This window comes from Heptranchias perlo, unplaced genomic scaffold (assembly GCF_035084215.1).
Source record: "Heptranchias perlo isolate sHepPer1 unplaced genomic scaffold, sHepPer1.hap1 HAP1_SCAFFOLD_148, whole genome shotgun sequence".
Classification (NCBI taxonomy): domain Eukaryota; kingdom Metazoa; phylum Chordata; class Chondrichthyes; order Hexanchiformes; family Hexanchidae; genus Heptranchias; species Heptranchias perlo.
Genome location: NW_027138733.1, coordinates 465,602 through 599,063, shown reverse-complemented (window position 1 = coordinate 599,063; position 133,462 = coordinate 465,602). Strand labels below are relative to the sequence as shown.

The window sequence follows — 133,462 nt, the reverse complement described above, 5'->3', positions numbered from 1 at the left end:
GGGGACAGAGTCCGTGTGGGAATGGGGGGGGGGGACAGAGTCCGTGTGGGAATGGGGGGGGACAGAGTCCGTGTGGGAATGGGGGGGGGGGGACAGAGTCCGTGTGGGAATGGGGGGGGGGGACAGAGTCCGTGTGGGAATGGGGGGGGGACAGAGTCCGTGTGGGAATGGGGGGGGACAGAGTCCGTGTGGGAATGGGGGGGGGGACAGAGTCCGTGTGGGAATGGGGGGGGGGACAGAGTCCGTGTGGGAATGGGGGGGGGGACAGAGTCCGTGTGGGAATGGGGGGGGGGACAGAGTCCGTGTGGGAATGGGGGGGGGGGACAGAGTCCGTGTGGGAATGGGGGGGGGGACAGAGTCCGTGTGGGAATGGGGGGGGGGACAGAGTCCGTGTGGGAATGGGGGGGGGGACAGAGTCCGTGTGGGAATGGGGGGGGGACAGAGTCCGTGTGGGAATGGGGGGGGGACAGAGTCCGTGTGGGAATGGGGGGGGGGACAGAGTCCGTGTGGGAATGGGGGGGGGACAGAGTCCGTGTGGGAATGGGGGGGGGGACAGAGTCCGTGTGGGAATGGGGGGGGGGGGGGGACAGTGTCCGTGTGGGAATGGGGGGGGGACAGAGTCCGTGTGGGAATGTGGGGGGGGGGGACAGAGTCCGTGTGGGAATGGGGGGGGGGACAGAGTCCGTGTGGGAATGGGGGGGGGACAGAGTCCGTGTGGGAATGGGGGGGGGGGGGGACAGAGTCCGTGTGGGAATGGGGGGGGGGGACAGAGTCCGTGTGGGAATGGGGGGGGGGGACAGAGTCCGTGTGGGAATGGGGGGGGGGACAGAGTCCGTGTGGGAATGGGGGGGGACAGAGTCCGTGTGGGAATGGGGGGGGACAGAGTCCGTGTGGGAATGGGGGGGGGGGACAGAGTCCGTGTGGGAATGGGGGGGGACAGAGTCCGTGTGGGAATGGGGGGGGGGACAGAGTCCGTGTGGGAATGGGGGGGGACAGAGTCCGTGTGGGAATGGGGGGGGACAGAGTCCGTGTGGGAATGGGGGGGGGACAGAGTCCGTGTGGGAATGGGGGGGGGGGGACAGAGTCCGTGTGGGAATGGGGGGGGACAGAGTCCGTGTGGGAATGGGGGGGGGGGACAGAGTCCGTGTGGGAATGGGGGGGGACAGAGTCCGTGTGGGAATGGGGGGGGACAGAGTCCGTGTGGGAATGGGGGGGGGGGGACAGAGTCCGTGTGGGAATGGGGGGGGGGGGGACAGAGTCCGTGTGGGAATGGGGGGGGGGGGACAGAGTCCGTGTGGGAATGGGGGGGGGGGGGACAGAGTCCGTGTGGGAATGGGGGGGGGGGGGACAGAGTCCGTGTGGGAATGGGGGGGGGGGGACAGAGTCCGTGTGGGAATGGGTGGGGGGGGTGGGACAGAGTCCGTGTGGGAATGGGGGGGGGGGACAGAGTCCGTGTGGGAATGGGGGGGGGGGACAGAGTCCGTGTGGGAATGGGGGGGGGGGACAGAGTCCGTGTGGGAATGGGGGGGGGGGACAGAGTCCGTGTGGGGGGGGGACAGAGTCCGTGTGGGAATGGGGGGGGGACAGAGTCCGTGTGGGAATGGGGGGGGGGACAGAGTCCGTGTGGGAATGGGGGGGGGGGACAGAGTCCGTGTGGGAATGGGGGGGGGGACAGAGTCCGTGTGGGAATAGGGGGGGGGGGGACAGAGTCCGTGTGGGAATGGGGGTGGGACAGAGTCCGTGTGGGAATGGGGGGGGGGGGACAGAGTCCGTGTGGGAATGGGGGGGGACAGAGTCCGTGTGGGAATGGGGGGGGGGGACAGAGTCCGTGTGGGAATGGGGGGGGGGGACAGAGTCCGTGTGGGAATGGGGGGGGGGACAGAGTCCGTGTGGGAATGGGGGGGGGGGACAGAGTCCGTGTGGGAATGGGGGGGGCGGATGGAGTCCGTGTGGGAATGGGGGGGGGGGGGAACAGAGTCCGTGTGGGAATGGGGGGGGGGGACAGAGTACGTGTGGGAATGGGGGGGGGGGGGGACAGAGTCCGTGTGGGAATGGGGGGGGGGGCAGAGTCCGTGTGGGAATGGGGGGGGGGGGGACAGAGTCCGTGTGGGAATGGGGGGGGGGACAGAGTCCGTGTGGGAGTGGGGGGGAGACAGAGTCCGTGTGGGAATGGGGGGGGGGACAGAGTCCGTGTGGGAATGGGGGGGGACACAGTCCGTGTGGGAATGGGGGGGGCGGATGGAGTCCGTGTGGGAATGGGGGGGGGGGGGAACAGAGTCCGTGTGGGAATGGGGGGGGGGAACAGAGTACGTGTGGGAATGGGGGGGGGGGGGACAGAGTCCGTGTGGGAATGGGGGGGGGGGGCAGAGTCCGTGTGGGAATGGGGGGGGGGGGGGCAGAGTCCGTGTGGGAATGGGGGGGGGGACAGAGTCCGTGTGGGAGTGGGGGGGGACAGAGTCCGTGTGTGAATGGGGGGGGGGACAGAGTCCGTGTGGGAATGGGGGGGGACACAGTCCGTGTGGGAATGTGGGAGGGGGGACAGAGTCCGTGTGGGAATGGGGGGGGACAGAGTCCGTGTAGGAATGGGGGGGGGGGACAGAGTCCGTGTGGGAATGGGGGGGGGGACAGAGTCCGTGTGGGAATGGGGGGGGGGACAGAGTCCGTGTGGGAATGGGGGGGGGGGGGGACAGAGTCCGTGTGGGAATGGGGGGGGGGGGGGGGACAGAGTCCGTGTGGGAATGGGGGGGGGGGGGACAGAGTCCGTGTGGGAATGGGGGGGGGACAGAGTCCGTGTGGGAATGGGGGGGGGGGGCAGATTCCGTGTGGGAATGGGGGGGGGGACAGAGTCCGTGTGGGAATGGGGGGGGGGGGGACAGAGTCCGTGTGGGAATGGGGGGGGGACAGAGTCCGTGTGGGAATGGGGGGGGGGACAGAGTCCGTGTGGGAATGGGGGGTGGGGACAGAGTCCGTGTGGGGGGGGGGACAGAGTCCGTGTGGGAATGGGAGGGGGGGGACAGAGTCCGTGTGGGAATGGGGGGGGGACAGAGTCCGTGTGGGAATGGGGGGGGGGGGGACAGAGTCCGTGTGGGAATGGGGGGGGGACAGAGTCCGTGTGGGAATGGGGGGGGGGACAGAGTCTGTGTGGGAATGGGGGGGGGGGACAGAGTCCGTGTGGGAATGGGGGGGGGGGACAGAGTCCGTGTGGGAATGGGGGGGGGGGGACAGAGTCCGTGTGGGAATGGGGGGGGGGACAGAGTCCGTGTGGGAATGGGGGGGGGGGGACAGAGTCTGTGTGGGAATTGGGGGGGGGGACAGAGTCCGTGTGGGAATGCGGTGGGGGGGAAACAGAGTCCGTGTGGGAATGGGGGGGGGGACAGAGTCCGTGTGGGAATGGGGGGGGGGACAGAGTCCGTGTGGGAATGCGGTGGGGGGGAAACAGAGTCCGTGTGGGAATGGGGGGGGGGACAGAGTCTGTGTGGGAATTGGGGGGGGGGGGACAGAGTCCGTGTGGGAATGGGGGGCGGACAGAGTCCGTGTGGGAATGGGGGGGGGGGACAGAGTCCGTGTGGGAATGGGGGGGGGGACAGAGTCCGTGTGGGAATGGGGGGGGGGACAGAGTCCGTGTGGGAATGGGGGGGGGGACAGAGTCCGTTTGGGAATGGGGGGGGGGACAGAGTCCGTGTGGGAATGGGGGGGGGACAGAGTCTGTGTGGGAATGGGGGGGGGGGGACAGAGTCTGTGTGGGAATGGGGGGGGGGACAGAGTCCGTGGGGGCCTGAACTCAGTGGTGAAATGTGGGCCTGGAGTTTCAGAAGACATTCGACAAGGTTCCACATGAGAGACTGTTCACAAACATGAGAGCTCCTGGAATTGGAGGCAACCTCTTGACATGGGAGGGAATTGGTTCGGAGGCAGGAGACAGAGGGCGCTGAACATCCAAGATGGTGTCATGGATGCGCACGCACGTTTCCTGCGTGACGTGTGCCAGACGCCATCTTGGTATCGGAGTTTGTGCAGGCGCAGATAACGAACGCTGGAATCATGTAAAGTGGGGAGAAAATGGCTTCAATCAGTGTGAAACGCTGATTTAAAGAGATCGACACCATTTTGGGACCTAACGCTGAACTCAACGCACAGTCTTCACCCTGACCATCTGAACGTGTCTTCGGTGCCTGGCGGACCTCCCACCACCGCTATTTAAAGGGACCATGCAGGATTTACAGGTTAGTGGCTGGATTATTGCCTCTGGCTGCCGAGACATTTGTAACTGTTTTTGGAGGTCTCCTCAACTTCAATACTCGGACGCGGGGACATAGCCTAAGATTTAGAGCCAGGACGTGCAGGAGTGAAGTTAGGAAATGCTTCTACACGCAAAGGGTGGGAGACGTTTGGAACACTCTTCTGCAGACAGCAGTTGATGCTCGCTCAATTCTAAAAGTTAAATCTGAGATTGATAGATTTCTGTGAACCAAGGGCATTAAGGGATATGGGGCACTCCCTCAGTACTGACCCTCCGACAGTGCGGCACTCCCTCAGTACTGCCCCTCTGATAGTGCGGCACTCCCTCAGTACTGCCCCTCCGACAGTGCAGCACTCCCTCAGTACTGACCCTCCGACAGTGCTGCACTCCCTCAGTACTGACCCTCCGACAGTGCAGCACTCCCTCAGTACTGACCCTCCGACAGTGCAGCGCTCCCTCAGTACTGACCCTCCGACAGTGCAGCACTCCCTCAGTACTGACCCTCCGACAGTGCAGCACTCCCTCAGTACTGACCCTCCGACAGTGCAGCACTCCCTCAGTACTGACCCTCCGACAGTGCAGCACTCCCTCAGTACTGACCCTCGGACAGTGCAGCACTCCCTCAGTACTGACCCTCGGACAGTGCAGCACTCCCTCAGTACTGACCCTCGGACAGTGCAGCACTCCCTCAGTACTGACCCTCCGACAGTGCAGCACTCCCTCAGTACTGACCCTCCAACAGTGCAGCATTCCCTCAGTACGGTACTGTGTGTGTCTGCCTGGATTATGAGCTCATTAATGTCAATGCAGAGTCACCGATTCCATCCCTCTCCCTGACCACTGTCTGAGGCTGAACCAGATCGTTCGCAATCCTGGAGTTCTATTTGACCCTGAGATGATCTTCCGACACCATATCCACTCCATCACCAAGACCACCTACTTCCACCTCTGTAACATCGCCCGTCTCTGCCCCTGCTTCAGCTCATCTGCTGCTGAAACCCTCATCCATGCATTTGTTATCTCCAGACTTGACTATTCCAATGCTCTCCTGGCCGGCCTCCCATTTCCACCCTCCGTAAACTTCAGCTCCTCCAAAACTCTGCTGCCCGTATCCTAACTCGCACCAAGTCCCGTTCACCCATCACCCCTGTGCTCACTGACCGACATTGGCTCCCAGGCAAGCAACACCTGAAATTTAAAATTCTCATCCTTGTGTTCAAATCCCTCCCTGGCCTCGCCCCTGCCTATCTCTGTCACCTCCTCCAGCCCTACAACCCTCCGAGATCTCTGCACTCCTCCAATTCTGGCCTCTTGCGCATCCCCGATTTTAATCGCTCCACCATTGGCGGCCGTGCCTTCAGCTGCCTTGGCCCTAAGCTCTGGAATTCCCTCCCGAAACCTCTCCCCCTCTCCCCCTCTCTCCTCCTTTAAGACCCTCCTTAAAACCCACCTCTTTGACCAGGCTTTTGATCACCTGTCCTAATATCTCCTTATGTGACTCTGTGTCAATTTCTTTTTGATAATCACTCCTGTGAATCTCCTTGGTCGTTTTACGATGTTAACGGTGTGATATAAATGGAGGATGTTGTTTTTGGACTGCGGTGAGTTATTGCAGGAGGCCATTAATGCTCATCCTGTTCTGATCGATTTACGGGCACATCACATCTTTACTGGATCTGTGTTGTTACCAGGGCAATCGTCCAGATTGAGATAAAGCAATAAACAGCACGATAAGACATTTATTCCTCTGGCCCCAGACATCACAACACTTCAATATTAAATTAAATCACCAGATTTCTGTAGCCGGCTGCTCTCTGTGTAGGTCGAGGGCATCAGATCGTAACAGATAAACTGTTGGAATGGAGAGAACGGCTTTAGTGAAGTGTGATTGAAGGTTTCCCCATCTCTGTAACCCCCTCCAGCCCTACACCCCTCCCCATCTCTGTAACCCCCTCCAGCCCTACACCCCTCCCCATCTCTGTAACCCCCTCCAGCCCAACACCCCTCCCCATCTCTGTAACCCCCTCCAGCCCTACACCCCTCGCTATCTCTGTAACCCCCTCCAGCCCTACACCCCTCCGTATCTCTGTAACCCCCTCCAGCCCTACACCCCTCCCTATCTCTGTAACCTCCTCCAGCCCTACACCCCTCCGTATCTCTGTAACCCCCTCCAGCCCTACACCCCTCCCCATCTCTGTAACCCCCTCCAGCCCTCCACCCCTCCCTATCTCTGTAACCTCCTCCAGCCCTACACCCCTCCCTATCTCTGTAACCCCCTCCAGCCCTACACCCCTCCCCATCTCTGTAACCCCCTCCAGCCCTCCACCCCTCCCTATCTCTGTATCCTCCTCCAGCCCTACACCCCTCCCTATCTCTGTAACCTCCCCCAGCCCTACACCCCTCCCCATGTCTGTAACCCCCTCCAGCCCGACACCCCTCCCTATCTCTGCAACCTCCTCCAGCCCTACACCCCTCTGAGATCTCTGCGCTCCTCCAATTCTGGCCTCTTGTGCATCCCCAGTTTTCATCACCCCACCATTGGCGGCCGTGCCTTCAGCTGCCTGGGCCCTAATCTCCGGAAATCCCTCCCTGAACCTTTCTGCCTCTCCACCTCTCTCTCCTCCCTTAAGATGCTTCTTAAAAACCACCTCTTTGTCCAAGCTTTTGGTCACCTGTCCTAATGTCTCCATCTTTGTTTCAGTGTTAAATGTTCTGTCTGATTTACACTCCTGTGAATTTCCTTGGGACGTTTTACTCCGTTAAAGGCGCTATATAAATGCAGTTTGTTGTGTGTGGAATTACAGGGCCCAGCATGAATCCTGAGATCCCTGGGCCCTACATTGTCCCCTCAGTGTGTTGTATCTCTACACGGCCCGAGCTGGGACTGTTTCCTTGTTCTGGGGGCTCTGTCCCGCAGGGCTCTCAACGGCAGAGTAACTGAGAGGGACGGAGTGATCGCAGCGGGGGAAGGGACTTCTCAATCACACAACACAGGGGAATGACCTTCCTTTTAACACCGTCAGACCTCTTTAAAATGGACCCGTGCTGGAGGGAGTCTCAGGGAATTGGTCTGATTCTTCCTTTAAGTGGAAGGAGTTTTAATTTGTGTCACTGGTTGACTTGATGCAGGACTGGAATGAGCTGCCTGGATATTCACAGAGTGAGCAACGTTATATTGGGAACTCGCTGGGCAAGGCAGCGATTGGAGCAATAACTCTGTGTTGTGGGACATTCAGATCATTATCAGCTGTGAATAGAAGAGTGAGGAGCCCCCGAGGGAGGGTAAAACCTGCCCCCAGGAGAGTGGGACCATCAATCGGGGGCTGTGTGTAATTCAGGGCACTGGCTCGGTCTCACTTTCTAATCTCACTCACAGGGAAACACCTGGGTTTCCTCCGTCCTCTGATTAATGCTTTGGGCCTGAGACACTCTCCTGTTTATTGGACTATCGATATCAGTGGAATTGTGTTTGCCTTTTAATGAGGGTCTAATCTCGCTGCTCCCTCTTGGTTCCAGAAAGTCCTCTGCGTGTTGGGAGCGATGCGATTCCTCCCTCTTCTGCTCCAAACAGGAGAGAAATAACAATCCCATTAAACGCTGATATTCCCATCTCTCAGGGACAGAAACACCGGCAGAGATGTCGGTCCCGATGGGCTCAGTTTCTGCTCCAGGTTCTGTTCCGTTTGTCAGTCGGTGAGAACTCGTTCACCAACAGTGAGCCGCTTGATATCAATTAGCGCGACTGATTGACCGGTTATTGGTCCCAATTGTGTCATTAGTATCCCGGCCGGCCCTGGGTTTAATCACATTGATTGATCACCAGAAATATCAGGCAGAAGGAGAGTGCCAGAAGGAGGCAGTAATAAGGGGTTAAATGTGTGTGGAGTTTCCTGTTGTCTCAGATGTTCCTGTTCACACACTGAGCTGTGTTTGAGGATCTGAGATATCAGCGGGGGTTGCACTAAATCCCATGGTTTGTGGGACCCGGGTTCACACAATTAGAAATTAATTACTCCGATCAACAGATCGCAATTAGACAAATGTGGCCGAGAGACAGAACTGAGCATCAAAGGGAGAGAGTGGAGCCCTCGGATTATGGGATGTCCGGGAGTTCAGGTTTTAATTCGCTGCCAGAGGGAGAAATCTTTTTGAATGAACAAACTTACAGAAAATGTGAACATGTTCCCTGTTGTTGAGTTTAACCAGAAACTTTAAACAGATTATTGAGGGTCAGCGGGGCCCAGATTAAAACAATCTCAGAATATTTAAATGTCTCGGAGCTGTGATATTTCAGCTGGTGAACACGGGACGGTTTAATTTAAATGGAAGGACGGAGACAACGGGAGCAACAGATCGGTTCGTGGCCAGAAACGGGAGGGAACGGATTTATCGCCCGATCTCTCTGCAGCCGGATCCACACAGCTGCTGCTCTGGGCGTTAGTTCCACTGCAGCAACTGGCCCAGGATCCTTCACCAGGACCCCCCAAACCCGCTCCCCCTCCTTAAACACCCCCCCTCACCTTAAACACCCCCTCCCTCCCCCCACCTTAAACACTCCCCCCTCCCCTCACCTTAAACACCCCCTCCCTCCCCCCACCTTAAACACCAGTGGATGTAGTATATTTGAATTTTCAGGTTGGCAGGCTGTAACTAGTGGGGTACCGGAAGGATCAGTGCTTGGGCCTCAGCTACTTACAATCTATATTAATCACTTAGATGAAGGGATCGAGTGTAATGTATCCAAGTTTGCTGATGATTCAAAGCTGGGTGGGAAAGTAAGCTGTGAGGAGGACACGAAGAGTCTTTTTTTTATTCGTTCATGGGATGTGGGCGTCGCTGGCGAGGCCGGCATTTATTGCCCATCCCTAATTGCCCGCGAGAAGGTGGTGGTGAGCCGCCTTCTTGAACCACTGCAGTCCGTGTGGTGACGGTTCTCCCACAGTGCTGTTAGGAAGGGAGTTCCAGGATTTTGACCCAGCGACAATGAAGGAACAGCGATATATTTCCAAGTCGGGATGGTGTGTGACTTGGAGGGGAACGTGCAGGTGGTGTTGTTCCCATGCGCCTGCTGCTCTTGTCCTTCCAGATGGTAGAGGTCGCGGGTTTGGGAGGTGCTGTCGAAGAAGCCTTGTTGAATTGCTGCAGTGCATCCTGCAGCCACAGTGCGCCGGTGGTGAAGGGAGTGAATGTTTAGGGTGGTGGATGGGGTGCCAATCAAGCGGGCTGCTTTATCTTGGATGGTGTCGAGCTTCTTGAGTGTTGTTGGAGCTGCACTCATCCAAGCAAGTGGAAAGTATTCCATCACACTCCTGACTTGTGCCTTGTCGATGGTGGAAAGGCTTTGGGGAGTCAGGAGGTGAGTCACTCGCTGCAGAATACCCAGCCTCTGACCTGCTCTCGTAGCCACAGTATTTATATGGCTGGTCCAGTTAAGTTTCTGGTCAATGGTGACCTCCAGGATGTTGATGGTGGGGGGTTCGGCGATGGTAATGCCGTTGAATGTCAAGGGGAGGTGGTTAGACTCTCTCTTGTTGGAGATGGTCATTGCCTGGCACTTATCTGGCACGAATGTCACTTGCCACTTATCAGCCCAAGCCTGGATGTTGTCCAGGTCTTGCTGCATGCGGGCTCGGACTGCTTCATTATTTGAGGGGTTGCGAATGGAACTGAACACTGTGCAGTCATCAGCGAACATCCCCATTTCTGACCTTATGGTGGAGGGAAGGTCATTGATGAAGCAGCTGAAGATGGTTGGGCCTGGGACACTGCCCTGAGGAACTCCTGCAGCAATGTCCTGGGGCTGAGATGATTGGCCTCCAACAACCACTACCATCTTCCTTTGTGCTAGGTATGACTCCAGCCACTGGAGAGTTTTCCCCCTGATTCCCATTGACTTCAATTTTACTAGGGCTCCTTGGTGCCACACTCGGTCAAATGCTGCTTTGATGTCAAGGGCAGTCACTCTCACCTCACCTCTGGAATTCAGCTCTTTTGTCCATGTTTGGACCAAGGCTGTAATGAGGTCTGGAGCCGTGTGGTCCTGGCGGAACCCAAACTGAGCATCGCTGAGCAGGTTATTGGTGAATAAGTGCCACTTGATAGCACTGTTGACGACACCTTCCATCACTTTGCTGATGATTGAGAATAGACTGATGGGGCGGTAATTGGCCGGATTGGATTTGTCCTGCTTTTTGTAGACAGGACATACCTGGGCAATTTTCCACATTGTCGGGTAGATGCCAGTGTTGTAGCTGTACTGGAACAGCTTGGCTGGAGGCGCAGCTAGTTCTGGAGCACAAGACTTCAGCACTACAGCTGGGATGTTGTCGGTCTGCAAAGGGATATAGACAATTTAAGTGAGTGGGCAAGAAGGTGGCAGATGGAGTATAATGTGGGGAAATGTGAGGTTATTCACTTTTTGGTACGAAGAATTGAAAAACAGAATATTTTTTTAAATGGTGAGAAACTATTAAATGTTGGTGTTCAGAGAGACTTAGGTGTCCTCGTACAAGAAACACAAAAAGTTAGCGTGCAGGTACAGCAAGCAATTAGGAAAGCAAATGGCATGTTGGCCTTTATTGCAAGGGGGTTGGAGTATAAGAGTAAGGAAGTCTTACTACAGTTGTGTAGGGATTTAGTGAGACCTCACCTGGAATACTGCGCACAGTTTTGGTCTCTTTATCTAAGGAAGGATATACTTGCCTTAGAGGCGGTGCAACGAAGATTCACAAGATTGATTCCTGGGATGAGAGGATTGTCCTATGAGGAGAGGTTGAGTAGAATGGCCTATTCTCTCTGGAGTTTAGAAGAATGAGAGATGATCTCATTGAAATATATAAGATTATGAGGGGGCTTGTCAGGGTAGAAGCTGAGGGATTGTTTCCCCTGGCTGGAGAGTCTAGAACGAGGGAGCATAGTCTCAGGATAAGGGGTCGGCCATTTAAGATTGAGATGAGGAGGAATTTCTTCACACAGAGGGTTGTGAATCTTTGGAATTCTCTACCCCAGAGGGCTGTGGATGCTCAGTCATTGAACATATTCAAGGATGAGATGGATCGAGTTTTGGACTCTCGGGGAATCAAGGGTTATGGGGATCGGGCGGGAAAGTGGAGTTGAGGTCGAAGATCAGCCTTGATCTGATTGAATGGTGGAGCAGGCTCGAGGGGCTGTCTGGCCTACTCCTGTTCCTATTTCTTATGTCCTTATGTTCTTACAGACTGTCACACTACAGTCCTTCACACTACAGACATTAAGTACAAACATCACCCGACAGACTGTCACAGTGCAGACTGTTAAAGTGCAGACTGTCACACCATATACCGTTGCATTATAGACTGTCACATAATAAAATGTCACATTACAGACTGTCACATTACAGACTGTCACACTGTAGATTGTGAAACTATGGATTGTCACACTACAGACTGTCACCCTACAGACAAACAGCAGTGAGTCTGCAGATATTTCCCTTTATGGTCTTTAGGATCGTGGGGCAAAATTCAGTGGAATACAGTTAAACTTTAATATCACATCGGATTCCCTAACCATCTTTGTTCTCGGTGTCCTCTCCCTGTCTGTCCCCACCCCCTCCCCTGAACACTCCCACCCCTCTGTCCAGACTCGGCTGTAATCACCTCCGCTCCCCCTGAACCCCTCCCCCTCTTTCCAGACTCCACTGTAATCCCCACCCCCTCCCCTGAACTCACCCACCCCCTCTGTCCAGACTCGGCTGTAATCATCTCCCCTCCCCCGAACCGCTCCCCCTGAACCCCTCACCCTCTGTCCAGCCTCGACTGTAATCCCCTCCCCCTGAACCCCTCCCCCACCCCTCCCCTGATCCCCTCCCCCCTGTGTCTACATTTGACTGCAATCGTTTTCTCATTTTCTAAATAAGATAATCTGTGTATTTATAATAATCCACAGATACATTGGGAGAGAGAATTGAGGCAAACTTCCATCTTCTTACAAACACAAATAATCTCATCGAAACATTTGCTCCATTATTGCCCCTTATTATCCTGGACCATTATATTAATGTGTGTATTATATTAATATTGGGGGTATTGCCCCTTATTATCCTGGACCAGCCTTGTCCTGTATTATATTAATATTGGGGGTGAGATTGGGGTTGGGGGTATTGCCCCTTATTATCCTGGACCAGCCTTGTCCTGTATTATATTAATATTGGGGGTGAGATTGGGGTTGGGGGTATTGCCCCTTATTATCCTGGACCAGCCTTGTCCTGTATTATATTAATATTGGGGGTGAGATTGGGGTTGGGGTTATTGCCCCTTATTATCCTGGACCAGCCTTGTCCTGTATTATATTAATATTGGGGGTGAGATTGGGGTTGGGGTTATTGCCCCTTATTATCCTGGACCAGCCTTGTCCTGTATTATATTAATATTGGGGGTGAGATTGGGGTTGGGGTTATTGCCCCTTATTATCCTGGACCAGCCTTGTCCTGTATTATATTAATATTGGGGTTGGGGTTATTGCCCCTTATTATCCTGGACCAGCCTTGTCCTGTATTATATTAATATTGGGGGTGAGATTGGGGTTGGGGTTATTGCCCCTTATTATCCTGGACCAGCCTTGTCCTGTATTATAACTTTACTCGCAGTGACCCTGGATACTGAACCCACGATTAGAATCTGATTTCTTTCCACATTTAACGAGAGGTGGAATCCTGAACTCTGCTCCCTGCAGTTCCACAAATCAATGTGGCCATTTTCCAATGACGGGGAGATTGGTCGGAAGGAGTTCCCGAGCTGTAAAACCCAAGGAGTAAAGTGAGAAAGTGTGGGAGCCGCTTTGATCTGAGGTTTCTATCGGGGAAAGGGGGCTGGTTTGGAATGCTGGAGCTCTCTGATCTCAGGCCCATCATTAGATTAGTGAGGGGGAGAAATCTTTCATTCAAAAATACCAGGAGAAATTAAACAGAAAACACATTCCGGCCTCTGAGACCAAACAGGGGACAGAAGGAGCAAAGATTGGGGCCATCGAGACCCAACTTATTACTGAGATTTAATATTTGGGGAAAGAGGATCAGGTTTTTATAATCCTGTGATATCGGAAAGGATTAGATATTGGAGGGGGATTAGATCAGTAATTTTGATAAGGAATAAAATTAATTGTGAAGAAGTGATGGATATTTATTGGGGGTGAAGAGGATTTAATTATTTTTGGAGGATTAATTTTCTGGGCCTATGTCCCTTGTGTTGATGATCCACAGACAGTTTTAGATATCGTTTCCTGCCCAGCTCATTGCCCTTTTACACTGCAGTTATGCTGTGATGCTGATTAAATTTACCTTCTGTCGATGTAATGTAAAACTAGTGTGATTCTAATATTACAATCGAGCTGTACGATGTCTTTAACAGACAGGGGACGTTTGGAAACAATCTTTCACAGAATTTTCCCAAAACATTCAGTGATTTTAAATCCAATCTTCTGACGTCACGAAGAAATATCAGATGAGAGATTAATATTTTGGAAAGCTTGTTTCTAAACATTGCCCGAGGATTAAACATATATCTGTGTAAAAGGGAAGGGCTTTTGATCGAGGTAACCTTGCCTCTTCACAAAGTGGAGTCAGTGCTGATTGTAAATCTTCCAAAACTCTCCTCTGATTTTGTGCTCAAGTCTCTGGAGTGGGACTTGAACCCATGACCTTCTGACCCAGAGGTGAGAGAACGACCCACTGAACCACACTGACACCTCAGGGGATTTCCCCTCTGAATTGTCCTCTAATGTTGAGTGTGAATCTGTCACTGGCCATTCTCAGAGGGGTCAGGACCTTCACTGGTCAAAGGTTTCCCGTCCTCTTCTCTGAGCCTCTGACAGTGAGACTCCAGGATAAAAAGGTACTTTGTCTCTCAGGCCCCAAGTCCTGGGTTCATCGAATCATAGAGCGGGTCCAGGACTGGTGTGTGTAGTCTGAGCTCCCCCTTCATTAAACCTCCCCCAGTGTGTCCCCCGGGACAGAGATACTGAATCATAGAGTGGGTCCAGGACTGGTGTGTGTAGTCTGAGCTCCCTCTTCATTAAACCTCCCCCAGTGTGTCCCCGGGGACAGAGATACTGAATCATAGAGTGGGTCCAGGACTGGTGTGTGTAGTCTGAGCTCCCTCTTCATTAAACCTCCCCCAGTGTGTCCCCAGGGACAGAGATACTGAATCATAGAGTGGGTCCAGGACTGGGGCTGAGGACACAGAGTGAGGGACCCAGGACCCTGGCCTTTTATAACACTCGACATGGAACGATATAATGGCTGAATTTAAAGTAAGGAGATGGTCCACATTCGATACAAACAGTTCCCAAAGCTGGGCTGTGTCTCCCGAGAGTGACTGTGAGATTCCCACTCATCATCTCCTCGATTAAAAGGCACATTGTTTTCATTAAATGGATAGTTTCCAGAAAATGGATTTTGATCCTCGAGGGATTCTTGGATTTTAATTTGTTTTTGTCACTTGCCAGAGATCGAGAGAACAGGGAGTGACCCTGTTAGTGTCGGGGAGGGCAGATTCTGGTCTGACAGTGTGAGTGTGAACAGGGAGTGACCCTGTTAGTGTCGGGGAGGGCAGATTCTGGTCTGACAGTGTGAGTGTGAACAGGGAGTGACCCTGTTAGTGTCGGGGAGGGCAGATTCTGGTCTGACAGTGTGAGTGTGAACAGGGAGTGACCCTGTTAGTGTCGGGGAGGGCAGATTCTGGTCTGACAGTGTGAGTGTGAACAGGGAGTGACCCTGTTAGTGTCGGGGAGGGCAGATTCTGGTCTGACAGTGTGAGTGTGAACAGGGAGTGACCCTGTTAGTGTCGGGGAGGGCAGATTCTGGTCTGACAGTGTGAGTGTGAACAGGGAGTGACCCTGTTAGTGTCGGGGAGGGCAGATTCTGGTCTGACAGTGTGAGTGTGAACAGGGAGTGACCCTGTTCGTGTCGGGGAGGGCAGATTCTGGTCTGACAGTGTCAGTGGGAACAGGAACACCGGGAATAACTATTCTGAAATACACTTTCCTCATTGCTGCAACCTTTGAATCCCATCGTTACAGAAACCATTCTCCCCTCGACACACCAACCTCCCGACAGTTACTGTAATTCCTGGCCCAGAATTAGTGTCAATTCATTAATAAAGAATATTCGAGCTGGGTTTGTTCACATTACAGTTATTGGATTAAAAGAAGGCAGGAATTCACAGAGTGACACTGGGAGGGGCAGTAGTTAGGGGAGGAGTGACAGTAGTTAGGGGAGGAGTGACAGTAGTTAGGGGAGGAGTGACAGTAGTTAGGGGAGGAGTGACAGTAGTTAGGGGAGGAGTGACAGTAGTTAGGAGAGGAGTGTCAGTAGTTAGGGGACTAGTAACAATGGTAAAGGTAGTTCTGGCAGTTCTCATATCCCGAGTACACCTCAACTCAACTAATAAGGACAGGTTTTAATTGTGAATGAAGAGCTGTGAATATAATTCCCTCCATTAATAATTCACCAGCTGGATACGATCGATGCCAATCACTCGCGCTCATTACTGGAGATTATTTGACGAGATGTTAATTGATTGGAATTGAAGTCCTAATTCTTTCCTCTCCTGTAAATTATGGGCTGGGTCAGTTCTCAAACACCCGGATTCGTGCAAAGTAAAACTTCCCTGGGATTGGGGTCGTAACAAAGAATCTCTTAATGTCCCAACATTAAAAAGGGAGTGGGTGTTTGAGACAATCCCGGGGCTCCAGATCCCGGCCACACTTTACAGACTGAGGCCTTTCAGGCTGATCGCCTGTGATGGGCATCACACTGATGGTGGACCCGGGGCCAGAATCACAGTCAGAGCCGGGAAATTATGGGATGCCATTAAAATGTACTTAAGAGGCTCGTGTCGTGTTTAATTGGAAGTTGGTTCCGATCAACGTGCACCCAGTGTACATTGAGGTGATTTGTATCAGCACAAAACAACTTGACTGAAGCTGTTTTTAATGTGTCGGCACTGAGACAATTATTGAAGATAATTAAATTCATTTCTGCTTAACCATAGAGTGCAGAAGGAGGCCATTTGGCCCATCGTGCCTGTGCTGGTTCTTTGAAAGAGCTATCCAGTTAGTCCCACACACCTGCTCTTTCCCCATAGACCTGCAAATTTTTTCTTTCCAAGTATTTTTCCACCTGAGAGAGCAGTCGGAGCCTTGGCTAACGTCTCATTCAAAGGGCGGCACCTCCAACAGGGCAGCACTCCCTCAGTCCTGACCCTCCAACAGGGCAGCACTCCCTCAGTACTGACCCTCCGATAGTGCTGCACTCCCTCAGTACTGACCCTCCGACAGTGCAGCGCTCCCTCAGTACTGACCCTCCGACAGTGCAGCGCTCCCTCAGTACTGCCCGTCCGACAGTGCAGCGCTCCCTCAGTATTGAGCCTCCGACAGTACAGCCCTCCCTCAGTACTGACCCTCCGACAGTACAGCACTCCCTCAGTACTGCCCGTCCGACAGTGCAGCGCTCCCTCAGTACTGCCCGTCCGACAGTGCAGCGCTCCCTCAGTACTGCCCGTCCGACAGTGCAGCACTCCCTCAGTACTGCCCGTCCGACAGTGCAGCGCTCCCTCAGTACTGAGCCTCCGACAGTACAGCCCTCCCTCAGTACTGACCCTCCGACAGTGCTGCACTCCCTCAGTACTGACCCTCCGACAGTGCAGCACTCCCTCAGTACTGCACTGGGAGTGTCAGCCTGGATTTTGTGCTCAAGTCTCTGGAGTGGGACTTGAACCCATGACCTTCTGGCCCAGAGGCGAGAGTGCTGCCCACTGAGCCACACTGACACTGATGTATGGAATCTTTCCCTTATGAAACATTATTATTTCTAACTCCGTGTGTCGGTAGGAACCAGCTGGAATTAATCTAATCGTGTGGATCATGGACAGAAACATCTCCGTTTATCTGTAATTGGGAATGAATTTAATCGCAGCAACTTCCTCCCCTTCAACTCCCAAAGCTCGTTATATTTGCAGAATATAATACTCCGATTAATCAGATTATTTTATCCTGACTCCACCAGACAACTGATCCAATGAATCTCCCCTCTGCTCACTGCAAAAAGAGCTATTAACATTTGTACATTATTCTAACTTTTACAGAGGACATGGTTTCAGATTTCTAGCAGATCTCCCGTGGCATCACTCGTAGCGAGTCACTCAATCTGTTTCCTTGTAAACTCAGGAGTGTTGTACCAAGTGTTACAAGTTTCATACCAGCCTTTGACATTTTGCACGCTTCAGGGTTCAGGGTTCAGGGTTCATGGCTTCACCAGTTCTGGCCATTCCCATAAGTGGTCCATATTTCTTATGTTCAGGAGTGTGCCCACAGTATTCTTTGAAATACAAAAAATAAGGACAGAATCATCGAATCATACAGCACAGAAGGAGGCCATTCAGCCCATCATGCCTATGCCAGCTCTTTGAAAGAGCTATCCAATTAGTCAAAGTCCCCCACTCTTTGCCCTCGGCCTGCAAACTTCTCCTTTTCACGTATTTATCCAATTCCCTTTTGAAAGTTACTATTGAATCTGCTTCCTCCACCCTGTCAGGCAGCGCATTCCAGATCAGAACAACTCGCTGCATCAAAAAAAATCTCCTCATCTCCTCCCTGGACTTTTTGCCAATTATCTTAAATCTGTGTCCTCTGGTTACCGACCCTCCTGCCACTGGAAACAGTTTCTCCCTCTCTACTCTATCAAAACCCTTCATGATTTTGAACACCTCTATCAAATCTCCCCTTAACCTTCTCTGCTCTAAGGAGAACAATCCCAGCTTCTCCCGTCTCTCCACATAACTGAAGTCCCTCATCCCTGGTCCCATTCTGGTAAATCTCCTCTGCATTGTGTTTGAATCACATTCTCCCCTCACCCTCAGTGAGAAGCGTAATAATCAGCCCGGGTTTAACATTGGTGGTTGTGGTCAGTGAGTCTGGAGATCTGGAACTGGTTCCTGGACTTTGACTGATTTTACCCCACAAGATTCTACTGGAATATGAGGAATAATGTTGGGAACAGGAGAAATTACAAAGTGATGAACCTGCGGCCGGTATTAACTCGAGTGTGTGATTTATATTCACATATTTCAGCAGGAAATCTGAAACTCCCTCAGATCGGAGTTGATTCTCTTGGGCTTTGCCTCCTCCGCAGTTTTAACCCTTCGATCACAGCGGAATTTCCAGAAAATTCCAGAGATAAATCCAAGCTGCTGTCGGTGCCTGATTTTATTCTGAAGATTTCCTGAACATAGAAATATTACAAAACGGACGGACAGGAAAAGACCCTCTGGTCCATCCAGCCTGTCCCATATAGTCACGGTGCCCAATGCTTCACAATACAGACACTCCCCACCCACCCGGAATCCATGGGATCTCCTGGGAGAGGCAAGAAAACAGATAAAAACCCAGGACAATTAGGGGAAAAATCTGGGAAATTCCTCTCCGACCCCCCCTAGGTGATTGAAACTAATCCAGGAGGTCACTTTGACCCTGATTAATGTCACCAGGTACCGACCTTTTGTACCAGGAGATCTCCGCCCCAGACAGAAACAGGTCCAGCTCTCGCTCGAAGGAATTCAGTGAATCGGCGTCCACCGCACGAGCCGGCAGCCTGTTCCAGAGGCCCACGATTCCCTGGGGAAAGAACCACCTCCTGACATCTAACCTCCACCTGGCCTCACATAACCTGTAGGCCTGACCCCTGGTCACCCCTGACCCATCACACTCAGCTAGAACCACAGTACGGGCAGCACATTTGGCCTCAGTGCCCTTGGGGAGGGGGAGGGACAGTGGTTGTTTTATAGAAAGTGTTTTTCACGGTGCAGAGGATTTGATCCACAAATTAACTCCCAACCGTGACCTTATTGGACCCTGAACACGAGGCAGCTCCTGGGCTCATTGGGTCTTCCAGCACCGCCCTGAATCTATAACTGAAGCGTCTGTTTATTCACAAACTCATCGCCTCCCCTCATTTCTCACTGATTGCTCCATTTTATTTGGAGCTGATTGATGTCAATAATAAAACCAATCAGGGAATGAGCTTGTGGTGAGAGGGCAAATCTCATCAGTTGTACTTTGAAGATCAGGAGATAAGAACATAAGAAATAGGAGCAGGAGTCGGCCATTCGGCCCCTCGAGCCTGCTCCGCCATTCAATCAGATCATGGCTGATCTTCCACCTCAACTCCGCTTTCCCGCCCAATCCCCATATCTCTTGATTCCAAATATCCATCGATCTCAGCCTTGAATATACTCAACGACTCAGCATCCACAGCCCTCTGGGTGAGAGAATTCCAAAGATTCACAACCCTCTGAGTGAAGAAATTCCTCCTCATCTCAGTCTTAAATGGCTGACCCCTCTATCCTGAGGCTGTGCCCCCTAGTTCGAGACTCTCCAGCCAGGGGAAACAGCCTCTGAGCATCTACCCTGTCAAGCCCCCTCAGAATCTTATATGTTTCAATGAGATCACCTCTCGTTCTCCGAAACCCAGAGAGTTTAGGCCCATTCTACCCAATGGTGACAATTAGTGAAGTGGAGGCTGAGAACAGAGTCTGGTCTCAATGGACTGGTGTCTGAATGATGCTCGATAACAAGCTCAGTCTCCAATCAATGAATCCCCACTTCAAACCAACAAAGAGAGAAAAGAAACACTTTGGGACATCCTGAGGTTGTGAAAAGAGCAATAAAAATGCAAGTTGTTCCTTTGTTGAAAGGGATGTCCTTGTTTGAGTCGAAGGCCCTTCCCCTGTCCCTGTCTCCTGATGTTCCAGCAGCTGTGACAGAGGTCTGGGAGTGAGTTACATGCCCACCCTCCCATCCAGTGAATGGTGGGCAGTGAGAGGGAGTGAAAGGGAAGATGAAATGGATGTAACAATGAAGGAGGAAGAAGGGAGAAGTTTACAAAGAAACATCGACAATGATAAACAGGTGACTGGAAACTTAACACACAGAAACACAAATACTTTCCCACAGACCCTCCCTGACCCATGGGCTCAGGGATAAGATTTATATTTTAACTGACTGCAGTCAGAATAAAGAAACACATCTTTGAATTATTGATCTTTACGACCTATTTATTTCAATATGATTTAACCCTCACTGGACATCTTGTCACCAGAGGCAGTAAATATTTCACTTGTGACGTCTGTTGATGTGATTGTTTACGCACAGCAAGATCCCACAATAGCAATGAGATAATGATCAGAAAATCTGTTTTATTGACGTTGGTTGTGGGATAAATATTGGCGAGGACACCGGGGAGAACTCTCCTGCTCTTCTTTGAATAGTTTACATCCACCTGAGAGGACAGACAGGGTTTCAGTTTAACATCTCTTCCTGAAGGCAGCACCTCCGACAGTGCAGCGCTCCCTCAGTACTGACCCTCCGACAGTGCAGCGCTCCCTCAGTACTGACCCTCCGACAGTGCAGCGCTCCCTCAGTACTGACCCTCCGACAGTGCAGCGCTCCCTCAGTACTGACCCTCCGACAGTGCAGCGCTCCCTCAGTACTGACCCTCCGACAGTGCAGCGCTCCCTCAGTACTGACCCTCCGACAGTGCAGCGCTCCCTCAGTACTGACCCTCCGACAGTGCAGCGCTCCCTCAGTACTGACCCTCCGACAGTGCAGCGCTCCCTCAGTACTGCCCCTCCGACAGTGCAGCGCTCCCTCAGTACTGACCCTCCGACAGTGCAGCGCGCCCTCAGTACTGACCCTCCGACAGTGTCAACGCTCCCTCAGTACTGACCCTCCGACAGTGCAGCACTCCCTCAGTACTGACCCTCCGACAGTGCAGCGCGCCCTCAGTACTGACCCTCCGACAGTGTCAACGCTCCCTCAGTACTGACCCTCCGACAGTGCAGCACTCCCTCAGTACTGACCCTCCGACAGTGCAGCACTCCCTCAGTACTGACCCTCCGACAGTGCCGCACTCCCTCAGTACTGACCCTCCGACAGTGCAGCACTCCCTCAGTACTGACCCTCCGACAGTGCAGCACTCCCTCAGTGCTGACCCTCTGACAGTGCAGCACTCCCTCTACTGACCCTCCGACAGTGCAGCACTCCCTCAGTGCTGACCCTCTGACAGTGCAGCACTCCCTCAGTACTGACCCTCCGACAGTGCAGCACTCCCTCAGTACTGACCCTCTGACAGTGTAGCATAGAGTCATAGAGTCATAGAGTTATACAGCACGGATAGAGGCCCTTCGGCCCATCGTGTCCGCGCCGGCCATCAGCCCTGTCTACTCTAATCCCATATTCCAGCATTTGGTCCGTAGCCTTGTATGCTATGGCATTTCAAGTGCTCATCCAAATGCTTCTTGAATGTTGTGAGGGTTCCTGCCTCCACAACCCTTTCAGGCAGTGAGTTCCAGACTCCAACCACCCTCTGGGTGAAAAAGTTCTTTCTCAAATCCCCTCTAAACCTCCCGCCTTTTACCTTGAATCTATGTCCCCTTGTTATAGTACCCTCAACGAAGGGAAAAAGCTCCTTAGTATCCATCCTATCTGTGCCCCTCATAATTTTGTACACCTCAATCATGTCCCCCCTCAGCCTCCTCTGCTCCAAGGAAAACAAACCCAATCTTCCCAGTCTCTCTTCATAGCTGAAGCGCTCCAGCCCTGGTAACATCCTGGTGAATCTCCTCTGCACCCTCTCCAAAGCGATCACATCCTTCCTGTAGTGTGGCGACCAGAACTGCACACAGTACTCCAGCTGTGGCCTAACCAGTGTTTTATACAGCTCCATCATAACCTCCTTGCTCTTATATTCTATGCCTCGGCTAATAAAGGCAAGTATCCCATATGCCTTCTTTACCACCTTATCTACCTGTTCCGCCGCCTTCAGGGATCTGTGAACTTGCACACCAAGATCCCTCTGACCCTCTGTCTTGCCGAGGGTCCTCCCATTCATTGTGTATTCCCTTGCCTTGTTAGTCCCTCCAAAGTGCATCACCTCGCACTTTTCCGGGTTAAATTCCATTTGCCACTGTTCCGCCCATCTGACCAACCCATCTATATCGTCCTGCAGACTGAGGCTATCCTCCTCGCTATTTACCACCCTACCAATTTTTGTATCATCAGCGAACTTACTGATCATACCTTTTACATTCATATCCAAGTCATTAATGTAGACCACAAACAGCAAGGGACCCAGCACCGATCCCTGTGGTACCCCACTGGCCACAGGCTTCCAGTCACAAAAACAACCTTCGACCATCACCCTCTGCCTTCTGCCACTAAGCCAGTTTTGTATCCAAAGTGCCAAGGCACCCTGGATTCCATGGGCTCGTACCTTCTTGACCAGTCTCCTGTGCGGGACTTTATCGAAGGCCTTACTGAAATCCATGTATACCACATCCACTGCGTTACCCTCATCCACACGCCTAGTCACCCCCTCAAAAAATTCAATCAAATTCGTCAGACATGATCTTCCCTTGACAAAGCCTTGTTGACTATCCCTGATTAATCCTTGCTTCTCCAAGTGGAGACTAATTTTGTCCTTCAGAATTTTTTCCAATAATTTTCCTACCACTGATGTTAGGCTCACTGGCCTGTAGTTCCCCGGTTTTTCCCTACTCCCCTTCTTGAATAATGGTATTACATTAGCGGTTCTCCAGTCCTCTGGCACATCCCCTGTGGCCAGAGAGGTTCTGAATATATGTGTCAGAGCCCCCGCAATCTCCTCCTTTGCCTCACACAGTAGCCTGGGATACATTTCGTCCGGGCCTGGGGATTTATCCATTTTTAGGCCTGCTAAAACCGCCAATACCTCCTCCCGCTCGATGTTAATATGTTCGAGTATATCACAGTCCCCCTGCCGTATTTCTATGTCGACATCGTCCTTCTCCATAGTGAAAACAGATGCAAAAAATTCATTTAGAACCCCTCCTACATCTGCCGGCTCCACACACAGATTGCCATTTTTGTCCCTAATGGGCTCTATTTTTTCCCTAGTCATCCTCTTACCCTTAATATACTTATAAAACATCTTAGGATTTTCCTTTATTTTGCTCGCCAGTGTTATTTCATGGCCCCTCCTTGATCTCCTAATTTCTTTTTTAAGTATCCCCCTGCACTTTTTGTACTCCTCTAGGGCTTCCTCCGTCTTTAGCCTTTTGTATCTGCCAAAAGCCCTCCTTTTTTTCCTAATCCATTCTCGTATATCCCCTGACATCCAAGGTTCCCTGGAGTTCTTGGAACCACCCTTGACCTTTACGGGAACATGTTGTCATTGTATGGTCTCAATCTCCCTTCTGAAAGACTCCCATTGCTCCGATGCGGATTTTCCTAAAAGCAGCTGATCCCAGTCCATTTTGGCCAGATCCTGCCTTATCCTATTAAAATCGGCCTTCCCCCAATTTAGAACCTTTATTTCCGGCCCCTCCCTGTCCTTTTCCATGACCACCTTAAATCTCACCAAATTATGGTCACTGTCACCAAAGTGCTCACCTACGAGCACTTCTTCCACTTGGCCGGCCACATTCCCTAGAATTAGGTCCAGTACCGCCCCCTCTCTTGTAGGACTTTCTACATGCTGGCTCAAAAAGCTCTCCTGGATGCACGTTAAGAATTTTGTACCCTCTAAGCCTTTTACACTCTGAGTATCCCAGTTAATATTGGGGAAGTTGAAATCCCCCACTATTATTACCCTATTATTTGCACAATTTTCTGAGATTTGCCTACATATCTGTTCCTCTATCTCCCCCTGACTGTTTGGGGGCCTATAGTACACTCCCATCAAAGTGCTTGCCCCCTTTTTGTTTTTAAGCTCCACTCATATGGCCTCATTTGAGGAACCTGCTAATATATCATCCCTCCTTATGGCAGTAATTGATTCTTTAATTAATATTGCGACCCCCCCCTCCTCTTATACCTCCCCCTCTGTCTCGCCTGAAGATTCTGTACCCCGGAATATTGAGCTGCCAGTCTTGCCCCTCCCTCAACCATGTCTCTGTGACAGCAACAATATCATACTCCCATGTGTTTATCAACACCTTCAGTTCATCCACCTTATTTGCAAGACTCCTTGCATTAAAATAGATGCCATCCAGCCTTGCCCTCACATATTTGCCCTGTCTTCCAAGCTGACTTGTTTATTTCTCTATATTTGGCTGCACATCACCACTGGGAGTGTCAGCCTGGATTTTGTGCTAAAGTCTCTGGAGTGGGACTTGAACCCATGACCTTCTGACTCAGGGGCGAGAGAGCCACCCACTGAGACACGACTGACTCCTGAATTCTCGAACTGTTGGAAATCGCACCGAGTGAGATCTCCAATTGTGAAATGATGAGTGAGGAAAGGCCAGAGAGACAGGCGGGAGATTTCAAATCTGATCATGAAATGAGTGGAGACACTGAAACACTGGGGGCAGTTCCACAACTCGGCACCATTGATGTGAGAGATTGATCCTGAGATGGATTCCCATTCCCTCCGTGCCCAGGGCTGAGATGTGATCACATCACTCGGCACCTTCCCATTGATTTCTCCGGCCTGATTTGATATTCCGACTCTGCCATTCGGTGAATCCATTTCCCATTTCGTGCAGTGACATCCTGGCAAAACAACACAAACCTCCGTCCTTTCCACAGCTTTTAGTTTTATCATCTTTCCTTTTAAAGTTACGCTGAATTTTTAGGGGTTTTTTTTTACACAAAAGGGCAGATTGTTCACAATCAGCCGAGAAAATTCTCTTTTTTTTGCAGATTTTTCCCTCATTTCATGAAACTCCTGAGTTTAATCTGATGATTCAGTCTGTAACTCAACGCTGGTTAATTCTGTCACCACTTCCATCAGAATTCCCCAAGGGATTTGCCCCAAACACAAAGTGGAGGAGGAGGAGGGGACAGAAGGAGTGTGATACAGAAGGAGTGTGACACAGGAGTGTGAGATCGAGTAACTGCACATTTACTCCCCGATGTCGGGATCTCTCGGGGAGACTCTCTGATCCGGGAGATTCCCTTTAGGGAGCGACGCTCACTGGGAAACGGATCCCAGGATGTCACAGGGGCTTTTTGATCCCAGAATCACCCCTGGTCCTGACCAAGGGACGTGTAAAATTACTGAACATACAACGGCCGCCAGTCAATAAACTCCCGCAGCCCCTCAGAGTGAAGAGAAAGAAATCAAAGCCGAGAATACTGGAAACTCTCAGCAGGTCAGGCAGCGTCTGTGGGGAGAGAAACAGATTGTTCTGATGAAAGGTCATCGACCTGAAACATTCACTCTGTTTCTCTCCCCACAGATGCTGCCTGACCTGCTGAGTGTTTCCAGCATTCTCGGGTTTGAGTTCTGATTTGCAGCGTCCGCAGTATTTTGCTTTAGTTTGAGTGAAGAGAAGGGTGGTGTCATCTTTTCCCTGATTGGAGATCTGTCCCCAGTGAGCTGCCATTTAAGGAGAAAGTGCTCAGTGAGTGAAATGACAGGAAGATATTGCCAACGGGCTCTGACCTCAGTGATAGGGAAAGGCTTCAGTTTGAAATATGAAAAGCTCACTTCACGAGAGGCCTTTAAACCAGTGAATGGAGATCGAGCTTTGAGTCCAAGTCGTCAACATCGAAACTGTTAAAGATCAACGGAGAAAGTTGGTGTTTGATGTCATGACGAGGGATTAATACCAAAAACAAGCTCTTAATTCTGTAGTTAATCTCCATAATATTCACTCCATCCTTCCCTTGTACAAAGGGTCCAGGTTATTAATTGTTATTGGCCCTAATATCACCGCCATCAATCAGCTGGGGTCAAAGTGTAAAGTTGTGTGAAGTGTTTCTGAATAATGTGAGCTGTGATGGGGAGATGGATTCCTCTCACATTCAGCACCAACACAATAATCACACCAAGTAACTCGCCAAGGCTTCTTCAACAACACCTCCCAAACCCACCACCTCCACCACCTGGAAGGACAAGGGCAGCAGGTGCATGGGAACACCGTCACCTCCAAGTTCCCCTCCGAGTCACACACCATCCCGACTTGGACATGTATCGGCCGTTCCTTCATCGTCACTGGGTCCAAATCCTGGAACTCCCGACCAAACAGCACTGTGGGAGAACCTTCACCACACGGACTGCAGCGGTTCAAGAAGAAGGCCCATCACCACCTTCTCAAGGGGCAACTAGGGATGGGCAATAAATGCCGGCCTTTCCAGCAATGACCACATCCCAAAGAATTGATAATAAAAGTATTTTGTAAGAGTTTCCCCCGGTCACAGGAGAGACGAGCGATGGGTTTCTTGTGAAAGAAGGAAATAGTGGGAGTGAGATTCCTCTGTGTGTTGTAGGATCCTGAAGCAATGTCCAGATTCCAATGGGCCCCGGGGTTACTGGACGGAGAGAGGCTGAACCCTGATCCTCAGAGGGAGCAGTGGGGGGAGACCCCAAACCTCCAATGGACGACCAGTCCCACTCCTCTCTGTGGGGCCCACAGAAACCTCCCCCCTCCCCCGCTCACTCAGTGCCTTAAATATTCAACCAGCCCAAGTTCAGGCAAAGGACATCACAAAACCTGCAGGGTCACCCTGGGGTCAGACTGTAACTCACCCCAGCTTTTATTAATATCACGTGTCAGAGGAATCCAATAATACAGAAATCATAAGAGAAACTTTACTGTTTGAATCACTTTCCAGCTGAAATATAATGTGCAGTAAAAATATATTTGATGAAAGTTCTGAGAGAGAAGGAAAGGCAACTCCCAGTGTAAGGCCAGTGATTCTCTCCCCGTATTACACACCTTGTAACCCTGTCTGCAGATCGAGCACTTTCCCAGTAACAGGACTCACAGTTCAATGGCTCCATTAACCAGGGAAGGTTCCACATCCAGAAACAATCAGTAGAGTTCAGGTACCCGATGATATGAAGCTTATAGAGCAGAGTGGGAGAGAAGGGAGACAGCAGACACACTGTCCACCTCAGCCCCTTCACATCAACTCATTCCCGCAGGTTCCTCACTCAGGCCCAGAGCTCAGCTCCATCCGAGGGGACAGAAATATTCAGAGTGACAAAACTTTCACCCAAACCGTGTCTGACTGACAGTTTCTGTCCCTGAGGGAGGAAATATTCCTCTGCCCACAGAACCTAACAGACAGTTGATCTTCACATGGCCTCGCCCCTCCCTATCTCTGTAATCTCCTAAATGTCTCTCAGACGCCCTGACTGACTGTTCAGGGAGCTGGTGAGAAGGTCCTTGTGAGGGTTTGATGGAAACACAAAGTGCTGTGAAAGAGCTGGACTGGAAATGACATTTCGACACTTCCTCACTCACAGCCAGAGCCTTGTTTACAAACTGCACTCGATGGCACATCAGTTCAGGCAAATCAGCTCCCCGCAGACTCCCATTCTGGTTTAACACACAAGGTACAGAGATTACCTGCCCAGGGTCTGAGGCTAAACACCATCTCCAAAGGTCACCCATTCTCTGACCTTCCGAAGGTCACTCTCTGGGACTTATCTCTAATGTTCCTGAGCTCACTCTCACAGCCGAGCTCTGACTCCCCCTTTGTGAATTCCATCAGCCCATTGAGAGAAACATTGATTCCCAAACTCGTCTGTGACCATCTTTGAGCCGCAGAGATTACAGGAAGAAACCTTTGATCTTCCCGGGAACGCTGGAGAATGGTGGAGAGGTTTGGGCCCTTCGTGTGATATGGAGTGTCGGCCTGGATTATGGGCTCGAGTCTCTGGAGTGGGACTTGAACCCACGACCTTCTGACTCCGAGGCGAGTCACGATTCTGGCCGTGACAGAGCACTGACCTGAGGTTTGGAAATGTCTGTATGGGGAGTTTTCTGACTGTTCTCCATCAGTCACTGGTCCAGGGACCCTTTACAATTCGACCAATCCCCAGCAGGACTCGGTGAATGTGATGGAGTTTGTTGCAGGTGCCAACCATGACAAGCCTCTCATCTCCATTCAGATAAAGCCCAACAGGAGATTATTTGTACAGCATGATTCGGTTGAATTACAATGAAATCGAAGATGGAATTAAATCAGCCCTCGTCAGTTCCCCCGAGCTCAGGGGACGGGCTGTTGAATCTGTCTCAGGGAGAATTTGTGCTGGGAAATCCTGATTTAACTTTCAATCACTAGTGGACCTCCTGTGAGGGGTTTAATGGTCAGTTGGTTGAACCTTGGCTTTATAAACAGAGGCAGAGAGTACAAGAGCAAGGAAGTTATGCTAAACCTTTATAAATCACTGGTTAGGCCTCAGCTGGAGGATTGTGTCCAATTCTGGGCACCGCACTTTAGGAATGATCTCAAGGCCTTGGAGAGGGTGCAGAGGAGATTTACTAGAATGGGACCAGGGATGAGGGACTTCAGTTATGGGGAGAGACTGGAGAAGCTGGGGTTGTTCTCCTCAGAGCAGAGAAGGTTAAGGGGAGATTTAACAGAGGTGTTCAAATCATGAAGTGTTTTGATAGAGTAAATAAGGAGAAACTGTTTCCAGTGGCAGGAGGGTCGATAACAAGAGGACACAGATTTAAGGTAATTGGCAAAAGAACCAGAGGGGAGATGAGGAGAATGTTTTTACGCAGTGAGTTGTTCTGATCTGGAATGTGCTGCCTGAAAGGGCGGGGGAAGCAGATTCAATAGAAAATCTCAAAAGGGAATTGAATAAATACTTGAAGGGGAAAAATTTACAGAGTTATGGGAAAGAGCAGGGGAGTGGGACTAATTGGATAGCTCTTTCAAAGAGCCGGCACAGGCACGATGGACCGAATGGCCTCTGAATCAGAAGGTCGTGGGATCAATCTCCACTCGAGAGACGTGAGCTCATAATCCAGACTGAAACTTCAATGCAGTACTGAGGGAGTGCGGCACTGTCGGAGGGTCAGTACTGAGGGAGTGCGGCACTGTCGGAGGGTCAGTACTGAGGGAGTGCGGCACTGTCGGAGGGTCAGTACTGAGGGAGCGCGGCACTGTCGGAGGGTCAGTACTGAGGGAGTGCTGCACTGTCGGAGGGGCAGTACTGAGGGAGCGCTGCACTGTCGGAGGGTCAGTACTGAGGGAGTGCTGCACTGTCGGAGGGTCAGTACTGAGGGAGCGCCGCACTGTCGGAGGGTCAGTACTGAGGGAGCGCCGCACTGTCGGAGGGGCAGTACTGAGGGAGTGTGGCACTGTGGGAGGGTCAGTGCTGAGGGAGTGCGGCACTGTCGGTGGGACAGTGCTGAGGGAGTGTTGCACTCTTGGAGGGGCAGTACTGAGGGAGTGCTGCACTATCGGAGGGGCAGTACTGAGGGAGTGCTGCACTATCGGAGGGGCAGTACTGAGGGAGTGCTGCACTATCGGAGGGGCAGTACTGAGGGAGTGCTGCACTATCGGAGGGGCAGTACTGAGGGAGTGCTGCACTATCGGAGGGGCAGTACTGAGGGAGTGCTGCACTATCGGAGGGGCAGTACTGAGGGAGTGCTGCACTATCGGAGGGGCAGTACTGAGGGAGTGCTGCACTATCGGAGGGGCAGTACTGAGGGAGTGCTGCACTATCGGAGGGGCAGTACTGAGGGAGTGCTGCACTATCGGAGGGGCAGTACTGAGGGAGTGCTGCACTATCGGAGGGGCAGTACTGAGGGAGTGCTGCACTATCGGAGGGGCAATACTGAGGAAGTGTCGTTTTTCGAATGAGACTTGCCACTTATCAGCACAAGCCTGGATGTTGTCCAGGTCTTGCTGCATGCGGGCACAGACTGCTTCATTATCTGAGGGGTTGCAAATGGAACTGAGCACTGTGCAATCATCAGCGAACATCCCCATTTCTGACCTTATGGAGGGAAGGTCATTGATGAAGCAGCTGAAGATGGTTGGGCCTAGGACACTGCCCTGAGGAACTCATGCAGCAATGCCCTGGGGCTGAGATGATTGGCCTCCAACAACCACGACCATCTTCCTTTGTGCTCGGTATGACTCCAGCCACTGGAGAGTTTTCCCGCTGATTCCCATTGACTTCAATTTTACTAGGGCTGCTTGATGCCACACTCGGTCAAATGCTGCCTTGATGTCAAGGGCAGTCACTCTCACCTCACCTCTGGAATTCAGCTCTTTTATCCATGTTTGGACCAAGGCTGTAATGAGGTCTGGAGCCGAGTGGTCCTGGCGGAACCCAAACTGAGCATCGGTGAGCAGGTTATTGGTGAGTAAGTGCCGCTTGATAGCACTGTCGATGATACCTTCCATCACTTTACTGATGATTGAGAGTAGACTGATGGGGCGGTAATTGGCCGGATTGGATTTGTCCTGCTTTTTGTGGACAGGACATACCTGGGCAATTTTCCACATTGTCGGGTAGATGCCAGTGTTGTAGCTGTACTGGAACAGCTTGGCTCGAGGCGCAGCTAGTTCTGGAGCACAACTCTTCAGCACTACAGCTGGGATGTTGTCGGGGCCCATCGCCTTTGCTGTATCCAGTGCACTCAGCTGTTTCTTGATATCACGTGGAGTGAATCGAATTGGCTGAAGACTAGATTCTGTGATGGTGGGGATATCGGGAGGAGGCGGAGATGAATCATCCACTCGGCACTTCTGGCTGAAGATGGTTGCAAATGCTTCAGCCTGACTCATCAAACACTCCCAGGGCAGGTACAGCACGGGTTAGATACAGAGTAAATCTCCCGTACCGTTAACTCTGGAGTTCCCCATGGATCTGTGCTTGGTCTCCTCCTATTTCTCATTTACATGCTACCTCTCGGTGACATCATCCGAAAACACAGTGTCGGGTTCCACATGTACACTGACGACACCCAGCTCTACCTCACCCCCACCTCTCTCGACCCCTCCACTCTCTCTGATTTGTCACGCTGCTTGTCCGACATCCAGTACTGGAGGAGCAGAAATTCCCTCCAACTAAATATTGGGAAGACCGAAGCCATTGTCTTCAGTCCCCGCCACAAACTCCGTTCCCGAGCCACCGACTCCATCCCTCTCCCTGACCACTGTCTGATGCTGAACCAAACTGTTTGCAACCTTAGCGTCCTATTGGATCCTGAGCTGAGCTTCCGAACCCATATTCTCAACATCACCAAGACCGCCTACTTCCACCTCAACATTACCCGTCTCCACCCCTGCCTCAGCTCATCTGCTGCTGAAACCCTCATCCATGCATTTGTGACCTCCAGACTTGACTATTCCAATGCTCTCCTGGCCGGCCTCCCATTTCCACCCTCCTTAAACTTCAGCCCATCCAAGACTCTGCTGCCCGTATCCTAACTTGCACCAAGTCCCATTCACCCATCACCCCTGTGCTCACTGACCTACATTGGTTCCCGGTCCAGCAACACCTTAAATTCAAAATTCTCATCGTTGTATTCAAATCCCTCCCTGGCCTCGCCCCTCCCTATCTCTGTAACCTCTTCCAGCCCTACAATCCTCCGGGATCTCTGCGCTCCTTCAATTCTGGCCTGTTGTGCATCCCCGATTTTCATCGCTCCACCATTGGCGGCCGTGCCTTCAGCTGCCTCGGCCCTAAGCTCTGGAATTCCCTCCCTGAACCTCTCCCCCTCTCTCTCCTCCTTTAAGACTCTCCTTAAAACCGACCTCTTTGACCAAGCTTTTGGTCACCTGACCTAATGTCTTTTTCTTTGCCTTGGTGTCAGTTTTGGTTTGATTGCTCCTGTGAAGCACATTGTGATGTTTTACTACGTTAAAGGTGCTTTATAAATACAAGTTTCTGTTGTTCTTGTAACACTGCAGCTAATGGGACAAGGCCCATCTCACGGGAATCTCATTGCAGCTGAAATTTCCTCCTCTGATTTATGTGTCAGTGACAAAGAATGAAAATATATTAAAACAACTCGTAAAAGGTGGAGGGAAGCAGGGCATTTATTGAGAGATGTATTGTGGTGAATTCTTTGATGAATCTTTGCTCACTTGGAATGTTTTCGATCGGTTAATTTGAACTTCACAATCTTCTCTTTTCAATTTGGACCTGGGTGTCGAGGGCACAATTTCAAAATTTGCAGATGATACAAAACTTGGCCGACGAGGAGTGTGGGAACCAGGCCTCACGTCCCCCTCCCCCCTCCCCCTCTCTTCCTCCCTCCCCGACCCCCAATCTCCTCCCCTTCTTCCCTCTTCTCCCCCACTCCCTCCTCACTTCTCCCCACTCTTGCTGGCAAAACTCACTGTTGTTACTTTTCCCTCTCTCTCTTTCCCATGGTTTGAACAAGTTGATATGACAGCATCTGATGTTTACAGCAGCTTCTCACAGACTTTCAAGGCCTTGCATCTGTCTTACCTTTAACCTTCGAGACAATCTGCTGAATGAAACTTTTCCAATTTGGCCAACCTTCCCAGCATGCTGCCTTGAACAGTCAGTTTAACCGTTCCTTTGTTGAAATAATATTTTTAACCAAACTCAGCTCCTTTAGCAGGTAATTAATAACTGGTGTTGAAAGTCCAAAATCCTTCAGTCGCCCCTCAATTGAGTGTGAGATCGAACAACTCACTTTAACCCATTCATTGAATCTGAATTGCACTCACCACAGATAAGTTTAAACATTGTTACAAGAAGTTTAATCAGCGTCACATTTACAAAAAAGTTCTTTCAAATACGAAAATGAGAAAGAAAAGTGTTACAATCATAACAAGTTGTATAATAACAAAAAGCAGAGACATGATTTTCACCCAAGGATGCTGTCCCACATTATAGACGACCTCCCTCCATTCATGATCCCCAGGGGTAGAGGTCCCCTTTTCAATGTCAGCATTACGTTGTTTCGAATGCACTGTCAGTCTATCAATATTAGGGGTTTTAAACTACAGAAGTAATCTAAGAAAGTGGTTTCCCTCATTACTTCTCAGTCTTAATCTTCTACAATCTCCCCCCACCCTCCTTTGTGTGATCCTGGGGCCTTATCTAAGGTCCTCATCCTGTGAGCATCACAGACCGATCTCCAGCCATTTGCTCTTCTAATCTAAGTTTCATTTGGTTATTATCACACATCATGATACAGACAAAGAAAATCATAATACATTGTACAGAAAACTACAGAAACTAGGCTCCCCCCAAATACTACCATATTATCAAGAAATCTTGGACTTCAAAGATCCTCCAGCTCTCCTTTTTACCATTATCCATCTTGTGGATAATTCTGGCTCAGTATTATTTCTCCCCGGCCCTCAGTTGTCCCAATTTCATTGTTAACTCGAAGGAACCCAACCCTGAATTTTGGAAATCCAAATTCTATGTCCGTCTTTACTTTAATTTCAATCCCTCTGATCGGGACCAGTGTGTTTAACACTATCCTGATTGTTTCATTAACTGGTCGGTTTCTCTATGGAGCATGTGTCAGTGCCTTGATTACCAAGTGTAAATCAGTAGTGATCCAGTATCTGTCCTCACTCTCCTGAGCACATTAACCATTTCATGTCGTGGTGTTGTCAACATGACTGAGCATGTCTGAGACCCGTCCTTCAGGGCATCTCCATCATGCATTCCACAGACTGGTTGCCTCACGTGCAAAATATCACATTTACACACACAGCTGTTTCCCAAAATCACACCGAACGTGACATCAAATACAAGCCATTCCTGTGCTTTCAGGCTATCTGATCAACAGACCGGGGGGTGTCTGGAGGTCTTTGCTTATCTCCCCCTGCGTGGTCCCGATCTCTCGGGTAGAGCCCAGGTTATAAAATATTCTTCTCACTGTTCAGTATAAGCAAGGACACAACCGTCTCCAAGAGAAAGCTATCAATTAACGATTGTTAACTCCCCTTTCCTGACTTTCACTGGATTGTGTATTGATTCCTGATTGATGCCCTTTGGGGGTTGTTCCCAGGTGATCTTTGTTTCTCACCGGTCACTCACACATCGTTTTCCTGACCCTTTGGTTTTTGGTTATCACAAAATGTCCCATTATCACCCATGACCACCTGGGACGCTGATTGTAGACTCCAATTGGTGGGGCAATTTTCCTGTTTGTGTCTCACACACTCAGTCACCTCAGTAACATCCCATAATATTCCCATTTCACGTTGGTTGTGAGCCCTGGAGGAACCTTACTGTCCAATAAACTAAAAATCACCACCCCATAAAACACAGATTAAAAGTTCCCAGTCTGGTCCAATGAATCAATACATTTGCTTAGTTTCGGACAGATGTGTTACCCCCCCTGGGCAGTCCCAGAAGCTCTCAGCGATGCCCAGGAGACCCCGGGGGTGAAATTAGTCTCTGGTGTTAGTGCAACACGGGCGATAGTGAATGGACAGCCCATTTTACACCCGCACCATTTTCTTTCCCACTGAAGTCAGTGTAACTCGGGCTGTCGATTCACCATCACTGTTTGGAGCGACCGTCAAAGAACAATTTCAAACCCCAGACTCAGATTTTCACAGCAGCACTTTAAAGGGACCATGCCCTGTCACTACCATTCACTACTGAGATTAATACAGTCGTGCCCTGTCACTACCATTCACTACTGAGATTCATACGATCGTGCCCTGTCACTACCATTCACAACTGTGATTAATACAGTCGTGCCCTGTCACTACCATTCACTACTGAGATTAATACAGTTATGCCCTGTCACTACCATTCACTCCTGAGATTAATACAGTCATGCCCTGTCACTACCATTCACTACTGAGATTAATACAGTCGTGCCTGCCACTATTCTGATTCACTACTGTGATTAATACCACGACAATTCTGCAACTAAAGTGGTAAAATTCTACAACTGAAGGAGACAATTAATTGGAACGCTACGAATTACAAGGAAACTCACCAAAAGCAGCTATTTTGAGCTTTCGGGACCGACCCTGACAAAGAGGGGCAGTCCTGGAAGTGACATAATTAGAGGGGGTGGAGCCAGGAGTGACATCATCAGAGGGGCAGATGGGGAGTGACATCATCAGAGGGGGACTCCTGGAAGTGACATCATCAGAGGGGCAGACCTGGAAGTGACATCATCAGAAGAGCAGTCCTGGAAGTGACATCATCAGAAGGGCAGACCTGGAAGTGACATCAGTCCCGAACAGGAAGTGATGTCACCGAGTCTCCACTATCAGGATTAATTTAACAGTTTTAGGGATGTTTGTTCCCAACAATAAAATGCCGGAAACACGGGTTCAGTGAATGTGGTTTGAAATGTGTGTAAATGTGTCAGTGAGTCAGTGACCCGGTGAAATGACACAGTCCCGGCCTCGTAGTCCAACTGAACTCGGATCCGGCTCTGAGACGGGATCGGTGGGAGGCGAGTGAACTGGGAATTGTGACCGGCACTGAGAGAATCAACAAACAAAACAGAATAACGTAAACACCAGGATTTACTGCTGTTCCCGAGACCAGACTCTCTCCCCTCTCTCTCTGCGCTCCCACACACAATCCCTATTCTGCAGAGATTCCCATCAGTCTCCACATCCCAGGAATGGGATCCTGAGGAGAAACTCTGGGAGCAGAGGACTTGGGGATCGTCTTTAAACCTCTCTGGGTGAGGTGGGTAGGGCTGTTTCTGTTTAGTCCGTGTTACTGATCTCAGATCATCCGACAGAACCAAGTTCCAGTTTGCTGTCTTTGGATCCAGGCTCATCGCTGACCTTTGCCCTGGAGAGGAGAGAAGAGATTGGTCAGACAGGGTTATTCCACTCCCATCAATGATTGACAGCTGCAGGGTGGGAGTGTCAGTATTTCCCAGACACTGTCAGCCCCATATGACCTCTTAGACTGTGTTCATCCCCTGTTGAATAAATGGCCTTTGATCAGAATCCCTGTTAAATAGCAGTGTGTGGGTCCCAGTGCTGTACACTCAGTGCAAACACTGCAGTGGAGACACACAGTAGCAGTCAGTTTAATCACACAAGCCCCTGGCACTGTGCACACGTTCTCCCAGACACAATGGAGGGGATTCACCGGCACACAACACATCCCACAGATTCACAGTAACAGCCCCACAATCTCAGCACTGGCTGCACTGGGAACACACAGCTCACAGGAGTGTGTCCTGGGCTCTCTCCCTCCTGTTACTGTCCCATCCTGAATACAGGAGTGTGCCCTGGGCTCTCTCCCTCCTGTTACTGTTCCATCCTGAATACAGGAGTGTGTCCTGGGCTCTCTCCCTCCTGTTACTGTTCCATCCTGAATACAGGAGTGTGCCCTGGGCTCTCTCCCTCCTGTTACTGTTCCATCCTGAATACAGGAGTGTGCCCTGGGCTCTCTCCCTCCTGTTACTGTCCCATCCTGAATACAGGAGTGTGCCCTGGGCTCTCTCCCTCCTGTTACTGTTCCATCCTGAATACAGGAGTGCGCCCTGGGCTCACTCCCTCCTGTTACTGTTCCATCCTGAATACAGGAGTGTGCCCTGAGCTCTCTCCCTGCTGTTACTGTTCCATCCTGAATACAGGAGTGTGCCCTGGGCTCTCACCCTCCTTTTACTGTCCCATCCTGAATATAGGAGTGTGCCCTGGGCTCTCTCCCTCCAGTTACTGTCCCATCCTGAATACAGGAGTGTGCCCTGGGCTCTCTCCCTCCTGTTACTGTTACATCCTGAATACAGGAGTGTGCCCTGGGCTCTCTCCCTCCTGTTACCGTTCCATCCTGAATACAGGAGTGTGCCCTGGGCTCTCTCCCTCCTGTTACTGTCCCATCCTGAATACAGGAGTGTGCCCTGGGCTCTCTCCCTCCTGTTACTGTCCCATCCTGAATACAGGAGTGTGCCCTGGACTCTCTCCCTCCTGTTACTGACCCATCCTGAATACAGGAGTGTGCCCTGGGCTCTCTCCCTCCTGTTGCTGTCCCATCGTGAATACAGGAGTGTGTCCTGGGCTCTCTCCCTCCTGTTACTGTTCCATCCTGAATACAGGAGTGTGCCCTGGGCCCTCTCCCTCCTGTTACTGTTCCATCCTGAATACAGGAGTGTGCCCTGGGCCTCTCCCTCCTGTTACTGTCCCATCCTGAATGCAGGAGTGTGCCCTGGGCTCTCTCCCTCCTGTGACTGTCCCATCCTGAATACAGGAGTGTGCCCTGGGCCCTCTCCCTCCTGTTACTGTTCCATCCTGAATACAGGAGTGTGCCCTGGGCTCTCTCCCTCCTGTTACTGTTCCATCCTGAATACAGGAGTGTGCCCTGGGCTCTCTCCCTCCTGTTACTGTCCCATCCTGAATACAGGAGTGTGTCCTGGGCCCTCTCCCTCCTGTTACTGTTCCATCCTGAATACAGGAGAGTGCCCTGGGCTCTCTCCCTCCTGTTACTGTTCCATCCTGAATACAGGAGTGTGCCCTGAGCTCTCTCCCTCCTGTTACTGTCCCATCCTGAATACAGGAGTGTGCCCTGGGCTCTCTCCCTCCTGTTACTGTCCCATCCTGAATACAGTAGTGAGCCCTGGGCTCTCTCCCTCCTGTTACTGTCCCATCCTGAATACAGGAGTGTGCCCTGGACTCTCTCCCTCCTGTTACTGTCCCATCCTGAATACAGGAGTGTGCCCTGGGCTCTCTCCCTCCTGTTACTGTTCCATCCTGAATACAGGAGTGTGCCCTGGGCTCTCTCCCTCCTGTTACTGTTCCATCCTGAATACAGGAGTGTGCCCTGGGCTCTCTCCCTCCTGTCACTGTTCCATCCTGAATACAGGAGTGTGCCCTGGGCTCTCTCCCTCCTGTTACTGTTCCATCCTGAATACAGGAGTGTGCCCTGGGCTCTCTCCCTCCTGTTACTGTTCCATCCTGAATACAGGAGTGTGCCCTGGGCTCTCTCCCTCCTGTTACTGTCCCATCCTGAATACAGGAGTGTGCCCTGGGCTCTCTCCCTCCTGTTGCTGTCCCATCGTGAATACAGGAGTGTGTCCTGGGCTCTCTCCCTCCTGTTACTGTTCCATCCTGAATACAGGAGTGTGCCCTGGGCCCTCTCCCTCCTGTTACTGTTCCATCCTGAATGCAGGAGTGTGCCCTGGGCCCTCTCCCTCCTGTTACTGTCCCATCCTGAATGCAGGAGTGTGCCCTGGGCTCTCTCCCTCCTGTGACTGTCCCATCCTGAATACAGGAGTGTGCCCTGGGCCCTCTCCCTCCTGTTACTGTTCCATCCTGAATACAGGAGTGTGCCCTGGGCTCTCTCCCTCCTGTTACTGTCCCATCCTGAATACAGGAGTGTGCCCTGGGCTCTCTCCCTCCTGTTACTGTTCCATCCTGAATACAGGAGTGTGCCCTGGGCTCTCTCCCTCCTGTTACTGTCCCATCCTGAATACAGGAGTGTGTCCTGGGCCCTCTCCCTCCTGTTACTGTTCCATCCTGAATACAGGAGTGTGCCCTGGGCTCTCTCCCTCCTGTTACTGTCCCATCCTGAATACAGGAGTGTGCCCTGGGCTCTCTCCCTCCTGTTACTGTTCCATCCTGAATACAGTAGTGAGCCCTGGGCTCTCTCCCTCCTGTTACTGTCCCATCCTGAATACAGGAGTGTGCCCTGGACTCTCTCCCTCCTGTTGCTGTCCCATCCTGAATACAGGAGTGTGCCCTGGGCTCTCTCCCTCCTGTTACTGTCCCATCCTGAATACAGGAGTGTGCCCTGGGCTCTCTCCCTCCTGTTACTGTCCCATCCTGAATACAGGAGTGTGCCCTGGGCTCTCCCCCTCCTGTTACTGTTCCATCCTGCTCACAGCTCTGATTAAAGTCTCCATTAATTTCCACACAGTAGTGAGGATTCTGTTGTCAATTGAGATGAATCTGATGTCCCTTCTGTACATTAAACTGTTGCTCCCTGTTCACTCTGAATTCACCAACACTCCCTCTCCCCCTGGGTCTGAGACTTGGACCAATTCCGAGCTGCGAGGAGGGAACAGGTGCAGGAACTCGACCCTCGAATCCCTCGCACTGAACCCTGACTGAAGAAACGTCACCGAGAAAGAAAGGGTTAACAAGGAACAGAAAGGTTTAAATAGAAACATAAAGGGTTAAATAGAAATTATGAACATTGTGATCCCCTGTGATATAAACACACCTTGGAATATTCCCGCTCTCCCCCCGATCCCTGTCGACTGCTCGATGACAATCCCTGGGACTGGGGCTACCCCTGTTGAGCTGATTCTGCCCCCTCCCCGGAGCACAGATACTGACAGCCCTGTGAGGGACAGTGTCCCTTTAAGAGACACTCTGATTGACAGTGTGTAACCCCGCCCCTACCTGACCCATGGCGGGTGAAGCTTTGGCCCATTGCAGTGAGGAATGTTTAAAGCAGGTGTCACTGGCGACTGAGGATTAATCTCAGGCTCCTGATCCACACACACAGGGACCTGAGATTAAAGTTCGGGGATATTCCCAGCTGTCTGAACACAACTAACCCGACCTGCTAACTGGCCATAACTAAGGTATATGGAGACCGGAACTGTACACAGTGCTCCAAGTGTGGTCTAACCAAGGTATATGGAGACCAGAACTGTGCACAGTTCTCCAAGTGTGGTCTAACCAAGGTATATGGAGACCAGAACTGTGCACAGTGCTCCAAGTGTGGTCTAACCAAGGTATATGGAGACCAGAACTGTGCACAGTGCTCCAAGTGTGGTCTAACCAAGGTTTGATACAAGTTTAACATAACTTCCCCACTTCTCCATTCAGATGTCCTCAGTACACACCGCCTTCCTCCTCTTTCAGTCCAATCAGTATATTGATCGTAATCGCCTTGGAAATCTTATTTTAATGATTCAATAACAGTTTCTTCATGTCTCAGACAAGCCCAGCCAACGGCAATCATCTCTAACCTGAGGGCTTTAATCTAAGTGCCTCCTCACCTCTTGAAATTCTTAACCTTGACATCTCTCCTAAAGTGTGGTGCCCAGAATTGGAGAAAAGCTGCACGTTTTTCCTTATCATTCCCAATATGTCTGAGTGGTACTTTTCCGATCCATTCAGCCTCTTCTGGATAAGTTGAGATATTTTGGACAGGTTCAGGGTGAGCGCTGGAACATCTGGGTCTGTGACTCTCTGAGTCTCAGTCACTCTGTAATGAAAGAGGAGAGAATGTTTTTATCAGTGGGGACATTTCAGATCAGAAACCCAAAGGGGAACGAGTGATCAGTGCAACAACCTGCACCCCTTCTAATGCTCGTACTGACACCCCGCAGCAACCCATCCTGAGAATGGCAGAATCCCGGGATTTGCAGTCTCCCTGCATTCACACTGATCTCCACACGAGCAGTGGGATCCTGGTTTGCTGTCACTTCAGCTCAGTTTGTGATTTTCAAAGCCGTCTGTGTTCAGTCCAGTTTCTCTGCACTGGAGCCCTTATCTTTCCATTATTAATAATTATTATTATCCCGAGGGTCTCCAGTCTGTGCTTCCCCCTCTCTGCAGGAACACACTCACTACGATCATGTGAAGTGAGGAGAGGAGAAGGAACAGCCTCCCAGGGACCTGGGATCGGTGGGATTCCCTCACAGAGTGTCCAGTCACACTGACATTACTGGGACATTTCAGCACACACTCATTTCTCTGTTCGTGGATAGAATGAGCCAATCACAAGACATTTTACTGTCACTCTGACACTGGGACCTGCCCCTCTCCTCATTTCTCCATGGGCTGGTTGATAGAACAAGCCAATCACACAGCACTTCCTGACCCAATGGAATAAAGCTGTCACTGACACACATGGAGCCTTTAGGAAGCCTCGGTTCGATACAGGTCACTGCAGGTTTCTCTCACTCTCAATTCCTGTCTAACAGGTTCCTGAGAAGCTCGACACACCGATGGAACAGCCCATCTCACTCCCATTTCCCACAGGCTGCCTGAGCCAAGAACCCCTCAAACCATAGTTAAACATCACTCAATATTCGCCCCATTTGAAAGCCCCTGATCTGGGGAGGTTTCCAAGCGGTGATTCTACTTTCACTCTTCTCCCAGATACAGGTGAAGGTTCCCTATCAGCAGCAGGTACTGTATGACTGAGAGGAACTTACCTGGAAAGGAGCTGCTTCGAGTTCTGTGAATAAAAAGAGGAGATCAAATCAGTCAATAGAATCATAGAATCTTACAGCACAGGAGGAGGCCATTCGGCCCATTGTGCCTGTGCCGGCTCTTTGAAAGAGCTGTCCAATTAGTCCCACTCCCCCTGCTCTTTCCCCATAGGCCTGCAAATTTTTCCCCTTCAAGTATTTATCCAATTCCCTTTTGAAAGTTATTATTGAATCTGCTTCCACCGCCCTTTCAGGCAGCGCATTCCAGATCATAACAACTCATTCTGTAAAAACAATTTTCCTCATGCTGCCTCTGGTGCTTCTACCAATTACCTTAAATCTGTGTCCTCTGGTTACCGACACTCCTGCCAGTGGTAACAGTTTCTCCTTATTTACTGTATCGAAACCCTTCATGATTTGAACACCTCGATTAAATCTCCCCTTAACCTTCTCTGCTCTAAGGAGAACAATCCCAGTTTCTCCAGTCTCTCCACATAACTGAAGTCCCTCATCCCTGGTCCCATTCCAGTAAATCTCCTCTGCACCCTCTCTGAGGCCTTCACATCCTTCCGAAAGTGCGGTGCCCAGAATTCGACACAATACTCCAGCTGGGACCTAACCATGTGATTTATAAAGGTTTAGAATAACTTCCTTGCTTTTGTACTCCAAGCCTGTTTATAAAGCCCAGGATCCCGTATTCTTTTTTAACAGCTTGATCAAATTGTCCTGATCACCTTCAAAGATTTCTGTTGATGATCCCCCAGATCTCTCTGTTCCTGCACCCCCTTTAAAATTGGACCATTTAGTTTATATTGCCTCTCCTCATTTTTCCTTCCAAAATGCATCACTTCACACTTCTCTGTGTTAAATTGCATCTGCCATGTGTCCGCCCATTTCACCAGTCTGTCCATGTCCTCCTGAAGTCTGTTACTATCCTCCTCACTGTTTACTACATTTCCAAGCTTTGTGTCAGCCACAAACATTGAAATTATGTTCCATATACCCAAGTCCAGGTCATTAATATATATCAAAAAGAGCAGTGGTCCTAATACTGACCCCTGGGGAACACCACTGTAAACTTCCCTCCAATCTGAAAAACAACCGTTCACCACTACTCTCTGCTTTCTGTCCCTGAGCCAATTTTGTATCCACGCTGCCACTGTCCCTTTAATCCCATGGGCATTAATTTTGCTAATAAGTCTTTTATGTGGGCTGCAGAAAAATGCAAAGTGATGCATTTTGGTAGGAAGAACGAGGAGAGGCAATATAAACTGGAGGGCACAACTCTAAAGGGTTACAGGAAGAGAGATCTGGGGGTTTATGTGCACAAATCATTGAAGGTGGCAGGGCAGGTTGAGAAAGTGGTTTGAAAAAGCATACGGGATCCTGGGCTTTACAAATAGAGGCACAGAGCACAAAAGTATGGAAGTCATGATGACCCTTTATGAAACACTGGTTCGACCACAACTGGAGTATTGTGTCCAGTTCTGGGCACCACACTTTAGGAAAGATGTGAAGGCCTTAGAGAGGGTGCAGAAGAGATTTACTAGAATGATTCCAGGGATGAGGGGCTTTAGTTACGTGGATAGACTGGAGAAGCTGGGGTTGTTCCCCTTGGAACAGAGATGGTTGCGAGGGGATTTGATAGAGGTATTCAAAATCATAAAGGGTCTAGACAGAGTAAATAGAGAGAAACTGTTCCCATTGGCGGAAGGGTCAAGAACCAGAGGACATAGATTTAAGGTGATTGGCAAAAGAACCAAAGGTGACATGAGGAAAAACCTTTTTACGCAGCAAGTGGTTAGGATCTGGAATGCACTGCCCGAGGGGATGGTGGAGGCAGATTCAATCATGGCCTTCAAAAGGGAACTGGATAAGTACTTGAAAGGAAAAAATTTGCAGGGCTACAGGGAAAGGGTGGGGGAGTGGGACGAGCTGGATTGCTCTTGCATCGAGCTGGCACGGACTCGATGGGCTGAATGGCCTCCTTCCGTGCTGAAACCTTTCTACGAATCGATGATTCTATGATTTATCATATGTCTTCTGAAAGTCCATATACACAACATCAACTGCACAACCCTCATCAGATCTCTCATTATTTTTAAATCATAGAATCATAGTATGATACAGGACAGAAGGAGGCCATTCAGCCCGTCATGTCAGTGCCGGCTCTTTGGTAGAGCTATCAAATTAGCCTGACTCCCCCGCTCTTTCCCCATCGCCCTGTAAATTTTACCCCTCCAAGTATTTATCCAATTCCCTTTTGAAAGTTATTATTGAATCTGCTTCCACCGCCCTTTCAGGCAGCACATTCCAGATCATAACAACTCGCTGTGTAAAAAGAATTCTCCTCTTCTCACCTGATTCTTTTCCGATCATCTTAAATACAGAACTTTATAAGACCATAAGAGATAGGAGCAGGAGTCGGCCATTCGGCCCCTTGAACCTGCTCCGCCATTTAATGAGATCATGGCTGATCTGATTTTTACCTCAACTCCACTTTCCCGCCCTTTCCCCATATCCTTTGACTCCCTTGCTGATCAAAATTTGTACAACTCAGCCTTGAATGTATTCAATGACTCAGCCTCCACAGCTTTTTGGGGTAAAGAATTCCAAAGATTCACGACCCTCTGGGAGAAGAAATTCCTCCTCATTTCCGTCTTAAACGGGCGACCCCTTATTCTGAGACCAAGCCCCCTAGTTTTAGATTCCCCCATGAGGGGTAACATCCTCTCAGCATCTACCCTATCGAGTCCCCTCAGAATCTTGTATGTTTCAATAAGATCTCCTCTCATTCTTCTAAACTCCAATGAGTATAAACCCAACCTGATCAATCTTTCCTCATAAGACAAACCTTCCATACCTGGAATCAAACTAGTGAACCTTCTCTGAACTGCCTCCAATGCAAATATGTCTTTCCTTAAATAAGGGCACCAGAACTGTACGCAGTACTCCAGGTGTGGTCTCACCAGCACCCTGTACAGTTGTAGCATGACTCCCCTGCTTTGATACTCCATCCCCCTAGAAATAAAGGCCAACCTTCTGCCACTGGAAACAGTTTCTCCTTATTTACTCTGTCAAAACCCTTCATGATTTTGAACACCTCTATTAAATCTCCTGTTAACCTTCTCTGCTCGAAGGAGAACAACCCCAGCTTCTCCAATCTCTCCACATAACTGAAGTCCCTCATCCCTGGAACCATTCTAGTAAATCTCCTCTGCACCCTCTCTAAGGCCTTGACATCCTTCCTAAAGTGCGGTGCCCAGAATTGGACACAATACTCCAGCTGGGGCCTGACCAGTGATTTATAAAGGTTTAGAATAACTTCTTTGCTTTTGTAATCTATGCCACTGTTTATAAAGCCAAGGATCCTGGGTACTTTTTTAACAGCCTCCTCACCTTGTCCTGCCACCTTCAAAGATTTGTGTACGTACACCCCCAGGTCTCTCTGTTCCTGCACCCTCTTTAAAATTGTACCATTTAGTTTATTTTGCCTCTCCTCATTCTTCCCACCAAAATACATCACTTCACACTTCTTTGCATTAAATTGCATCTGCCATGTTTCTGCCCATTTCACCAGTCTGTCTCTGTCCTCCTGAAGTCTGTTACTATCCTCCTCACTGTTTACTACATTTCCGAGTTTTGTGCCATCTGCAAACTTTGAAATTATACCCTCTGCACCCAAGTCCAGGTCATTAATATATATCAAAAAGAGCAATGGTCCTAATACTGACCCCTGGGGAACACCACTATAAACTTCCCTCCAATCTGAAAAACAACCGTTCACCACTACTCTCTGCTTTCTGTCTCTGAGCATATTTCGTGTCCATGCTGCCACTGTCCCTTTAATCCCATGGGCTTCAATTTTGCTCACAAGTTTTCATCGAAGAAGTCAATCAAGTTAGTCAGATACGATTTGCCTTTAATAAATCTGTGTTGTCTGTTGTTTATTATCCCATTTTCTTCCAAGTGACAATTAATTTTGTCTCGGATTATTGTCTCTAGAAATTTCCCCACCATCGACGTTAGGCTGACTGGCCTGTAGTTGCCGGGTTTATCCCTCTCCCCTTTTTTGAACAGAGGTGTAACATTTGCAATCCTCCAGTCCTCTGGCAACATTCCCATATCCAAGGAGGATTGAAATATTGTGGCCAGAGCCTCCACTATTTCCATCCTTACTTCCCTCAGCAAACTAGGATGCATCCCACCCGGACCAGGTGACTTTTCTACTTTGAGCGCTGCCAACCCTTTTAGTACTTCCTCTTTATCTATTTTAATCCTCTCCAGTTTCTCTACCCCTCCTCCTTTACTGGAAGATTGGCAGCATCCTCTTCTTTACTGAAGACCGATGCAAAGTATTCATTTCGTACCTCAGTCATGCTCTTTGCCTCCACAAGAAGATTTCCTTTTTAAGAACATAAGAAGTAGGAACAGGAGTCGGCCAGTCGGCCATTCGGCCCCTCGAACATGCTCCGCCATTCAATCAGATCATGGCTGATCTTCGACCTCAACTCCACTTTCCCGCCCGATCCCCATATCCCTTGATTCCCCGAGAGTCCAAAAATCTATCCATCTCATCCTTGAATATGTTCAATGACTGAGCATCCACAGCCCTCAGGGGTAGAGAATTCCAAAGATTCACAACACTCTAAGTGAAGAAATTTTACCTCATCTTGGTCCTAAATGGGCTAATTTCTCCTTATCTTGAGACTATGCCCTCCAGTTCTAGACTCTCAGCATCTACCCTGTCGAGCCTCTCAGAATCTTATATGTTTCAATGAGATCATCTCTCATTCTTCTAAAATCCACTGACTATAAACTCATTCTACTCAATCGCTCCTCATAAGACAACCCTCTGACCCCAGGAATCAATCTGGTGAACCTTTGTTGAACCCCCTCTAAGGCAACTGTAACCTTCCTTTGGTACGGAGACCAAAACTGTACATAATTAGTCTCTCACCTTTTAAAAAATATTCTGCTTTTCTATTCTTCCTGCCAAAGTGGATAATTTCACATTTCCCCACATTATACTCCACCTGCCACCGTCTCGCCCATTCACTTAACCTGTCTATATCCATTTGCAGCCTCTTTGCATCCTCCTCACAGCTTACTTTCCCACCGATCTTTGTATTGTCAGCAAACTTGTATACATTACACTCGGTCCACTAATCTAATCATTGATATAGACTGTAAACAGCTGAGGCCCAAGCACTGATCCTTGCGGCACCCCACTAGTTATAACCTGTCAGCCCGAAAATGACCCGTTTATTCCTACTCTCTGTTTTCTGTCCGTCAAGCAATCCTCAATCCATGCTAATATATTACCCCCAATCACATGAGCCCTAATCTTCTGTGGCACCTTATCAAATGCCTTTTGAAAATCCCAATATACTACATCTACCAGTTCCCCCATATCTACCCTGCTAGTTACACCCATTAAAAGCTCTAATAGATTTGTCAAACACAAGTTCCCTTTCAAAAACCGTGCTGACTCTGCCTAATCATATTACGATTTTCTAAGTGCCCTGTTACTACGTCCTTAATAATAGATTCTAGGATTTTCTCTCCCACTGATGTCAGGCTAACTGGCCTATAGGTCCCTGTTTTCTCTCTCTTCTATCTTGAATACGGGGTTACATTTGCTACCTTCCAATCAACAGGTACCATTCTAGAATCTAGGGAATTCTGGAAGATCAAAACCAATGCATCCACTACCTCAGCAGTCACCTCTTTCAAAACCCTACGATGAGGGAGTGACTAGGCGTGTGGATGAGGGTAACGCAGTGGATGTGGTGTACATGGATTTCAGTAAGGCCTTCGATAAAGTCCTGCACAGGAGACTGGTCAAGAAGGTACGAGCCCATGGAGTCCAGGGTGCCTTGGCACTTTGGATACAAAACTGGCTTAGTGGCAGAAGGCAGAGGGTGATGGTCGAAGGTTGTTTTTGTGACTGGAAGCCTGTGGCCAGTGGGGTACCACAGGGATCTGTGCTGGGGCCCTTGCTGTTTGTGGTCTACATTAACGACTTGGATATGAATGTAAAAGGTATGATCAGTAAGTTCGCTGATGATACAAAAATTGGTAGGGTGGTAAATAGCGAGGAGGATAGCCTCAGTCTGCAGGACGATATAGATGGGTTGGTCAGATGGGCGGAACAGTGGCAAATGGAATTTAACCCGGAAAAGTGCGAGGTGATGCACTTTGGAGGGACTAACAAGGCAAGGGAATACACAATGAATGGGAGGACCCTAGGCAAGACAGAGGGTCAGAGGGATCTTGGTGTGCAAGTTCACAGATCCCTGAAGGCGGCGGAACAGGTAGATAAGGTGGTAAAGAAGGCATATGGGATACTTGCCTTTATTAGCCGAGGCATAGAATATAAGAGCAAGGAGGTTATGATGGAGCTGTATAAAACACTGGTTAGGCCACAGCTGGAGCACTGTGTGCAGTTCTGGTCGCCGCACTACAGGAAGGATGTGATCGCTTTGGAGAGGGTGCAGAGGAGATTCACCAGGATGTTACCAGGGCTGGAGCGCTTCAGCTATGAAGAGAGACTGGGAAGATTGGGTTTGTTTTCCTTGGAGCAGAGGAGGCTGAGGGGGGACATGATTGAGGTGTACAAAATTATGAGGGGCATAGAAAGGATGGATACTAAGGAGCTTTTTCCCTTCGTTGAGGGTTCCATAACAAGGGGGCATAGATTCAAGGTAAAAGGCGGGAGGTTTAGAGGGGATTTGAGAAAGAACTTTTTCACCCAGAGGGTGGTTGGAGTCTGGAACTCACTGTCTGAAAGGGTTGTGGAGGCAGGAACCCTCACAACATTCAAGAAGCATTTGGATGAGCACTTGAAATGCCATAGCATACAAGGCTATGGACCAAATGCTGGGATATGGGATTAGATTAGACTGGGCTTGATGGCCGGCGCGGACACGATGGGCCGAAGGGCCTCTATCCATGCTGTATAACTCTATGACTCTAACTCTATGACTCTATGATGTAGGCCATCAGGTCCAGGGGATTCGTCAGCTTTTAGTCCCATTAATTTCTCCAGTGCTTTTTCTTTACCAATCATAATTACTTTAAGTTCCTCACTCTCATTAGACCCTTGGTTCCCCACTATTTCTGGTATGTTTTTGTCTCTTCAACCGTGAGGACAGATACAAAATATTAGTTTAACGTCTCTGCCATTTCCTTAATCCCCATTATAATTTCTCCTGTCTCTGCCTCGAAGTGACCTATGTTTACTTTAACTAATCTCTTCCTTGTTACACACCTGTAGAAGCTCTTACAATCTGTTTTTATATTTCTTGCTAGTTTACTCTCATATTCAATTTTCTCCCTCTGCATCAATTTCTTGGTCATCCCTTGTTGATTTCTAAAACCCTCCAAATCCTCAGGCTTACTGCTCTTTTTGGTAACATTGTAAGCCTCTTCTTCTAATCGAATACCATCCTTAACTTCTCTAGAAAGCCACGGTTGGATCACTTTTCCTGTGGAGTTTTATGATCCTTCATCGGCCCCACCTTTCCTTTAACCACCCTTTTACACTTTGTAAGTCTCTAAAAGACTTTATGTTACCCGCTAATCTTTTCTCATACATTATCTTTGCCCCTTTCATTTCCTTTTTCAGTTCTCCTCTGCACTCTCTGTATTCTGTTTGATTCTCTACTGTGATTACTGTCTATTATGAACCTGACATTTATCATAAGCCTCCTTTTTATGTTTCATTTTAATCTCTATTTCTTCAATCATCCAGGGAGCTCTAGCTTTGGATGCCCTTCCTTTCCCCCTCACAGGAATGTCTCTAGTCTGTAGCCGAACTATCTCCTCTTTGAAGGCCTCCCATTGCTCATTTACTGTTTTACCTGCCAACCTTTGTTTCCAACCCACCTGGGCCAGATCCCTTTTCAACTCACAGAAATTAGCCCTCCTCCAGTTGTGTATTTTTACATTTGATTGTTTCTTGTCCTTCTCCATTACTTTTCTAAACCTAATGATATTGTGATCACTGTTTCCCAAATGCTCCCCCACTGAAACATGCTCCACTTGCCCCACTTCATTCCCCAGAACTAGATCCAGCACTGCTTCCTTCCTCGTTGGGCTGGAAACATATTGAAGAAAGTTCTCCTGAACACATTTGGGGAATTCCTCCCCCTCTTTGCCCTTTACTCTGTTTTTTCCCAGTCTATATTCGGATAATTGAACTGCCCCATTATCACTATTCGATTGTTTATGCAACAAACAAATCAAAACCCAATGAAACCAAACCGTGAATTTGGGATTGAGAGTAAAGAGTTCAGTGTATAACAGTAGGTGGGGCCAGTCACAGGAATGGGGAATAATCCAACATTTCACTGCACTCCATCCTGGGGCAGCACCAACACTCCTGGGGCAGGGCTGAGGGGGCAGCACCAACACTCCTGGGGCAGGGCTGAGGGGGCAGCACCAACACTCCTGGGGCAGGGCTGAGGGGGCAACACCAACACTCCTGGGGCAGGGCTGAGGGGGCAGCACCAACACTCCCCATTCCCCAGACATGGCCCTGTTTATATTGAAGATGTACCTGAATAAAGGAGAGAGGGTCCCTCTGTTCCAGACTCTGGTATTCTCCATCTATTAATGTCATCTGTTCCATCCTCTTGTTTAATGCTTCAGAACAGCTTCTAATCTGTGAGAGAGCTCGGAGCCCCTCCTCATCGATCAGTTTCAGTGCGTATTCTTCATCTTCTTCCAGCTGTCTCCTCCAGTCAGAGTAGCTCTTCGATTGCTTTCCTTTCAGCTCATTGATTCGTGTCTGAAACCCAAACCAACTCTCATTACAAACGGCCCTTCCACACAGCTCTTACCCTGAGCACACGGCACTTTCCAGGGACGGGACAGTTTGTTTCGATCACTACTCGATCACCCGTTAAAGATAGACGAGCAGTGGGGGGTGTCTACTGGGAGAGAAAACAGAGTTTAACGAGTGTTGCCTTGAGCCTTGAGTTTAAAAGAAAGAGCACTGTATTTGGACTGTTTATGGCACTGCCACCTGGTCCATCCACACCTGGAGTGATGGGTCCAGTTTTGGTGCCCACACCTGGTGAAGGAGATCGAGACTCTGGAGAGGACGGTGGCCAGAATGACACGTAGTCTGATGGATTTAATTCTGAGGATCGTCTCCAAGAGGGAGGGTCATTTAGAGAAAGGCCGAGTGGGACATGATTGAGGTTTTTAAAATGATGGAGGGATTATTGGACTCACTGGTTGGGTGAGGTATTGAGATGGATCGGGATGGTAGGACCAGAGGGTCTGTGTATAAAATCCATAGGCACAGAGTTAGGTTAGACACCAGAGTCCTCGATCTCTGGAACAGACTCCCTGAACATGTGGGGGGTTTGGAGTCACTCCCACCCTTTAAAAGGGAGCTGGGGAGGAATTTCCCAGAGTTTGTCCTGAATTGGCTGCAGATTCCAGAGTAAATCCAGTCCCACTTTTCCCTACCTTTATTTCAGCTTCTGATCTCTCCAAGTCTCGCTGTTTGCTGGAACAATTCTGCTGGACTCCCCGAAGCCTCTCGATTTCTCTCTCCAATTCTTCCTGTAAAGGCAATTGGAAAGTTTTCAAAAGGGATTCAAACTGGAATTTAAAGGGGAAATGATTCCGTTCCAGGAGTGACCCCACTGGGTGTGGATAGAAAGTGGTTTGGGGGATTCTCAGTGTCTGGGCCCTGAGCAGAAATATTCCCTTCTGTGGCTCTCAGTAAAGAGGCGCTCCCTGCCCTGTATAAACTGAGTGACCACACACACCGGCTTCTTTTCACACTGACACACCTTGTGCTGCATTTTCACACGGACTCAGCTCCTCCATTTCCAGGAATCAGCCGAGGGGAAAGGGAGACAGACTCAGTCACACCAGCATTTCTCAAACACCAATTCCCTCTTGTTGTGAGAAAGTTTCTCCCCCCAGCCCCTGAGTCACTCCCCGTGGGTGTCCCTCACTCCCCCCACCGGTGATGGTCCTCTCCCTGATGGTCAGATGGCAGAATACCCCAGTGTTACACAGGGCTCCAACATGCTCTGCTCTACAGCCCTATGCCATGGAGTGCCAGTTCTCACAGGTGCCCACACTGTGAATTACTGAGCTCCACAATGCCCTCACCAGGAGGGGCTGAGTGTGGGTGAGGGGCAGTCACCCTGGGTCACTCTCACACCCCTCCCAGTGCCCACCCTGTTCTCTCAGACAGACCAAGAGAAGGGGGAGGGAGCAAATCTGACTGATATGAAACAAATAGCCGTAAACCCAGGGCAGCAAGAAAACACTGGGCTAAATCAGCACTGTCTGTAATCAGTTCGAATTAATGTTCGTTATTAACAGGAAAACCCTCCCTCACTGTATTTAATATCAGGAATTGTGTCACTCACCTTAATTGCAGCTCGTGCCTGATCGAGGCTCAGCAGTGTGTGGGATTGATGTTTCCCTGTTATTATACAGGAAGCACACACACACTCTGCATCATCTTTACAGTAGTATTCAAAGACCTTCTTATGGTCAAGGCACTGTCTCTCTGTAAGGTCAGCCGTAGGCTCGATTAGGGTGTGATCTTTCAAGGCCTCTTTCCGTAAATGTGGTTTTAAATGACGGGAGCAAAAGGAAGCTTCACATTTCAGACACGTCTTCACAGCCGGGGTTGGAGTCTCATCACAGTACTCACACATGACACGGCCTGAATCAGCAGGAGGCTGTGAGCGATTGTATTTCTCCACAATATTACACAGCGTGAAGTTTCTCTCCAGACTGGGCCTGGGGTTGAATTTCCGGCGACATTGAGGACACTCAAACCCTTCTGGGCCTGCTGTCTGGGCCCAAACTCCCTCAATGCATTTCAAACAGAAACTGTGCAGACAGGGTAATATCACCGGGTCCTGGTACACCTGGAGACACACAGCACAGGTTAATTCATCCTCGAAAGCTCCGGGCTCCATTCCTGCAGCACCTGAAAGAGTTTTCACACAGCACAGAGAGAGAGAGAGAGAGGAACCAGAGCAGGAAGTGAAATTCTCATAAACTCTCGGTGCAAGGAGTGACAAAGTTAGTTTCAGTTTCGTGACTCACTTTGGTTGAAGATTAACCCTTTCAGGCCTGCAGTAGCAGCTCAGAAAAACAAGATTGCAATTTTACAATCCGGAGCCAGAATACAGCAAGCTGGACTCAGTAAACACAAACCGAAAACTAATCAGCTCAGACCAGACCCTAAACGGTTTAACAAATGATTTAAAACTGATATAAAGAGGAACAATAACCTTCACAAATCCCCCAGAGAGGAAAGGGAAGGAGCTCTCTGGGAGGAATAGAAAAATATAAAGAAAAAGTTAAAATGTTCATCGGTGGGAAAGTAAGCTGTGAGGAGGACACAGAAAATCTGCAAAGGGATATAGACAGGTTAAGTGAGTGGGCGAGAAGGTGGCAGATGGAGTATAATGTGGGGAAATGTGAGGTTATTCACTTTTGTCGGAAGAATAGAAAAACAGAACATTGCTTAAATGGTGAGAAACTATTAAATGTTGGGGTTCTATTTTAGCACCCGCCAGCGGGGGGGCCCCGAAAATCTGGAAATCCGGTAGCGGGACCGGAGCCCGCCGCGAATCCGCACACTTCCGGGATCCCCACTGACGCGCTGGCGTGCGCACGCAGCCCCCGCTGGTGGGAATCCCGCAGGCAATTAAAGCCAGCGGGATGCCACTTGAACCTATTTATTCTGCTCGTTCAGGTCGTTTACAGACCTGATTGAGCTGTTTTATAAGGAGGGGTGGGATTTTACGGTGAACAGAGACTGTTTCCCACACTGGGGGAAACACTCCCAGTCCAAACGGAGGTGTTGCAGCCAGCAGCCTGTGGCAGCTGCAAAGGTGCATTGGACAGGTGGGGGAGACCCCTCACCACCGCAGGAGGCCACTCCGTCACATTGGACAGAGGTTGGCCCCCACCACCCTCCCCCTAACAAGAAAACTCACCGACCTGGAACCGCAACCCCGGTGTGGGGACACATCTACCTACCTTGCGGGCCCCCTCAGACCTACGCCTCCCAGATGGGGGCCGCCGTAGTCGCAGTCATGACTTCTTCGGAGGACGAACAGCATCACCAGCCTCGCCGGCCACGCCGCCCGCCCCTGCCACGTGGAGCTCCACAACACGGTGCTGTGGCACACCCACCTGCACAGCAGGAGGGAGGGCAACCGCAGAGAGAGATGCGTCGCAGGAGGCACTACCCTCGCCACAGGGTCTACAGACCGAGGCTCAGCTTCCTGGACCTCTCTGAGCAGCAGTGCATACGGAGGCTCAGAGTCAGTCGCCAGGTAGTCGCCAACATCTGCAGCCTCTTTAATGACGAGCTGCTCCCGGATGGACCAAGCAGCATCTTCTTACCTGTCGCCGTCAAAGTCACCACCGCCCTCAACTTCTTCGCCTCCGGATCCTTCCAGGGTGCCACGGGGGACATCACCGGGGTCTGTCAGTCGTCTGCACACAAGTGCATAAGGCAGGTTACCGACGGCTTGTTTCACAGGGCCTCGCACTACATCAACTTCGCCATGGATGACCGCAGCCAGATGGAGAGGGCGGTTGGATTCCATGCTGTGACTGTCTTCCCACGGGTGCAGGGTGTAATCGACTGCACCCACATAGCAATACGGACACCTCCACACGAGCCAGGACTGTTCATCAACCGCAAGGGGTATCACTCCATGAACGCCCAGCTCATGTGTGACCACCGCCAGAGATTCCTACACGTGTGCGTCAGATACCCTGGCAGCTGCCACGATTCCTTCATCCTCAGGGAGTCCACCGCCCGCCCCTCTTCCACGCTCCCAACACCGGCAACGGCTGGCTCCTCGGTGACAAGGGATATCCCCTGCACACGTGGTTTATGACACCTCTGAGGAGCCCCACCACCGAGCCACAGCGTCGATATACTGACAGCCACATTGCTACCAGGTGCCTTGATCGTTCTGGGGGAGCGCTCCAATATGCGCCACGCAGAGTGGGACGCATTGTAGTTGTCTGTTGTGCCCTGCACAACATGGCGCAACAGAGGGGGGTGCCGCTGGAAGAGGCCCTGCCCACATCCACCACCCATATTGACGACGATGAGGATGAGGAGGAGGAGGAGGAGGAACGACCCATGGGGCGAACACCAGCTCACCTGGCTGCTCGTCAGGCCAGGGAGGCACTGATATGTCAACGGTTCTCCTGATAGCAGACTGCCCGAAGCGTCCAGACCTCCCCACGTGGACAGAGGGGCGGCCATACCAGCCCCCTCCCCTGCCCCCTGCACGGAACAGTGGTGCAATTACTCCTGCACCCACCGTAGTGTGACCCAATGGGCGGGACCAGGCGTTCGTCTGCATACTGAGCCCCACGAAAGGGACCTATTGCACAGGCCGGTCAAGAATGGACAAGACGTGGCAGTAGTGGTGAGAACTATGGGGTTTATTGGGTATGTGCACTAAACAATTATAAATTAAAACGTCACAGATAGTCATTCACCCTCGTGCATTCCCTTTGTGCTCACAACACCTTCGCCTTACACTTCCGGGAACCCCTACGTGATGCTACCCCTGTGGCTCCAGCAGAGATAGTGGCAGGTTGCTCCTGTTGATGCCCTGACCGGGTAGATGCTTTGGGCCAACGCCCTCTGGGTTTTGGTGCCTGTGAGGGCCCCTCCAAAGACTGCTCCTCCTGCACCTGTGCAGGGGCAGACTCGGCCACCAGGAGAGGGGGCAGCATTGCGGGTACTGGTTGAGAGGGGGCAACGGGTGAGACGTGGGAGTGCTTTGAGTGGAGTCCCCCCTTCCATGTCCCCTTTCACCATCATCCCTCTCGTAGCCCAGGCCCACATCACTCCTTCCACCATGCTGGACGGCAGTTTGGATGACGTGTGTAAGGCTTTGGAAGGCCACCTGTAGTGTATCTGTCAGCCTGTCTAAGGCGGCAGAATGTTGCTCACCTTGAATCCGAACGGCCGTTGTCAGGGCCTGGACGGGCTCAATGTTGAGCTGTGCGGAACGCTCGAGGGAGGCCAGCCTTTCCTCCATCGCAGACATTCCCGCACCTACCCATGACACTATCTCGCGGATACCCTCCTGTACTTGTGCCGCCATTCCCCTCATGCAGGAGTTGGACTCCTCCATCACCTGCGCGATTGTGGAGAGTGCGCGTGGCACCTGCTCCAGCACCTCAGCAATGTGCTCGTGCCCCTTAACGACTCTCCTTTTCACGGCTGGCCCCCAGGGTTCAGCATCTGGGTCCGGCTGAGCAGAGCCTGGAGAAGAGTGCTCCCACCGACGCGAACTCTCCACGGCTGCTTCTGCCACTAGGGTCTGCTCGTGCTCACATGTGCGTGGTGACTCACCATGTGCAAGCCCAACTAAGGGGGGACGGGGACCCACCGAGGTGTGTGTATCTGCGCTGGTGGATGCATGGCTCAGATGTGACGATGGACCCTCAGAGGCCGGCGGGTCCTCTGAGGAATCGCCCTCCAAGGTCACGGTGCTCGCAGACGGCCCTGCAAGAGAACAGAAGGCAATATTAGGCATCTGGACAGATGTTGCGGTGTGGCAGATGCCAAGTGATGCTAAGATCATTCGCTATCATGAGTGCTGAGTGTCAGCTTTCTGTCACCGGCCGTTTCTGCAACCCCAGCCTCGCCATCCGCCACGGACAGGCACTCCAGCGTGTGGCTGATCTCTAAAGCCTCCTGCTCCGCGTCCATGAGCAGCACCTTGTGTGGCGGGCCCCCTCTGGTCCGGGCCCTCTCCCGGGCGTTCTTGCATCTCTTCTCCTGTCAAGGCAAAACGCAGAGGCGTGATTGAGTACTGCTTGCATGGTGCGACACTGCAAGCATTGGTGTGGGTGGGTTGAGCGTGGGGAGATAGATGGGAGGGTGCGTGTGCCACATGGCCATGCCATTGTATGGGGATTGGGGTGTGTGGTAGTGTTCGAATGGGGACAGGGGCGGTGGGTACGTGCCAGCACGGTGAGGGGGATAGCTGAGTGGATGTGAGGGGTGATGCGAGAGCGTTGTGGTGGCAGTGCAGAAGGGGTTGTGTGGTGGTGGAGGACGGAGTGTGGGAGAATGCGTAAGTGTACTCACTTTGCCGGACCTAGTCAGGTCATTAAACCTCTTGCGGCACTGGATCCAGGTCCTGGTGATGTTCCCCCTGCTGCTCACCTCTGCTGCCACCTCCATCCATGCCTTCCTGGTGGTAGAGGGAGGGCACTTCCTGCCATCCAACGTCTCCCTCCTCCTCCTCACCCCATCCAGCAGCAGCTGGAGTGAGGAGTCTGAAAACCTTGGGGCGGCCTTCCCCCTGGGGTGCTCCATGTTCTCCACATCGTTGGTTGCAGCAGGAGGAGCAGTGGTGGAGTCTCCCTTTAAATAGAGCCCCACCAGCGCTCAGACGTCACTGCGCATGCGCAGTCCACCGGCACGCAGCTGAGCAGCGGCAAACCCAGAGCCGGAGGGAAGTGGCTCCAATTAGGCCACAATTGTACGCGAATCACACTGATTTCACCGGGCGCGTTCCCCACGCGCCCGATAGCCCTCCCCCCCGCGCCGAGAACCCGCAGCCCTGCTAACATCAGGCCCTTGGTGTTCAGAGCGATCTGGGTGTCCTCGTACAAGAAACACACAAGTTAGCACACAGGAACAGCAGGCAATTAGGAAGGCAAATGGAATGTTGGCCTTTATTGCAAGAGGGTGGAGTACAAGAGTAAGGAAGTCTTACTACAATTATACAGGGCTTTGGTGAGACTTCACCTGGAATACTGTGTTCAGTTTTGGTCTCCTTATCTACGGAAGGATATACTTGCCTTTGAGGTTCACTAGATTCATTCCTGGAATGAGAGGGTTGTACTCTGAGGAGAGATTGAGTAGAATGGGCCGATACACTCTGGAGTTTAGAAGAGAGGTGATCTCATTGAAATATATAAGATTCTGAGGGGGCTTGTCAGGGTAGATGCTGAGAGGCTGTTTCCCCTGGCTGGAGAGTCTAGAACTAGGGGGCATAGTCTCAGGATAAGGGGTCGGCCATTTAAGACTGAGATGAGGACGAATTTCTTCACTCAGAGGGTTGTGAATCTTTGGAATTCCCTACCCCAGAGGGCTGTGGATGTTGAGTCGTTGAGTATATTCAAGGCTGAGATAGACAGATTTTTGGGTTCGAGGGGAATCAACGGCTCTGGGGATCGGGCAGGAAAGTGGAGTTGAGGTTGAAGATTTGCCGTGATTTTATTGAATTGCGGAGCAGGCTCGAGGGGCCCTGTGGCCTACTCCTGCTCCTATTTCTTATGTTCTTATCAGTGGGGCAAAGACCGATGAAGAAAAGCAAAGCAGCAGAGGCTACAAGTCTTCATAAACTCGACACGAAACATGTTCGACCATCACAGAGCTGCAAACCAACAAAGACAAAAGAATGTTGGACAACAAATCCAAAACAGAAGAATACAGTCAGAGGAAGTCATGGTCAAACTGTACAGGGCTCTGGTCAGACCCACCCCGAGTACTGTGTCCAGTTCTGGTCAGACCCACCCCGAGCACTGTGTCCAGTTCTGGTCAGACCCACCCCGAGCACTGTGTCCAGTTCTGGTCAGACCCATTCCAGTACTGTGTCCAGTTCTGGTCAGACCCACCCCGAGCACTGTGTCCAGTTCTGGTCAGACCCACCCCGAGCACTGTGTCCAGTTCTGGTCAGACCCACCCCGAGCACTGTGTCCAGTTCTGGTCAGACCCACCCCGAGCACTGTGTCCAGTTCTGGTCAGACCCACTCCAGTACTGTGTCCAGTTCTGGTCAGACCCACCTCAAGTACACTGTCCAATTCTGATCAGACTGCACCTCGAGTTCCATGTCCAATTCTAGTTATGGGAACATAGGAGCAGGAGGAGGCCATTCAGCCCCTCCAGCCTGTTCTACCATGCAATTAGATCATGGCTGATCTGTATCTTAACTCCACCTAACCCTTAATACCCTTACCTAACAAAAATCTATCAATCTCAATTTTCAAATTTTCAATTGACCCCCAGCCTCAACAGCTTTCTGGGGGAGAGAGTTCCAGATTTCCACTCCCCTTTGTGTGAAGAAATGCTTCCTGATTTCACCCCTGAACGACCGAGCTCTAATTTTAAGATTATTCCCCCTTGTTCTGGATTCTCCCACCAGATGAAATAGTTTCTTTGTATCTATCCTATCAAATCCTTTAATCATTTTAAATACTTCAATTAGATCACCCCTCAATTTTCGAGACTCAGGGAATATGAGCCTAGTGTGTGCAGCCTGGCCTCAGAATTTAACCTTTCCAGCCCCGATATAAGAACATAAGAACTAGGAGTAGGAGTCGGCCATACGGCCCCTCGAGCCTGCTCCGCCATTCAATCAGATCATGGCTGATCTTTTACCTCAACTCCACTTTCCCGCCCTAATAAGAACATTCTGGTGAATCTGCACTGCACCCCCTCCAGGGCCAATATATCCTTCCTGAGGTGCGGTGCCCAGAACTGAACCCAGTCTCCAGATGTGGTCTGACCAGAGCTCTGTACAGCTGGAACTTCACTTCCTCCCCTTTGTATTCCAGCCCCCGAGATAAAGGCCAACATTCCATTCGTCTTTTTAATTATTTTTTTAGTGATTTCTGTACTTGGGCCCCTAAATCTCTCTGCTCCTCCACAGTTCCCGGCTTCTCACCATTTAGAAAATACTCTGATCGATCTTTCTTCGGTCCAAAGTGAATGACCTCACACTTCCCCACATTGAACTCCATCTGCCCCAGTTTTGCCCACTCACTGAATCGACCAATGTCCCTTTGCAACTTTCTGCTCCCATCTACACTATTTACTGTGTCACCTAACTTAGTGTCGTCAGCAAACTGAGATACACGGCTCTCTATTCCTTCATCCAAGTCACTGATAAATATAAATTTAACCCTGACTGATTCTTTGTCCTGCCCCAGTTTAATGAGACCGAGACCATGTGGAGCCCACGGTCAACACATCAGACCAGTTACACTTTACCCACTAAACCATGGGCAGGGGGGCTTCAATAACTGATTGCTCGGTCTCTGAAAGGAACCAGGAATGCTCACTAATATTTCACCTTCAATTCCTTTAGTGTGAGTGTGTGTACACTGTTTCTCCGTTTTTAGATTAAAGACATTTCGACAAAATGGCATCTGTACTTTGAATAAAACAAATTGCTGGCAATAAACAGCAGAACTGACTCAGGATCCCACCCAAAACGTTGCCCCTCAGATGCTGCCTGACCGGTGCAGAGCTCAGTTGGTAACATGTTCTATTCTGGGACTAGAGAGTTGTGTGACTTGCTGGGGCTCGGGAGTTTGAGCTCATGATCCAAGCTGCCACTCCAGGGCAGTGCGGAGGGAGTGCTGCTTTGTCTGGATTCCCGGGCCTTCTCCTTCACGCCTCGTGAGAGGAGGTGAGAAGGCCCCAAACAGCAGGTGAGTGCCTTTATCGCACGGCTTGTGGGCCCGGAGGAGCAGGAGTGCTTCCCCCAGGCCCAACAAGCTTCCCTGGGGCAACCCCTCCACCCCATGATCTCTGACCCCCCGACACACAATCTCCAACCTGCCCCTACAATCTCAGACCCCCCCCCACGATCTCCGACCCCACCACGATCTCCGACCCCCCCCCGCCACGGTCGCCGATCCCCCCACAACGATCTCCGACCCCATCACCATCTGTGACCCCACCCACGATTTCCAACCCTACCACGATCTCTGACCCCTCACGATCTCTGACCCCCCCACGACCTGTGACCCCCCACGACCTGCGACCCCCCACAACCTGCGACCCCCCCCATGATCTGGGACCCCACCACGATCTCCGACCTCACCACGATCTCCGACATCCCCCACAATCTCTGACACCTCCCATGATGACCCCTGTACCCTGCGATTACTCCTGCCCGCTGGTGCCAACCCCCGATGACCCCTGATGACTATCGACCCTTCACCCCCGGTGAATTCCAGCCCCAATACCTCCCTCCCGCCCTCCGTCTAACACTCACCCCTCACATCATCTTCCTTGCTCTTCTCCCGTCCGACTGAGACCAGCCTGTCAATCCAGACGAACTTTTGGGCGCAAAAAAACCTAAAAGACGTCCTGACGTCAAAATCCTAAGGACGTCCGGGAAACCCGGAATCAGGGAATTCGCCCCCCGCCGACTTCACAGCTTGGAGTTAAAATTTCAGCCGGTGTCTTCGATCCCCGCCACAAACTCCGTTCCCATGCTGCTGATTCCACCCCCTCCCCTCCTCCCTGGCCACTGTCCCCCTCCCCCTCCGCCGCCTGTCTGGGGTCACGGGGTCAGGTCACTCAATCTCCCAGAGTGCAATACGGCCCAATCTGTCGATGGCTCCCGTTCAACAGGCTCCTGGAATCGGGGAACCCAGGTCCGGAACCGACCCGGGACACTCCCCCCCGAACCCCCTTCCTAACTTCCTAACCCCCTTAACCCCTTCCCCTTCCCCTCAACCCACTCCCCTGCCCCTCAACCCCTCTCCCTCCCCCCTCCCCCTCCCCCCTGAACCCATTCCCACAGACACATAGTCAGGACCCAGATCAGGAGACCAGGACACTTTCTGCAGCAGCTTTTATTGTTGTCCAGAGTAAAGCATCAAATCCTTTCCTGGATCTTATGACACTTTCCAGAGCTGTAAACTCAGATTCTTTGATGTCAGCACGTTGCAGTTACAGAGAAATCTGTGCACAGGAAAATCATACAAATAAAATAAAACCGTCTCATTCCCCCTGTCGCTGGGAATTACACAGTGAGAGATATATTCATCAACACAAACCGCGATTCATACAAAAACTACATGGAACATTGTGGGATTGCAAGAAAATAACTTCATCTTAATACAAAAGAATCGATAAACGCACTAACACTCTCCACTCACTGCTCAGGATTATTCCCCCATCGCTCTGATGCGCTCCAGGATTACACACAACGGTCACTAAAGCCCAGGTTCTAGGCCGCTCGAAGCCGGCCCACAGATTTCCTCAGGTCACGATGTACCGTCAGCAATCCCTCGCAGTGAGTGAGGGAGTGAGTGAGTGAGGAATGAGTGAGTGACTGAGTGAGTGAGGGAGGGAGTGAGGGAGGGAAGGAGTGAGGGAAAGAGTGAGGGAGGGAGTGAAGGAGTGAGTGTGGAGAGTGAGGAGTGAGTGAATGAGTGAGGAGTGAGAGGGATGGAGGGAGTGAGTGAGTGAGGGGCAAGCAATTGATGAGTGAGTGGAGTGACTGAGGGAGTGAATGAATGAAGTGAGGGAGGGAGGGAGTGTGGATTGAGTGAGTGGAGGGACAGAGTGAGTGAGGAGTGAATGAGGGTGTGAGGGAGAGTGAGGAAGGGAGGGAGTGAGGGAGAGGGAGGGAGTGAGTGAGGGGCGAGCGAGCGAGGGCTGCACCAGAGCGGGGAACGGCCTCCTCTGAGCTCCACAAATTTTCTGCCGTGTTTCCTACATTCCAACAGTGACGACACTTCAAAAGTACTTCATTGTCTGTAAAGCTCTTTGGGACGTCCTGAGGTGGTGAAAGGCGCTATATAAATGCAAGTCTTTCTTTCTTTCTTCTTTCCCAAAGCTGGCCATCCGAGGCCAGGCTGGCGATTGGAGAATGAATATTAGCAGCTCCCTCCCTCCCTCCCTCCCTCCAGCGGGGGGTCTGAAAGTACAGTTCCCACTGACTGCCCATTCCTTCAGGGCTCGGAGATACAGTCGGGCTCGGTGGGTGGGTGGGTGGGCTCAGGCCTGGGTTACAGTTTGCCTTTCCCGGGCCGGAGGGCGGGGACCGTGTTTAACGGGGACGTAGTAAACGCTGGATTCTCCTCCGCTCTTTGCACCTTCCCGTGAGCGTCCGTGGCGCTGGAAGCGGGTCAGAGCGCCGGGCGTCCGTTAGCGGTGGTTAGCAGCGCAGTCAGTGACAGCAGCACCCGGTGTAAGGTGGGGTCCCGGGGGGATTGGGAGACACACCCTCCTGCTTCCTTCCCACACTGGCCTTTCTCACACAGGAGCCCGGTGTAGGGAGCGGGACAGCGACACCTCCCATTGTCCTCGCACACTCCTCCGTTCTGACACCGCGTCAGCAAGTTATCGCACACGCCGGCTGCAAGAGGTCAGAGAAAAGAAACGTCAGGTCACTGAAAATCTCCTGACCTCAGAGATTGTTTGAACTGTCGCCGCTCCCAGTGTTTCACTTTTACACCAACATCTACTTGCATTTATATAGCGCCTTTAACGTAGTAAAACGGCCCAAGGTGCTTCACAGGAGCGTAAATCAGACCAAAATTAACACTGAACCACATAAGGAGACGACATTAGGACAGGTGACCAAAAGCTTGGTCAAGGAGGTGGATTTTAAGGAGCGTCTTAAAGGAGGAGAGAGAAGGGGAGAGGCGGAGAGGTTTAGGGAGGGAATTCCAGAGTTTGGGGTCCAGACAGCTGAAGGCACGGCCGCCAATGGTGGGGCGAAGGAAATGGGGGAAGTGCAAGAGGCCAGAATTGGGGGAGCACAGAGATCTCGGAGGGGTGTAGGGCTGAAGGAGGTTACAGAGATAGGGAGGGGCGAGGCAACGGAGGGATTTGAATGTGAGGATGTGAATCTTAAAATCGAGGCATTGCTGGACCGGGAGCCAATGTCGGTCAGTGAGCACAGGGCTGATGGGTGAATGGGACGAAATCGATGGTTAAATACTGAAGGAGAGATTGAGGGTTAAATTCTGTGCCCAATTATTGTGTCCAATTCTGGGCACCACACTTTAGGAAGGATGTCAAGGCCTTGGAGAGGGTGCAGAGGAGATTTACCCGAATGATACCAGGGATGAGGGACTTCAGTTATGTGGAGAGACTGGAGAAGCTGGGATTGTTCTCCTCAGAACAGAGAAGGTTAAGGGGAGATTTAATAGAGGTGTTCAAAATTATGAAGGGTTTTGATCGAGTAAATAAGGAGAAACTGTTTCCACTGGCAGGAGGGTCGGTAACCAGAGGACACAGATTTAAGGTAATTGGCAAAAGAACCAGAGGGGAGATGAGGAGAATTTTTTTTACACAGCGAGTTGTTCTGATCTGGAAGCAGATTCAATAATAACTTTCAAAAGGGAACTGGATAAATACTTGAAAAGGAAAAATTTGCAGGGCTATGGGGAAAGAGCAGGGGAGTGAGACTAATTGGATCGCTCTTTCAAAGAGCCAGCACTGACTGGATGGGCTGAATGGCCTCCTTGTGTGCTGTCTGATTCTATAAAATGCTCCTCACTGAACTCCAGTCCCTCCCTTTGCGAGGAGCTGTGCCACTAATTGTTTCTCAGGGTGATGGGGGAACCCAGGAGGGCTCCTTGTCTAAAAGCCTTTGTGTTTCCCCCCCTGGTATCTCTGCTCTCGGATCCACTGCTGACCCTGACACACAGGAGCCGGGCGGAGTGAGGGAGGGTCTGGTGCTGGAACGGTTACTTACCTCGGCAGCCCCTGTGCCAGTAATATCCGGGCAGGCACTTGTCACACTTGGGCCCTGCTGTCCCCTCCTTACAGTCACAATATCCCGTCTCATTACAGCGATCATGGAGTGAGCCATAGGGGTGACACTGACAGTCTGCAGAAACAAGACAACACACACACTGCACATGGCTGTTCCCAATAAAACCCATCGACACAACCTCAGGGACACAAATGACTCGGGCCCAGGACAGGGGACGAGCCGACTCTGGGGGGAAACAAGTCTCCAACAGTTTACAAATAGCGTCAATCGTCCACACACTGATTGGACACGGCCCGTGTTCCACTCCTTGGGGCGACTGCACACAATTAACGCAGGTTAACAAGACCATAAAAAGCAAACCAAGCTCCGGGGTTCATTATTAGAGGGAGAGAATTCACAATCAGAGAGGTTATGTTAAACTTGTACAGAACCTTGGTTAGACCACACTTGGAGAACTGTGCACAGTTCTGGTCTCCATATTATAAAAAGGATAGAGAGACACTGGAGAGGGTGCAAAAATTCATCAGGGTGATACCAGAACTGAGAGGTTATAAATATCAGGAAAGATTGAACAGGCTGGGGCTCTTTTCTCAAGAAAAGAGAAGACTGAGGGGTGACCTGATAGAGGTCTTCAAAATTATGAAAGGGTTTGATAAGATAGACGGAGAGAAGATGTTTCCACTTGTGGGGGAGACCAAAACTAGAGGCCATGAATATAAGACTGTCATTAATAAATCCAATAGGGAATTCAGGAGAAACTTCTTGACCCAGAGAGTGGTGAGAATGTGGAACTCGCTCCCACATGGAGTAGTTGAGGCGAATAGCATCAAGGGGAAGCAAGATAAACACATGAGGGAGAAAGGAATAGAAGGATATGCTGATAGGATGAGATGAAGTAGGGAGGGAGGAGGCTCATGTGGAGCATAAATACCGACATAGACCAGTTGGGCCGAATGGCCTGTTTCTGTGCTGTACATTCTCTGTAATTCTATGTGTGGAGAATGGGAAGGAGATGAGGAAATGGAGAGAGAACATTGATGTTGGACAATGGGGGGAGGGTAACATTGAGCAGAGGCGAGTGATGCTGCTACGATGAAGGATGTTCGTTTGCCGAGAGTACAAACAACATACAAATTCCAGAAAAACAATGGAGACAGGGAAGCAATGATTATATCGTCACAACACAGGGCTTTCAATTTACCTCAGGGCCAGGCCTCATCGCTAGGGAAAGGTCGGACCGGGTCTGATCTCCGGGGAAAGGTCGGACCGGGTCTGATCCCCGGGGAAAGGTCGGACCGGGTCTGATCTCTGGGGAAAGGTCGGACCGGGTCTGATCCCCGGGGAAAGGTCGGACCGGGTCTGATCTCTGGGGAAAGGTCGGACCGGGTCTGATCTCTGGGGAAAGGTCGGACCGGGTCTGATCTCCGGGGAAAGGTCGGACCGGGTCTGATCTCCGGGGAAAGGTCGGACCGGGTCTGATCTCTGGGGAAAGGTCGGACCGGGTCTGATCTCTGGGGAAAGGTCGGACCGGGTCTGATCTCTGGGGAAAGGTCGGACCGGGTCTGATCTCTGGGGAAAGGTCGGACCGGGTCTGATCTCCGGGGAAAGGTCGGACCGGGTCTGATCTCTGGGGAAAGGTCGGACCGGGTCTGATCTCCGGGGAAAGGTCGGACCGGGTCTGATCTCCGGGGAAAGGTCGGACCGGGTCTGATCTCCGGGGAAAGGTCGGACCGGGTCTGATCTCTGGGGAAAGGTCGGACCGGGTCTGATCTCCGGGGAAAGGTCGGACCGGGTCTGATCTCCGGGGAAAGGTCGGACCGGGTCTGATCTCTGGGGAAAGGTCGGACCGGGTCTGATCTCCGGGGAAAGGTCGGACCGGGTCTGATCTCCGGGGAAAGGTCGGACCGGGTCTGATCTCCGGGGAAAGGTCGGACCGGGTCTGATCCCCGGGGAAAGGTCGGACCGGGTCTGATCTCTGGGGAAAGGTCGGACCGGGTCTGATCTCTGGGGAAAGGTCGGACCGGGTCTGATCTCTGGGGAAAGGTCGGACCGGGTCTGATCTCCGGGGAAAGGTCGGACCGGGTCTGATCTCTGGGGAAAGGTCGGACCGGGTCTGATCTCTGGGGAAAGGTCGGACCGGGTCTGATCTCCGGGGAAAGGTCGGACCGGGTCTGATCTCTGGGGAAAGGTCGGACCGGGTCTGATCTCTGGGGAAAGGGGAGCTGATTCCTTTTGCTCAGCCCTATCGCAGGTTCCTTTTTGTTTCTTTATCTTGTTTTGGGCTGAAATCTGAAGGGTGAAGGAAGGAGGCGAGAGCGGAGATTGTAACAGGAACTGACCGAGGCAAACGTTGTGATGGTCCAGCTCTGCTGACGGGTTTCGGTGATAGCCCAGTCGGCACAACTGGCAGTGTCGGCCTCTCGTGTTGTGCTTACAGCTCACGCAAATGGTGGTGGTGAGCAGCTCGATGTAACTGCACCGGTTCGAGTGGCCGAAACATTCACAGTCTTGCAAGGAAAAGACAGAAAGTGTAGACGGGACGTAGACAGGACGTAGACGGGTCGCAAACTGTGAGTGGGTCACATGCTGCAGGAATGAGAGGCGGAGAGGAAATGTCTGCAATGGGAGGGAGGGGAAACACTGAGACTTTTAGCAGTGAGGGGAGAACATCAGACTCCTGGCTCGATACGGTCACATTGAATCAGGCAGATGGCGATGGATGGGAACGTTCCAGGGTTTATAGAGTCCGGTGGTGTGGCTCAGTGGGCAGCACTCTCACCACGGAGTCAGAAGGTCATTGGTTCAAGCCCCACTCCAGAGACTTGAGCCCAAAATCCAGGCCAACACTCGGAGTGCTGTACTGAGGGAGTGCTGTCCTGTCGGAGGGGCAGTATGAGGGAGTGCTGCACTGTCGGAGGGTCAGTACTGAGGGAGTGCTGTCCTGTCGGAGGGTCAGTACTGAGGGAGTGCTGTCCTGTCGGAGGGGCAGTATGAGGGAGTGCTGCACTGTCGGAGGGTCAGTACTGAGGGAGTGCTGCATTGTCGGAAGTCCTGTCTTTCGAATGAAACATTAAACTGAGGCCCTGTCTACCCTCTCAGGTGGATGTAAAAGATCTCATGGACGTATTTCGAAGAGCAAGGTGGTTCTCCCCGTTGTCCTGGCCAATATTTATCCCTCAACTCAACGTCATTTAAAATAAATTATCTGCTCTTTATTCATTGCTGTTTGTGGGATCTTGCTGTGCGCAAATTTTCTGCCGCGTTTCCTACATTACAACAGTGACCACACTTCAAAAGTACTTCTTTGGCTGTAAAGGACATTGGGATGTCTTGAGATTGTGAAAGGCGCTATATAAATGCAAGTCTTTCTTTCTCCATCTTTCTGCTGTAAGCCAGTAGCATTGTTTGAGAGCTCCTCCCTTACTTTGTGTTGGTAACCTCGAGTGATGAGATACTTGGCCGTGTCTGACCTTGCTTTGTGTTAGTGACCTCTGGTGATGAGATACTTGGCCGTGTCTGACCTTGCTTTGTGTTAGTGACCCCTAGTGATGAGATACTTGGCCGTGTCTGACCTTGCTTTGTGTTAGTGACCCCTAGTGATGAGATACTTGGCAGTGTCTGACCTTGCTTTGTGTTAGTAACCTCTCGTGATGAGATACTTGGCCGTGTCTGACCTTGCTTTGTGTTAGTGACCCCTAGTGATGAGATACTTGGCCATGTCTGACCTTGCTTTGTGTTAGTGACCTCGAGTGATGAGATACTTGGCCGTGTCTGACCTTGCTTTGTGTTAGTGACCCCTAGTGATGAGATACTTGGCCGTGTCTGACCTTGCTTTGTGTTACTGATCTCTAGTGATGAGATACTTGGCCGTGTCTGACCTTGCTTTGTGTTAGTGACCCCTAGTGATGAGATACTTGGCCGTGTCTGACCTTGCTTTGTGTTAGTAACCTCTCGTGATGAGATACTTGGCCGTGTCTGACCTTGCTTTGTGTTAGTGACCCCTAGTGATGAGATACTTGGCCATGTCTGACCTTGCTTTGTGTTAGTGACCTCGAGTGATGAGATACTTGGCCGTGTCTGACCTTGCTTTGTGTTAGTGACCCCTAGTGATGCGATACTTGGCCATGTCTGACCTTGCTTTGTGTTAGTGACCTCGAGTGATGAGATACTTGGCCATGTCTGACCTTGCTTTGTGTTAGTGACCTCGAGTGATGAGATACTTGGCCGTGTCTGACCTTGCTTTGTGTTACTGATCTCTAGTGATGAGATACTTGGCCGTGTCTGACCTTGCTTTGTGTTAGTGACCTCTAGTGATGAGATACTTGGCCGTGTCTGACCTTGCTTTGTGTTAGTGACCCCTAGTGATGAGATACTTGGCCGTGTCTGACCTTGCTTTGTGTTAGTGACCCCTAGTGATGAGATACTTGGCCGTGTCTGACCTTGCTTTGGATGAGCTGCGTCAGGAGAAATCAGCAACGAATAATCCCAGATGGAGAACAACGCGCGGTCTGAACAGAACATCTGTACTGTGCGCACAAACACATCGACTCGAGACTGCACGGGACAGTAAGTGGGTCCGAGAGACAAGCAACCAGACACTTCCATCAAAACCCAACAAATATTTCTGAAAATTGTCACAGATTTCAATCTGCTGGGGTCAGACAGATGTAATGATTTCAATCTGCTGGTGTCAGACAGATGTTGTAATGATTTCAATCTGCTGGGGTCAGACAGATGATTGTAATGATTTCAGTCTGCTGTGTTCAACAGATGTTTGCAATGATTTCAATCTGCTGGGTTCAGCAGATGTTTGTAATGATTTCAATCTACTGGGATCAGACAGATGTTTGTAATGATTTCAATCTGCTGGGGTCAAACAGATGTTTGTAATGATTTCAATCTGCTGGGGTCAGACAGATGTTTGTAATGATTTCAATCTGCTGGGGTCGACAGATGTTTGTAATGATTTCAATCTGCTGGGGTCAGACAGATGTTTGTAATGATTTCAATCTGCTGGGGTCAGACAGATGTTTTTAATGAATTCAATCTGCTGGGGTCAGACAGATGTTTCTAATGATTTCAATCTGCTGGGGTCAGACAGATGTTTGTAATGATTTCCTGCCAGAAGTAACTTTTCAGCTGATAGATTTTTTTAAAGATGATGTCAGCAGTGAAACCTCACTATCCACAGGATATTGGAACAGGAGGAGGCCATTCAGCCCCTCGAGCCTGTTACACAGGAACAGGAGGAGGCCATTCAGCCCCTCGAGCCTGTTACACAGGAACAGGAGGAGGCCATTCAGCCCCTCGAGCCTGTTACACAGGAACAGGAGGAGGCCATTCAGCCCCTCGAGCCTGTTACACAGGAACAGGAGGAGGCCATTCAGCCCCTTGAGCCTGTTCTGCTGTTCATATAAGATCATGGCTGATCTGTACCTCAACCCCATTTACCCTGCTTTGCTCCGTATCCCTCGATACCCTCACCCAACAAAAATCTATCGATCTCAGTCTTGAAAGCTCTAATTGACCCCCAGCATCCACAGCCTTTTGGGGGAGAGAGTTCCAGATTTCCACTCCCCTTTGTGTGAAGAAATGTTTCCTGACATCAACCCTGAACGGCCGAGCTCCAATTTTAAGATTATTCCCCCTTGTTCTGGACTCTCCCACCAGAGGAATTAGTTTCTCTCTATCGACCCTATCAAATCGTTCAATCATTTTAAACACCTTGATCAGATCAACCCTCAATTCACACTCTCTCCCGGTCAGTACGGGGAGTTACGGACACTCTCTCCCGGTCAGTACGGGGAGTTATGGACACTCTGCTCCCGGTCAGTACGGGGAGTTATGGACACTCTCTCCCGGTCAGTACGGGGAGTTATGGACACTCTCTCCCGGTCAGTACGGGGAGTTATGGACACTCTGCTCCCGGTCAGTACGGGGAGTTACGGACACTCTGTCCCCGGTCAGTACGGGGAGTTATGGACACTCTGTCCCAGTCAGTACGGGGAGTTATGGACACTCTGTCCCGGTCAGTACGGGGAGTTATGGACACTCTGTCCCGGTCAGTACGGGGAGCTTTGGACACTCTGCTCCCGGTCAGTACGGGGAGTTATGGACACTCTGCTCCCGGTCAGTACGGGGAGTTATGGACACTCTCTCCCGGTCAGTACGGGGAGTTATGGACACTCTGCTCCCGGTCAGTACGGGGAGTTATGGACACTCTGCTTCTGGTCAGTACGGGGAGTTATGGACACTCTGCTCCCGGTCAGTACGGGGAGTTATGGACACTCTGTCCCGGTCAGTACGGGGAGTTATGGACACTCTGCTCCCGGTCAGTACGGGGAGTTATGGACACTCTGTCCCGGTCAGTACGGGGAGTTATGGACACTCTGTCCCGGTCAGTACGGGGAGTTATGGACACTCTGCTCCCGGTCAGTACGGGGAGTTATGGACACTCTGCTCCCGGTCAGTACGGGGAGTTATGGACACTCTGTCCCGGGGTCAGTACGGGGAGTTATGGACACTCTGCTCCCGGTCAGTACGAGGAGTTATGGACACTCTGTCCCCGGTCAGTACGGGGAGTTATGGACACTCTGCTCCCGGTCAGTACGGGGAGTTATGGACACTCTGTCCCGGTCAGTACGGGGAGTTATGGACACTCTGCTCCCGGTCAGTACGGGGAGTTATGGACACTCTGCTTCCGGTCAGTACGGGGAGTTATGGACACTCTGTCCCGGTCAGTACGGGGAGTTATGGACACTCTGTCCCGGTCAGTACGGGGAGTTATGGACACTCTGTCCCGGTCAGTACGGGGAGTTATGGACACTCTGTCCCGGTCAGTTCGGGGAGTTATGGACACTCTGCTCCCGGTCAGTACGAGGAGTTATGGACACTCTGTCCCGGTCAGTACGGGGAGTTATGGACACTCTGCTCCCGGTCAGTACGAGGAGTTATGGACACTCTGTCCCGGTCAGTACGGGGAGTTATGGACACTCTGTCCCGGTCAGTACGGGGAGTTATGGACACTCTGTCCCGGTCAGTACGGGGAGTTATGGACACTCTGTCCCGGTCAGTACGGGGAGTTATGGACACTCTGTCCCGGGGTCAGTACGGGGAGTTATGGACACTCTGCTCCGGTCAGTACGGGGAGTTATGGACACTCTGCTCCGGTCAGTACGGGGAGTTATGGACACTCTGTCCCGGTCAGTACGGGGAGTTATGGACACTCTGCTCCCGGTCAGTACGGGGAGTTATGGACACTCTGCTCCCGGTCAGTACGGGGAGTTATGGACACTCTGCTCCCGGTCAGTACGGGGAGTTATGGACACTCTGCTCCCGGTCAGTACGGGGAGTTATGGACACTCTGCTCCCGGTCAGTACGGGGTGTTATGGACACTCTGTCCCGGTCAGTACGGGGAGTTATGGACACTCTGCTCCCGGTCAGTACGGGGTGTTATGGACACTCTGTCCCGGTCAGTACGGGGAGTTATGGACACTCTGCTCCCGGTCAGTACGGGGAGTTATGGACACTCTGCTCCCGGTCAGTACGGGGAGTTATGGACACTCTCTCCCGGTCAGTACGGGGAGTTATGGACACTCTGCTCCCGGTCAGTACGGGGAGTTATGGACACTCTGCTCCCGGTCAGTACGGGGAGTTATGGACACTCTGTCCCGGTCAGTACGGGGAGTTATGGACACTCTGTCCCGGTCAGTACGGGGAGTTATGGACACTGCTCCCGGTCAGTAGGGGGAGTTATGGACACTCTGCTCCCGGTCAGTACGGGGAGTTATGGACACTCTGCTCCCGGTCAGTACGGGGAGTTATGGACACTCTGCTCCCGGTCAGTACGGGGAGTTATGGACACTCTGCTCCCGGTCAGTACGGGGAGTTATGGACACTCTGTCCCGGTCAGTACGGGGAGTTATGGACACTCTGCTCCCGGTCAGTACGGGGAGTTATGGACACTCTGTCCCGGTCAGTACGGCGAGTTATGGACACTCTGTCCCGGTCAGTACGGGGAGTTATGGACACTCTGTCCCGGTCAGTACGGGGAGTTATGGACACTCTGCTCCCGGTCAGTACGGGGAGTTATGAACACTCTGTCCCGGTCAGTACGAGGAGTTATGGACACTCTTTCCCGGTCAGTACGGGGAGTTCTGGACACTCTGCTCCCGGTCAGTACGGGGAGTTATGGACACTCTGTCCCGGTCAGTACGGGGAGTTATGGACACTCTGTCCCGGTCAGTACGGGGAGTTATGGACACTCTGTCCCGGTCAGTACGGGGAGTTATGGACACTCTGCTCCCGGTCAGTACGGGGAGTTATGGACACTCTGCTCCGGTCAGTACGGGGAGTTATGGACACTCTGTCCCCGGTCAGTACGGGGAGTTATGGACACTCTGTCCTGGTCAGTACGGGGAGTTATGAACACTCTGCTCCCGGTCAGTACGGGGAGTTATGGACACTCTGTCCCGGTCAGTACGGGGAGTTATGGACACTCTGCTCCCGGTCAGTACGGGGAGTTATGGACACTCTGCTCCCGGTCAGTACGGGGAGTTATGTACACTCTGCTCCCGGTCAGTACAGGGATTTATGGACACTCTGCTCCGGTCAGTACGGGGAGTTATGGACACTCTGTCCCGGTCAGTACGGGGAGTTATGGACACTCTGCTCCCGGTCAGTACGGGGAGTTATGGACACTCTGCTCCTGGTCAGTACGGTGAGTTATGGACACTCTGCTCCCGGTCAGTACGGGGAGTTATGGACACTCTGCTCCCGGTCAGTACAGGGAGTTATGGACACTCTGCTCCCGGTCAGTACGGGGAGTTATGGACACTCTGCTCCCGGTCAGTACAGGGAGTTATGGACACTCTGCTCCTGGTCAGTACGGGGAGTTATGGACACTCTGTCCCGGTCAGTACGGGGAGTTATGGACACTCTGCTCCCGGTCAGTACAGGGAGTTATGGACACTCTGCTCCTGGTCAGTACGGGGAGTTATGGACACTCTGTCCCGGTCAGTACGGGGAGTTATGGACAATCTGCTCCCGGTCAGTACGGGGAGTTATGGACACTCTGTCCCGGTCAGTACGGGGAGTTATGGACACTCTGTCCCGGTCAGTACGGGGAGTTATGGACACTCTGCTCCCGGTCAGTACGGGGAGTTATGGACACTCTGCTCCCGGTCAGTACGGGGAGTTATGGACACTCTGCTCCCGTTCAGTACGGGGAGTTATGGACACTCTGCTCCCGGTCAGTACGGGGAGTTATGGACACTCTGCTCCCGGTCAGTCCGGGGAGTTATGGACACTCTGCTCCCGGTCAGTATGGGTGTTGATTTGGGTGCTCAATGTCGCCGATGGTTTGGAATGACATGGACAGCATGCGAAGGGTTAAATAAACGAGACCGAGTACATGCAAAATACGGGAAACGAAGGTGAAGAGATTGAGGCCGAGAGACACTCGTCCAGTTCCCATTTCTGTATCTGGGAGATCGGGATTACAACAGGTCCCGATTGATCTCGGTATCAGGAACCAGACAGCTTTCCACAAATACACTCAGTCCCTGTTCACACCTACACCTGTTCCACACTCACTCCCTGTTCACACCTACACCTGTTCCACACTCAGTCCCTGTTCACCTACACCTGTTCCACACTCACTCCCTGTTCACACCTACACCTGTTCCACACTCAGTCCCTGTTCCCACCGACACCTGTTCCACACTCACTCCCTGTTCACACCTACACCTGTTCCACACTCAGTCCCTGTTCCACACTCAGTCCCTGTTCCACACCTACACCTGTTCCACACTCAGTCCCTGTTCACACTTACACCTGTTCCACGGTCAGTGAGACATGAGGGGGGGTCGAGGGGACGGTTCGTTTGCTCCAGATACAGAAATGGGCTCAGGGTCAGCAGGTCGCAGGTCAGAGAGCGTAGGTCCTACTTACGGTCACTGGTGACGGTGTTCGGGAGGCCTGGAGAGGGAAACGGAAACAAAAATCAGGGCCTGAGTTCAGGTGTTTGTGTCGAACACGGATTATAAAGTATTTTAGTGGAACAATGTGTCAGAACGCAACGTAAACACATTACAGTGAAAGGAGATTTCTTCAGAGTGAAGGGAGGGGGAGGGGGAGGGGGAGGGGAGAGGAGGGAGTGGAGGGGGAGAGGGGAGAGGATGGGGCGAGATGGGGGAGAGGGGAGAGGATGGGGCGAAATGGTGGGGAGTGGAGTGGGGGGGAGAGCAGGGAGGAGGGGAGAGGAGGTGGATTGGACGGGGGAGGGAGATGGGGAAAGGGGAGGGGGGATGTGGTAGGTTGGGGAGGTGGGGGGAGGGGGAGCATTTGGGGAGGGGAGCGGAATGGTGGGAGAGTGAAGGAGGAGGGCAAGGAGAGGGGGAGTGAGAGGGGTTGGGGGTGGGGGGGAGGAGGGTTGGGGAGGGGGAGAGGGAGGGGTTGGGGAGGGGAAGGGGTTGAGGGTTGGGGATAATACAGGAGGTGGTAATTCCAGAGTGAGCCCCACCTTGAGGGAATGGAGGCTTCGCCTGAGGAGGGTCAGACAGCTCCGCCCCTCCCCATCCGGACAGTGACAACCAGTGGCCAACATCCGGCCCCCGGGGTCACGGGGTCAGGGGACTCAATCTCCCAGAGTGCAGCGGGGCCCGGGCTCTCGATGGGGCCTTTTCTCCGCCGCCCTGCATTGTGGGAAGGCAGGGCCGCCATCGCCGCCTCCGTTCAACCGGCTCCTGGAATCAGGGAATCGACAGAAAAAGGGGCCACGGGGGAAATTCACACCCCGGGGATCGACCATCACCCCCCTCCGGAACCTGTTCTCCCCCCTCCGGAACCCCTTCTCCCTCCCTCCGGAACCACTTCTCCCCACTCCGGAACCCCTTCTCCCCACTCCGGAACCCCTTCTCCCCACTCCGGAACCCCTTCTCCCCACTCCGGAACCCCTTCTCCCCACTCCGGAACCCCTTCTCCCCTCTCCTGAACCCCTTCTCCCCACTCCTGAACCCCTTCTCCCCTCTCCTGAACCCCTTCTCCCCTCTCCTGAACCCCTTCTCCCCACTCCTGAACCCCTTCTCCCCTCTCCTGAACCCCTTCTCCTCCCCTCCTGAGCCCATTCTCCTCCCTCCTGAACCCCTTCTCCGCCCTCCTGAACCCCTTCTCACCCCTCCTGAACCCCTTCTCCACTCTCCTGAACCCCTTCTCCCCACTCCTGAACCCCTTCTCCCCACTCCTGAACCCCTTCTCCCCTCTCCTGAACCCCTTCTTCTCCCCTCCTGAGCCCATTCTCCTCCCTCCTGAACCCCTTCTCCCCCCTCCTGAACCCCTTCTCCCCTCTCCTGAACCCCTTCTCCCCTCTCCTGAACCCCTTCTCCCCCCTCCTGAACCCCCTTCTCCCCCTCCTGAACCCCTTCTCCCCACTCCTGAACCCCTTCTCCCCCCTCCTGAATCCCTTCTCCCCTCTCCTGAACCCCTTCACCCCACTCCTGAACCCCTTCTCCCCTCTCCTGAACCCCTTCTCCCCCCTCCTGAACCCCCTTCTCCCCCCTCCTGAACCCCTTCTCCCCACTCCTGAACCCCTTCTCCCCACTCCTGAACCCCTTCTCCCCCCTCCGGAACCCCTTCTCCCCACTCCTGAACCCCTTCTCCTCCCTCCTGAACCCCTTCTCCCCTCTCCTGAACCCCTTCTCCCCACTCCTGAACCCCTTCTCCCCTCTCCTGAACCCCTTCTCCCCCCTACTGAACCCCTTCTCCCCTCTCCTGAACCCCTTCTCCCCACTCCTGAACCCCTTCTCCCCACTCCTGAACCCCTTCTCCCCTCTCCTGAACCCCTTCTCCTCCCCTCCTGAGCCCATTCTCCTCCCTCCTGAACCCCTTCTCCCCCCTCCTGAACCCCTTCTCCCCTCTCCTGAACCCCTTCTCCCCACTCCTGAACCCCTTCTCCCCTCTCCTGAACCCCTTCTCCCCCCTCCTGAACCCCTTCTCCCCTCTCCTGAACCCCTTCTCCCCACTCCTGAACCCCTTCTCCCCCCTCCTGAACCCCTTCTCCCCCCTCCTGAACCCCTTCTCCCCTCTCCTGAACCCCTTCTCCCCACTCCTGAACCCCTTCTCCCCACTCCTGAACCCCTTCTCCCCTCTCCTGAACACCTTCTCCTCCCCTCCTGAGCCCATTCTCCTCCCTCCTGAACCCCTTCTCCCCCCTCCTGAACCCCTTCTCCCCTCTCCTGAACCCCTTCTCCCCACTCCTGAACCCCTTCTCCCCTCTCCTGAACACCTTCTGCCCTCTCCTGAACCCCTTCTCCCCACTCCTGAACCCCCTTCTCCCCTCTCCTGAACCCCTTCTCCCCACTCCTGAACCCCTTCTCCCCCCTCCTGAACCCCTTCTCCCCCCTCCTGAACCCCTTCTCCCCACTCCTGAACCCATTCTCCCCCCTCCTGAACCCCTTCTCCCCCCTCCTGAACCCCTTCTCCCCCCTCCTGAACCCCTTCTCCCCCCTCCTGAACCCCTTCTCCCCTCTCCTGAACCCCTTCTCCCCTCTCCTGAACCCCTTCTCCCCAGTCCTGAACCACCTTCTTCCCTCTCCTGAACTCCTTCTCCCCACTCCTGAACCCCTTCTCCCCTCTCCTGAACCCCTTCTCCCCACTCCTGAACCCCTTCTCTCCTCTCCTGAACCCCTTCTCCTCCCCTCCTGAGCCCATTCTCCTCCCTCCTGAACCCCTTCTCCGCCCTCCTGAACCCCTTCTCACCCCTCCTGAACCCCTTCTCCCCTCTCCTGAACCCCTTCTCCCCACTCCTGAACCCCTTCTCCCCACTCCTGAACCCCTTCTCCCCTCTCCTGAACCCCTTCTTCTCCCCTCCTGAGCCCATTCTCCTCCCTCCTGAACCCCTTCTCCCCCCTCCTGAACCCCTTCTCCCCTCTCCTGAACCCCTTCTCCCCACTCCTGAACCCCTTCTCCCCTCTCCTGAACCCCTTCTCCCCCTCCTGAACCCCCTTCTCCCCCTCCTGAACCCCTTCTCCCCACTCCTGAACCCCTTCTCCCCCCTCCTGAACCCCTTCTCCCCTCTCCTGAACCCCTTCTCCCCACTCCTGAACCCCTTCTCCCCTCTCCTGAACCCCTTCTCCCCCCTCCTGAACCCCCTTCTCCCCCCTCCTGAACCCCTTCTCCCCACTCCTGAACCCCTTCTCCCCACTCCTGAACCCCTTCTCCCCCCTCCGGAACCCCTTCTCCCCACTCCTGAACCCCTTCTCCTCCCTCCTGAACCCCTTCTCCCCTCTCCTGAACCCCTTCTCCCCACTCCTGAACCCCTTCTCCCCTCTCCTGAACCCCTTCTCCCCCCTCCTGAACCCCTTCTCCCCTCTTCTGAACCCCTTCTCCCCACTCCTGAACCCCTTCTCCCCACTCCTGAACCCCTTCTCCCCTCTCCTGAACCCCTTCTCCTCCCCTCCTGAGCCCATTCTCCTCCCTCCTGAACCCCTTCTCCCCCCTCCTGAACCCCTTCTCCCCTCTCCTGAACCCCTTCTCCCCACTCCTGAACCCCTTCTCCCCTCTCCTGAACCCCTTCTCCCCCTCCTGAACCCCTTCTCCCCTCTCCTGAACCCCTTCTCCCCACTCCTGAACCCCTTCTCCCCCCTCCTGAACCCCTTCTCCCCCCTCCTGAACCCCTTCTCCCCTCTCCTGAACCCCTTCTCCCCACTCCTGAACCCCTTCTCCCCACTCCTGAACCCCTTCTCCCCTCTCCTGAACACCTTCTCCTCCCCTCCTGAGCCCATTCTCCTCCCTCCTGAACCCCTTCTCCCCCCTCCTGAACCCCTTCTCCCCTCTCCTGAACCCCTTCTCCCCACTCCTGAACCCCTTCTCCCCTCTCCTGAACCCCTTCTGCCCTCTCCTGAACCCCTTCTCCCCACTCCTGAACCCCCTTCTCCCCTCTCCTGAACCCCTTCTCCCCACTCCTGAATCCCTTCTCCCCCCTCCTGAACCCCTTCTCCCCCCTCCTGAACCCCTTCTCCCCACTCCTGAACCCATTCTCCCCCCTCCTGAACCCCTTCTCCCCCCTCCTGAACCCCTTCTCCCCCCTCCTGAACCCCTTCTCCCCCCTCCTGAACCCCTTCTCCTCCCTCCTGAACCCCTTCTCCCCCCTCCTGAACCCCTTCTCCCCCTCCTGAACCCCTTCTCCCCCCTCCTGAACCCCTTCTCCCCACTCCTGAACCCATTCTCCCCCCTCCTGAACCCCTTCTCCCCACTCCTGAACCCATTCTCCCCCCTCCTGAACCCCTTCTCCCCCCTCCTGAACCCCTTCTCCCCCCTCCTGAACCCCTTCTCCCCCCTCCTGAACCCCTTCGCCCCCCTCCTGACCCCCTTCCCCTCCCCCTCGTGGTCCCCTCCCCCTGGAGTCAGTCCTTATTCCTGTTCTCTGTCTCTGTCCAATCTCCCGCTCTGAGTCTCTGTTTACACATTAATTCATTCACAAACATCCATTTGCTTCTATTTTGGAATCGGTGCATTGCCGGGAGTTGGAATTAGAATGAAATCTGAACCGAAACCCAAGGTGCCGCCGGTATCAGGCGGGGCCGGAGAAGCCCTCGTTACTCACAGATATTGGCCGTCCCTTTGGGGATCGGGAGGTACGAGCCGGCTCTCCACGGCCGGCCTTGAAAGCCTTTCTTGCATCTCCCGCAATCCGGCCCCGTCGTGTTGTGCTCACACTCGCAACTCAGCTTCCCCTTCTCCAGGACACAGTTGTTGGCGTGAAGATTGCACTTACACCTGGCAAAAAAACAAGGGGACAAGCTGGTTTAAAATGACCCCGAGCAGCTCCGTTACACACCGGACTCTCTGCTCCGGGGCTCAGCTCTCCCTTTACCAGCTTAGGTTCCTGGTGTCTCCATCACAGGAAGGTCCTGGATCCCAGTTCAAGGTCATTGCAGAATTTTAAACTGATGCAAACCCCTTCCTGCAGAACATGGGCAGCCTGTGATCCCCTCACACAGTCTCCCCTTTCCCCAAACTGGACCCAGTGACAAGATCTCAGGCCCGAACTGCACAGGACGACAAACCCAGTACACAGCGATTCCCAGCACGGGGCGATTCCCAGCACAGGACAATTCCCAGCATATCAATTCCCAGCACGGGGCAATTCCCACTCATGGGCAATTCCCACTCATGGGCAATTCCCACTGACTGGAGCAGCAGAGACCAGGAACATGGGTCAACCCTAAAAAGAGAAAGAACTCCCATTTCCACAGCGCCTTTCACCACCTCAGGACGTCCCAAAGTGCTTTACAGCCAATGAAGTAAATTTGAAATGTAGTCACTGTTGTAATGTGGGGAACACAGCAGCCAATTTACGCACAGCAAGATCCCACAAACAGCAATGAGATATTGAGATCTCGCCTCTGAGACAGAAGGTCATAAGTTCAAGCCCCGCTCCAGAGACTTGAGCAAATAATCCAGGCCGGCACTCCCCGGTGTCAGTACTGAGGGAGTGCTGCACTGTCGGAGGGTCAGTACTGAGGGAGTGCTGCACTGTCGGAGGGTCAGTACTGAGGGAGTGCTGCACTGTCGGAGGGTCAGTACTGAGGGAGTGCTGCACTGTCAGAGGGTCAGTACTGAGGGAGTGCTGCACTGTCGGAGGGTCAGTACTGAGGGAGTGCTGCACTGTCGGAGGGTCAGTACTGAGGGAGAGCTGCACTGTCGGAGGGGCAGTACTGAGGATGTGCTGCACTGTCGGAGGGTCAGTACTGAGGGAGTGCCGCACTGTCGGAGGGTCAGTATTGAGGGAGTGCCGCACTGTCGGAGGGTCAGTACTGAGGGAGTGCTGCACTGTCGGATGGTCAGTACTGAGGGAGTGCTGCACTGTCGGAGGGTCAGTACTGAGGGAGTGCTACACTGTCGGAGGGTCAGTACTGAGGGAGTGCTGCACTGTCGGAGGGTCAGTACTGAGGGAGTGCTGCACTGTCGGAGGGTCAGTACTGAGGGAGTGCTGCACTGTCGGAGGGTCAGTACTGAGGGAGTGCTGCACTGTCGGAGGGTCAGTACTGAGGGAGTGCTGCACTGTCGGAGGGTCAGTACTGAGGGAGTGCTGCACTGTCGGAGGGTCAGTACTGAGGGAGTGCTGCACTATTGGTGTTGGTGTCTTTTGAATGAGACTTTAAACCGAGGCCCTGTCTGCCCTCTCAGGTGGCCGTAAAAGATCCCACAGCCATTATTTCAAAGAAGAGCGGGGGAGTTCTCCCCGGTGTCCTGACCAATGTTTATCCACCAACCAACATCATAAAACAGATTCTTTGGTCATTATCACATTGAAGAGGGTTTAGTTGCTGTGATGGGAGTTTACAGTTTCTGGGGAAGGTCGGTCTGGGATCACCTCCTTGTGAAATATATTTTTTAATGTTCTAAAGGACACAATCGCATCGCTGACATTAACAGTGAGTGTGATGAAGATTTCCCTTTAGTAAATACGATGTGGAAAGGCCCAGTGTGTTGTGAGGGTTTCTGTGTTGTAAAGTGTGAGATCGCTGGTCTCGGGGATTCTGTGCTAACAGCATCGGGCCGCTGTTTAACTCACTGGGAAGGTGAAGCTTCAAAATCTGCAGATTGGTCCTCACACATTCAGCACATTTGCTGTTCTCGGCACTTTTTGCTGAACTAAGCAGAAACCCAGACAGTTCCTTGGAGGCAAATTAACCTCAGCGTAAACATTTTCCTGTTCCTGTTCTCGAATTAGTGTCTGAAGATTCTCCTGGACTAAAAGCTCGAGTGAGTCTCCCAGATGCTGAGTGTAGAATTTCTCATCTACAGGCTGCCCCCCGTTGACATCATCTGAAAACACAACGTCAGGTTCCACATGTACACTGACGACACCCAGCTCCACCTCACCCCCACCTCTCTCGACCCCTCCACTCTCTCTGATTTGTCACGCTGCTTTTCCAACAGCCAGTACTGGAGGAGCAGAAATTTCCTCCAACTAAATATTGGGAAGACCGAAGCCATTGTCTTCAGTCCCCGCCTCAAACTCCGTTCCCCAGACACCGATTCCATCCCTCTCCCCGGCCACAGTCTGAGGCTAACTCTGCTGCCCGTATCCTAACTCACACCAAGTCCCGTTCTCCCATCACCCCCGTGCTCGCTGACCTACATTGGCAACGCCTCGATTTTAAAATTCTCATCCTTGTTTTCAAATCCCTCCCTGGCCTCGCCCCTCCCTATCTCTGTAACCTCCTCCAGCCCTACAACCCTCCGAGATCTCTCCAATTCTGGCCTCTTGCGCCTCCCCAATTTTAATCGCTCCACGATTGGCAGCCGTGCCTTCAGCTGCCTGGGAGCGAAGCTCTGGAATTCCCTCCCTAAACCTCTCCCCCTCTCCACCTCTCTCTCCTCCTTTAAGACGCTCCTTAAAACCTACCTCTTCGAACAAGCTTTTAGTCTCCTGTCCTAATATCTCATGTGGCTCGGTATCAAATTTTTGTTTGATAATCGCTCCTGTGAAGCACCTTGGGACGTTTTACTCTGTTAAAGGGGCTGTATAATTGCAAGTTGTTGTTGATAGAGTTCCCTCCAGATGTTAGCCCTGATAGAATGACCTGCAGATGTCAATTGATGTTATCCCCCAGATGTTTGCCCTGATAGACCGTCCCCCAGATGTTTGCCCTGATACAGCGCCCCCTGGATGTGAAGTGTGGGATCAGTGACCCTGAGCAGAGGTGACGAGGAGCTCTCACCGTCCGTGAATCTCCACGTTGGAGATGGCGTAGAAGTATTTGGAGAGGTTGAGCTGGTCGACGCTGGTGGCCCCGGTGGCCGGCCGGAGCAGCCTGACCCGCAGGTCGGTCAGGGTGAAGAAGTCCCTCAGGTCCTTGGTGGTGTCCAGCTGGCCGTAGAGCGAGGCCATGTTGCGGAGAAGGGGCCCCCCGAACAGGGCGAACCGCTCCCTGATCTCGAAGCGGACCGTCTTGTCCACCTTCCACACGTAGCCCCTGGAGTCCTCCTCCGTGCAGATGATGTCCAGCACCGAGGCTGGGCTCAGATCCCGGACCGTTCTCCGCTCCATCCCGAAGGAGTTGAGGCAGTCGGCAGCGTAGAACTGGTAGGGCTGCCACGTCCGGCCGTGGTCCAGAGATTTCTCCAGGACCATCTGCTCCGGCCGGCCCGACTCGAAGGTGATGACGATATCCTCGGTCAGCTCGATGGTCTTGCCCCAGGACAGGGTGATATTGACCAGGAGGGGCTCGGGGAAACTCCTCCAGGAGACGCTTTGCCAAAAGGTGTTTGGGATCCTGCCCTCGTGATCCAGCATCAGCTCGGGGGGGTGTGCGAGCTCGGGCGTGCGAGCATCACACTCGTTGTTGCACATGTAGGGGTTCTCCTGGAATTGGGCACAGAGCAACACGGGTTAGATACAGAGTTAGGCCCCATCGACACTGTCCCATCAAACACTCCCAGGGCAGGTACAGCACGGGTTAGATACAGAGTAAAGCTCCCTCCACACTGTCCCATCAAACACTCCCAGGGCAGGTACAGCACGGGTTAGATACAGAGTAAAGCTCCCTCTACACTGTCCCATCAAACACTCCCAGGGCAGGTACAGCACGGGTTGGATACAGAGTAAAGCTCCCTCGACACTGTCTTGGAATCCAGGAATATCGATCCATTCTAATTTTCTCAGGGATAAGTTTTGATTAAACTGTACGCGCTCCATCTCACTGCACTCTGTGCTGGACGGTTAGACAGCTGGTTAATTATATCGCTGTAGTGTCGAGGAATGATTCTCGCTCTGTCGAACTAAAAATAGCTTCACACCACTAAAATATTTAGAGACCTGAATTGTAAAACTGCACAGGAATTGGAAACACAACTATAAGATCCCACCTTATCCTCACTGGGGGTGATGCCCCGTCACTGGGAGTGATTCCCCGTCACTGGGGGTGAATCCCCGTCACCGGGGGTGATTCCCCGTCACCGGGGGTGAATCCCCGTCACCGGGGGTGATTCCCCGTCACCGGGAGTGATCCCCCGTCACTCTGCAGTTTGTTGTATCAGAATTAGGAATATCTGGATCACAGAATTTATCATCAGCCAATTTCTCAGGAATGTTGTTCTGAAAGAATCATTTGTGTTTATTAATTCTCGGGATGTGGGCGTCGCTGGCGAGGCCGGCATTTATTGCCCAAAAGGAGAGAGAGAGAAAGGAGGAGAGTTTTCCGGGCGGAATGATTGAGGGGCAGTTGTCTTTTTACAGTCCGTTGTTAAAACAATCCCTTATTTCCGATCAGGCCATAATCCTGGGCTCTGGGTGTCAGACCACAGCCCAGCCTGTGGTCCTAATGATGCTTTATCTGCGGCTGGTTTGCGAGGAAGCAGTAGGAGATGGCAGGGCTCCCTCGGGCTCACTTCAGGTCAGGGTCCTTCCGCAGTGAAGCAGCGACAGAGACAGCGGCAGCTCCACATATTTCACACAAGGGCAGGTACAGGGTTAGATACAGAGTAAAGCTCCCTCTACACTGTCCCATCAAACACTCCCAGGGCAGGTACAGGACAGGTTAGATACAGAGTAAAGCTCCCTCTACACTGTCCCATCAAACACTCCCAGGGCAGGTACAGCACGGGTTAGATACAGAGTAAAGCTCCCTCGACACTGTCTTGGAATCCAGGAATATCCATCCACTCTGATTTTCTCAGGGATAAGTTTTGATTAAACTGTATGCGCTCCATCTCACTGCACTCTGTGCTGGACGGTTAGACAGCTGGTTAATTATATCGCTGTAGTGTCGAGGAATGATGCTCGCTCTGTCTAACTAAAAATAGCTTCACACCACTAAAATATTTAGAGACCTGAATTGTAAAACTACACAGGAATTGGAAACACAACTGTAAGATCCCACCTTATCCTCACTGGGGGTGATTCCCCGTCTCTGGGAGTGATCCCCGTCACTGGGGGTGATTCCCCGTCACTGGGGGTGATTCCCTGTCCACTGGGAGTGATTCCCCGTCACCGGGAGTGATTCCCCGTCACCGAGAGTGATTCCCCGTCATCGGGAGTGATTCCCCGTCACCGGGAGTGATTCCCAGTCACCGGGGGTGATTCCCTGTCACTGGGAGTGATTCCCTGTCACTGGGAGTGATTCCCCATCACCGGGAGTGATTCCCTGTCACTGGCGGTGATTCCCCGTCACCGGGGGTGATTCCCCGTCACCGGGGGTGATTCCCCGTCACCGGGGGTGATTCCCCGTCACCGGGAGTGATTCCCCGTCACCGGGGGTGATTCCCCGTCACCGGGGGTGATTCCCCGTCACTGGGAGAGATTCCCCATCACCGGGGGTGATTCCCCGTCACCGGGGGTGATTCCCTGTCACTGGGAGTGATTCCCCATCACCGGGGGTGATTCCCCGTCACCGGGAGTGATTCCCCGTCACCGGGAGTGATTCCCCGTCACCGGGAGAGATTCCCTGTCACTGTGCAATTTGTTGTATCAGAATTAGGAATATCTGGATCACAGAATTTATCATCAGCCAATTTCTCAGGAATGTTGTTCTGAAAGAATCATTTGTGTTTATTAATTCTCGGGATGTGGGCGTCGCTGGTGAGGCCGGCATTTATTGCCCAAAAGGAGAGAGAGAGAGAAAGGAGGAGAGTTTTCCGGGCGGAATGATCGAGGGGCAGTTGTCTTTTTACAGTCCGTTGTTAAAACAATCCCTTATTTCCGACCAGGCCATAATCCTGGGCTCTGGGTCTCAGACCACAGCCCAGCCTGTGGTCCTAATGATGCTTTATCTGCGGCTGGTTTGCGAGGAAGCAGTCGGAGATGGCAGGGCTCCCTCGGGCTCACTTCAGGTCAGGGTCCTTCCGCAGTGAAGCAGCGACAGAGACAGCGGCAGCTCCACATATTTCACACAAGGTGCGTTTCGGGAATGAGTCGACGGCCCGCAGACAATCAGAGGTCACACATCAGCTTTTATGTGGGTCGTATTCTCCCATCACAATGTTCCCAGATTCTCTGATGATTCCGACAGTCGGGTGAAGGACAGACGAGGCCTCGGAGAGGGTGCAGAGGAGATTTACCAGAATGGGACCAGGGATGAGGGACTTCAGTTATGTGGAGAGACTGGAGAAGCTGGGGTTGTTCTCCTCAGAGTAGAGAAGGTTGAGGGGAGATTTAATAGAGGTGTTCAAAATTATGAAGGGTTTTGATGGAGTAAATAAGGAGAAACTGTTTCCACTGGCAGGAGGGTCGGTAACCAGAGGACACAGATTTAAGGTAATTGGCCAAAAAACCAGAGGAGAGATGTGGAGAATTTTTTTCGCAGCGAGTTGTTCTGATCTGGAATGCGCTGCCTGAAAGGGCGGTGGAAGCAGATTCAATAATAACTTTCAAAAGGGAATTGGATAAATACTTGAAAAGGAAAAATCTGCAGAACTATGGGGAAAGAGCGGGGGAGTGGGACTAATTGGATAGCTCTTTCAAAGAGCTGGCACAGGCATGATGGGCTGAATGGCCTCCTGTGCTGTAAGATTCTACAATTCTCTGATTATAAGTCGGGATGGTGTGTGACTCGGAGGGGAACTTGGAGGTGACGGTGTTCCCATGCACCTGCTGCCCTTGTCCTTCTCGGTGGTGGAGGTGGTGGGTTTGGGAGGTGCTGTCGAAGAAGCCTTGGCGAGTTGCTGCAGTGCATCCTGTGGATGGGACACACTGATACTCTCCCCAACATCGGCAACACAGAATCAGACCAACATCCTTTTCCAAATGATCACACAGCTCGCCTGTTAGACCGCAATCTTCAGAAAGTGGCTGTTGCAGCAATCAATAAAACTAATGTGTGAGAAAGATGGAGAGGGGGCCGTATACAGAGAGAATCGAGATTAATGAATCTACAATTCTCACAGCATCTTTCTAAAGGCACTGACTAAAGCTGGATAATAGAGATTAACAAGAGAAATTAAAGATAGTATTAAATCAAAGGAAGAGGCAGAGAAAGACGCCAGAAAAAGCAGTAAGCCTGAGGATTGGGAGCATTTTAGAATTCAGCAAAGGAGGACCAAGAAATTGATAAAGAGGGAAAATAGAATATGAGAGTAAACTAGCGAGAAATATACGAACGGACTGTAAAAGCTTCTTTAGGTATGTGGAAAGGAAAAGACTGGCAAAGGCAAATGTGGGTCCCCTACACACAGAGAGGGGAGAATTTATAACGGGGAAAAAGGAAATGGCAGAGAAATTAAACAAATACTTTGTGTCTCTTCATGGAAGAAGACATAAAAAACCTCCCAGAAATACTGGAGATCCAAGGGTCTGGTGAGAATGAGGAACTGAAAGAAATTAGTATTAGTAAAAAAATAGTATTAGAGAAATTAATGGGACTGAAAGTCGATAAATCCCAAGGACCTGATGATCTCCATCCCAGGGTTTTGAAAGAGGTGGCGACAGAGATAGTGGATGCATTGGTTGTCATCTTCCAAAATTCGATAGATTCTGGAACGGTTCCTGCAGATTGGAGGGTGGCAAATGTAACCCCACTATTTAAGAAAGGAGGGAGAGAGAAAACAGGGAACTACAGACCTGTTAGCCTGACAACAGTCGTCGGGAAAATGCTAGAATCTATTATAAAGGATGTGATAACAGGACACTGAGAAAATAATAATAGGATTTGGCAGAGTCAACATGGATTTATGAAAGGCCGAAAGGGAAATAATGTTTGACAAACCTATTGGAGTTCTTTGAGGATGTAACTAGTAGAATAGATAAGGGGGAACCAGTGGATGTGGTGTATTTGGATTTTCAGAAGGTTTTTGAGAAGGTCCCACACAGGAGGTTGGTGAACAAAGTTAGAGCACATGGAATTGAGGGTAATTTATTGGCATTGATTGAGAATTGGTTAACAGACAGAAAACAGAGAGTAGGAATAAACGGGTCTTTTTCAGGTTGGCAGACTGTGACTAGTGGGGTACCACAGGGATCAGTGCTTGGGCCTCAGCTATTCACAATCTCTATCAATGATTCGGACGCAGGGACCAAATGCAACATTTCCAAGTTTGCTGATGACACAAAACTAGGTGGGAATGTGAGTTGTGAGGAGGATGCAAAGAGGCTTCAATCATTGAGTACATTCAAAACAGAGATCGATAGATTTCTAGATATTAAAGGCATCAAGGGATATGGGGATGGTGCAGGAAAATGGCATTGAGGTAGAAGATCAGCCATGCTCTTGTTGAATGGCGGAGCAGGCTCGAGGGGCCGAATGGCCTACTCCTGCTCCTATTTCTTATGTTCTCATGTTCCTATTAATGAATCTACAATTCTCACAGCATCTTCCTAAAGGCACTGACTAAAGCTGGATATTGGAAGAGATTATTTTAATGTCTGTATTTAGAATGAAACGAGTGTCCATTAGTAACAGAATCCTAAAGCTGTCAAAAGTATGAATGAATAATCACACTGTCCAGATGTTAAGTGCTCCTGAATTGCCGTGTCCTCGGTACATAATTAACAGCCCCTTGTCCCAGTGCTACAACTCACCATTCTATGAAATGACAGTGTGTAAACGGTGAGGAAACTCGAGGGGCAATCAGTGGTGGGAGTTCAGTGTGAAACCACAGCGGGAGTGAAGAGAGAGACTGAGCGACTGTCTCTCTCCACCACTCGCTCGAGCTCTCTCTGATTCTCACATTTCTGGACCAGGTTTCTTGTTTACTGTTCCACTGCACCATCCATGCCTTTCTCACCTCCAGGCTCGACTATTCCAATACTCTCCTGCCCGGCCTCCCACCGTCCACCCTCCGTAAACTTCAGCTCATCCAAAACTCTGCCTCCAGTATCCTAACTCGCCCGTTCACCCATCACCCCTGTGCTCACTGACCTACACTGGCTCCCAGTCCAGCAATGCCTCGATTTTAAAATTCTTATCCTCGTGTTCAAATCCCTTCATGGCCTCGCCCTTCCCTATCTCTGTAACCTCCTCCAGTCCTACAACCCTCCGAGATCTCTGCACTCCTCCAATTCTGGCCTCTTGTGCATCCCCGATTTTAATCGCTCCACCATTGGCGGCCGTGCCTTCAGCTGCCTCGGCCCCAAACCCTGGAATTCCCTCCCTAAACCTCTCCACCTCCCGACCTCTCTCTCCTCCTTTAAGACGCTCCTTAAAACCTGCCTCTTTGACCAAGCTTTTGATCTCCTGTCCTAATATCTCCTTGTGTGACTCGGTGTTAAGTTTTGTCCGATTACGCTCCTGTGAAGCACCTTGGGACGTTTTACTACGTTAAAGGCGCTATATAAATGCAAGTAGTTGTTGTTGAAACAGTAATTAAAGATCACCACACAGCCCAGGGAGGGAGAGAAACAACAGGCTCCTGCTCTGTGCAGCTGCATCAACGTGGGAAGGGAAGATATTTCAATACACGGATCATATATTACAGGAACTGCTCCTGCCACACTGGAGTGTAAACGGAGCATCTTATGAATCATTATTACTTCTCCAAATCCACTCACCACTTGACATTTATTTCAGGGCTTTAAGTGTTTCTATCTTGGATTTACAATGTGTTGTGTGAGTAACAGCCTGTCATTCTCACTAACTAAACCTCTCGCTATCTGCACGGTTCAGTCCCCTGGTTAATTATGTTAATTAGGGTATTATTAAGTACAGGAGTTAGTGGCTCCATAAAGTACAATCCCGCAGATTGCGGTCACTCCCCATCGCCAAGTAATCAGCTCCTTTGTTACAGTTAATTTTAGAGCAGAGTTGCTCAGTTTGGAGGTTAATGATCGGACAGAGAATAAAATGAGCAGCGTTTAGTGTCCCAGAGAGGAGCTGAAATATTCTCCAGTAATCTCGACAGGACAGAGGCAGCGAGAGGATAAAACGGGTCAGAAATTCACCCCCATCCTTTTATACTGTCTGAGGGTTAAAGAGACAATAAATCAGACTCCAAACCTGGAGACTTTTACACCGACTCATTTACAAAACCCCCAACAGCAAATGGAAATCCTGCTATTAATTATGGGGATGTCTCACTTTTTCATCAATTTGACTATTTTAGGGGATCGATTGTTTCTGATAAATACAGTTCAGGAAGTGAATTAAAGGATAATTTAGAGGGTTTTTTATCTTCTTTGCCTGATCTCAATCTCATGCTTCTGTCAAACTATCAGCGATTAATCGTTCCTTCAGATCCCAATATCAGGAATACTCTCTGTCCCCTCCCCCTCAATGGGTACCCTCCCTCTCTCCCCTCCCCCTCAATGGGTACCCTCCCTCTCTTCCCTTCCTCCAATGGGTACCCTCCCTCTCTCCCCCTCCTCCAATGGGTACCCTCCCTCTCTCCCCCTCCTCCAATGGGTACCTTCCCTCTCTCCCCTCCTCCAATGGGTACCCTCCCTCTCTCCCCTCCTCCAATGGGTACCCTCTCTCTTCCCTTCCTCCAATGGGTACCCTCTCCCTCTCTCCCCTCCTCCAATGGGTACCCTCTCTCTCCCCCTCCTCCAATGGGTACCCTCCCTCTCTCTCCCCCTCCTCCAATGGGTACCCTCTCTCTCTCTCCCCTCCTCCAATGGGTACCCTCTCTCTTCCCTTCCTCCAATGGGTACCCTCTCTCTCCCCCTCCTCCAATGGGTACCCTCTCTCTCCCCTCCTCCAATGGGTACCCTCCCTCTCTCTCCCCCTCCTCCAATGGGTACCCTCCCTCTCTCTCCCCCTCCTCCAATGGGTACCCTCCCTCTCTCCCCCTCCTCCAATGGGTACCCTCTCTCTCCCCTCCTCCAATGGGTACCCTCCCTCTCTCTCCCCCTCCTCCAATGGGTACCCTCTCTCTCTCCCCCTCCACCAATGGGTACCCTCCCTCTCCCCCCTCCTCCAATGGGTACCCTCCCTCTCTCTCCCCTCCTCCAATGGGTACCCTCTCTCTCCCCTCCTCCAATGGGTACCCTCTCTCTTCCCTTCCTCCAATGGGTACCCTCTCTCTCCCCCTCCTCCAATGGGTACCCTCCCTCTCTCCCCTCCTCCAATGGGTACCCTCTCTCTCCCCCTCCTCCAATGGGTACCCTCTCTCTCTCCTCCTCCAATGGGTACCCTCCCTCTCTCCCCCTCCTCCAATGGGTAGCCTCCCTCTCTCCCCCCTCCTCCAATGGGTACCCTCTCTCTCTCCCCTCCTCCAATGGGTACCCTCCCTCTCCCCCCTCCTCCAATGTGTACCCTCCCTCTCTCCCCTCCTCCAATGGGTACCCTCCCTCTCTCCCCTCCTCCAATGGGTACCCTCTCTCTCTCTCCCCCTCCTCCAATGGGTACCCTCCCTCTCTCCCCTCCTCCAATGGGTACCCTCCCTCTCTCCCCCTCCTCCAATGGGTACCCTCTCTCTCTCCCCTCCTCCAATGGGTACCCTCCCTCTCTCCCCCCTCCTCCAATGGGTACCCTCTCTCTCCCCTCCTCCAATGGGTACCCTCCCTCTCTCCCCTCCTCCAATGGGTACCCTCCCTCTCTCTCCCCTCCTCCAATGGGTACCCTCCCTCTCTCTCCCCCTCCTCCAATGGGTACCCTCCCTCTCTCCCCCTCCTCCAATGGGTACCCTCCCTCTCTCTCCCCTCCACCAATGGGTACCCTCTCTCTCCCCTCCCCCTCAATGGGTACCCTCCCTCTCTCTCCCCCTCCTCCAATGGGTACCCTCCCTCTCTCCCCCTCCTCCAATGGGTACCCTCCCTCTCTCTCCCCTCCACCAATGGGTACCCTCTCTCTCCCCTCCCCCTCAATGGGTACCCTCCCTCTCTCTCCCCTCCTCCAATGGGTACCCTCCCTCTCTCTCCCCTCCTCCAATGGGTACCCTCTCTCTCCCCTCCTCCAATGGGTACCCTCCCTCTCTCCCCCTCCTCCAATGGGTACCCTCCCTCTCTCTCCCCTCCTCCAATGGGTACCTTCCCTCTCTCTCCCCTCCGCCAGTGACTCTCGGGATCACCGCTCCAGGCCTCGGGATCACCGCTCCGGGCCTCGGGATCACCGGTCCAGGCCTCGGGATCACCGCTCCGGGCCTCGGGATCACCGGTCCAGGCCTCGGGATCACCGGTCCAGGCCTCGGGATCACCGGTCCAGGCCTCGGGATCACCGCTCCAGGCCTCGGGATCACCGCTCCAGGCCTCGGGATCACCGGTCCGGGCCTCGGGATCACCGGTCCGGGCCTCGGGATCACCGGTCCGGGCCTCGGGATCACCGGTCCGGGCCTCGGGATCACCGGTCCGGGCCTCGGGATCACCGCTCCGGGCCTCGGGATCACCGCTCCGGGCCTCGGGATCACCGGTCCAGGCCTCGGGATCACCGGTCCAGGCCTCGGGATCACCGCTCCAGGCCTCGGGATCACCGGTCCGGGCCTCGGGATCACCGGTCCGGGCCTCGGGATCACCGCTCCGGGCCTCGGGATCACCGGTCCGGGCCTCGGGATCACCGGTCCGGGCCTCGGGATCACCGGTCCGGGCCTCGGGATCACCGCTCCGGGCCTCGGGATCACCGCTCCGGGCCTCGGGATCACCGGTCCAGGCCTCGGGATCACCGCTCCAGGCCTCGGGATCACCGGTCCAGGCCTCGGGATCACCGGTCCAGGCCTCGGGATCACCGCTCCAGGCCTCGGGATCACCGGTCCAGGCCTCGGGATCACCGGTCCAGGCCTCGGGATCACCGGTCCAGGCCTCGGGATCACCGGTCCAGGCCTCGGGATCACCGCTCCAGGCCTCGGGATCACCGCTCCAGGCCTCGGGATCACCGGTCCAGGCCTCGGGATCACCGGTCCAGGCCTCGGGATCACCGCTCCAGGCCTCGGGATCACCGCTCCAGGCCTCGGGATCACCGGTCCAGGCCTCGGGATCACCGGTCCAGGCCTCGGGATCACCGGTCCAGGCCTCGGGATCACCGGTCCAGGCCTCGGGATCACCGGTCCAGGCCTCGGGATCACCGGTCCAGGCCTCGGGATCACCGCTCCAGGCCTCGGGATCACCGGTCCAGGCCTCGGGATCACTGGTCCACCACATTCCTCCAATTCTGGCCTCTTATTCATCCCCGATTTTCATCACCCCACCATTGGCGGCCGTGCCTTCAGATGCCGAGGCCCTAAACTCTGCAATTCCCTCCCTAAACCTCTCCGTCTCTCTCTCCTCCTTTAAGATGCTCCATAAAACCTACCTCTTCACCTGTCTTAATATCTCCTTGTGTGGCTCGATGCATCTGTACTCGACAGGAAGTGGATGTGAAGCTGCAACAATCAAGAACCTGAACACCATCCAGGATAAAGCAGTCCGTTCGATCGGCAGCCCATCCCCCACCTTAAACACCCACTCCCTCCCCCACCTTAAACACCCACTCCCTCCCCCACCTTAAACACCCACTCCCTCCTCCACCTTAAACACCCGCTCCCTCCCCCGCCTTAAACACCCGCTCCCTCCCCCGCCTTAAACACCCGCTCCCTCCCCCTCCTTAAACACCCACTCCCTCCCCCACCTTAAACACCCACTCCCTCCCCCGCCTTAAACACCCACTCCCTCCCCCACCTTAAACACCCACTCCCTCCCCCCACCTTAAACACCCACTCCCTCCCCCACCTTAAACACCCACTCCCTCCCCCACCTTAAACACCCACTCCCTCCCCCACCTTAAACACCCACTCCCTCCCCCACCTTAAACACCCACTCCCCACCCCCCTTAAACACCCACTCCCTCCCCCACCTTAAACACCCGCTCCCTCCCCCACCTTAAACACCCGCTCCCTCCCCCACCTTAAACACCCGCTCCCTCCCCCACCTTAAACACCCGCTCCCTCCCCCACCTTAAACACTCACTCCCTCCCCCACCTTAAACACCCACTCCCTCCCCCACCTTAAACACCCACTCCCTCCCCCGCCTTAAACACCCACTCCCTCCCCCTCCTTAAACACCCACTCCCTCCCCCGCCTTAAACACCGGCTCCCTCCCCCACCTTAAACACCGGCTCCCTCCCCCACCTTAAACACCCGCTCCCTCCCCCACCTTAAACACCCACTCCCTCCCCCACCTTAAACACCCACTCCCTCCCCCTGTGCGCACCGTGTCTGCAGTGTGTCCCATCCACAGGATGCACTGCAGTAACTCGCCAAGGCTTCTTCGACAGCACCTCCCAAACCCACCACCTCCACCACCTGGAAGGACAAGGGCAGCAGGTGCATGGGAACACCGTCACCTCCAAGTTCCCCTCCGAGTCACACACCATCCCGACTTGGACATATATCGGCCGTTCCTTCATCGTCACTGGGTCCAAATCCTGGAACTCCCGACCGAACAGCACTGTGGGAGAACCTTCACCACACGGACTGCAGCGGTTCAAGAAGAAGGCCCATCACCACCTTCTCAAGGGGCAACTGGGGATGGGCAATAAATGCCGGCCTTGCCAGCAACGCCCACATCCCAGGAATGAATTATAAAAACACTCTGTGTATATGAAAACATTACAAGATATTTATGGAGTGAGTCCGTCAGCAGCTGCACACAGACCTGATTCTAACCGGACGGTGTTTTCAGAGGTTGTTTCCAGATGTTGAGGTAATGACTGACTGACCTTGTGACCCTGTCATCAGGGGATGGATTTTTCTATCGACCAGTTTGAATGATGAGGAGTCTCGGGGCCGTCTCCTGTTATTCTCTGTTTCCCGTTCTCTGTATTGCCCACATTCATATTTAATTATAAACACAAATAGAGACAGACAGGCAAGGTCATGGGTACAAGGCCCACTCCAGAGACTCGAGCTCATAATCCAGGCCGACACTCGCAGTGCAGTACTGAGGGAGTGCTGCACTGTCGGAGGGTCAGTACTGAGGGAGTGCCACACTGCCGGAGGGTCAGTACTGAGGGAGTGCTGCACTGTCGGAGGGTCAGTACTGAGGGAGTGCTGCACTGTCGGAGGGTCAGTACTGAGGGAGTGCTGCACTGTCGGAGGGTCAGTACTGAGGGAGTGCTGCACTGTCGGAGGGTCAGTACTGAGGGAGTGCTGCACTGTCGGAGGGTCAGTACTGAGGGAGCGCTGCACTGTCGGAGGGTCAGTACTGAGGGAGCGCTGCACTGTCGGAGGGTCAGTACTGAGGGAGCGCTGCACTGTCGGAGGGTCAGTACTGAGGGAGCGCTGCACTGTCGGAGGGTCAGTACTGAGGGAGTGCTGCACTGTCGGAGGGTCAGTACTGAGGGAGTGCTGCACTGTCGGAGGGTCAGTACTGAGGGAGTGCTGCACTGTCGGAGGGTCAGTACTGAGGGAGTGCTGCACCGTCGGAGGGTCAGTACTGAGGGAGTGCTGCACTGTCGGAGGGTCAGTACTGAGGGAGTGCTGCACCGTCGGAGGGTCAGTCCTGAGGGAGTGCTGCACTGTCGGAGGGTCAGTACTGAGGGACTGCTGCACTGTCGGAGGGTCAGTACTGAGGGTGTGCTGCACTGTCGGAGGGTCAGTACTGAGGGAGTGCTGCACTGTCGGAGGGTCAGTACTGAGGGAGTGCTGCACTGTCGGAGGGTCAGTACTGAGGGAGTGCTGCACAGTTGGAGGGTCAGTACTGAGGGAGTGCTGTACTGTCGGAGGGTCAGTACTGAGGGAGTGCTGCACTGTCAGAGGTGCCGTCCTTCAGATGAGACATTAAACCGAGGCCCCGTCTGCCCTCTCAATTGGGTGTAAAAGATCCCACAGCCACTATTCGAAGTAGAGATGGGGAGTTCACCCCGGTGTCGAGGTCAATATTAATCCCTCAACCAACATCACTGAAACAGATTATCTGCTCATTATCACATTGCTTATGATACCGGGGCTAAAAGGGTTAAATTATGAGGACAGGTTGCAAAACTTGTTTTGTTTCCCTCGAGTTTGGAAGGTTGAGGGATGATCAAATCGAGGTGATTAAAATGATAAAAAAGGATTTGATAGGGTCGATAGAGAGAAACTATTTCCTCTGGTGGGAGAGTCCAGAACAAGGGGGAATAATCTTAAAATTAGAGCTCGGCCGTTCAGGGGTGATGTCAGGAAGCATTTCTTCACACAAAGGGGAGTGGGAATCTGGAACTCTCTCCCCCAAAAGGCTGTGGATGCTGGGGGTCAATTGGAGCTTTCAAGACTGAGATCGATAGATTTTTCTTGGGTATCGAGGGATACGGAGCAAAGGCGGGTAAATAGAATTTAGATATAGATCAGCCATGATCTAATTGAATGGCGGAACAGGCTCGAGGGACTGAATGGCCTCCTCCTGTTCCGATGTAACAAGCTCGAGGGGCTGAATGGCCTGGTCCTGTTCCGATGTAACAGGTTTGAGGGGCTGAATGCCCTCCTGCTTGTTTAATATTTGCTGGAGATTCTCATTCTTTCTCCAGTCAGGTTTCCGTTCTCTTGAAACCTCCCTGTGCTCGGCTCATTACTGAAATGTTTAAACACAAACACCAGGTGCAGAGTTCTGGGTTTTATTAACATGAACAAACATTCATTTCCACCAGCTCAGATTCTCTGTAATTACATTTCGACGCTTAGAATCCCATCGAGCTCCCTGGGAAGATGTGGACTTAAAACATTGTTCATTTATTAAATTGATTCTGGGGATGTGGGCGTCGCTGGCAAGGCCGGCATTTATTGCCCATCCCGAGTTGCCCTGAGAAGGTGGTGCTGGGCCTTCTTCTTGAACCACTGGGAGCGGGTTTGATACAAACTGAGTGTTTTGCTCGACCACTTCAGAGGGAGGTTAAGGGTCAACCACGTTGGTGTGGGACTGGACTCACATATAGGCCCAGACCGGGTAAGGACGGCAGGTTTCCTTCCCTAAAGGACATTAGTGAACCAGTGGGGTTTTTACGACAATCCGACAGTTTCATGGTCACTTTTACTGAGACCAGATTTTTATTTCCAGATTTATTTAAACTGAATAAAAGCATATGGGATTCTGGGCTTTATAAACAGAGGCAGAGAGGACAAAAGCAAGGAAGTTATGGTAAACTTCTATCAATCACTGGTCAGGCCTCAGCTGGAGAATTGTGTCCAATTCTGGGCACCGCACTTTAGGAATGATCTCAAGGCCTTGGAGAGGGTGCAGAGGAGATTTACCAGAATGGGACCAGGGATGAGGGACTTCAGTTATGTGGAGAGACTGGAGAAGCTGGGATTGTTCTCCTCAGAGCAGAGAAGGTTAAGGGGAGATTTAATAGAGGTGTTCAAAATCATGAAGGGTTTTGATGGAGTAAATAAGGAGAAACTGTTTCCAGTGGCAGGAGGGTCGGTAACCAGAGGACACAGATTTAAGGTAATTGGCAGAAGAACCAGAGGGGAGATGTGGAGAAATTTTTTAACGCAGCGAATTGTTCTGATCTGGAATGCGCTGCCTGAAAGGGCGGTGGAAGCAGATTCAATAATAACTTTCAAAAGGGAATTGGATTAATACTTGAGAGGAAAAATTTACAGGACTATGGGGAAAGAGCGGGGGAGTGGGACTAATTGGACAGATCTTTCAAAGAGCCGGCACAGGCACGATGGGCCGAATGGCCTCCTTCTGTGCTGTAAGATTCTACGATTCTATGAATTCAAATTCTCAAACTGCCCACGGTGGGATTTGAACTCACGATCTCTGGATTATTCGGCCAATAACAGGCTTGATGGACCAGCTGGTCCTTTCCTGCCCGTCATTTCCATGTTTGTAACATAATCACCACATCACCGGACCCCTTTTCTGGGAGAAATTTCTGGAGAACACGGAACCGAATCACTTGACTCGGCTCAAAGAAGAGAAGCCGACACTTCCCGTTAACATTCACCAGCTGTCGAGACTCGCTGGGATTTTCATAATTGGTGCTCGGATTTAGAAATAATTGGCTGTCAGACTTTTAGCCGAGTGAGTCACACAGACTGTGTTTCTCCAGAAGTAGTGATGTTCCTCCCTTTAAGTCAACAGTTCGAGCAAACCTCACAACACAGGTAGAGAATTCGCTGAGACAAGGATTCCTGGTTAACCACATCCTCCTTCAAACTCATGGACAGTGAGTGAATTTAAAGGGAGCAAAATAGTGAGGTAATCCCATCACTTTATAAATCATTGGTGCGACCGTTCGGAGAATAAAGTGTACAGTTCATAGAATAAAGTGTACAGTTCATAGAATACAGTGTACAGATCTTCGAATAACCATGTGCAGATCTTCGAATAACCATGTACAGATGTTAGAACACCATGTACAGATGTTAGAACACCGTGTACAGATGTTAGAATACCGTGTACAGTTCTGGTCACCACAGTACAAAAAGGATATTGCAGCTTTTGAAAGGATACAGAATGATTGAGGGGATGGAGGGATTGGATTATGAGGAGCGATTATGTAAATTGGGAATATTCTCACTTGGGAAAGAGAAGGTCGAGAGGTGATCTGATTCCAGTTTTTTAGGATTCTAAAGGGACTGGATAATGTCGACCATGACCAGCTGTTTCACCTTGTCCAGAACAGGAGAACCCGAGGACACGGCCTGCGCTCGAAGGGGGTCAATTCAAAACTCATCTGTGGGAACAATATTTCAGTGAGCGAGTGGTCAATCTATGCAACAGGTTCCCCAGGGAGACGGTGGGAACAGTTAGTATTGATTCACTCAAATACAAATTACATCGATTTCATTCAGAAATAATTTTTTGGGATCCAGTATCTGAGTAATTTGAGACATGACGTGTGGTGAGTGTAACAGGCTCGGGAGGAACAGGGGACTTTGGACCTATGGTTCCCAAAGCTCTCCCCCACTGGGGGTTTTCCTCACCTCATGTCTGGGTCTGTTGGAGACTCATTGATAGAGATTGATTGCTGTGATTGGTCAATAACTCCATTCCCATTGGATCATGTGATTACCAGGATGGTAGAAGGTGAACGAGATCGACCTCAGTCTTTTCCCCTCCAGTAATTCCTATGGACGGCCATCAAACCAATCCCAGACAAACAGAAATACCACATTCTTCTCCCATCTGGCGTGACTCCGTCACACAGCAGACTCCGCACGGTTACAGACACAAAACAATCCAATCACAATAAAGTCAGTCATTGACCGGGAGCCTGAAATTTACACACAGTCACAAACTGTGACGATGGGGAGGTCACATCCGGAAATAGAGAAATTGCTGAAGCTTCTAACCGTTCGTTTTTTAACAATGTTTACAAAAGAAATGGGGGGAGAAAGGTCAGAATTGGGGTCCAGTTTAAAGGTGAATGTAGATGGGGAAATGTGGAGAGGACATGTTGGGGAGGTTGTTGAAGCTCAAGGTAGATGAGGCTCCAGGATCTGATACGTTTCATCCCAGGGGTCTGAAGGAATCGACACAAACGATTGAGAGTCTTGTGGATATTTTTCAGAGTTGACGAGACTCGGACCAAATCCCAGAGGATCAGAAAATCCCAAATGTGAGTCCCAGAAAGGGGCGAGGGATGAACCATCGAATCACAGACCCTCAAGCTTTACTTCCAGTGTTGGGAAAGTGTTTGAAAGTATTGGGAGGGAGAATATAAGGGTCATCTTGTGAGACATGAGCTAATTCGAGACAATGGAGGTGGTGCTTGACTTATTGATTGGATTTCTTTGAGGAGATGACGGACCGAGTAGATCGGGGGAGACGGTGGATGTTGTCTCCCCAGGTTTCAGGAAGACATTTAACAATGTCCCAAATAATAGGCAACAACATGAGGTCCAAGCCCACGGGACAGATGGGAATGGATTAAACTGGATTGGGATATGATTGGAAGATAATGAGTAGTGGGGGATGGGCAGATCTCTGATTGGCCGACAGTTACCAGGGGAGTGTCACAAGGTTCAGTGTCGGGGCCGCTGTTTATAATTTTTATAAATGATTTAGAGGAAGGAATTGTGTCCAAATTTTCAGACGATACCAACTTGGGAGCAGTGGAAAATGATGAATATCAATGGGAACAAATTCAAAAGGATCTTGACAAGTTCGATCAATGGGCGGAGAAATGGCAAATCCAGTTTAATACAGAGAAATGTAAGGTCATGAGATTGGGCAGAGGGAAGGTTGATGTGGATTATGTGCTAAATGGGAATGTACTTGAGGTGTTGGAGCAGGAGAGAGATCTCGGGGTCTGAGTGGACAGGTCACTGAAACCATCAGCACAATGTTCCCAGGCTGTTAAACAAACAATCAGAATATTGGGGGTCACAGCACGGGGTTATACTGGCTCAGTGGGCAGCACTCTCACCTCTGAGACAGAAGGTCATGGGTTCAAGACCTACTCCAGAGACTTGAGCTCCATAATCTAGGCCGACATTCCCAGGGCAGTACTGAGGGAGTGCTGCACTGTTGGAGGTGCCGTCTTTTGGATGAGACATTAAACCGAGGCCCTGCCTGCCCTCTCAGGTGGACTTAAAAGATCCCATGGCACTATTCAAAGACAAGCAGAGGCGTTCTCCCCGGTCAATATTTATCCTTCAACCAACACCTAAAACAGATTGTCTGGTCATTTATCTCATTGCTGTTTGTGGGATCTTGCTGTGTTCAAATTGGCTGCCGCATTTCCTACATTACAACAGTGACTACACTTCAAAAAAGTATTTAATTGGCTGTGAAGCTTTGGGACATCCTGAGGTCCTGAAAGGTGCTATAGAAACACAAGTCTCTCTGTCTTCCTTTCTTTCACAGCCCTGCAATTGTTTCCTTTTCAAGTATTTCTCCAATTCCCTTTTGAAAGTTATTATTGAATCTGCTTCCACCGCCCTTTCAGGCAGCGCATTCCAGATCAGAACAACTCGTTGCATAAAAAATTCTCATCTCCCCCTGGCTTTTTTGCCAATTCCCTTCAATCTGTGTCCTCTGGTTACCGACCCTCCCACCACTGGAAACAGTTTCTCCCTCTCTGCTCTGTGAAAATCCCTCATTATATTGAACACCTCTGTTAAATCTCCCCTTAACCTTCTCTGCTCTAAGGAGAACAATCCCAGCTTCTCCAGTCTCTCCACACCTGAAGTCCCTCATCCCCGGTCCCATTCTATTGGAGACGGAGATTTTAACTCAGGAGGCGAGTGTTTGGCCCGTTTTGCCGGGGCTGAATTTCGGCCCCAATTGGGGCTGGTTTTCGATGGTCCTGTTTTCCTGCTCTCGGACACTTTTTAATTCCTCTCTCAGTATTTACTCAGTGACCTTTTCAACCCTATAAATGATTCAGTATCGATCAGCACTTGTGGCAAAGCTTCCCACATTCGGATTTCAATCATCAGTGATTTTAATTCTGATTTTAAAATTCTCTTCCTCTTGTTCAAATCCCTCCATGGCCTCTTCCCTCCCGATCTCTGTAACCTCCTCCAGCCCCAAACCCCTCCCTATCTCTGTAACCCCCTCCAGCCCTGAACCCCTCCCTATCTCTGTAACACCCTCCAGCCCGACACCCCTCCCTATCTCTGTAACCTCCTCCAGCCCTACACCCCTCCCTATCTCTGTAACCTCCGCCAGCCCTACACCCCTCCCTATTTATGTAACCTCCTCCAGCCCTACACCCCTCCCTATCTCTATAACCTCCTTTAGCCCTATGACCCTCCGAGATCTCCGCGCTCCTTCAATTCTGGCCTCTTGTCCATCCGCGATTTCCTTCCTCTGTGACCTGTTGCTTTGTAGCACAAGAAACACTCAAATCAATCAGCAAATTGGCACTAAAGTGGAATTGGAGACGATGACTTTGATCTGGTGCCAGAGATTAATCAAATTGGGGATTACAGAGCCTGGGGAATATTCTATTTTCAGCACCAAGATCGGTGGGAATTAACTGATGCCTTTTGGTCGAGAAGAACTAAATAAGAACATAAGAACATAAGAAATAGGAGCAGAAGTAGGCCAATCGGCCCCTCGAGCCTGCTCCGCCATTCAATAAGATCATGGCTGATCTGATCCTAACCTCAAATCTAAATTCATGTCCAATTTCCTGCCCGCTCCCCGTAACCCCTAATTCCCTTTACTTCTAGGAAACTGTCTATTTCTGTTTTAAATTTATTTAATGATGTAGCTTCCACAGCTTCCTGGGGCAGCAAATTCCACAGACCTACGACCCTCAGTGAAGAAGTTTCTCCTCATCTCAGTTTTGAAAGAGCAGCCCCTTATTCTAAGATTATGCCCCCTAGTTCTAGTTTTATCCATCCTTGGGAACATCCTTACCGCATCCACCCGATCAAGCCCCTTCACAATCTTATATGTTTCAATAAGATCGCCTCTCATTCTTCTGAACTCCAATGAGTAGAGTCCCAATTTACTCAACCTCTCCTCATATGTCCGCCCCCTCATCCCCGGGATTAACCAAGTATGCCTCGAGACCAAGTATGTCTTTTCTTAAGTATGGACACCAAAACTGTATGCAGTATTCCAGGTGCGGTCTCACCAATACCTTATATAACTGCAGCAATACCTCCCTGTTTTTATATTCTATCCCCCTAGCAATAAAAGCCAACATTCCGTTGGTCTTCTTGATCACCTGCTGCACCTGCATACTAACTTTTTGATTTTCTTGCACGAGGACCCCCAGATCCCTTTGTACTGCAGTACTTTCCAGTTTCTCGCCATTAAGATAATAACTTACTCTATGATTGTTCCTGCCAAAGTGCATAACCTCACATTTTCCAATATTGTATTGCATCTGCCAAATCTCCGCCCACTCACCCAGCCTGTCTATATCCCCTTCTAGGTCTTTTATGTCCTCCCCACTCTCTACTTTCCACTATCTTTGTATCATCTGCAAACTTTGATATGTTACACTCGGTCCCCTCCTCCAAATCGTTAATATAGATTGTAAAGAGTTGGGGACCCAGCACCGACCCCTGCGGAACACCACTGGTTACTGGTTGCCAGTCCGAGAATGAACCATTTATCCCAACTCTCTGCTTCCTGTTAGATAACCAATCCTCCACCCATGCCAGAATATTACCCCCAATCCAGTGATTCTTTATCTTGAGCAATAATCTTTTATGTGGCATCTTGTCGAATGCCTTCTGGAAGTCCAAATGCACTACATCCACTGGTTCCCCTTTATCCACCCTGTACATTATGTCCTCAAAGAACTCAAGTAAATTTGTCAGACATGACTTCCCCTTCGTAAAGCCATGCTGACTTTGTCCAATTAAATTATGCTTATCCAAATGTTCCGCTACTGTCTCCTTAATAATAGACTCCAAAATTTTACCCACCACAGATGTTAGGCTAACTGGTCTATAATTTCCAGCCTTCTGCCAACTACCCTTTTGAAATAAGGGTGTTACATTGGCAGTTTTCCAATCTGCCGGGACCTTTGCCGAGACCAGAGAATTTTGGAAAATTATTACCAAAGCATCCACAATCCCTACTGCCACTTCCCACTAGACCCTGGGATGTAAGCCATTAGGTCCAGGGGATTTATCCGCCTTGAGTCCCATTAATTTACTGAGTACCAATTCCTTAGTGATTTTAATTGTATTAAGCTCCTCCCCCTCTAGAGCCCCCTGTTTGTCCAGTGTTGGGATATTCTTAGTGTCCTCCACCGTAAAGACTGAAACAAAATATTTGTTCAGCATTTTTGCCATCTCCTTGTTTCCCACCATTAATTTCCCGGTCTCATCCTCTAAGGGACCTACGTTTGCCTTAGCCACCCTTTTTCTTTTTATATAACTGTAGAAACTCTTGCTATCTGTTTTTATATTTTTTGCTAATTTATTTTCATAATCTATCTTCCCTTTCTTAATCAATCCTTCAGTTACTTTTTGCTGTCTTTTGAAGACTTCCCAATCTTCTATCCTCCCACTAAGTTTGGCTACCTTATATGTCCTTGTTTTTAGTCGGATACTATCCTTAATTTCTTTACTTAGCCACGGATGGCTGTCATTTCTTTTACACCCTTTTTTCCTCGGTGGAATATATATTTTTTGAAAGTTGTAAAATAACTCCTTAAATGAACACCGCTGCTCATGTACCGTCTTACCCTTTAATCTATTTTCCCAGTCCACTTTAATCAATTCCGCTCTCATACCATCATAGTCTCCTTTATTCAAGCTCAGTACGCTTGTTTGAGAACCAACCTTCTCACCCTCTAATTGGATATGGAATGTAACCATGTTATGGTCACTCATTCCAAGGGGATCCTTAACTAGGACATTATTAATTAATCCTGGCTCATCACACAGGACCAGGTCTAAGGTTGCCTGCCCCCTTGTAGGATCAGTTACATACTGCTCAAGAAATCCATCCCTAATACACTCAATAAACTCTTCCTCAAGGCTGCCCTGCCCAATTTGATTTGTCCAGTTAATATGATAGTTAAAATCCCCCATAATTATAGCTGTTCCCTTATTACATGCCCCGACTATTTCCTGATTAATACTTCTCCCAGCAGAGTTGCAACTATTAGGAGGCCTATATACTACGCCCACTAGTGTTTTTTTTCCCCTTATTATTCCTTATCTCCACCCAAACTGTTTCATTATCCTGATCCTTTGTCCCAATATCATTTCTCTGTATTACAGTGATTCCTTCCTTTCTAAACATAGCCACCCCACCTCCCCTTCCTTCCTGCCTGTCCTTCCTGATTGTTAAATACCCTGGCATATTTAATTCCCAGTCGTTGTCACCCTGCAGCCATGTTTCTGTAATGGCCACAAGATCATACCCATACATAGTTATTTGTGCCATTAACTCGTCCATTTTGTTACGAATGCTACGTGCATTCAGATAAAGAACTTCCAAATATGTCTTGTGACACTTAGTTCCTGCTTTTTCCTTTTTTAACACTTTACCTTTTACTCCATACCTTCTGTCCCTTCCTGACACACTTTCCTCTGTCTCCCTGCTCAGGTTCCCAACCCCCTGCCTCAGCTTTGATGCTGGGTTAATCACCTTGCGCCTTCTAGTTTTTATTTTATCTGTCGTGCCTAAAGTACACTTTCTTTCCGCTGCTCTATGCTTTTCCCTTTCACTTGTTCTTGAACAACTGTTTGTACTATTTGTATTGTAGATTTCCCCTGGGTCTTCCCCTCTCTTGCTGTTGTCAACTGTATTCCCTTCTGACTCCCCGCTCAGGTTCCCATCCCCCTGCCACTCTAGTTTAAACCTTCCCCAACAGCACTAGCAAACACCCCTACGAGGACATTGGTCCCAGTCCTGCTCGGGTGTAACCCGTCCCGCTTGTACAGGTCCCACCTTCCCCAGAACCGGTCCCAATGTCCCAGGAATCTAAATCCCTCCCTCCTACACCATCCCTGCAGCCACGCATTCATCCTGTCTATTCTCCTGTTCCTATACTCAGTAGCACGTGGCACCGGTAGTAATCCTGAGATCACTACCTTTGAAGTCCTGCTTTTTAATTTATCTCCTAACTCCTTAAATTCACCTTGCAGGACCTCATCCCTTTTTTTACCTATGTCGTTGGTACCAATATGGACCATGACTACTGGCTGTTCACCCTCCCCCTCCAGAATGCCCTGCAGCCGCTCAGTGACATCCTTGACCCCAGCACCAGGGAGGCAACATACCATCCTGGAGTCACGTTTGCGGCCACAGAAACGCCTATCTGTTCCCCTTACAATTGAATCCCCTATCACTATAGCCCTGCCACTCTTCTTCCTCCCCTCCTGTGCAGCAGAGCCACCCGTGGAGCCCCGAACCTGGCTCTTGCTGCTTTCCCCTGATAAGCCATCTCCCCCAACAGTATCTAAAGCAGAATATCTGTTTGAGAGGGAGATGGCCCCAGGGGACTCCTGCTCTACCTGCCTAGTCCTTTTACTCTGCCTGGTGGTCACCCATTTCCTTTCTGCCTGCGTATTCTTTACCTGCGGTGTGACCACCTCACTGAACGTGCTATCCACGATAGTCTCAGCATCGCGGATGCTCCACAGTGAATCCACCCGCAGCTCCAGCTCCAAAAGATGGTCAGCCAGTAGCTGCAGCTGGACACACTTCCTGCACACATGGTCGTCAGGGACACCAGTCGTGTCCATGACTTCCCACATAGTGCAGGAGGAGCATATCACGTGTGCGACCTGTGCTGCCATGACTTGCCTTGGACTCTCATACTCTCCTCCCGCTCCAGGTCTCTCCTTTTATCCTGTGCTCACCTCTCGGACTCTCCTGCCTCACCTGTGATGTCACACAGTAGTTGTCTACACCCCTCCCTATCTCTGTAACCCCCTCCAGTCCTACAACCCTCCCTATCTCTGTAACCCCCTCCAGTCCTACAACCCTCCCTATCTCTGTAACCCCCTCCAGTCCTACAACCCTCCCTATCTCTGTAACCCCCTCCAGCCCTACACCCCTCCCTATCTCTGTAACCCCCTCCAGCCCTACACCCCTCCCTATCTCTGTAACCTCCTCCAGTCCTACAACCCTCCCTATCTCTGTAACCCCCTCCAGCCCTACACCCCTGCCTATCTCTGTAACCCCCTCCAGCCCTACACCCCTCCCTATCTCTGTAACCCCCTCCAGTCCTACAACCCTCCCTATCTCTGTAACCCCCTCCAGTCCTACAACCCTCCCTATCTCTGTAACCCCCTCCAGCCCTACACCCCTGCCTATCTCTGTAACCTCTTTGAGACCTACACCCCTCCCTATCTCTGTAACCTCCTCCAGCCCTACACCCCTCCCTATCTCTGTAACCTCCTCCAGCCCTACACCCCTCCCTATCTCTGTAACCCCCTCCAGTCCTACACCCCTCCCTATCTCTGTAACCCCCTCCAGCCCGACACCCCTGCCTATCTCTGTAACCCCCTCCAGCACTACACCCCTCCCTATTTCTGTAATCTCCTCCAGCACTACACCCCTCCCTATTTCTGTAATCTCCTCCAGTCCTGCACCCCTCCCTACCTCTGTAGCCTCCTCCAGCCCGACACCCCTGCCTATCTCTGTAACGTCGATGGTAGTCATGATGTGGAGATGCCGGTGATGGACTGGGGTTGACAATTGTAAACAATTTTACAACACCTGACGAAGGGGGAAGCCTCCGAAAGCTTGTGAATTTAAAATAAAATTGCTGGACTATAACTTGGTGTTGTAAAATTGTTTACAATTATCTCTGTAACCTCTTCGAGCCCAACACCTCTCCCTATCTCTGTAATCTCCTCCAGTCCTACAACCCTCCGAGATCTCTGCACTCCTCCAATTCTGGCCTCTTGTCCAGCCCCCAATTGTTTCACCCCACCATTGGCAGCCGTGCCTTCAGCTGCCGAGGCCCTAAACTCTGGAATTCCCTCCGTAAACCTCTCCGTCTCTCCCCCTCTCTCTCCTCCTTTAAGACCCTCCTTAAAACCCACCTCTTTGACCAAGCTTTTGGTCTCCTGTCCTAATATCTCCTTCTTTGGCTCGGTGTCAATTTTTGTCTGATTTACACTCCTGTGAAGCACCTTGGGATGTTTTACTACGTTAAAGGCACTATATAAATGCAGGTTGTTGTTGTTGTCAGTGGAAAGAAACCCTGAAAATGCAGGAGGGAAAGGGTGAGCCCAGACATTATCCCGTCTCCTTTTCACACACGTTTATCGACCCGCGAACCAAATCGACCTGAAGGTGGACTCTGGGCACAAGGTCAGCGGGAGGTCGAAGGGTGAACGGGCAGAGAACGGGCCGTGTATTAACAAGCAAACGACAGTCAGTCCTGCTTCTGTCCACAGCCCCACTCCTCAATGCTGACCCACAGGGGAATAAACCCAGCAACAAAGGATCATCACTCCTTTAAAGTGGAAACCTGGCCCGGTTTAAAGAGGAAGCTCATCTCATTTACATTTTAAACACAATCCACTGAAATGGAAAGTGGATTTAATTCATCCCATTTCATTTTGACTCAAACATTCAGTTTGTGAATTAATGGTTTTATTTTTAATCCCACAAGCTTTCGGGGGCTTTCCCCTTCCTCAGGCGGTGTGGAAGTGACAATTTCGAATCCGTCGCATTTTAAGATCACATAACAAAGCCTGGTGATTACTGCCCGTTGCCAAGGCAATCACAGTGAGCAGACAGAAAGGTGTCATCTAAAAGGCCACTGAATATACAACCCCCCAAAAAAAAAAGAGAGACAGAACGAAGACAGTCAATGACCCGTTATATTAAAAACAGATCACATTTGTTCGCTGGTGGGGTAACGTGTAGTGTGACATGAACCCAAGATCCCGGTTGAGGCCGTCCTCATGGGTGCGGAACTTGGCTATTAATTTCTGCTCGACGATTTTGCGTTGTCGTGTGTCTCGAAGGCCGCCTTGGAGTATGTTTACCCGAAGGTCGGTGGCTGAATGTCCATGACTGCTGAAGTGTTCCCCGACAGGGAGAGAACCCTCCTGTTTGGCGATTGTTGCGCGGTGTCCGTTCATCCGTTGTCGCAGCGTCTGCATGGTCTCGCCAATGTACCATGCTCTGGGGCATCCTTTCCTGCAACGTATGAGGTAGACAACGTTGGCCGAGTCACAGGAGTATGAACCATGCACCTGGTGGGTGGTGTCCTCTCGTGTGATGGTGGTATCTGTGTCGATCTGGCATGTCTTGCAGAGGTTACCGTGGCAGGGTTGTGTGGTGTCGTGGACGCTGTTCTCCTGAAGGCTGGGTAATTTGCTGCGAACGATGGTTTGTTTGAGGTTGGGTGGCTGTTTAAAGGCGAGTAGTGGAGGTGTGGGGATGGCCATAGCGAGGTGTTCGTCGTCATTGATGACATGTTGAAGGCTGCGGAGAACATGGCGTAGTTTCTCCGCTCCGGGGAAGTACTGGACGACAAAGGGTACTCTGTTGGTTGCGTCCCGTGTTAGTCTCCTGAGGAGGTCTACGCGGTTTTTCGCTGTGGCCCGTCGGAACTGTCGATCGATGAGTCGAGCGTCATATCCCGTTCTTACTAGGGCGTCTTTCAGCGTCTGTAGGTGTCCATCGCGTTCCTCCTCGTCTGAGCAGACCCTGTGTATTCGCAGGGCCTGTCCATAGGGGATGGCCTCTTTGACGTGGTTAGGGTGGAAGCTGGAAAAGTGGAGCATCGTGAGGTTGTCCGTGGGCTTGCGGTAGAGTGAGGTGCTGAGGTGCCCGTCTTTGATGGAGATTCGTGTGTCCAAGAAAGAAACTGATTCTGAGGAGTAGTCCATGGTGAGCTTGATGGTGGGATGGAACTTGTTGATGTTATCGTGTAGTCTCTTTAGTGATTCCTCACCGTGGGTCCATAGAAAGAAAATGTCGTCGATGTATCTGGTGTATAGTGTTGGTTGGAGGTCCTGTGCAGTGAAGAAGTCCTGCTCGAACTTGTGCATGAAAATGTTGGCGTATTGGGGTGCGAATTTGGTCCCCATGGCTGTTCCGTGTGTTTGGGTAAAGAACTGGTTATCGAAGGTGAAGACATTGTGATCCAGGATGAAGCGGATGAGTTGTAGGATGGCGTCCGGAGATTGGCTGTTGTTGGTGTTGAGTATTGATGCTGTCGCAGCGATGCCGTCATCGTGGGGGATACTGGTGTATAGTGCCGAGACGATGGACGTTCACCTGACGAAGGAGGAAGCCTCCGAAAGCTTGTGAATTTAAAATAAAATTGCTGGACTATTACTTGGTGTTGTAAAATTGTTTACAATTGTCAACCCCAGTCCATCACCGGCATCTCCACATCATCTCATCTTTCTGTGTGAGTGAGTGAGCTGGACGTGTATTGAAGGGGAGGAGAGACAGGGACAGGGTGACAGGGAGATAACTCGACCTTCAAACTCCTGCCTGGACTGAGCCTTCGACACAACAGTCACGGTTTCTGTTGGGAAAAGCTGTCTGTTTAGAGAAGGTTGTGAGAGGGAGGGAAAAACATAACTGGGGGAGTGAGTCTAACAACAGGCCCCACAGTGTGTCCCTCAGTCCAGGGGGAGTGAACAATATAACTGGGGGAGTGAGTCTAACAACAGGCCCCACAGTGTGTCCCTCAATCCATAGAATCATCGAATATTACAGCACAGAAGGAGGCCATTCGGTCCATCGAGCCTGTGCCAGCTCTTTGAAAGAGCTATCCAATTAGTCCCACTCCCCCTGCTCTTTCCCCACAGCCCTGCAAATTTTACACTTTTCAAGTATTTATCCAATTCCCTTTTGAAAGTTATTATTGAATCTGCTTCCACCGCCCTTTCAGGCAGCGCATTCCAGATCAGAACAACTCGCTGCATAAAAAAAATTCTCCTCATCTCCGCTCTGGATTTTTCACCAATTACCTTAAATCTGTGTCCTCTGGTTCCCGACCCTCCTGCCACTGGAAACAGTTTCTCCTTATTTACTCCATCAAAACTGGGGGCAGCGGGTTCTGGGGAAGGTCGAAGTACTGCAATGGTCTGGGGGAGGGGGTCGGGGGTGGGTCAGGGTGGGTCTGGTGGGAGGACAGTAGGTTGGGGTGGGTCTGGTGGGGTTCAGGGGGAGGTTCGGGTGGGGGGTGTTGGGGGTCTGGTGGGAGGACAGTAGGTTGGGGTGGGTCTGGTGGGGTTTGGGGGGAGGTTCTGGTGGGGGGTGTTGGGAGTCTGGTGGGAGGACAGTAGGTTGGGGTGGGTCTGGTGGGGTTTGGGGGGAGGTTCGGGTGGGGGGTGTTGGGGGTCTGGTGGGAGGACAGTAGGTTGGGGTGGGTCTGGTGGGGTTTGGGGGGAGGTTCTGGTGGGGGGTGTTGGGAGTCTGGTAGGAGATCGGGGGGGTTTGGAGTGGGTCTGGTGGGGTTCAGTGCGGGGGGTCCTCTGATGGGGGGTCCGGGAGGGTCAGATATCAATGGTTCAGGGAAGGTCTCCAAATAATATACTCAAGCTGATCTTTTTTTATTACTCGTTCATGGGATGTGGGCATCGCTGGCGAGGCCGGCATTTATTGCCCATCCCTAATCGCCCTCGAGAAGGTGGTGGTGAGCCGCCTTCTTGAACCGCTGCAGTCCGTGTGGTGACGGTTCTCCCACAGTGCTGTTAGGAAGGGAGTTCCAGGATTTTGACCCAGCGACAATGAAGGAACAGCGATATATTTCCAAGTCGGGATGGTGTGTGACTTGGAGGGGGACGTGCAGGTGGTGTTGTTCCCATGTACCTGCTGCTCTTGTCCTTCTAGGTGGTAGAGGTCGCGGGTTTGGGAGTTGCTGTCGAAGAAGCCTTGGCGAGTTGCTGCAGTGCATCCTGTGGATGGTGCACACTGCAGCCACAGTGCGCCAGTGGTGAAGGGAGTGAATGTTTAGGGTGGCGGATGGGGTGCCAATCAAGCGGGCTGCTTTGTCCTGGATGGTGTCGAGCTTCCTGAGTGTTGTTGGAGCTGCACTCATCCAGGCAAGTGGAGAGTATTCCATCACACTCCTGACTTGTGCCTTGTGGATGGTGGAAAGGCTTTGGGGAGTCAGGAGGTGAGTCACTCGCTGCAGAATACCCAGCCTCTGACCTGCTCTTGTAGCCACAGTATTTATATGGCTGGTCCAGTTAAGTTTCTGGTCAATGGTGACCCCCAGGATGTTGATGGTGGGAGATTCGGCGATGGTAATGCCGTTGAATTTCAAGGGGAGGTGGTTAGACTCTCTCTTGTTGGAGATGGTCATTGCCTGGCACTTGTCTCGCATGAATGTTACTTTACATCCCAAAGCGATTTACAGCCAATGAAGTAATTTTGAAATGTCGTCACTGTTGTAATGTTGGAAATATTAAAATGTTTTAGATGATAAAAGGATTCGATCGGGTAGATAGAGAGAAACTATTTCCTCTGGTGGGAGAGTCCAGAACAAGGGGGAATAATCTTAAAATTAGAGCTCGGCCGTTCAGGGGTGATGTCAGGAAACATTTCTTCACACAAAGGGGAGTGGAAATCTGGAACTCTCTCCCCCAAAAGGCTGTCAATGCTGGGGGTCAATTGGAGCTTTCAAGACTGAGATCGATAGATTTTTGTTGGGTGAGGGTATCGAGGGATACGGAGCAAAGGAGGGTAAATGGGGTTAAGATACAGATCAGCCATGATCTAATTGAATGGGGAACAGGCTCGAGGGGCTGAATGGCCTCCTGCTGTTCCGATGTTCCCGACAGTGTTTGCTTCACTCACCAATACTCCCCTCCCCTCTCCTCACACTGTCCCCTCAGTATTTCAATCAAACCTCAACCATGTTTTGTTCTCTGGAGAAGCAACTTTACATCAATTATTAACAGACTTTCCGGGGAGAGAAGGTGAGCGATATAATCAGTAACAAGGCCATGGATTCAGTTGGTCAGCTGACATTGAACATCATGTCCTGGAGATGCTGAAATATTGATCGTAACCCCTTCATTCTGCTGTCGAGAGACTTTGGTAAAATTAGTGATATTGCGGGAAGTGGAGCCCAGAATGTGAGTCAGACTGGGTGAAACCGCGGCCTTTTATATAAATATAGCCCATTATCTGAACTCGAACCTGAGCTCCGACACTCCAGAGAAACACGTCCATCAGCTCACAGGAAAAGATTTTAAAGCAATGCAGAGATTTCAAATCCTGGAACCCGTATTAAAGGGGCTTTCGGCCCTCACGGAGTTTAAACCTCAGCTCAGTGTCTACAACAGGATCACTGGAATCTCTGCTTCACAGGAGACAATCTGCACTGGGCCTCAACTTAGCCCCCAGACCTCACCCTGCACTCCCCCATGACCTTCTGACTCCAAGGTGAAAGTTCACCACTGAGTCAAGGCTGACAGGTGAAACACGGTTAGTCTGATGGAGCTAAACGCAGCAGCCATTTTGTGCACAGCAAGATCCAACAGACAGCGTTGTGATGAGCTGTTTGTGTTGACGTTGGATGGGAGGAGAGTTGGCCGGGACACCGGGAGGTCTCACTGATCGTCCAATAATAAATGTTTCCTCATGCTGTGCGGAGCCGGGTTCGAAGGTCGATTACACAGGTCACTCTCGGGTCACGACTCTCAGGCCTCGGGCCTTCACAAGTCAGGACACCAGGGCCTGGCAGGCAGTCCCCACTCCCAACAACAAACAGAACGTCAGTGTAAACAGGGTTAGGGTCAGACGGCCGATAAAGGTACAGAGCAGCAGAAACAACAACAGCAACAACAACAACCTGCATTTATATAGCGCCTTTAATGTAGGAAAATGTCCCAAGGCCCTTCACAGGAGCGATTATCAGACACAAACTGACACCGAGTCACAGAAGGAGATATTAGGACAGGAGACGAAAAGCTTGGTCAAAGAGGTACGTTTTAAGGAGCATCTTAGAGGAGGAGAGAGAGGCGGAGAAGTGGAGGGAGGGAATTCCAGAGCTGAGGGCCCAGACAGCTGAAGGCACGGCCGCCAATGGTGGATCGAAGAAACTCGGGGATGGACAAGAGGCCAGAATTGGAGGAGGTTACAGAGATCTCGGAGGGTTGTAGGGTTGACGAGGTTACAGAGATCTCGGAGGGTTGTAGGGTTGGGGGAGGTGACAGAGATCTCGGAGGGTTGTAGGGTTGGGGGAGGTTACAGAGATCTCGGAGGGTTGTAGGGTTGACGAGGTTACAGAGATCTCGGAGGGTTGTCGGGTTGGAGGAGGTTACAGAGATCTCGGAGGGTTGTCGGGTTGGGGGAAGTTACAGAGATCTCGGAGGGTTGTAGGGTTGGAGGAGGTTACAGAGATCTCGGAGGGTTGTCGGGTTGGAGGAGGTTACAGAGATCGTGGAGGGTTGTAGGGTTGACGAGGTTACAGAGATCTCGGAGGGTTGTAGGGTTGACGAGGTTACAGAGATCTCGGAGGGTTGTAGGGTTGACGAGGTTACAGAGATCTCGGAGGGTTGTAGGGTTGACGAGGTTACAGAGATCTCGGAGGGTTGTAGGGTTGGGGGAGGTTACAGAGATCTCGGAGGGTTGTAGGGTTGACGAGGTTACAGAGATCTCGGAGGGTTGTGGGGTTGGGGGAGGTTACAGAGATCTCGGAGGGTTGTAGGGTTGACGAGGTTACAGAGATCTCGGAGGGTTGTCGGGTTGGGGGAGGTTACAGAGATCTCGGAGGGTTGTAGGGTTGGGGGAGGTTACAGAGATCTCGGAGGGTTGTAGGGTTGGGGGAGGTTACAGAGATCTCGGAGGGTTGTAGGGTTGACGAGGTTACAGAGATCTCGGAGGGTTGTAGGGTTGACGAGGTTACAGAGATCTCGGAGGGTTGTAGGGTTGACGAGGTTACAGAGATCTCGGAGGGTTGTAGGGTTGACGAGGTTACAGAGATCTCGGAGGGTTGTAGGGTTGACGAGGTTACAGAGATCTCGGAGGGTTGTAGGGTTGGGGGAGGTTACAGAGATCTCGGAGGGTTGTCGGGTTGGGGGAGGTTACAGAGATCTCGGAGGGTTGTAGGGTTGACGAGGTTACAGAGATCTCGGAGGGTTGTAGGGTTGACGAGGTTACAGAGATCTCGGAGGGTTGTAGGGTTGGGGGAGGTTACAGAGATCTCGGAGGGTTGTAGGGTTGACGAGGTTACAGAGATCTCGGAGGGTTGTAGGGTTGACGAGGTTACAGAGATCTCGGAGGGTTGTCGGGTTGGGGGGGGTTACAGAGATCTCGGAGGGTTGTAGGGTTGGGGGGGGTTACAGAGATCTCGGAGGGTTGTAGGGTTGACGAGGTTACAGAGATCTCGGAGGGTTGTAGGGTTGACGAGGTTACAGAGATCTCGGAGGGTTGTAGTGTTGGGGGAGGTTACAGAGATCTCGGAGGGTTGTAGGGTTGACGAGGTTACAGAGATCTCGGAGGGTTGTCGGGTTGGGGGAGGTTACAGAGATCTCGGAGGGTTATAGGGTTGACGAGGTTACAGAGATCTCGGAGGGTTGTAGGGTTGGGGGAGGTTACAGAGATCTCGGAGAGTTGTAGGGTTGGGGGAGGTTACAGAGATCTCGGAGGGTTGTAGGGTTGACGAGGTTACAGAGATCTCGGAGGGTTGTAGGGTTGTGGGAGGTTACAGAGATCTCGGAGGGTTGTAGGGTTGATGAGGTTACAGAGATCTCGGAGGGTTGTAGGGTTGGGGGAGGTTACAGAGATCTCGGAGAGTTGTAGGGTTGGGGGAGGTTACAGAGATCTCGGAGGGTTGTAGGGTTGACGAGGTTACAGAGATCTCGGAGGGTTGTAGGGTTGGGGGAGGTTACAGAGATCTCGGAGGGTTGTAGGGTTGATGAGGTTACAGAGATCTCGGAGGGTTGTAGGGTTGGGGGGGGGTTACAGAGATCTCGGAGGGTTGTAGGGTTGGGGAGGTTACAGAGATCTCGGAGGGTTGTAGGGTTGGGGGAGGATACAGAGATCTCGGAGGGTTGTAGGGTTGACGCGGTTACAGAGATCTCGGAGAGTTGCAGGGTTGGGGGAGGTTACAGAGATCTCGGAGGGTTGTAGGGTTGATGAGGTTACAGAGATCTCGGAGGGTTGTAGGGTTGGGGGAGGTTACAGAGATCTCGGAGGGTTGTAGGGTTGGGGGAGGTTACAGAGATCTCGGAGGGTTGTAGGGTTGGGGGGAGGTTACAGAGATCTCGGAGGGTTGTAGGGTTGGGGGAGGTTACAGAGATCTCGGAGGGTTGTAGGGTTGGGGGAGGTTACAGAGATCTCGGAGGGTTGTAGGGTTGACGAGGTTACAGAGATCTCGGAGGGTTGTCGGGTTGACGAGGTTACAGAGATCTCGGAGGGTTGTAGGGTTGACGAGGTTACAGAGATCTCGGAGGGTTGTAGGGTTGACGAGGTTACAGAGATCTCGGAGGGTTGTCGGGTTGACGAGGTTACAGAGATCTCGGAGGGTTGTAGGGTTGGGGGAGGTTACAGAGATCTCGGAGAGTTGTAGGGTTGGGGGAGGTTACAGAGATCTCGGAGAGTTGTAGGGTTGGGGGAGGTTACAGAGATCTCGGAGGGTTGTAGGGTTGACGAGGTTACAGAGATCTCGGAGGGTTGTCGGGTTGGGGGAGATTACAGAGATCTCGGAGGGTTGTAGGGTTGGGGGAGGTTACAGAGATCTCGGAGGGTTGTAGTGTTGGGGGAGGTTACAGAGATCTCGGAGGGTTGTAGGGTTGGGGGAGGTTACAGAGATCTCGGAGGGTTGTAGGGTTGGGGGTGGTTACAGAGATCTCGGAGGGTTGTAGGGTTGACGAGGTTACAGAGATCTCGGAGGGTTGTAGGGTTGGGGGAGGTTACAGAGATCTCGGAGGGTTGTAGGGTTGGGGGAGGTTACAGAGATCTCGGAGGGTTGTAGGGTTGACGAGGTTACAGAGATCTCGGAGGGTTGTAGGGTTGACGAGGTTACAGAGATCTCGGAGGGTTGTCGGGTTGACGAGGTTACAGAGATCTCGGAGGGTTGTAGGGTTGGGGGAGGTTACAGAGATCTCGGAGAGTTGTAGGGTTGGGGGAGGTTACAGAGATCTCGGAGAGTTGTAGGGTTGGGGGAGGTTACAGAGATCTCGGAGGGTTGTAGGGTTGACGAGGTTACAGAGATCTCGGAGGGTTGTAGGGTTGGGGGAGATTACAGAGATCTCGGAGGGTTGTAGGGTTGGGGGAGGTTACAGAGATCTCGGAGGGTTGTAGTGTTGGGGGAGGTTACAGAGATCTCGGAGGGTTGTAGGGTTGGGGGAGGTTACAGAGATCTCGGAGGGTTGTAGGGTTGGGGGTGGTTACAGAGATCTCGGAGGGTTGTAGGGTTGACGAGGTTACAGAGATCTCGGAGGGTTGTAGGGTTGGGGGAGGTTACAGAGATCTCGGAGGGTTGTAGGGTTGGGGGAGGTTACAGAGATCTCGGAGGGTTGTAGGGTTGATGAGGTTACAGAGATCTCGGAGGGTTGTCGGGTTGACGAGGTTACAGAGATCTCGGAGGGTTGTAGGGTTGACGAGGTTACAGAGATCTCGGAGGGTTGTAGGGTTGACGAGGTTACAGAGATCTCGGAGGGTTGTAGTGTTGGGGGAGGTTACAGAGATCTCGGAGGGTTGTAGGGTTGGGGGAGGTTACAGAGATCTCGGAGGGTTGTAGGGTTGACGAGGTTACAGAGATCTCGGAGGGTTGTAGGGTTGACGAGGTTACAGAGATCTCGGAGGGTTGTAGGGTTGACGAGGTTACAGAGATAGGGAGGGGAGAGGCCATGGAGGGATTTGAACACGAGGATGAGAATTTTAAAATCTGCAGCATCTGTGCAGGAATTGCTGTCTTTGCACCAACACGACAGCCAGAGTCTGAATCCATTCTCACCCTGCAGTCTTTCCGTCTCACTCACCCACTCACATTGAATACTGAATCAGAGAACAGAATCAGAGAACAGAAGTTCAGGAGAGGGAACAGATTGGGAGAGAAGGAGAGAGGACACGAGTAAAAAACACAGTTACAGAATAAAAAATATACAAACTACGAGATACCGGCCGGACAACAAGGCTCCGTTTCTCAGGCGTAAACCGGCCAACTAAGGTCCCAATATGGCGGCAGGAAGTTAATATTTATCCTCAACCAAAATCATTACAACAGATTATCGGGTCATTTCTCACATTGCTGTTTGTGGGATCTTGCTGTGCGCAAATTGGCTGCCCCGTTTCCGACATTACAACAGTGACTACACTTCAAAAAATGTCTTTCATTGGCCATGAAGAAAGAAAGAACGAACTTGCATTTCTATAGCACCTTTCACATCCTCAGGACGTCCCAAATCGCTTTACAGCCAATGAGGTACTTTTTGAAGTGTAGTCACTGTTGTAATGAGATAAATGACCAGATCATCTGTTTTTGATGTTGGTTGAGGGATAAATATTGGCCAGGACACGGGGGAGAACTCCCCGACTCTTCCTCGAAATAGTAACCCTGGGATCGTTCACGCCCACCCGAGAGGGCAGATGGGACCTCGGTTTAACGTCTCATCCAAAAGACGGCACCTCCGACAGTTCCCTCAGTACTGACCCTCCGGCAGTGCAGCGCTCCCTCAGTACTGACCCTCCGACTCTGCAGCGCTCCCTCAGTCCTGACCCTCCGACAGTGCAGCGCTCCCTCAGGACTGACCCTCCGGCAGTGCAGCGCTCCCTCAGTGCTGACCCTCCGACTCTGCAGCGCTCCCTCAGTACTGACCCTCCGACAGTGCAGCGCTCCCTCAGTACTGACCCTCCGACAGTGCAGCGCTCCCTCAGTACTGACCCTCCGACAGTGCAGCGCTCCCTCAGTACTGACCCTCCGACAGTGCAGCGCTCCCTCAGTACTGACCCTCTGGTGGGAGAGTCCAGAACAAGGGGGAATAATCTTAAAATTAGAGCTCGGCCGTTCAGGGGTGATGTCAGGAAACATTTCTTCACACAAAGGGGAGTGGAAATCTGGAACTCTCTCCCCCAAAAGGCTGTGGATGCTGGTGGTCAATTGGAGCTTTCAAGACTGAGATTGATAGATTTATGTTGGGTGAGGGTATCGAGGGATACGGAGCAAAGGAGGGTAAATGGGATTAAGGTACAGATCAGCCATGATCTAATTGAATGGTGGAACAGGCTCGAGGGGCTGAATGGCCTCCTGCTGTTCCTATGTTCCCGACAGTGTTTGCTTCACTCAGCAATACTCCCCTCCCGTCGCCTCACACTGTCCCCTCAGTATTTCAATCAAACCTCAACCATGTTTTGTTCTCTGGAGAAGCAACTTTACATCAATTATTAACAGACTTTCCGGGGAGAGAAGGTGAGCGATATAATCAGTAACAAGGCCATGGATTCAGTTGGTCAGCTGACATTGAACATCATGTCCTGGAGATGCTGAAATATTGATCGTAACCCCTTCATTCTGCTGTCGAGAGACTTTGGTAAAATTAGTGATATTGCGGGAAGTGGAGCCCAGAATGTGAGTCAGACTGGGTGAAACCGCGGCCTTTTATATAAATATAGCCCATTATCTGAACTCGAACCTGATCTCCCACACTTTAGAGAAACACGTCCATCATTGGCTCTTTGTTCAGTCTGATTTTACAGCTCACAGGAAAAGATCAAAAAAATGCAGAGATTTAAAAACCTGGGCCCCGATATTAAAGGGCCTCTCGGCCCTCAGACTGGAGTCACATATAGGCCCAGACCGGGTAAGGACGGCAGGTTTCCTTCCCTCAAGGACATTAATGAACCAGTTGGGTTTTTACGACAATCCGACAGTTTCATGGTCACTTTTACTGAGACCAGATTTTTATTTCCAGATTTTTAAACTGAACTCAAATTCTCAAACTGTCCGGGTGGGATTTGAAGTTACATTCTCTGATTCCTCGTCCTGTAACAGAACCTCGACACCACTGGATCCAAACATTATATCACCACAACAACAACCTGCATTTATATAGCGCCTTTAATGGAGTAAAACTTCCCAAAGCCCTTCACAGGAGCGATTATCAAACAAAAATTGACACTGAGTCACAGAAGGAGATATTAGGACAGGAGACCAAAAGCTTGGTCAAAGAGGTAAGTTTTAAGGAGCATCTTAAAGGAGGAGAGAGAGGTGGAGAGACGGAGAGGTCGAGGGAGGGAATTCCAGAGCTCAGGGCCCAGGCAGCTGAAGGCACGGCCGCCAATGGGGGAGTGAAGAAAATCGGGGATGGACAAAAGGCCAGAATTGGAGGAGCGCAGAGATCTCGGAGGGTTGTAGAGTTGGGGGAGGTTACAGAGATCTCGGAGGGTTGTAGGGTTGGGGGAGGTTACAGAGATCTCGGAGGGTTGTAGGGTTGGGGGAGATTACAGAGATCTCGGAGGGTTGTAGGGTTGGGGGAGGTTACAGAGATCTCGGAGGGTTGTAGGGTTGGGGGAGGTTACAGAGATCTCGGAGGGTTGTAGGGTTGGGGGAGGTTACAGGGATCTCGGAGGGTTGTAGGTTTGGGGGAGGTTACAGAGATCTCGGAGGGTTGTTGGGTTGGGGGAGGTTACGGAGATCTCGGAGGGTTGTAGGGTTGGGGGAGGTTACAGAGATCTCGGAGGGTTGTAGGGTTGGGGGAGGTTACAGAGATCTCGGAGGGTTGTAGGGGTTGGGGGAGGTTACAGAGATCTCGGAGGGTTGTAGGGTTGGGGGAGGTTACAGAGATCTCGGAGGGTTGTAGGGTTGGGGGAGGTTACAGAGATCTCGGAGGGTTGTAGGGTTGGGGGAGGTTACAGAGATCTCGGAGGGTTGTAGGGTTGGGGGAGATTGCAGAGATCTCGGAGGGTTGTAGGGTTGGGGGAGGTTACAGAGATCTCGGAGGGTTGTAGGGTTGACGAGGTTACAGAGATCTCGGAGGGTTGTAGGGTTGGGGGAGGTTACAGAGATCTCGGAGGGTTGTAGGGTTGACGAGGTTACAGAGATAGGGAGGGGAGAGGCCATGGAGGGATTTGAACACGAGGATGAGAATTTTAAAATCTGCAGCATCTGTGCAGGAATTGCTGTCTTTGCACCAACGCTACAGCCAGAGTCTGAATCCATTCTCACCCTGCAGTCTTTCCGTCTCACTCACCCACTCACATTGAATACTGAATCAGAGAACAGAATCAGAGAACAGAAGTTCAGGAGAGGGAACAGATTGGGAGAGAAGGAGCGAGGACACGAGTAAAAAACACAGTTACAGAATAAAAAATATACAAACTACGAGATACCGGCCGAACAACAAGGCTCCGTTTCTCAGGCGTAAACCGGCCAACTAAGGTCCCAATATGGCGGCAGGAAGTTAATATTTATCCTCAACCAATCATTAAAACAGATTATCGGGTCATTTCTCACATTGCTGTTTGTGGGATCTTGCTGTGCGCAAATTGGCTGCCGCGTTTCCTAAATTACAACAGTGACGACACTTCAAAAAAAGTCCTTCATTGGCTGTGAAGAAAGAAAGAATGAACTTGCATTTCTATAGCGCCTTTCACATCCTCAGGACGTCCCAAATCGCTTTACAGCCAATGAGGTACTTTTTGATGTGCAGTCATTGTCGTAATGAGATAAATGACCAGATCATCTGTTTTTGATGTTGGTTGAGGGATAAATATTGGCCAGGACACCGGGGAGAACTCCCCGACTCTTCCTCGAAATAGTAACACTGGGATCGTTCACGCCCACCCGAGAGGGCAGATGGGACCTCGGTTTAACGTCTCATCCAAAGGACAGCTCCTCCGACAGTGCAGCACTCCCTCAGTACTGACCCTCCGACAGTGCAGCACTCCCTCAGTCCTGACCCTCCGACAGTGCAGCACTTCCTCAGTACTGACCCTCCGACAGTGCAGCACTCCCTCAGTACTGACCCTCCGACAGTGCAGCACTCCCTCAGTACTGACCCTCCGACAGTGCAGCACTTCCTCAGTACTGACCCTCCGACAGTGCAGCACTTCCTCAGTACTGACCCTCCGACAGTGCAGCACTCCCTCAGTACTGACCCTCCGACAGTGCAGCACTCCCTCAGTACTGACCCTCCGACAGTGAAGCACTTCCTCAGTACTGACCCTCCGACAGTGCAGCACTCCCTCAGTACTGACCCTCCTACAGTGCAGCACTTCCTCAGTACTGACCCTCCGACAGTGCAGCACTTCCTAAGTACTGACCCTCCGACAGTGCAGCACTCCCTCAGTACTGACCCACCGACAGTGCAGCACTCCCTCAGTACTGACCTTCCGACAGTGTCACTGTGTGTGAAACACTGCCCGGACCCAGTGAGACCGGACCGGGTGTCACTGTGTGTGAAACACTGCCCGGACCCAGTGAGACCGGACCGGGTGTCACTGTGTGTGAAACACTGCCCGGACCCAGTGAGACCGGACTGGGTGTCACTGTGTGTGAAACACTGTCCGGGCCCAGTGAGACCGGACCGGGTGTCACTGTGTGTGAAACACTGCCCGGACCCAGTGAGACCGGACCGGGTGTCACTGTGTGTGAAACACTGCCCGGGCCCAGTGAGACCGGACCGGGTGTCACTGTGTGTGAAACACTGTCCGGACCCAGTGAGACCGGACCGGGTGTCACTGTGTGTGAAACACTGTCCGGGCCCAGTGAGACCGGACCGGGTGTCACTGTGTGTGAAACACTGCCCGGGCCCAGTGAGACCGGACCGGGTGTCACTGTGTGTGAAACACTGCCCGGGCCCAGTGAGACCGGACCGGGTGTCACTGTGTGTGAAACACTGCCCGGGCCCAGTGAGACCGGACCGGGTGTCACTGTGTGTGAAACACTGCCCGGACCCAGTGAGACCGGACCGGGTGTCACTGTGTGTGAAACACTGTCCGGGCCCAGTGAGACCGGACCGGGTGTCACTGTGTGTGAAACACTGTCCGGACCCAGTGAGACCGGACCGGGTGTCACTGTGTGTGAAACACTGCCCGGACCCAGTGAGACCGGACCGGGTTTCACTGTGTGTGAAACACTGTCCGGGCCCAGTGAGACCGGACCGGGTGTCACTGTGTGTGAAACACTGCCCGGACCCAGTGAGACCCGACCGGGTGTCACTGTGTGTGAAACACTGTCCGGGCCCAGTGAGACCGGACCGGGTGTCACTGTGTGTGAAACACTGCCCGGACCCAGTGAGACCGGACCGGGTGTCACTGTGTGTGAAACACTGCCCGGGCCCAGTGAGACCGGACCGGGTGTCACTGTGTGTGAAACACTGTCCGGACCCAGTGAGACCGGACCGGGTGTCACTGTGTGTGAAACACTGCCCGGGCCCAGTGAGACCGGACCGGGTGTCACTGTGTGTGAAACACTGCCCGGGCCCAGTGAGACCGGACCGGGTGTCACTGTGTGTGAAACACTGCCCGGGCCCAGTGAGACCGGACCGGGTGTCACTGTGTGTGAAACACTGCCCGGGCCCAGTGAGACCGGACCGGGTGTCACTGTGTGTGAAACACTGCCCGGACCCAGTGAGACCGGACCGGGTGTCACTGTGTGTGAAACACTGCCCGGGCCCAGTGAGACCGGACCGGGTGTCACTGTGTGTGAAACACTGCCCGGACCCAGTGAGACCGGACCGGGTGTCACTGTGTGTGAAACACTGTCCGGACCCAGTGAGACCGGACCGGGTGTCACTGTGTGTGAAACACTGTCCGGACCCAGTGAGACCGGACCGGGTGTCACTGTGTGTGAAACACTGCCCGGGCCCAGTGAGACCGGACCGGGTGTCACTGTGTGTGAAACACTGTCCGGACCCAGTGAGACCGGACCGGGTGTCACTGTGTGTGAAACACTGTCCGGGCCCAGTGAGACCGGACCGGGTGTCACTGTGTGTGAAACACTGTCTGGACCCAGTGAGACCGGACCGGGTGTCACTGTGTGTGAAACACCGCCCGGGCCCAGTGAGACCGGACAAGTGGAATATGGGACTGGTGTAAGATTTACCTCAAAGACTCGTATTATTGTTGTAACAGATTACTAATTGACCTGGAGAATAATTCCCTCTGATAAACTACATGTTCTGCAATAAATTACACAGTTTTAATTATTGGTGAAACATATGACGGATTATTAATTCAGGAGTTTCCCTCTAACATTGATGAAGGAACCAGTTGTCCTGAGGAGATGATTAACTCAACGAGAGGATAATTAATGTTTAGAAAAAATCCTGAATTTACATCTCAATGACTTCATTACAGGACAGTTTATATCGTATGGAAACCCAATCAGATCAGATTGTCAGACTCGGGGAGATTACAGCAAAGCCAATCGGGATCGAGTCTGTTGCCTTTTGGGCTAAATTGGATCTTCAGAAAATGACAAGTCTCCCAGCAGCCCCAGAGAGACAGAACATTATAATAAATCAGTGGTGTTCAGAAATATAATTGGACATATTCCCCCACTGGAGATATTGGACAGTGTTCAGAGACACAATTGGACATATTCACCTGCTCGGGGCCATAAATATAAGATAGTCACTAATAAATCCAATAGGGAATTCAGGAGAAACTTCTTCACCCAGAGAGTGGTGAGAATGTGGAACTCACTCCCACAAGGAGAGGTTGAGGTGAATCGTGTAGATGGACTTAAGGGGAAGCTCGATAAACACAGGAGGGAGAAAGGAATAGAAGGATATGCTGATAGGGTGAGATGAAGTAGGGTGGGAGGAGGCTCGTGTGGAGCATAAACACCAGTATAGACCAGTTGGGCCGAATGGCCTGTTTCTGTGCTGTACATTCTCTGTAATTCTCTGTAATGACTCACTTTGATAAAGGCCATTCAGTGACCGTCCATTCCCAGCGTGACACACAACAGAGACTGGGTGTGAAAGGCTTCTACTCACCAGCGTGCAGTACATCTCCGGGGTCTCTCCACACGTACTGTTGGGGGGATCCAACCTCACCCTCAGGAACCTGCTGACCAGCTCCGCCTCGGGCTGGCAGGCCATGTAATCCCAACTCCTCCCCTGGTCCCAGTGAATCTGAGTCTTACACAGGTCGTAGTGACCCCAGGACGGGAAGTGCTGTGTGGAGACAGACAGGGCTGTCCAAAGGGCCTGAAGGGGCAACAAACCGGACAGACGCATCGTTCCGACTGGACCCCCGCTCAGAGAGGGGGTGATCTCGGTCTGTCTGGGGGTGATTCAGGGGGGTCTCTGCTCCAACTGGACCCTCGCTCAGAGAGGGGGTGATCTCGGTCCGTCTGGGGGTGATTCAGGGGGGTCTCCACTCTGAGGTCTGGTGTGAACGTTCTGTGACGATCCGACTTTGACTGGACACTGATTCCAGATGTTTTTCCCCAGCGGTGTTTGCAGATATTCCAGATGTTGGGGTTCCAGCTGTTTTGCTCAGCTGTGTTTGCGGATGTGTCAGGTGTTAGGATTCCAGCTGTTTTTCCACAACAGTGTTTGCAGATGTTATGGTTCCAGCTGTTTTCCCCGGCTGTATTTGCAGATGTTCCAGGTGTTTGAATTCCAGCTGTTTTCCCCCCAGCTGTTCTCTGTGTCAGACAGTTGTCCTTATTCGCTGATCAGTCAGTACTGGGACCCAATGTGATGACTGTGTCCTGACAAGACTCTCTCTCCCATTGATCATCTCCTCCTTCTGACATCAGCTCCCTGTTGGGAGAGAAATAAAATCAATGGATTTTGGACCAGGTTCTGCTCCTGACCTTCGAGCCCAATCCTCAGACTCACACTGCCCATTAACAGCCAATCCCCGCACTCTGACTAATCCAATCCGAGTGCCTGGATTTGAGACTTTATCTCGATTTCGATGAGATGAAGATTTCAACTCAACTCCCAGGATTCTGATCGAGATAAAAATAAATCTTGTGATGGGATTTTCCCGTTAAATCTCGGCCACTATTGAAAAGCTCACTGATTAAATAGAACACACTGGAGTTTGAGGGATTAAGGATATTATTCATTATCTGATTATAAACGCACTGATTTACTGCAACATTCAGAAATTACAGACAATCAAAAGATCCTTTCAGACAACACCAGATCTAGACTCTGGATCCCTGATCATCAGGACCACACTGCCCAGAATCAATGGTTACCGCCTTTTGTTAGTTTTAATATAAACCAATAACTGCAGACACTGAGAACCAGTGAGTGTGACGGAGCCGGGTCACCTATTGGCTGGAGTGAGGATTAAAGTGAAACAGCTTTGTTTAATTTTAAAATGTGAGAGTCTCCAGCCCTTCAATTCAATGACAAGGAATCGAGGTTCCCACTCAAACACTTTCTATTGGCTCTCTCTGTGGAGGACTTTGTTTGAGCAGCTTTGGGCCTTTCACATCCTCAGGACGACCCAAAGCGTTTACAGCCAATGAAGTACTTTATTGAAGTGTAGTCACTGTTGTAATGCAGGAAACGCGGCAGCCAATTTGCGCAGAGCAAGATCCCACAAACAGCAATGAGATAAATGACCAGATAATCTGTTTTTTCACAATGTTGGTTGAGGGATAAATATTGGCCCCAGGACACCGGGGAGAACTCCCCTGCTCTTCTTAAAAATAGTGCCATGGAATCATCGATATCAACCTGAGAGGGCAGACGGGGTCTCGGTTTAACATCTCATCCGAAAAACGGCACCTCCAACAGTGCAGCACTCCCTCAGTACTGACCCTCCGACAGTGCAGCACTCCCTCAGTACTGACCCTCCAACTGTGCAGCACTCCCTCAGTGCTGACCCTCCAACTGTGCAGCACTCCCTCAGTGCTGACCCTCCAACTGTGCAGCACTCCCTCAGTGCTAACCCTCCGACAGTGCAGCACTCCCTCAGTACTGACCCTCCGACAGTGCAGCACTCCCTCAGGACTGACCCTCCGACAGTGCAGCACTCCCTCAGGACTGACCCTCCGACAGTGCAGCACTCCCTCAGTACTGACCCTCCGACAGTGCAGCACTCCCTCAGGACTGACCCTCCGACAGTGCAGCACTCCCTCAGTACTGCACCGGGAGTGTCGGCCTGGATTAAGTGCTTGAGTCTCTGGAGTGGGACTTGAGTCAGCACCTTCAGGAGAGGTGAGAAGGAGCTGCAAAAGCAAAAATATTCCCCTCCCTCCATCATCTCACCTCAATCTCAGCAGCTCCTCACACGGGAAAAGTGAAATTATTCTCATTCTCTTTTTAAAAGTGGCCCCAATAAAAACTCACAAACTCTGGGTTTGATGTCCCTCCCGTGGACCATTTTACGACACAATGTGTTACTCTGGACTCTGACTGATACACAGACTTGTAACTGGGATATTTATAACCCATTTTCTATAATAAATACTACGGCCTTTTATAAGCTGCTCCACTGTGAGCAGAAATAGTCTCCGAACGTCACCCTTCCTCCCCCGGAATGCTGTTCCCCTTCAGCTCGATCCTCACAATCCACACTCATCTTCTGGCTCCTACGTCACACCACCTGCTCGTAGGGTTTGTGAATCTTTAGAATTCTCCACCCCAGAGGGCTGTGGATGCTCAGTCGTTGAGAATATTCAAGACTGAGATCGATAGATTTTTGGACACTGAGGGAATCAAGGGATATGGGGATTGGGCGGGAAAGTGGAGTTGAGGTCGAAGATCTGACTGAATGGCGGAGCAGGCTCGAGGGGCCGAATGGCCTCTTCCTGCTCCTATTTCTTGTGTTATGTTCTTATGTGACCCCAACAACAACTTGCATTTATATAGCGCCTTTAACGTAGTAAAACATCCCAAGGAACTTCACAGGAGCGATTATCAAATAAAATTTGACACCGAGCCACATAAGGAGATATTAGGACAGGTGACCAAAAGCTTGGTCAAAGAGGTTGGTTTTCAGGAGGAGAGAGAGGGGGAGAGAGAGGGGGAGAGGCAGAGAGGTTTAGGGAGGGAATTCCAGAGCTTAGGGTCTGGGCAGCTGAAGGCACGGCCGCCAATGGAGGGATGAAGGGAGTGGGGGATGGACAAGAGGCCAGAGTTGGAGGAACGCGGAGATCTCGGAGGGTGGTCGGGCTGGAGGGTCTCACAGTCGGACATCACTAGAGTTTGATGAGGTTTTGATGTATTGGGCCTAGTTTAGGAGAGATTTGTTTCAGTGATCACATTATCTTCACAAGCTGCAGATCAATAGGAATAATTACACCTCGATAACAGGCGAGTTGGGGTTGAATTTATTGGCAGCTCAGAGCTGAGGGGAGTGTGAATCTTGCCCAGTGGCTGGTTCGGGGATGTGGGCTGGTTTGATGCCCTCGCTCTGGAAACTCTGCTGTGATTTAAAAATGAAATGAAATGTTGTGAGAAGTGAATCTGATCCCAGACAGGAGCATTAAACACACGGCGGGGGGAAACAGGACAAGTTCAGCACCGGCCGCTCATCAAAAACTCATTTCATCAACGCTGATTTAAGGCTCATCCAATCCCATTGTTTGTGTGTTCAGGATTATTTCTTTATTAACCATTAAATAAAGAAAGCTCCTTCTGCATCTCGAATCGTTTATAAAGTCAGACAATGTGGGAAGGAGTGAGTTGGGGGAGACGCTCAGTGAAAGGAAATTGTCCCCAAAACTGGGGGTGGTCCAGGGTGTGAGACTGGGCCGGACCGGCAGGGGGCCCTGTTCCAGCCCGGGGGAAATGGGAATCAGAGTTTGTGGGTGTTGGAGATTGTCAGATTGCAGGAAGCAGCATATCCCACCCTGGACCGTACACAGAGCCCGTACACCGCGCACAGATCCCGTTCACCGTGCACAGAGCCCGCACACCGCGCACAGAGCCCGCACACCGCGCACAGAGCCCGCACACCGCGCACAGAGCACTGTACACCGTGCACAGAGCCCGTACACCGCGCACAGAGCCCGCACACCGCGCACAGAGCCCGTACACCGCGCACAGAGCCCGTACACCGCGCACAGAGCCCTGTACACCGCGCACAGAGCCCGTACACCGCGCACAGAGCCCGTACACCGCGCACAGAGCCCGTACACCGCGCACAGAGCCCAAGACACCGTACACAGAGCCCGTACACCGTACACAGAGCCCGTACACCGTACACAGAGCCTGTACACCGTGCACAGAGCCTGTACACCGTGCACAGAGCCCTATACACTGTACACAGAGCCTGTACACTGTACACAGAGCCTGTACACTGCACACAGAGCCTGTACACCGTACACAGAGCCCTATACTCTGCACACAGAGCCTGTACACTGCACACAGAGCCCTATGCACTGTACATAGCCCTATACACTGTGCACAGAGCCTGTACACTGCACACAGAGCCCTATACACTGTACACAGAGCCCTATACACTGTACACAGAGCCCTATACAATGTACACAGACCTCCCTATACAATGTACACAGACCCTCCTATACAATGTACACAGACCCTCCTATACAATGTACACAGACTCTCCTATACAATGTACACAGACCACCTATACAATGTACACAGACCCTCCTATACAATGTACACAGACTCTCCTATACAATGTACACAGACCCTCCTATACAATGTACACAGACCCTCCTACACAATGTACACAGACCCCCCTGTACAATGTACACAGACCCTCCTATACAATGTACACAGACCCCCCTATACAATGTACGCAGACCCTCCTATACAATGTACACAGACCCCCCTATACAATGTACACAGACCCCCCTATACAATGTACACAGACCCCCCTATACAATGTACACAGACCCCCCTATACAATGTACACAGACCCTATACAAAGTACACAGACCCCCCCTATACAATGTACACAGACCCCCTATACAATGTACACAGACCCCCCCTATACAATGTACACAGACCCCCCTATACAATGTACACAGACCCCCCTATACAATGTACACAGACCCCCCTATACAATGTACACAGACCCCCCCTATACAATGTACACAGACCCTCCTATACAATGTACACAGACCCTCCTATACAATGTACACAGACCCTCCTATACAATGTACACAGACCCCCCTATACAATGTACACAGACCCCCCAATACAATGTACACAGACCCTCCTATACAATGTACACAGACCCCCCAATACAATGTACACAGACCCTCCTATACAATGTACACAGACCCCCTATACAATGTACACAGACCCCCCTATACAATGTACACAGACCCCCCTATACAATGTACACAGACCCCCCTATACAATGTACACAGACCCCCCTATACAATGTACACAGACCCTCCTATACAATGTACACAGACCCCCTATACAATGTACACAGACCCCCCTATACAATGTACACAGACCCCCCTATACAATGTACACAGACCCCCCAATACAATGTACACAGACCCTCCTATACAATGTACACAGACCCCCTATACAATGTACACAGACCCCCCTATACAATGTACACAGACCCCCCTATACAATGTACACAGACCCCCCTATACAATGTACACAGACCCCCCTATACAATGTACACAGACCCCCCTATACAATGTACACAGACCCCCCTATACAATGTACACAGACCCCCCTATACAATGTACACAGACCCCCCTATACAATGTACACAGACCCCCCTATACAATGTACACAGACCCCCCTATACAATGTACACAGACCCCCCTATACAATGTACACAGACCCCCCTATACAATGTACACAGACCCCCCTATACAATGTACACAGACCCCCCTATACAATGTACACAGACCCCCCTATACAATGTACACAGACCCTCCTATACAATGTACACAGACCCCCCTATACAATGTACACAGACCCTCCTACCGGGGGGACATGTCCAGAGTCTCACTTACACTGGCCGAGATCAGCGCCCTCCGATCAGGGACCGAGCTCCGCATTCCTCAGGACGGAGCCTCTTCAATCGGGTCCGATGACTTTAGCAGAGAAACCGGATTAAAGTTGATTTTGCGGCCGCGGGATTTGCTGACAGGAAATAAATCCCGAAATAAAATGATCGACTCGGTCCTGGGATCGACCCGTCTGCAGAGAGCGGGTGGAGGGGGAGAATCCGAGTCCCGTTTGATGGGTGTGATGGGGACATGTGTTGGGTGTTGGCGGATTGTGAGACTGAGAGATGGGATCGGCAATTAGATCATCACAAGGAGAGGGGGGAGAGGGGAGAGGGAGAGGGAGAGGGAGAGGGGGGAGAGGGAGGGGGGAGAGGGGGAGGGAGAGGGGGGAGAGAGGGAGGGGAGGAGAGAGGGAGGGGGGGAGAGAGGGAGGGGGGAGAGGGAGGGGGGAGAGGGGGAGAGAGGGAGAGGGAGGGGGGAAGAGGGAGGGGGAGGGATGGAGAGAGAGGGAGGGGGAGGGGAGAGGGGGGGAGGGGGAGAGGGGGGGAGGGGGAGAGGGGGGGAGGGGGAGAGGGGGGGAGGGGGAGAGGGGAACAGATGGGGAGAAGGGGGGGGGGGAATAAATGGGGAGAAGGGGGGGAATAGATGGGGAGAGGGGGGGGAATAGATGGGGAGAGAGGGGGAATAGATGGGGAGAGAGGGGGAATAGATGGGGGGAGAGGGGGGAATAGATGGGGAGAGAGGGGAATAGATGGGGAGAGAGGGGGGGAATAGATGGGGAGAGAGGGGGGGAATAGATGGGGAGAGAGGGGAATAGATGGGGAGAGGGGGGAATAGATGGGGAGAGAGACCGGCCCGGTCCCGGAGAAATTCACAGAGAGAGAAATAAAATCTCAATCCAGGAGCAGACACAGACTGGAAATATCAACCCACCTGAGGCTTCCCCGCGGTCCTAAAGCCCGCCGAGTTACTCTGCCCGATAGTCCCACCTGAGGCTTCCCCGCGGTCCTAAAGCCCGCTGTTTAAAACTATCGGATTTCATTAACACTCAAATTTGTCCGAATCAAAATGAATCCGATATTCAGCCCGGATTTGGGCTTGTGTGTTCTACTGTTACTGATAAATATGAATAAACATACTACAAGAAATGTGAAGTAATCACAGTTTAAATAATATGGGGGAAGGAATATGAAAGTCCAGGGCTGGGGTTTGATGTCTGTTTCACTTCAGGGATCGGTCCTGTTTCTGTTTACAACATTCCCAGGTCGGGTTGCCAACCCTCCAGGATTGTCCTGGAGTCTCCAGGAATAAAATATTGATCTCCAGGACACCGCTGCGAGCAAACCGGGGGAGAAACATCATGGGGCCATTAAAAAATGGTACGTTGTTTACATTTTCTTTGAGTACTTTCATTTATTAATTGTAAAAATATTGTCGATGGCGGAGATTGGCTGTTTGACTGAGAGTCAAGAATCATCCAATCGGGTAACAAAGAGTCTGTTCACTTTCCGCTAGGTGTGGGATGGACGTGTCGGGTGACCAATGGCGGGAGTGCGGGGGGAGGTTCCCATGTATGGACGTATCAGGCGACCAAAGGAGGGAGTGTGGGGGCGGGGCGTCATTAAGATGGACGTGTCGAGCGACCAATGGTGGGGGTGAGGGGGTGGGGAGACACTCGGATGGATGTGTCGGGCGACCAAAGGTGGGAGATTGGGGGAGGGGGCGGGGTGTCATGAGGATGGATGTGTCGGGCGACCAAAGGCGGGAGAGTGGGGGTGGGGTGTTTGGAGGTGAGAGGTCATGTGATGAAACCTCCAGGAACATGTCCAACCAGAGTTGCCGACCCGATTCCCAGGAGAGCTGACTGATGCTCCATCTATACAGGGCTATGGGGAAAGAGTGGGGGAGTGGGATTAATTGGACAGCTCTTTCAAAGAGCTGGCACAGGCATGATGGGCCGAAAGGCCTCCTCCTGTACTGTACGATTTTATGGAAGGATAAAACACATAAACCTTGGGGTGATGGGGTTCTTGGACCCTTCGTACCTCCTGCTCCCCCTCCCCCCTCACACCACGACATTTTACTTGAGAAATGAAGACAAGTCCGGCAGCTTTAAGAGAGACGCAGAGAAAGGCCATTCGGCCCATCCAGCCCCACCTTTCCAAGAAATCCTATAAATCCCCCAGCCCCGCCCTTCACAGCCTCCAACTGACACTTGTGAATGGCCCCAGAGGTTTCAGTCCCACTCCCCTGCTCCGGGACTAATTTCAGATATTGGTCACTTTCTGTGTGAAGTGCTTCCTGACACCAGTCCTGAACCTGCCTTTTCCCAGTCTGTACCTGTGTCTCCTGCAGTCACGGTTTAATTTAAAATAGTGACTGGGGATTAACCTTTTCCATTCCACTCAGTATCATACACGATTCTGTAAGATCCCGTCTCATTCACTCCCCGAGGGAGAGAGAGAGAGAAACAGAGAGAAAGACAGATATGTACAGACAGATTGAGGTACAGGGAGAGAGAAATAGACAGAGACAGATACAGAGACACAGAGAAACAGACACAGACAGATTTTTCCAAGAAATCTTACAAATCAGAGAAACAGACACAGACTGACAGAGACAGAGGGACAGACAGAGAGATAGAGAGAGACAGACAAAGAGAGAAAAACAGACAGATACAGAGCGAGACAGAAAGAGAGAGAGAGAGAGAAACATTCAGAGACAGAGAGACAAAGAGAGAGAGAAAAACAGAGACCCCATTTTCTGGTCTTTCTTGGTATTTATTTCCCTCACTCCAGGCAGCGTCCCAGTGAATCTGTATTTTACTCTCTCTAAACCCCAATATCCTTCCTACAGTGTGGAGCCCAATACTGTACACAGTCCTCGAACTGAGGTCTGATTAAGATTTCATTTCGGTTCATCATTACCTCTTGGTTTTTATATTCGACACCTTTTGAGGTGAAACATACAATTCCATGAGCTTTTTACAGCCTTCTCCCCCTGAGGTGGTGCCTTTAATGACCTGTGACCCTGTCCTCCCCCAAATCCCTCTGCTCCCCCACAGTCCTGAACCCACCCCCATTCACAGTATAATTACTGCAGTTGTTTATTTAACCAAAATGCATCACCTCGCATTGACTGACATTGAATCCCATTGGGCCCTGTCCAGCCCATTCCCCATCTCATCAATATCCCTCTGCCCCTGTCCAGCCCATTCCCCATCTCATCAATATCCCTCGGCCCCTGTCCAGCCCATTCCCCATCTCATCAATATCCCTCTGCCCCTGTCCAGCCCATTCCCCATCTCATCAATATCCCTCTGCCCCTGTCCAGCCCATTCCCCATCTCATCAATATCCCTCTGTCCCTGTCCAGCCCATTCCCCATCTCATCAATATCCCTCGGCAGCTTCCTTTAACCTTCTGAAGAATTAACCACACCTCCTAATCTGGAATTGTCCGCAAATTTCCCCGTCCGAAGCCCTCAGTCACCAACTCGCCCAGTGCCCCGATCGGAGAGACTCACCCAATAAACTTCTGTCCTTCAGGCATCTAAATTGTTGCATCAGCAAATCCTCAGCCCGTTAATCCGGATCAGTGAGTCGCGACACACCCAGATCGACCTGCTTCAGATCACTGTCTGGACCATCGACTCGATCAAACCCTCGGCCGTGTGTTTGGGCACCGGACAGTAACAGACCCTGAGACCGGGGGTCGGGACCTCGGCTGCTGCCTCCCAGTGACAGGGATTTACATTCAGAAACACACGGCAAGAGAAAGGGAATCCGGGACTGGGGTTAATCAGGGACTGGGGTTAATCAGAGACTGGGGTTAATCCGGGACTGGCATTAATCCAGGACTGGGGTTAATCAGAGACTGGGGTTAATCAGGGACTGGGGTTAATCAGAGACTGGGGTTAATCAGGGACTGGGGTTAATCAGGGACTGGGGTTAATCAGAGACTGGGGTTAATCCGGGACTGGGGTTAATCCGGGACTGGGGTTAATCCGGGACTGGGGTTAATCAGGGACTGGGGTTAATCCGGGACTGGGGTTAATCCGGGACTGGGGTTAATCAGAGACTGGGGTTAATCCGGGACTGGGGTTAATCCGGGACTGGGGTTAATCCGGGACTGGGGTTAATCAGAGACTGGGGTTAATCCGGGACTGGGGTTAATCCAGGACTGGGGTTAATCAGGGACTGGGGTTAATCAGAGACTGGGGTTAATCCTGGACTGGGGTTAATCAGAGACTGGGGTTAATCAGAGACTGGGGTTAATCAGGGACTGGGGTTAATCAGGGACTGGGGTTAATCAGAGACTGGGGTTAATCAGGGACTGGGGTTAATCAGAGACTGGGGTTAATCAGGGATTGGGGTTAATCCTGGACTGGGGTTAATCAGAGACTGGGGTTAATCAGAGACTGGGGTTAATCAGGGACTGGGGTTAATCCGGGACTGGGGTTAATCCGGGACTGGGGTTAATCAGAGACTGGGGTTAATCAGGGACTGGGGTTAATCCGGGACTGGGGTTAATCCGGGACTGGGGTTAATCAGGGACTGGGGTTAATCCGGGACTGGGGTTAATCCGGGACTGGGGTTAATCTGGGACTGGCGTTTATCAGGGACTGGGGTTAATCCTGGACTGGGGTTAATCAGAGACTGGGGTTAATCAGGGACTGGGGTTAATCAGGGACTGGGGTTAATACGGGACTGGGGTTAATCAGGGACTGGGGTTAATCCGGGACTGGGGTTAATCAGGGACTGGCGTTAATCAGAGACTGGGGTTAATCCGGGACTGGGGTTAATCCGGGACTGGGGTTAATCAGAGACTGGGGT

The 133,462-nt window shown here is 51.6% G+C and overlaps 2 protein-coding genes across 5 annotated transcripts; both read right to left on the bottom strand.

Moving 5' to 3' along the window:
- Positions 1-32,720: 32,720 nt before the first annotated feature.
- Positions 32,721-52,129, bottom strand: LOC137309130 (E3 ubiquitin/ISG15 ligase TRIM25-like). Its single transcript, XM_067977423.1, has 6 exons — positions 51,504-52,129; positions 50,584-50,679; positions 49,664-49,894; positions 41,104-41,126; positions 39,940-40,148; positions 32,721-35,774 (listed from the first exon to the last, which is right to left on the bottom strand). The coding sequence occupies exons 1-6, from the start codon at positions 52,062-52,064 to the stop codon at positions 35,242-35,244; spliced, it is 1,653 nt and encodes a 550-aa protein (XP_067833524.1). The 5' UTR covers positions 52,065-52,129; the 3' UTR covers positions 32,721-35,241.
- An 8,595-nt stretch (positions 52,130-60,724) lies between these two features.
- Positions 60,725-128,911, bottom strand: LOC137309129 (netrin-G1-like). 4 transcript variants are annotated; one of them, XM_067977422.1, is made up of 8 exons: positions 128,633-128,911; positions 122,703-123,476; positions 81,352-81,995; positions 78,225-78,397; positions 73,574-73,600; positions 65,961-66,128; positions 63,601-63,735; positions 62,024-62,253 (listed from the first exon to the last, which is right to left on the bottom strand). In XM_067977422.1, the coding sequence occupies exons 2-8, from the start codon at positions 122,943-122,945 to the stop codon at positions 62,024-62,026; spliced, it is 1,620 nt and encodes a 539-aa protein (XP_067833523.1). In that variant the 5' UTR covers positions 122,946-123,476; positions 128,633-128,911. The 4 variants fall into 4 exon arrangements, with proteins under 4 accessions (XP_067833522.1, XP_067833523.1, XP_067833520.1 ...); XM_067977421.1 differs by lacking the exons at positions 62,024-62,253; positions 65,961-66,128 and adding an exon at positions 60,725-60,851; XM_067977419.1 differs by lacking the exon at positions 65,961-66,128.
- Between the last annotated feature and the right edge of the window lie 4,551 nt (positions 128,912-133,462).

Excerpts from the sequence above, each read along its gene's own strand:
- LOC137309129 (XM_067977422.1), bottom strand. The coding sequence starts at position 122,945 with ATGCGTCTGTCCGGTTTGTTGCCCCTTCAGGCCCTTTGGACAGCCCTG. Across the intron at positions 73,601-78,224 it reads CAAAGGGACGGCCAATATCT|GCCTCCCGAACACCGTCACC; the intron begins GTGAGTAACGAG and ends TTCCCTCTCCAG. Across the intron at positions 63,736-65,960 it reads CCATCACAACGTTTGCCTCG|ACTGTCAGTGTCACCCCTAT; the intron begins GTCAGTTCCTGT and ends TTGTTTCTGCAG.
- LOC137309130 (XM_067977423.1), bottom strand. The coding sequence starts at position 52,064 with ATGGAGCCCGGAGCTTTCGAGGATGAATTAACCTGTGCTGTGTGTCTC. Across the intron at positions 50,680-51,503 it reads AGGCACGAGCTGCAATTAAG|GAAGAATTGGAGAGAGAAAT; the intron begins GTGAGTGACACA and ends TTGCCTTTACAG. Across the intron at positions 35,775-39,939 it reads AAGGTTAAGAATTTCAAGAG|GGCAAAGGTCAGCGATGAGC; the intron begins GTGAGGAGGCAC and ends TCTCCTCTCCAG.